The sequence below is a fragment of the Calypte anna genome, chromosome 6, assembly GCF_003957555.1.
Source record: "Calypte anna isolate BGI_N300 chromosome 6, bCalAnn1_v1.p, whole genome shotgun sequence".
Lineage (NCBI taxonomy): Eukaryota > Metazoa > Chordata > Aves > Apodiformes > Trochilidae > Calypte > Calypte anna.
Window position 1 is genome coordinate 5,926,288 of NC_044252.1, and position 144,179 is coordinate 6,070,466.

A 144,179-nucleotide genomic window follows, 5' to 3' on the forward strand; every position below is an offset into this window, starting at 1 on the left:
GGAATCAAGGAAAAAGGCTGTTGTGGTTTGTGATCTAGACCATCAGAAGAGGAGAAGTTATAGAATAGAACTGAGTAAGAATAGTTTAGTTTGGAAAAGACCTTTAAGATCATTGAGTCAAACTGTTAGCCTACCAAGCCCACCACTAAGCCATGTCCCTAAGCATCATATCTATGGCTTTTAAATTCCTCTGGGTTTGGTGACTCAACCAGTTCCCCAGGCAGCCTGTTCCAAAACAGCCCTTGACAGCCCTTTCAGTGAACAAATCTTTACTACTATCCAATCTGAACCTCCCCTGGTACAACTTGAGGCTGTTTCTTCTTGAGGGGAGAAGAGACCGACTCCCACCTCATTAGAGCCTCCTTTCAGGTAGTTGTAGAGAGTGATAAGATCTCCCCTCACACTCCTTTTCTCCTAGTTCCCTCAACCACTCCTCACAGGGCTTGTGCTCTCAGCCCGGTGTGCCTTGTGGCTGAGCCTGGCTGCTCACTCCAAAAGTAAGCTCCAAGTCCTTTCACTGACTGCAGGGACTTTGGCTCAGGCTAAAGGTTCAGAAAAGATCTGGGTATTTCTGTGACTCCAAGGAACATCTAGATTTTTCATAAAAACACATTTTAGAGGTGGCTGCACACCTTTTCTGAAGGGGGAAGAGTCAACCTCTTGAAGAATAAAACCCATATTCATAAACTTTAGTTTTTTTAAAGACCTATTGCCCAGTTACCTGCTGTTTGTATCTTACATTGCCATTTTCAGAGGTGGCAATAACAAATCCTGGGTCAGATCCAATATGACAGGTCCTGTATTTCTGTTGACTATTTGATTTGAGTAGAGATGCTCTGATGAATAAGAGCATCTATAATCAGGCTCATAATAAATATAAATGATGGCTTTTATTTGTTGTATAATTTATTGTTCATTTATGCATTCCTCTTTGCATGAGTTAGCCTCTCATGCTAATTTCTTTGATGGCTGGGTTCATCAGAGGGATAACCAGGAGATATTTTTCATTTTAACAAATGCAAATGGCAACCTGGTGCTTCCTTATCTGTTTTTTGAAGCATACAGAATAGCTTTAGGAATAATTACTAGGTGTTGTTCTATTGGGGTTTTTGGGGGGGTTTTAGTTTGGTTTGATTTTTTGCCCTCTTTTGGTTTGATGTGGAGTTTTTTGTAAAAAAAAAAAAAGAGAAAAAAAAAGAGAAAACAGCAATTTCATAAATATTAGGTCACAGAATTCAGAGCTAGATAAAGCCTATTAAGTGATTGAACATGTCTCCTGTGGGAAATGAATACAGAGTAAATTGTGGTCCTATTAGGCATTAAACTGATTATCCATTTGACAGGATTTTTATACTCTTTAGTTTCAATAGAGTATGTGCTAAAGTCTGCTCAGTGAAATCCCTGCTGCACAGATAAAATACATGTCGATATCAGAAGTATTGCAAACCATAATGTAATTGTGATTTTTCTGTATCATTAGCAAAGCATTTTTGTCTGTATGTATGTTTACCCCTGGATATTGCATAGTAAAAATGAGGCTAATTAAAGGAGTGACAAGGCTTTTGTGGAATCAAATGGAATTGCAGTCAACTAAGAACATCAATTTTAGCTAAGATAGGAGCAAAAACTGGTGTTGAAACTTCAGGGAAAATAGCATCCTATCTCTCTGGAAGAGAAGTAAGACATTTTCATGTCTGAGTCCTTGAGAGGAATGAGGGAAAATCAAATGACAGCGAATTTGATAGATGGGAAAAAATGTTACAAAAAAGAGAAAGTTTATTCTTGCTTTTCCTCAGAAGAGTATATCAGGATGGTTAAATAATCATGTTAGGATTTAATGTTCAGAAGGTTTTATTTGCCTGCAGATGTTTTATGGTTTTTTTTTATATTTTAGATGTTTATATGTTTGCATATGTTGTGATAGATTTGGCACTTTTTTTCTGTTCTAGTTTACTCGAGGGGCTGGCTCTGAGGCACCCTGAGGGCTGTGTTGGTTCAACTCTGTTGCACCTGAAGATGCAAAAACAGAGATGCCAAGTCACCAGGGTCTAAGTGTCACACCTAGCTGCTCACTTGCATCTCCAATTTAAATACTCTCCATAGTGTTTAAGCTACACAATAGCTTAAGCCAAACTTGTCCTGGGGTCACAGTCTCCAACCTACAAGTGACATTTGAGACATGCTGAAGGAAAAGTGTTTGAGTCCCACTGTGTCCTTGCTGGGAGCATGGCTGGACTCCTGCTCTGTGCCCAGCCTGCAGCCAGGTGTTCCATGCTACCTGCTCTGCACCACTACAGGACCAAGAGAAGGTAAAACAAATCAGCTCCAGAGTGTTCACCTGATGCCTGAAATAGCTCAGATGTTGTTAGATAACCCTTTTCTAGTACTGAGACTGGCAGCTTGGTGCCAGAACCCCAGCATCCAGCTGTGCAGATGTGACAGTTCAGGCTGTACTTAGCTCTGCTGCCCAGTGTGATTCCTGAATCACAATATCCATAACTTTGGGCCTCAGAGTCCAAGGGGGGAACTTCCAGCTATTTCCAGTGCCCTGTCTGCATCCAGAGTAAATGAATGCCCACTGAGAATAAATATATCATACATACAAATAAAAATGCTGTGTGAGAACTGTCCAGATAATTCTGAACAATAATCTCAAGAATGAAAAAAAAGCTGTTTTTAATATAAAGGATACATTTTTAATAGGTATCTTGTTCTTGTCCAGTAATACACAATAGCAATATACATTTCTTCAACTAGAAGTATTGGATACAAATTTAATTATATATATTGAGTAAAGTTCTTCTTGGAGTAGGGGAAATTATGTGAATTCTTAAAGCTGTATTCAAGTCTGTTTTCTAAGACTGTGTGGCACTGACATTTTGAACTGTCTCTAGAATTTATAAATTTTGTCCAAGAAGCTACAGTTGGATAAAGGAATAAATAGATAAAGGCAGGAGCAAAGGGGTTCATTTATACATAAATAAGTAAATAGGGTGCTATGTCTTAGTAGTATGAATACACTCATTTCTTTTGGGGTATATATAGGAGAAAAAGTCAAGAACAACTACTTGAAAACTAATGCAATAAACTAATGGGTTGGAACATTAAAGGAGATTGTGTTTCCTGCTCTGTGTGTTTTAATTTGTTTCCGACTTAACAATTAAAACCAAGGATTTCATAAATAAAGTTGGTATTTGTTAGTCAGGCTTAAATTCTGTATCTTAATTAATTCTGCAAGGAATTTAATGAATGAAGTTATTATAAAACTGACAAAGCAAGCAAAAAATGAATTTTCACTTTTAAAATCCTATTTTAGTGTTTCATAGTTGGAGCTTGTTAAAAGTGAATATATCATAAGACAATGAGTAGATTTTAAATGTTAAAAGTACTGCAACTTTGGCACCTGTTTCCTGTTTTGAAAGCGTCCCACCTACATACTTCATAAATTTCCATTCTGCTTAGAATCATGTGTCAAGTGCATGTTCAGTATGGAATCTATGCACCATGTGTAGGATAAGCAGGAGAAGGATGCCTCAGAGTGCTGTGGTGTAGCTAAAAGGATTGCCTTAGAGGCTGTGTGCATGGGCTGTCCTGGTACCCCTGTCAGTCAGCCCAAAAATACTGGAAGGCAGCTCTCTGGCAGAGGCAATGCTCCTTCTGCAGGGCTTCTGGAGATGGCTGTGTCAGTTTTCACCTCTGTCACATTGGGAAACTTGAATTTGTTTAGGTAGAAGGATAAGAGGATTCAACCCTTCAGAGCATAGCAAATATTCAGCAAAACCTGGCCATGAAGGAGAAGTTAATGTTAGCCTGGGAGTAGTAGAAAAACAACCAAAAAACTTTCTGGATGTTTTTGTAGATGGTGAATTATGGAGTCTCCCTTTATTTTATATAAAATGTTAAAACTGTGACTTGGAGCTTTGCCATGAATGCTTTGCAGCTGTGTGACTGAGGGTGTTAAAAGTCCCCAACCTGTCCCCTAACCCAGCCAAGGCCATGAGTAAAGGCCATTCACTGCCATCAGTGTCTTTAAAGAAATGTATGCTGTGGTCACTGCTTTTCAAAGACTGTAAGAGGAAGCTCTAAATGCAGGTAGCTGGTGTGTGTGTGTTACTGTAAAAATTATTCATCCATTTGGAAATTCAGGCCCATGGCATCCGTAAGAGATTGGCCTAAATCTTTTAGTGCTGAAAAAGCAGCTGTTGAAGATAGTTTTTCTTGGCAACCTCTTTGGATTTTAGAATGTCATATGATAGAGATGAGAGGAAGATGTTGATCTTGTTTCCCAAAGAGCTGTGTGCACACTCCTGGGCTGGAGGTGCTATATATTTCCCCTCCATTGTCGCAGTGCGAGACGGGGACCCAGTTTGATGCAAACAAATGTCCGACTTTATTGAATCAGAAGGCGATATTTATACACTAATCTAAGAGCTAATGCCACGTATACATATTGCTGATTGGTGATTTCTACATCTCTTTACACACGTTTTAACTTGATTGGCTACAAAACCTTTAGCAACAATTAACTAACAAAGCTTATCTTTCACACATTCGAGCTTCTTTGTAGATGTTGCAATCGTGCCGAGTCCCTTAATCTAATCGTCTTGCTTACTCCTTAACCTTCGAGTGTTCTAACGTACTGTTCCTTGTGGTTATAAAATATGCTTTAAGCAGCACTGTCCTTGCACATAGCCCAAAGCTTATGTTGAAATTATCAGCAATTGTTCGGTGCTGACAGTCTGAGGCTGTACTGCCTCACTCCATCAGGGGGCTTTGCTGGACAAATTGCAGGGAGTGTTGGAAGTGATAAAAGGAATGCATCACTACATATTTGCCTTACAAGCAAGATACATAAACGGAATGTTTTCTCACAACCACCATGCAGAAGCATTCCCAGTGCCATTATAAAAATTGATCTGCCCTTTGAAGCTGTGGGCAGTCAGAAATGACAAGATTTCAGTCACTGAAAGGGGGATTAAGGAACTGTCCTCCAGAGAATGCTGACAGCCCTCTAACACTGTACTGCTTGACTATCAGATCCAGTGCTAAGATTTTGATGCTCTCATTAAACAGAGATGTAATAGGAAGACTAAATAACAGAGTTGCTTTAAAATATACGTGTACATACATTTTAGAGATGCATAATTCATAACTTGGTTTAATTTTCAGTAGAGTGATAGCAAAAAGGTAAGCACATGATGACTGAGCACATAGTGCATAAGAGTCAGCTTGTACTTTTAATGAATACTACCCCAGAGACACTGAACCTGATACTGAAGTAAGAAAAAGTCTGTGAAAAACTGGAAGCCACTTATCTAAAACTAAACTGTAACTGCATACAGGTTACAAGTTTGCTCTTATCACTATCATTTAATCCTACTTTTTAAAAAAGAAGACTGGAATTGTAAAATGTGGCTGTATTCAGCATGATAGACACCAAACACTGAAAAGACAGAGTATTAATAAATGCTGGAATCTGCTTATTTCCTCCCAGGTGCTTGTAGCTTCCTCATCTCATTTAGAGACTTTTATCTACTCAAATGAACAAAGCAAATTATATTCAGAATAAAGTCTTTGGTGGTTTTCATAAAGCAAGGTCCAAATCTTGCTCCTGTAATCCTGGCAGATAGTGATAGAATTCTTGTTAAAGGAAAAAGTATTTCATACTTTGAAAAACTGTTGGATAAGGGTATCTACAGTAACAGAGGGATCAATGCAAACACTAAAGATAAAATCTAATTAGAATATATATTTAAGAGATATTTTTAAAGATTCTTCTGTATGTTTAACTTTGTTTTATAGTTTGGAAGCTATATTTCTTTTTTTTTTTCAAGTCCTTACTTGTGCAGCTGCTGAGTCAAGTAGATCTTGTGCTTACTGAAATTTAGTGACCATACAAAAATACATTTTACATCTGGTTTATGAGTCAGTATGCTCCAGCTAGGGTTAGTCTGAAACAATGCTTCTTGGCCCTGGAAAATACTGGTTTTAGCAAAAGATAACATGCAAAATTTGCCCAAGTATCCTTAACTATGGAGGTGGATCACAAAAAGGAATATTATTCAGGATTTTCCACTTTAAAAGCAAGCAGTGTAAAAAATGGAGAAAAAATAGCAACACAACAAATGTTATTTATAGTGGAAAGAACATGAGATACAATGTCAAGGAAACTTCCTGTGCTTTTGTGCCAATGTAAAACCTTTCAAAGGCAATGCTAAAATTGTGTGGAACATTCAAAGATGTTGCAAGCTCAAACCAAAGTTTTAATAAAATATGTGAAAAATTTTGGCTTTACTGCGTTTTGAGCAATCAAGTCCTGCTTTTCTTTGGCCACTTTCAGTTTCCACTGCCTGGATAGCATGGTGTAATAATATTGTGGCAGAAATAGAAATGAAAAACTTTAAATAGAATATTTCAATGTAATCCTATTTTAATTTAAATGAGCTCCCCTGGTAGAAGAGTAATATTCTTAAGAAAAGGGGCAGCAGGGTGAATGGAGCTTTAGGTGATAAGGGTATTTCATGTGTCAGGTTTTAACCTTATAATTTATAATGGAAGAACTCTTAAGAGATTATTTATGTGATTTCACATTTGAGTTTGGATTTTTTTAAAGCAAATATAAAGTACATCAATAAACTGTACATAGTAAAGGAGCCAAATGACATGTAATTCCTTTTAGAAATTATGAAGAACTAATAGATGGTACACATCTTTTATTTTGCTATCCCTTTGAATCTTTCCATGCCACTCTTCCTATTTTCACCCTGCTTTAAACTGTAGAGCTGAAAAACTTTTTGGTTTTGTTTTCTCAGTGTATTTAAAAAGTTATATTCACAACTGAGAAAAAAGAGACTGAGAACAACTGAAAAAGATCTGAGAGGTCATTTCCATTAACCTGTAAATAATTCTAGCCCTAGATGACAAAAAGCCTACCTGAATGATTTAAGAATACTCTTTATTGGAGGTAGAACTTGGGGCATCATATTTACCTTCATTGTTCTCAGAAACTGTGAGTTTGCCACCTATCATCTGCCTCTTTCTAGATTAAGAGCTTTGTTAAGCTTTGTGGATTGAAGTTTCTGTTGGATTGGGCCTGAACAGTTGTTAAATATATCTAATATATTCACCTACTGATTTACTCAATCCTTGTGGTGGTTTTTTTTGTAAGATTATTTGGGATGGTTTTTGATAGATCATGAATATTTAAGCATACTAACTCTGTTTTTAACTTATCTTGTAACTTGCATAACATGCATAATATTTTCAGATAGACTACGAAGGGGTATTCTATTGGTATTCATCATAGTTTCTGCTGAATTTTCAAAGTCTCTAGTTAAACAGATTCCTCATTTTCTTCCAAAGTTTAATATCTTCTTTCTTTTAAAGCTGATTTCTTACATCAGGATTATACTAACAACTGGAAAAAGATGATGAAGAGACTGTTGTAGTCAAGATGGAACTGGATGGTAATTCTGGTGTTCCCAGACTATAGATCTTGAACAAATAGTTTCTTCTCTCTTTTACTTCATTGTAAGACTCTCTGTAGGAACCTTTTTATCTGTATTATTTCGCTATAACACTCAGAATATTGCAAGTCTGCTCGTAGTTGTGAATGAATCTTCATTAAATTCTTGGAACTGTATGTTCCTGGGACTGCCAGGGAAATGGGCCAGGCAGTCCAGCAGAGTCTGCTTGAAGAAAGATGATTCTGTGTTCAAGGGTCCTCTATTTTTGCATTTTTTGAATAACAAGGTTATGGTAACTTTCTTTAGGAAGCTGTGTCACGGTCACTTCAGATCCCATTGTAAGCAAGTTTTCTGTGTTACTTAACCTATTTTCTCAGTTTTATTTCAATTCTTCTAGCTTCAGTTCTTTGTGACAGGTTATACAGGACTTGCAACAGACAATAAAGCATCAAGAGGTAATTTGATCTGAAGTAGTGTGACTTCACCACATTAGCAAAGCATGCCTGAGTCCTGAGAAGAAGAGTAACCACTCTCAGAGGACAAGTAGTCCTGGAGAAGAGTTGATTTTAACAAAAGGCAAAACTACTTTTATTCTGAAAAGCTCTGCATGCTTTTTCATAAATGAGATGGGCTGGATTATGAACCAGTGTTTTAACAACTGTTGTGTGATGCTTAACTATTGTACTGGTTTGTCCCTCTGAAAGGAAGGAATCCTGTCCCAAAGGAAAAGAGTGTAACATCTGAGACTAATCAGTTTATTCCTTTTCTCTTCTTTTTCTTTTGCTTTTACTTCCTCTTATTCTTGGAAGAAATAACTCCAGAGTAAGAGGAGCAGATGTACTCCCACTCTGTATCCTATTAGGAGCTCTGTCTCAGCCCTGTCAAGAGAGGACAGTAATATGAAGTCATCTTTAGTAAAGAATATACTGGAGAAAATATTTATCTGCAATAATTATAGGTATTATTGGTGTTCTCATTTTAAAAATTTAAAAAGATAATCTAAAAATGTTGTAGATTATGTCATATTCTCACTGTTCATTGATTCTGTAAGCAATTTGTTTATGCTGGTGAACAGTGATGCATATTAACATGAACTTAAATAGACTCTTTCCTGTAACCCTGCACTGCAAACTTTTGTCATGTTTATTATCTCTCATTCTGTTTATATCCATTCTGCCATTGGTGGTGTTCAAGGTCTGCTCTTTCATCACTTGATCCTTACATAACATTATTATCTTAATTTTTATTCTTAGGCTAATTCTAGAAGTATTTTTTAACTCTTTGTATTATATTAGGTCCATCATTCAATAATTACCCAGGCTCTTCTGTGTCATTTGATTACTGTCTTTTTTTGTGACTGTCATTGCCAATACAAATTATGACAACCTACTGCCAGCAAATTGCAACAAATTCCAGAATTAAACAGTTCTAGATGGCCAAGTACAACCTGAAAAATATCACTTCTGGTACCATACACAGTAATGTCCTTGCTGCTATGGTTCCTTTATATATGTATATATATTTACTCATAGTAGAAGTATTTTTATTTAGATTAATTCATCTATATGTGAATTAAATATGTTAATCTAATATGTTTCTGTGGGAATTCAATTCTGGTTAGGACACTCAGGATATTAGTGGATTTTCTCTCTTCTTCCCCTTGCCCTTAACAGTCCAATAAGAAGTGTAAAATACTTTGCATACATATAGACGTCAGTAAATAATTAAACATGAGGGGTTTTGTACACTCTCTTTTTCTGGATCTTCAGATATGAGTGAGAGTGTGTATGTATGGATGGATGTATGTATATAGGGAGAGAAATGCCCTTCCAGATTTGCAGTTCATGCTTCCTCATTCATTCCCAGCTTCTTGGCACCACAGATTTTATTTACCTCAAACAGTGTGTGTGAAGTCAGGATCTGCTTGTGGCTCATGGACAGCTTTGCAGCTCACATCACCAAACAAGACCAATAGCAGTCACATTGCAATGAACATGTCATTAAGACTATCAAGCCAAATTAGACTCTAATTGATGACCTACTGATGAAAGTATCCACTTCTCACTGAATGTTCCCTGAGCCAGCCAGCCTCCTTGGGTGCACTGAATTTTCATCAATGCTTATGTAAAAAAAGAGCAAAACAAAAAACAGATGTCCCATCATAGGCTGAAATAATTGCATAATAAATTCATACTTTTTGATTATTTTTGATTTGTGGAGATACATAAGACTTTGAAAGCAAAATGAGAGTAGTTGATCTGTATAGATGAAGTCTGAAAAATGTATACGTGTATCTTAATAAAGTAATTGTAAGGGGCAACATTACTTGGCCTTATGGAAAGCAGTGGGATATGTTTATCACTGGAAAGCAGTTCTCAAGCTCAATTATTTTTTAGCCTCTACTTAGCCATTATATTCATGGAAATCAGCAGGTATTGTACCTCAGCAAAGGTAAATATGGACTTCATGTCATTTACTCTTTACTGTGGTCTATATGGATTTTAAGATTTTCTTTGTAATTCTTTCATCACCAACAGAAGGAAGCCAGTGAAAAGGGCTCTGATATATATATATAGATAGATAGATAGATAAATAGATATATAGAAATAGAGAAAACACCTGCTCTGTGAAATGCTTTACTTTTGCCATTAATTCTTTTAGTGACTGTTTCATGAAACATTATCCTTTCACTTGCATAATTGCAGTAACCAGTTATTTCAATCAAAAGGCTATTGAATTAGATATAAGATAGATCACATGTATAGAACACACACAGAGATGCAGTATCCATGCAGATCTTCCAGAGAACCTAAATTTATTCCTCTCTGAAAGTGTGAGTAGCCTTCAAAGCTGCTAAGGAATTACATGATAAGGAAGTAGCTTTAATTGTTTCCCACAGGAGATGTGGGTGACTCATCAAACTCCAGGAGGTTATTTGGTATTATGCTTAATTTGATTAAGCATGAGAGAATTTCTAAACAAATCAGTGTTCAGCGTGACAAAACTGATGTTCTAGCTGAGACATGTGGTAAATTGTTCCAAATTATTGTGATAAGTCACTGAAGTAATACTGTACACATTTTTAAAAAGACAGAGAGGACACTAGCTGAAAGTACTGCAATGTTAGAGCAAAAGCTTTGACATCAGTACAAATGTAAACTTGCTGAAATGTGCTTGATTTACTGTGACCAAGTAATATTGTATTGTCTCCTCTATTAATGTCCCAGAATTTCAGTGATGGTGAGTGGCTGTTTGCATTTGAAAAGAGAAGACTCTAATGTGGAATAACAAAATGGTAAAAAAGATGAATTCATGCTAAAAGGCTGTAATGATAAAGGCCATCAGGACAGGTATCAAGTTGAACCAAGATAACGGACAAGCTAAAAAGATGCATGGAATTGAGCAACTTCTCCTTCATTGGAGTTTTGTTACATATACGTGCATATGTCTCTTTTTGGAGTACAGATAAGATTTCTGGGGAATTCTGAAGAGCTCTGAAGTGATTTTGAAAAACCAAATGGTGTGTTTAACTGTGAAGGGGAAAAAATATCTTTGCCAGAAACCATTTCAAATCCTAAATGATTTTGGTCTAAAGGAAATCTGAGATCTATGTAATGAACTCATATTTTCAGCCACCTGAAAAAAATAATTTTTCCTAAAATTGTACCTTACATGAAAATTTGAACAAACATCTAAAAAAGAGTCCAAAACTGACCTTGAATGTATTCACTCTTTATTCAATAATCTTAATTAACAAACTAATAAGCCTTACGTTGTTTCATTGTAATTTACCTACGAAACTAGCAAGTGGTTCCACCCCTTAGGAGACCTCCATCAATGTATTTCTCATATATTATTTGACAGATGACCCCAATTGATCCTAAGCCAATGCCAGGTGGAGCAGCAGGAGAGCTCCCAACAGCTCCAGGGTGACTAGCACAGTGAGAGCTGGCAAAGAATGGCAAGAGGATAGATTTGTACATTAAAGTGAGCTAGGAAGTGAATAAGTTATCTTCCTGCTATGACAGGGTAATCCCTTTCTTTTATTCTTCATTTCTGCTTGCTTTTGTAAAAGAAGAATACTGACTTCTTACAGAAGCTCAAGTTAAATTTGTGTTGTGTGAACTTCCTGCTCTTTCTATCCCTGTAGTCACCAGTGTGCCCTGATGCTGTTTCCAGAAAGACCTGGACTGAAAGATGAGCAAATATCTTGATTTTAGCAGTGGTGATTAGTTCAGTAGATAAGTGAATATGAGCTACCCTGTCCAGAGCTTCTCTTTTTCCTCAACTTCTGTTGTGTCTGACTTAAACATATTTTACATGGAGGATTCCAGAGTTTGTCCTGGGGGAAGGAAAGCCCAGGCTTTTCCAATGCCAGGTTTTTGCTGAGCTTGAGAAACCTGATTTGGTATCATGGCTTTTCCATTTGTTAACACTTCTGTCCTGAAAAATGCTTACAGACTTTTATGTGCTTTGATTGTTTCACTACTGCCATACTTAGACATTTGCTTTTCCTGTAAGGATTGGAGTGAATGTGTAAGACAGGATAGTGGGAGGTGAGAATTTCATACACATCCTACCCAATCCTCAGAGATGCTTAGTAACTCTGCCATCACACAACTACAAACACTCTGTGTCATACCTTTTGGGATATGCATTGCATGATTCAGAAATACATATTTATAGCTAGCTGCAGCTACTTCTAATTATTGTATCCAAATATTTACTATGTCCAATACCATTACGAAATGGAACTTCCTAAAACTGTACATATATTGAAGCAAAAGTGCCATGGCACAATGTCTAAGAAAAGGATCTGCTGGGCTGACCTTACAGGTCAGGCTTCATACTGCAATTGGGTTTGATTAGAAGATGCCCTGTCCTCTTCATGCATCAGAGAGACAGCCACAAACCTGGAATTCTATGCAACCTTTGAGAATATGAAAGAAAGAAAAACACAAAATTCTGTGGAACCGAGCAAGGAAAGGGCAAGCTCACTGAATTGCAGAACTGGGAAGAAAAAAATCTGTAAATTTATAATTACACCATAGTTTGAACTTGCAGGCAGTGGTCAGTAGAATAAAATTGTATTTTTCTCTGTTGAGATGAGGCAGCTTATTTCAAAAATTTTATTATATTTTTCAATTATTTTGCAATGGTTTTGAAGTTTTTATTTACATTTCTCCTCTGGGTTTGCAAAGACTGACAGATATAATTCTCAACTCTGGGACTGAGGACTTCTCCTAAGGGCAGTACTTGTGAGTGGTAATTTTCTTTCATGTGGGACTCAGCTCCTGTTTGCCAAGTATGCCAGTTAGCTCACTCATTGCCTAGGTACTAATAACTAAAGGCATTTACTTACTAAGCCACTGTTTTGAAAATTAATTTCTCCAGTGCTTTTTTAGCCACAGAATTGAAGTTTTTTAGCTGTTAAATCCTATCCTATCAATTCCCAAGCATGCAAACTTGTCTTACCCATTTCTTGGCTGCTAAGAGATTCCCTTTACAGAACACTGAATACACATCTAGTTCCAAGGCCATATCCATATGGTCTCTTGGAGGTTAGGGAATTCCTTCAGGTGATGTCTAACATCAGAAAAGTGCTGGGGTCCAATAAAGAATGTGGAGATGTAACTGTGTGGTTTGGAGAGGGTTTTGAAATTATTAGCTCAGGCACAGGCAACACAAACACAAAGGCAAGACTGTTTACCTCTCCCCAAAACTATTGAGTCTAACCTGTGAATCTCAGACATCATATAAAAGACATGATGCAGAAATACTTTCAAAGGAATATGCTTTCACACTGAGGTAAGGATCTGTATCTTTAGGCAGCATGGAAATGGATATTAATCAACAAAAGTGAAAGAAAAAGACCTGAAAACCCAATAACTTCATCTGGTACTAATCACATAGTGCAGTGTTGAGTTTCAGCCCTTCCAATACTTTTAGAGGAATGTGTTTTAGAGATGCCAAAATACATGGACATTATTGCTTTTTTATCCTAAGAAATACAAATCTAGGCTAAACTAACAGAAATTACTGCTAGTGATGGCTCTTCTGCAGTGTACAGAAGATAATCTGATCAAGGCCAGTTGTCCACACTGGGATGTCAATGTTTTGCTATAATGACACCAAGTGGCAGCACTGCTGACAGTCACATTATGCAAACCAGTAATTGGGTTGGCACAGCCAGTGAGTATCTTCTCACCACCACTGGTGGTGTCTCTGGAGCTGCACTGAGTCACATTGCTGTGGGAGGTGAGGGGAATCTTGCTTTCCTCTCTGGCAATGCTAAAACTACTCTATTATGTAAAATAACGTAGACATTTCATAGTAATGTATTTTTGCAAATGTAAAAAATACATTACAAATAAAGTATTTTGAAGTAATATTACAAATAATGTGTTTTCAACACATTTTTAGGAAATGTGGTTAATGACATTTAATACCAGTATTTACAAGGTGTTTTACATGGCATGTTGCAAAATGGATGCTTATACTTTCTGAATGCCATGAGTGAAGTGTTCAAGGGGGCAGTGTGAAGTAGGTGTCAACCTATCAAAAATAGTGGATAGTTACTCTGCATCCAGTAGGGTGGATCCAGTTACTGCCCCCTATAAAAAAAAGTCCAAAATTTTCACTAGCATAAAGAAATAGTCTAGGGAATTAGGGCAAGCCTACAATGTAATGTATTATTTTTAGAAAAAAATAAAGATGAAGAATAGACCTGGTCAGAAAAAAGATTAATGTCTTTTCCAGAGAATTTCAATATTTCATAAGATCCTGCTAAGTCTGGTAAGATGCAGAATGAATTTATCCTGTCTCCTGACAGGCTATCTGGCAAGCTTCTCCTTTTCTAAAACCATGAATCTCTTCACCTCTTTGACTTTAATAGTAAAGTTTATCTGTTCTCTCTAAACTTGGATTACTCAGTGTTTGCTACATCTGTGAAGCCCTTAGGAATTTTAAAAGAATCTGCAAAAAATTCTTGTAGTAAGGGATATAAATTACAAGGGAGGCAACAAATCCTTCCACGTAAGTCTTATGTATTTTTTATTATATGAATACTTCGGTTTATTTAAATTATATGGTTTATATGAAGTCATCTCTGTATTTTTCCTTGTCTCATTTTTAGATCTAGTAGTCAATCACAGGGAATTTTGAATGGCTCTTAAGAATTAACTTAACTGCTGTAACTAAGGAAGTGTTCAATAGCTAAGCTAAATTTCATTATTGAGAAAAATTTACAGTCAGAAGTACTTTATTGCAAATTAGTGTGGGTTGTATGGAATGAAGCATTGCTTCTGTACCTAATATTGTTTCTGAAATGTGTCCTAGCAGACATACCACATTCCTTCTTCCCATATTGTTCTAGAATTTTGGTAATGATCCTGATTTTTTTCTGCTGCATTATAGTTAAGCTGCATATAAGCTGCATTTAAGATGCCTTTCTCATGCATCTGAAAATTGTTGTAGCATGTTGTCTTACCACCTGTGGGGTCTGAATACACAGAGTGCAGGTGTATTGTCAGCTCTTCTGGAACAGAGGAAGAGACTATCTAAATGTTTTGTGATTGCTGGGGTGAATCCAGCTATCAAATGATCCCTCTCAACTGTGTGTACTCACAGCCCTTCTATGTTGTTCTTACCCAGGACCATTTGGAGTGACTGGACCTTGAACTAAAGGCATAAAAAGAGGTGCTGGTGCTTGCTAGCTGTGAACTTAAGGAAATCTTTTTGATACAAATATGTTCCAGAGTGACTGCAATGTCAGACTTCCCTCTGTCTTTTTCTTGAGCATTTTGTTGATCTTTTGAATATTTCTTACTATCTCAAGTATTCCTTGCACCTGCTTTTTAATGGAGGAATCTCGTAGTGTTGTTGAATGCTGTATTACTGCTATCAATTGGTATTAGGATCATGAGAGATTGCACAGACAAGAAACCTGAGAGCCTGTTATTTCAGTGGTTTCTAGCAGATCAACTAAAATCCTCTAGGAGCTACAGCTGATCAGCAATACTGAAAATCAGCCCTTTGTTTGTTCATAAAACTTTGTTTGTTCACAAATCTATACTTCTAACTCACATGTTGGGATTTACTTAATTTATAAATGCATAAATATGTATACAAATATTTACTAAAATTAAAGGGTACTTTACAGTTTATCCTTTATTTATTGGTCTTACTGCCTGATATAATAGGAGGTTTGCAGTCCTGTTTGTCCCATATTATAATTAACAGTTCTCTCTACTAGTTCCATCCTTCTCTACTTCATCTCACTACTTTATTGACTACTTTGTAGTGAAGGATTATTGTTCAGAGGTCTTAAGGATTACTGTGAGGGGTGATTAGTATAGTTGGTCTTAAAAACATTCATAAAACCCCCAGTCCCTGTTGATCTATTGGGCATTGCCTGCAGATGTCTACTGAACCAGGCTGTGATGGAAAGTCAAGTGTAGGAATGATTAACTTGTGGCTCCTTGTGGAGCAATGTGAGAGAGGCTTTCAAAGTTGAACAGTTGAGAAGATGCTTCAAAAAGGGGTTTGGAAATTTTAGGACTTTCAAAGTTGCATCTAGGTGAGGCTTTTCAGAAGCAAAATTGAGCAGGTAGGCAAAGTTTGGATGCCTAAGGCTCACTTGAAAAACCTGGTTTATTTACTGGATTTAGAGAATGAAATTCTTACCTTAAAAATTACAAGGATAGGCAGCCCTCCTAATTTAAAAAAAGAAAAAGAAAAAAGAAAAAAAAATATTTCTGAATTAGTTAAGTATTTAGTTAAATAATGGAAATACTTTAAATTATTCTGTTCCCTTAGCAGAAAACAAGTTATTTTTCTTATTCACCTGTAAAATTCAGCAAAAGCCATTCAGTAACACTATATCCCATTGGGATGTTAATGCAGGGAACCCAGATATTAGGGAAATATGGCTGTACTTAACTACTAGATCCCACAGGATATTAAAAAAAAAATGAATGAGCTGGGAAAGAAACACAGTTGTCTAGGAATTGTCTAAGGAATTAGTGGTTCCTTAAGAAGTAGAGGTGGCTTTTATGGGAATAAAATGTCCTTTTAATGTTGTTTTAGCTTCTGTTGCAAAGACCTGTCTTATTTTTTATGAAGAGCCTGATTGAAAAATGCCTTTCATTCTCAACAAGTTGTCTTGATCTCTGAAGACAAACCCTCTTACATTTAATTTCAGACCTTGAGAATCACTTTATTAACTCACTAAAAATCTAACACTAAGGTAAAGATCTGTTGCAAAGCAGGTATGGAAGTTGTAGTGCAATAAATCTGCTAGCACGTGTTGAGCCCACATTAATTTTAAGTTCAGAGAGCATGGTTATGTTTGAAATTGGGAAAAATTGTTTATCCCTTCCTGTCTGCATACCTTTAGTGGCATTTTTCAGTGTATCAAAAGTGGCTTATTTTCTTTTGTACAAGATGCAGAAATCCCATAGACGGTGATTTCTTTATTATTTTTTGTTTAATTCCAGGAATTTAGCAGTGGCCCAGGGTTGGACAGCAATGCAACAGACTGAAAATATTCATGAAAGGCTCCTTGCTTCCACAGTACTGCTTTGCCATCTTATTTTTCTACTTACAGAAATACCAAGTGCAAAGAAGCTCTGACAAAGGGCTGTTGTGAGATGGAAGAACATGCAGAGTAGAGGGAAGAATCTCTGTATTTCTGTGTGATCATATCTTTCTGCCAATGATGACAAAGATTCTTGGATAAGAGGCATTTGGCAGTGCTTTCATTATTTATGTTAATATGAGTGCTTTCTCATTCATTCTGTAAGGAAGAATGAGTCAGCAGCTATGATTTTCCTCTCTCTTTGTGCTTGTGCTCCTTTCTGAGTTGAACTCAAGACACAGGAAGATATTTCCCCCAGCCCTTTTCCCAATGGATAAAGCAGAATGTCTAATCAGCCATCTCCTTATAACCTTAATGAATTGTTACAACAAAACCCCAGTGATGATAATTCAACATCATCACTAGTAACTGTCCTTATGGTATCCCTAACAAAGCATTATGATTTTGAAATCGTGATTAAGTAGCAGGAGCAAATACATTTGTAATTATTTCCTCTCACAACAGTTTCCAAAAGAAGAGGAAGAGAAGGAAGAAGAAGGAGAGAGGAGGGAAATTAATTAGGGCAATATAAAAAAAGAGTGGGGTTGTCAAATACAAGTCTTAAAAATTATTGTGTGCTATTCAGCTATTTCAAAGCCTTAAAAGTCAGCAAAAGAGGACACATGAAGCAATAATTGCAGACAAACAGGATATACATGGATGTGTATATACACACAGACATAGCTTCTGTTTGTCTTTTGCACTTAGGAAAGGGCTTACTAATTCAAAAATAGTTCAGGCATGGGGATTGTAAAGAAAAATAGAAAATATTTATCAGTCAAGTAAATCTGAAGCTTGCTGAGGAGTTCCAAGACGTTTTGGTGAGTTGGATCAAACTTTAGCATGACTATTATGTGCAGAAGAAGATTTGCAATTTATAGAGGATATAAGATCAATATCTAGAAAAATGCAACTTTTCACTGTCAAAGAGTATAGTAACTGATAAACAACACCAATGAAAGCAGATAAGTAAGAAAAAACAGCATTTGGAATTAGGAGTTAGGTGAAGGACAAAGGAGAGATGCAAATGATCTCATGAGTAGACAAAGAAATTTGTTCTGTAGCACTGTAGATACTTGGTGACATGGGAGGAAAGGCACTGGTCTCAAATCATTCCTTGGTACTGCTGAATTCCTTATTATTCCCTGAGATAATTTTGTTCTTTCACAGATGGAAGTGTGGTCCCCACAACAGTATTAAAGAGAGGCAGAAAGCTTTTAGTGCCTGCTAGGTGATTTAACTTAGAGATGTTTTGTAGCCTATCATGAGGGAGAAGAGTGAAGTTCAAGGTTTGTCCTCACTGTCTGTATAGCCCACGTGCCTCGGTGGGTTGGAAACAATGGTGGATAAGCTATAGAACAATTTGTCGTAAATTTCAATGTGTCAAAAATCAAAGATTAATATATAATCTAAAAATCTTTGTTAGTGTATCCTCTGTACTCATGAGTTTTGAATACACAGGAAAAAAAGCTGAAACCTTTATATTTTAGACTCTGGTGTAGATTAACAAGCATCACTATTAGATTTACATACTGAAAATTGTACAAACACTCAAAGTCTGTCCATGATTCTTTTCTTATTTATGATATATATTCATATATATATACACACAATAATTATATTAAGTACTAAAATAATTTTAAAGTAACTTTCTGGGATTCCTATTTGGCTTGGCCCAGATTGATCATAGAGCTACCTCTATGATCAGCTGGGTGAAAATATCCGAAAAAACTATCTATCTGCTGCTTAGTCCTTACTGAAAGACTGGGCTTCCTGTTTTAAGACACTGAGATAGAGGAAAGGAGAAAAACATGGATATCAATACATAAACTCATTAGGCCTTTCTGAAAATTTCAGCAAAGGGTTATCATCTGTATTTGTGCAAGAGTTTGTGCATCTGCACAGGAGAAACTGAAGTTTAGAGCTGTGTGGTAGAAGGTATATATTTGTACTGCAAGTGGCACTTTATGCATATTTTTGTTTTATTCATACTATAGAAGCAAAATGTATAGGCAATTTCATTGGATTATTCAAAAGAAGTCTAACTTTAGAATCAGTGTTTCAAACTGGGAGGATTGTAAAAGAATGGATAATTCTGCTTGGGGAAACACATGGGAGGAAGCTACTGCTAAGATGAGATGGAAGGGAGTTGCTGGTAAGAGCTGGTCGACTCCTCTTTGTGCCAGACACTTTTTCAACACTGTTCAGCTGTTTTCAAGAACTGCCAATGAAACAAGGTTTTGCTGTAAAACCTTTTAGCTTAACCATCTATTTTGGATTTTCTGTCTTGTATTTTAAACCTAAAGCTTGTCTCATCCTACATATAGAACAGGTACTTCTCTCTGAAGAGAGAAGGTTTTTGAAAGACTGTTAGTCATTCATCTTCTTTCTTCAGACTCATCAAAACTCATTTGTTTAGTCATTCATCATTAACATTGCTTCCAAAGCTGGATGTGATTTTCCAGCTGAGACCTCACCAAAGCTGAGCAAATTATGCTCTCACTATATTGAAATTCAGAACATATGGGAGGTGTTTCTCTCCTCCAAACCATTTGCCCACACCCACTAAGAAGGCAACAGACTCCAATGTGAGTAGAAAATATGAAAGTCAATTTTTAGTACAAAAAGAATTTTAAAGCCTGTCCTCCCAAAATGAGGAGCTGTGTGATGCTTCTGTATCAGAGCATATTCTGGTGCCATGGAAATGCTCCTGTTCCAGGAAACCAGAAACATCAAACTCATGGTTTAACAGTCCTTAGTACACCAAACCTTTCCTCATGACCTCAGAGACTGTTGTGTACTTGCTGCTCTGGGCAGATAAACTCAGAGCAGATTATCCCAAAGGAAATCAGGACAAATACATTTTGCAGGAAGGCTATTGCAAAAGAAGGACCAAGAGCCTCCATTCAAATTTATTGCATGTAATTTATTTCCAACTTTATGCAATTGAACCTCTTGGAAATATTTTTTTTCCCCTTTTTTTTCAGAAACCTGCCCTGTATGCTCAACTTGCATATTACACACAGATTTAATATTGAGATTAAAAGCCAGAAAATATACTGCTGGAACAGAATCTGGAAACTTAAAGTGGTCTAAGAGTCTCATTAGATATGGGTGAAAAAATGTATTGATACAAATATTTCCATTGCTTTAAGTGGTGTAATTGGTGTGTCAAAGAAGGCAGATACATGGAAAATGTTAGTTCTATCTCATCCCAGATCTTGAAGGGTTCATATTGAAGGATACATATTATGCAGTGATTCTGGAAGATTAAGACTGATTAACTAAATAATTGAAGGGGAAGTGCAATTAAACTTCTGGTGCTCTTATCCAGAAGCCTTTGTTTGTGATAGTTGTCATCCAAATTATATAATTTAAGCATATTAATGCCTTCAATCTCTCTTAACTTTCCTTTTCTCTGTATATTGTTGTTTATACAGACACACTCTAGCAGAAATCTGGAAGAATTACTGGATTTGGAAGTTCTGCTTGCTTCTGCTTTCTTTTACACAGCATCCTTTATGTTAATGGTAGGATGTAGTCTCCTTGGTACCTATGCAGGAGGATACTAAGTAGTAATACAGCTTCCTAGCCTTTCAGAATGTTAAATCCTAATTAATATTTATGTTTTCAGGCCACAGGTCTATAGGTCCCTTTTACTAGCTTCAGTCACTGGTGTGTTTTGCTCAGAAAGTGATCTGCTCATAGTCAAAAACAAGATGTAAGGAAATTCTCTTTGAGCAAAGGCAGAAAAATTGTTTTCTATGAGTGGAAATACATGCTAGGAGCAGTTCATCAACCCTAGCAAATGATGCCACTTGAGCTCTTGTTTGCTCTCTCTTCTGAGTGTGTTTGAAGAAAAATCTAGGGGTTACTGGAAGGGTTATCATGCTTATGGTTAAACATGGCTAAAGCAGTCAGACCTGAGAACTGATTATAGTAGTTTCTTATAATTGTATTTTCTTCACTTTGTTGGCTTCTTTCTGATTTTACAAGACCAAGGTGATTCAGCAAAATATTGAATTTTATAGAACAATGTTTACTGTTCCTACTTAGAGGAAGATTCTCCATTTATTTGCCACCTACTTTTCCTATTTCAGCCTTTGCTAGCTACTTTTATTTATATGACTTTGGAAGGATGCAGTATTTCAGAACTGCTAAATTTGGATATTTTAGGTAAATTGTGAGAAAACATGAAATGTAAACATGCATACCTACATGTGGAAATAAATTTCAAGAAAGCATTTCTGTGTTACAACCCAATTATTTGCCCTCTTGATTAAAATGTCAAAAACCAACTTAAAATGTATGTGTTGGAAATACAGTCTTCTATGACTTTTTACCTCATGTACCTTGGAAAAAAGATGATGCAATCTTGTATTATTTTGTTCTCTTCTTTAGGGCAAGATAGAAAGAAAATAGTTGGTCAACTACTAAAGGGTAGTGACAGAAAGTATGTAGAATGCCTCACTTCAATATCTACATCTTCATTTATGCTAATAAAAGTACTCATTGAGAAGTCACATGCTTTTTAAGTACAATTTTTAGCTAAACCACAAAAGACAAATTTTTTTTCGAAGTTACTCACTGTTACAAAATATTTTGGTCTGGCACAAGAAAATCATAATGTTCATTTCATTTGGATCATATTTCAAGAAATAAAGTAAAGCAGGTTATCTCCCTGGCACAACCAAAATTAATCCTGGCTGTCCTTACATAATCCCAAAGTCAGTCCCATAAACCATTCTTCCTACAGCAGGTCTTTGTTACAAAACATAAGCACATTTCATTCTGCCCCTCAGCTTTCTTAGCTTTTCAGAAACATCAGCTCCCCTGAAGGCTCTCACAGGGCTGCCTGTCTTCTCCCAGCCCAACCTGACAGCTGTCTCACACTAACTTGAGTTTGAGAGATCAGCTCCAGAATTTGCTGTATTTTACTTTGTGAAAAACCTAAAGTATTCAAAATTGCCATGTTATCAGCTCTGTCAGCAGTGCCCCTGTCTATTATAAAAATTTCTGTCATACAAAGTGAGTTTTGCAATATACTTGCCCAGAACAAGTTGAAGAATAGATACTGGGAAAGGACCACGGACCCAGCACCTCCAGCTGCCTCTAGGTCTGTTCTTTGCTGTCACTGTACCACACAGTTCAAGGAGATTCTTGCTCTTTCTTCTCCCAGACCCACTAGAAATTGTTGCTTTCTTCAAAATTTTTGGAGCTATTTGTAAGTAGCAGAAATTTAGATGTTACTGTCCTGGTATCTGACACAATGTGGCCTAACCTCACCATGTAATTTTCTTCAGGAAACTGACCTCTTATTAAATGAGGTCCTGAACTGGAGAGTAAATGAAAAATTGTTTTATCAGCAGCACCTGTGGCACGCCTCAGTTTCTGCTCTTGTTGACTCTCTCTGGGTTCAAGCATGCAGGCTACTGTCTATGTAACAGGTATAAATTTAATTGTACTGTCCAGTTGTAGTAGCAATGTTAAGCATAATAATGCCAGTCAAAACCTACTGTTCTGAGAGGTGTTCTGCTTTCTTCTGGCCTCCCTGTTTTCCCATAAAATGGAATTAACGACACACTTTGCACATGACCTGTTGGCAAATACGCAAAACCTATCTGCTTAGTTCTGTATCTGTCAGCAAAATACTATGTGTAGTGTAACGAGGCAACCAGGTGCCACTAATTGCCAGGGAGTGAGCATGAGCTTGTGTTAAGTCCACCTGTGCCCAATTAGGGTGGGCCCCCACTGCGCATGAGCAGGACCAGGGGGCCAATAAAAGGTGAGGCCTGAAGCACAGGCTCAGCTCAGTCCTGAGCATGCTTGCAGAGAGGCCAGTTGCTCTTGGAGCAACAGCACCGATCTGGGCTAGTCAACTCTTAGAGCATTGCTTGTGAGTCTCTGCTGGAACACCTGGTTGGACCTTGAAGCGCCGTTCCCTAAGAGAGGTTCATCTTGCTACAACTATGTTTTAAAAATATTTTTTCCAGTCCTTACAGCAGTTGCCACATTTAATGAGAGCATTATTTGATGTTCATTCTTTCAGTTTTGTCCTTCTGTGGTTTCACTCAGACTTCAGCACTTCATTCTGCTGCATTGTTCTCTCCCAAGTCCTACCCTTGGTGCATGTACCTGCCATGAATGTCAATGATACTTTCCCAACAGCTGCTGGTGCATTCCTGGGCTCGTATTTCTGACTCAAACCAAGCAATGTAAGAACTACAGTCTTCTGCTTGCCAAAAGCTGTGCTCTTTAATTTTATACACTGTTATATTATGTGCATTCAGTAGAGTTGAGAAATTGTTACCAGCTGCTGTTGCAACTAGATCCAATACCTATAGCAAGATTGTAGTACTGAATCCCAAGCTGGTAAAGAAAAGAAAGTGTTTAGAGAAGGAAAAAAGCATGCAGTATTCTCTTCCCCTGCACCCCACTCCTTTTGTTGCTGCTCCTTTTCTGCATTATCTGCAGTATCTCTATTATTATCTCTTATTTTCTGCATTATCTCTACTCTTCTCTGTCTCACTGGCTCTAAACCATAAATTGTAATAATTTTAAGAACCAGAAATCAGATCATACTCTGTTTTAAATAATATGGGAAAACTATTGGTTTATGTTTCTGTAGGGTACTTACTTCTATGGGTTGGTTGCTCGTAGCACTCACTCACTGTGAAGTCTTTGACTTCAGAAGTTCTGGATGCCAGAGTTGATCAGGAAAGTTAGTTTCCTACACACTCTACATGTATGTATTCAAATATTTTCTTCTAATTTTAGTAAAATTTCATCCCCCCAACACCCCAGGTTATTTTGAGAACATTTAAGAGCCTTTAGGAGAAAAATATTCAGTACCTTCATCACTGTGTGATCTATTACTGGTGACCATTATGACAGATGTGACAATTTGCAGGAAATAGAAAAAAAATAAAATTGACATGGTGCCTTTTAATTTGTGACATACTTAATAGGCTTTTCAATGTTCCCCCCCCCTCCCCCCCAAAAAAAAAAAAACCAACCCAAAAAAACCCCAGTCATTAGTTTGATGATAGGTAGTGACACCTTAGGAAAGCTGAGATTGTTGAAGCTGAAAGCTGGCTTGGTACATATTTGTTGTAGTGTTCAGACTGCAAATTGTATACAGTGTGAAATAGCTCTGAAAGGATCATCAAGAGAGAACATTTTAAACAAAAAAAACCCTCTCAACTTCCTTAACTCTTGAAAAAGCTCGAATAGTTCAAGAACCAAGGGAAACTGCAGTAAAAGTGATTTGGAATTTTTCATCAGAAGAGTTTTTGAAACTCTTTATAAACAACAAAAGACTTCACCATGACAACAAGTTTAATCCTTTTGGCTAATATTTTAAACCTGAGGCTTTCTGATTACCTTGAGGACTGGAGAAATTTGATGCTTTAAAACAAAAAGCTTTGTTGGGAACCAGAGGAGTTTGGTAATTAACAAAACCCAAACTATTTATTATCTTCCTGGTGGAACATGAAGATATTATTATTTCTAAAACAGAAGTAGTGTCACGTACAGCTCAGATTTTTGCAGTAGTTTTCAGTGGTTAAACACAGAAGCACCCACTCAAACATTTAGGGCTCTAATCCATCCATGATTTATTTATGTACTCCTTTTGGTTTTGTATTGCTAACCCCATTACTCTTCATGATTTTGTGCAAAGAAAATATTGGTATTGTTTCCATAAAAACCATGCACACATGCAGGTTCAGCTGCCTGACTTTAGTTGTTCAAAGTAAAAACTGGCTACTCTGTCCTCTCTGGTTCAAGGAATGACATCTTCCTAGCTGGCTGTTAATTCCTTTTCTTTAACACTGTATCAAAGATATTTTCTAAATACAGATTTATCCTCTTTGCCAGGATCTTTTTCTTGTTCTCAGAGCTTGGTAGCAATCATAGTTTTGACTTCTGCATTATTGCCAAAGCAAAACACTTTACAGGCATTTTCACTGATTGGGAAATTCCCTGTGTCCACATTTAAAGGAAAGAGTTTGGGCCTATGATACAACATGGTATAAACTACCTTATATGCACTGATTAGGAAAGTTTTTGAATTTTCCAGTGAAAGTCTTTGAAAGTCACAAGAAATGGTAGAGATACGTGTGATAAAAACAATATAGTAAATAAAAGATATTTTCTGTTTCAAATATCAACCCTGATACTCTATTAGAGGAATTTCTGAACTCATCAGGATCATGGACAAATTAATCTTCAAAAGGCCCCTAGCTTGGTTGCTAGATGGAGAGATTTGCTGTGTACTTTTTTAAATTTTAACAAGGAAACCAACTATATGACTAAACAGCTGTGTCAGATAATGACACAAAGGAAATCCTTAAACTTATTCTCATGTCACTTGTAACAGTGTTAACTCGTGAGTAACTCCTTGAAGGCTGACTCACTTCAGGTTAATTCTGGTGCCTTCAAGAGGAGTCAGTGTACAGAAACATCTGTGCTGTCAGGAAATTTGCATTATGTCAGTTATTACTAGGGATAGGGAAGTAGTACCTGCTATAAGAATTTCAGAATGTTCCTTTTAACAAATACTCATATGAGCTTTATCTTGGGACTACCCCAAATTAGCTGGTTTCCCTTGCAATGGAGTAAAATTGCTGCTTATCACCTCCTACCTAAAGTCTTAATAGTCGCATATTTCTTTATAGAAATAAAGCTGCCAAAAAGCAAATTGAAGATATTACTTTTCTGGAACCCTTATTTATGAGATACTGCATATAGCCATGGGGACATATAGGCTTAAGTAAATATTTGTTTCTCCATTGCACATCATGGTTTCCCCTGAGCAGTGCAAACAAAGATAAACCCAAGAATCAGAGTCCTCCTGAGAGCTAAATTGGCCATGCTCCTTTCTGTGTCATTGATATATTCTGTAGTGCCTGTACATTATTTATGCTTGATATGTGGTACACAAAATAACAAGGAAAGTGTATTATTGGCCAGTGTATAGAACTGGAGGGCTAAAACATATAATCCAATTACAGGGAATTAAGCTGTTTGTGAATGTAGCTGCCTGTTTCTCGAGAATTCCTTTTTAATGTTTTGGTTTGATTACATGGGATTGTAAGATCCAATGGTGAGCACTGGGGTGCTCTGGAATTCTTTTGACAAAAGTCCCATTCTTCTCTTAATTTTCAAGTGAAATTGCAGCTTTTGAGAGCAATAGACTAAAAGGAATAGACTCAGCAATTGGCTCCAGTTATGTGTATTATTTCTCTTTTCCATTTAAAAGTTTATCAAACTAAGATATTCCAGGGGAAAAAAATCACTAAAAATCAACATATACAAGTCTTCATTGAAAGATTTCTGTCCAGCCCTATTTTAGAAGGCCATAACTTTGTTCTCATGGGCTGCCAAGCTGCTTCTCATCTTCAGGGGAAGTTTAGGTTAGATATTAGAAAGAATTTCTTTATGGAGAGGGTGATCAGACATTGGAATGGGCTGCCCAGGGAAGTAGTGGATTCTCCGTCCCTGAGGATATTTAAAAAGAGACTGGATGTGGCACTCAGTGCCATGGGCTGGGAACCGCAACGGTGGTTCAAGGGTTGGACTTGATGATCTCTGAGGTCCCTTCCAACCCAGTCGATTCTATGATTCATAACTCAGCATTTAATTACAATTGTAAAGCAGTAACTGGAAATGAGGAGACTGAATGTTTTGCATGAATCTTGAAGTTCATCTCCTGCCTATCTTCTGGTTTGCTGTAGCAATATCACTATTTCTACTGCCCTGTGGCACAAGACCCGTGATAACCTTCAGTGTGGCTGGAAAGGAAGGAGAAATGAGGTTACCTGCCAGCCTTGCTGTTGTTTATTTGCTCCTGTCTGTGCTCCCTGTCAAATCTTTTGTGTCGTGCAGATATTTGTCCAGGATATGATTTTCTAAAAGAGTAACTAAGTCTTTGCTCTCCTCAGTGGCTCATAATTTATCATTGTCAAAAATATGCAAGTGTTTCTTTTTGTTAGGTAGATGAGAACAGAATATAAATGCAAGTGTGTGAGTGACACTTTCAGCACTGATGTCTGTGGTGACAATCAATCACAAGTGGTTCAGCAAAGCAAGGTTACTGAAATGGTGTGCTGCAAAACAAGCAGTATTGCAGCAGGTTGGGATAAGAGAGGCTTTTATTATTTGGGATAACAGGGGCTTTTATCAGTGTTATTTCACTGTGAGGCTTAAACAGTATACTGCTTGCCTTACGTACCCTATGATTAGAATGATTATGGGAATGTGCCTTTGCTGGTTCAGGCACACATGCAGCACAGGAGTTAAAAGACAATTATCTATTGACATGGACAGGCTAAGTTGATGAAATTTAATAAAAAGGGTCTGGCAAATATTTCCCAAGTGGAAGCAGACTGCTTTCAAGGGTGACTCTAAGGGAACTATTTCCTAGATGTGACAAAATGAAAAACGGAGAAAAACATTTTTTTTTTTTTTCCCCTTAAGCTTTTCTATTTTTTCTTGTTCTGAATCTTTCATTGCAAAGGCAAAGGCATGTAACTTATCCTCTAAGTACCACTGGCTCACTAGGGCTTCATGAAAGAATGTAATTGCAAGAGACAAAAGAGGTATATTTTTAAGCTGATCACAGCCTGTCAGCATTTCAGGTGAAAATCCTCCCCCATCCTTCACAACCAGGAGCAATGTGACCTGCTTTCTGCTTGCAAGGTGGCCACACCAGCAGTGGGGATGACTACCACGTGCTTGCAGGAAGGTCACACACTGGGAACTAAACCAGTGAATTTCTGTGTAAACAAAAGTGGTTTATCTAATTATGGAGTGGAGGAGAATTGCTGAATAGGGGGCTGAAGGGAGCATGAACCATGAGCTTGAGTCACACTCCAAAGGGAACAAAGGACTTCCAGAGGCAGGAGGACTGTGATTTACACAGGAATGATACAGTCACCATGCTGACTTCAAGGTGACTACCTGACTAGTATTTAAAGGTAGTTTTACTCAATGTTAAAGTGAAAAAAACCAAGTCTAATCCTTCATATTACAAAGATAAAGATTGTTTTTCTGTTCTGAAAATAATACATGTTATGTATACATGTTACATGGTTATTAACCCCCCCCCCAATTAAAAAAAGTTTGTAATATTAAGTCAAATTACTTTGCTTCCCATATGAATGTATATCACAAAGGATGCTCCAAAACTGGAGCATTACTATAAAAAATAGGCCTTGCTGAAACATGAACAGTATTCTGCCTTAGATCAGGAAGCAAGAAAAAAGATCTGTATAAGACCTTATCATATAAGAATAGAATCTGTCCCAAATGACAGGAGATTCATGGGCTTTTCAAAATCTGGCATTGTGCAAAGCAGAATGAACGCAGTGCAGCCTGCAACCAAAATGTCCAGCCTGTCTGCTTTGCTTCAGAGTTTGTTTCTCATGATGTGTTATGGAGTCCTGTCTCATGTTTCTCACTGCATTTGAGTGCTCATGCAGCACTGGGTTATCCTGTGTGAGTCACTCACCCTGGGCTGCTTTTCAGCATCTGCTATTTTCCAGTAAGTCAGCAGCTCAATGAGCTTGTCCCTCACTGCTTTTCTTCGTGGTAAATTATACAGTACCATGGAACCAGAAGTCATGCAAGGGTGGTTACCATGACACGTAAGGATGTTAGCTCAGGCTTGATGCTTTTTCCACAGACTCACATGCTGTCTGGACTTACTTGTTTTTCTTTACGCCCTCCATGATTCAAGGATGAGTCAGTAGGTGAACCTCTTCATATTTCATCATTTCTGATTATCTGAAGGATAAAGTCAGAAGTTTTTAAAGCAGGACTATATCTGACCAGTTGAGCTTGTCTTTCAATCTGTGAATGGCTTCAGAATCCTTTGTGGTGATGTGGTTTTGTTGAATGCAAGATTGTTACTACCCCTCGTTAGGTGCTCAGCAAAGATATTTCTCCATTTAGAATTTTTAAAAAAATATACCATTTGAATTACCAATATTGAGAACAATTGATTAGATTTCTGTCACTCAGTCCTCTCCTATAACTTTGCTTTATGCTGCATACTTTACTTTGAGAGAATGCTGATTGTTTCATCTGGAAAAGGGATATGAATGAAACAGCTGTTGTAGACCAGCTATGTAAAAATTAGCAAGGGAAGTCCACAAAATAGTTCACAAAATAACTATAGCACAGGAGCCAAGTTCTTAAATGAAATAATGGCTCTGTAAACCTTCATTCTGTTTATGAAGTTTATATATGTTTGTTTTGTTTTAGTCCTTTATGAAGCTATTGAGAGTCAGTAGGCTTATAGCATGAGATTATTAAGCCAGGGCAAGACTGGCTGAGAACAGTAATAAGGCAGATAAATATATGCATCTTCTTGGTATTTGCTATTCACAAAATCTACAGTACTGTTTCATTTATGTGTGAGTTATGACTATCTGGCATAAATGCATTTAAAATATTTCACTTTAGGATGACCCTCACTGTGATGAGCTGTTAGCTTTTAAAGTGCTGGTGTAGTGGCTTCAGAGCTGATCTCTCCTTTTGCAGAGAGGGCAAAACTATTGCTCATTGCTGTGAAGGACACACCAGGTCATTGATAGGAAAGAAGGCTCAGACAAGGTCCTGCCTGCCATCCATGCAAAAAATATAATAGGCATAATTGTATTTCTCTGGAAAGTTATCTGCAGATGTTACTGGAGGAACAGGAGAATTACATTTCACTTTAACAAATATAAAGATGGTCACAGTACATTTATCATAGCAAATGCAAGTGTATGTGACTTTTCATGGTTTTTAATATATATAAATAAAGATGGAGTACATATAAGTATCAAGTGTATAGGTTTAATTCTGTTCTCAGCTGAATGGTACAAAAGAGAGAATATAGTGAGTAAGGAAATACCTGATTTGTATTTAGTTTTTCTGTTTACAAATTATTTGTAAACATATTTACAAAAATTTATTCACTTTTTTCAAGATAAAATGCTGTCACACTACATTTTTCCTCTAGGTCACTTACATATGATTCATAGTTTGCAATTGCTATTGATGCAGTTCCATAGAAAGATTATGTTATGTTTGTTCTCTACATTGATGATAAGAAAAAAAAAAGGAGGCTAATATTATCAGGGAACAACCACACAATAAAATTAGGAAAGTTTCCTGGGAGGGTCCCCAAACACGTGAGCCAGCTCTGTCACACGGCAGCACTGGAAGTAAAATGACAAGCAGTACATTCTCTGGGAGAATCCACATTAGGATGTATATTTAATTTACTGTAGGGTGAAACTAATAGAGGGACGTAGAATAAAGTACAAAGACTATTCATGTATCCTGAGACAGTGCTTCTGCATTTTGGGACTGTCCTCCCCAAATGTTGCCAGATGTAATGGAGTAAAATTAATTGACTGGGAGTACTTTGGCCTGGGAAGCACAAATGATTCCTGAAACAGAAGCTTGTTAACAGATTGCATCCCTGCCACAGGCATTGTGGAGTCTTCTTTCTTCATTAGGTTACAGATACAGACACACATCTGTGCTGCTTAAATTGTCTGTCCTGCCCAAGGGCTAACTATGGACTCTTTGCTTCACTCACTGGTGAGCAAGCATGGATAAAGAGAAGAATGAAAACATCAGAGATACTACTTTGGAAGTCACTATTAAGTGAACAGTGTGGTGGTACTGGGGGTATATATGTCATGAATGTGTAGGTGGATGTCTGGATATCACATTAGAAAAAGAATAAATGAGAGCAAATCCAGTGATAGCTGCAGCAATTTTTGATACGACTTGGAGTAGCTGGGATAGCTACACCAACTTACAGATGAACAGTCTAAGGCTTTATTCTTGGATACAATTCAGAAATTCACCACCATGGGTTTCCCTGAACAACAGTGAAAACATTTTCTAGTCAACCTGGGCATGAGACAAGCTCCTCATTACTAATAAAGATGATGATATATAGATAAGGGGTAAGGCTATTGTGATCAGCAAAATTTAGGGTATGCTGTACATTCCAGATATTTTCAGATAGTGTATAGTTTAGAAGAGAGCATATATTTGGTTGTAAATAAATAAATCAGTGATGTAAATATGTGAAACAGGTAATCACACAAAAAATTCTCATTTTATCACCTTGGCCAATAAACCAAATATGGAACCTATAATTTTATTAGGCTCTGTTTTTACTTGCACTGTATGGATGGTTTTGCAAGTTTACCAGGGTAAATATTTTTACTTGTTCCTAAGTTGCATTATCCCAAGGGTTAGGAAAAACATCTTACTGATTTTAATATAAGAACTGATACATCTGCTTTCAGTACATCTGGATATCAGTACTGCAAAGTGATGTTAGCTGATGCCTTGACTATAGTGACTAGACATCATGCTATTTCAAAGCTTTAAAAAAATGCTAAGTTTAAGTTCAAGTGGCATCTATCCCAAATCCAGAAATGTAAATATTGTCTCACTTCTGTTTGATTTTTCTTGGTGATTTCTTTACACAGCTGTAGTCCAGCTAAGAACTACAACAGCAAATATGAAGAAATTCTTTCCTTTCCCCAAGTCTCTGAAATCAATCATTCTTTAAGCAAATATATATATAGTGGCTTTTTTACGAACTTACAAAGAACAACATCATGGAGACCCTTCAATAAGAATGCAGTTTTGCATCTGTTAAAAGCAGGTGTTTAGGACTAATCCCCATGTACATGGAACTGCCCTTTCCTTTAAAGCAGCTGGGGACATGGCTGAGTGTCACTGATGGAACCGCTAACCTGGTGTCAAACTTAATTGAGTCAAATGGACACAATGTCCTTAAAGATTTCAGCCTTTAAATATTGATACTATTAGAGATAAAGAATTGTGCCAAAAAGGAAGGGGGGTGGGGAAGGAAATAATCTTCCAAATGCTGTCTCAAGATCTGGTTCCTAATTTTGAGTTTGATCTAGAAAAGGGATCTTGCACCCCCTGGGCAATCAGAGTCTGTATGATCAGACTGCAGCACTGAAATGGAAATTCAGGAGTTGGATTAATTGACTCTCCCAGGCTCAAAGTAGTTTGAAGAAGACCATGACCTGAGAGGTTGTGGAAGAAACCATCCAGATTTGTTGAAGTTTGCTTTCTAGGTAAAAATTCAAATCAAAAGAAGTGACACAGGAAATGTTTTTGTGAAGATAGACACTGACTTTACAAACCCTGCATTTTTGTCATGCTGTAGAGTATTTTCCTTCTTTCCCAATGCCACACTACTGCATGGCTCATCTGCCTTTCTGTTGGTTTTGCTTTTGTTTTTTCTAATCAGCTAATCTAATCAATGCAGACATTTTGCTGTTAAAAAACTGAATAGGCTGATTTTGTCCTTTCTTCTGGAGTAACTTTGAGAATTATGCTATTGATGATGTGAGACAGATTTTCTTCCTTTTCAGCTTGGAAATTTTCTTCTTTCCAGCCATACTGTGAACACAGAGCTCAGCTCAATCACTCTCAGCAGAGAGCATGTTGTTTAGTCTGAGGACATGCTAGGTAGATAGATAAATCTGATAGATAAATTTAATGCCAAGAATTAATGTACCCCTGGCTTGGTAGTACACATCTGCAAGTAACTACCAATTCAGCTTTTGGGTATGGTGAAGAGAGAGAAACTGTAATTCACAGATTTCCATTTGCTTTGTTCTTAGGAAGTTACTGGAGTTCCCTAAGGGAGAACCAAGTTCTATCATTTACTAAAAGCATTAGTAAACCATGAGTCTCCTTAAAAGAAGTAGAAAGTTTGAGAGAGTAAGTCCAAGTTTAAGACTGGCAAGCCCAGCTGGTTACATAAATACCACAATGAGGTTCTGTGACCCTCAAGGCTAAATTCATGGTTGGCTTAAAAATTCTGAGATGGAAATTTAATAACACCTTTAGGTTTTTTCATATTTTCCTGTGTTTATTAAATCCTTATTGCTGCACACTGCTTACATTTTCAGGCTTTTCTTCACACTCGTAGGGCTAGAAACTTACATTTTCCTCTCAATTTACTCCAGAAGCTAATTACAAGGTTGTGTAACGCACTCATGAGAGATCACAGAAAAGCAGGATAAGTCTTGAATTTCTATGATTGAGTTAAAAATAAAAAACTTAGTTATAAAGGCCAATGAATAACTTGTATACATCAAGAACTAGTGAAAGGATTGATCCTAGTACATAGATACACAGAGAATGTGGATTTTAAGTAAATGTTCACCATTTAAGACTCACAGCCCAGTGAAATACAGAACAATTACCACATTTTCACTAAGAACCTTCTAATATAAAATGTATGGAAAAGTTTGACCACCCCTGACTATCAGAATGCTTGCTATGCTATGTTGTACAGCAGTGAAAGAGCAGCAAGCTGTTCAGCTTATTCTGACTTGTTCTCACTCTGCTGTACTTCTGCAGAAAGAAAAGTTGCAGGTAATTTTCTGAAGGCCTCTTACCTCAAAATAAGTCGGGGAGAAACTGTCACCTGCAGTCCCTGTGCCCTTTGACACATTCATGAGAAGCTGGCTTGCAGGGAGTAGACATAAAATATTATTTAAATCACTGGTGAACACACCAGCTTCTGGCAACAATTAAATTCAGATCAACAAAGTTATATATATATTTTTCATAGAATCATAGAATTGGCTGGGTTGGAAGGGACCTCAGAGATCATCGAGTCCAACCCTTTTACCACCGTTGCGGTTGCTAGACCATGGCACTGAGTGCCACATCCAGTCTCTTTTTAAATATCTCCAGGGATGGAGAATCCACTACTTCCCTGGGCAGCCCATTCCAATGTCTGATCACTCTCTCTGTAAAGAAATTCTTTCTAATATCGAACCTAAACTTCCCCTGGCACAACTTAAGACCGTGCCCTCTTGTCTTGTTGAAAGTCGTCTGGCAAAAGAGACCAACCTCCCCCTGGCTCCAACCTCCTTTCAGGGAGTTGTAGACAGCAATGAGGTCTCCCCTGAGCCTCCTCTTCTCCAGGCGGAACAGCCCCAGCTCTCTCAGCCTCCCCTCATAGGGTCTGTGCTCGAGTCCCTTCACCAGCCTGGTTGCCCTCCTTTGGACCTGCTCCAAGACCTCAATATCCTTCCTGAACTGGGGGGCCCAGAACTGGACACAGTACTTGAGGTGTGGCCTCACCAGGGCTGAGTATAGGGGCAGAATCCCTTCCCTGGACCTGCTGGCGACGCTGTTCCTGATCCAGGCCAGGATGCCATTGGCTTTCTTGGCCACCTGGGCACACTGCTGGCTCATGTTCAGCTTCCTGTCAATAAACTTCAGCTTATAAACTTCAGGTAAGTTTTGCTGAGCCGTCTATGTTCCATACCACAATTTTAAGGAGAAAATAAAGCTAAAGAAAAAACAAGGAAACAAACCCAACCAGCCAGAAGTTCTTTTGTAGAAGTGTATTTCAGAAGTGTAAAGTGCCTTTTGTTTACAATTGCTACTAAACTTGAGTCACAAAACTGCTTAACTTAGACACTGCTTTGCCAATATAGTCTGAATTGGGCAATTTTGACTATTAGTACAGAATTTCACTGTGAAAAACTACAAATCCTAAATTAAGTTAAACTCATATTTAGGTATAAGTCAGTGTGTATGACTTACTCATGATATACTCGGGTTAATTCTGTCTACTTTTACCTTGGTTGTTTGCATGATGTTCTCTACCTCATGGTGCATTTTGTAGCTCTTGACAGTTTTGATTCTTTGTGGTATACAGAGAAGGCAGGAAAGTAGCAACTGAACAGAGAGGATGGATGTTTTGTTTAATCCTTGTTTAAAGATAAAAAAGAAAACCAAACATATATGACTGCTTAGATATAGGAAGATTTATCAGGAAGTGGAACAGAAAGGACACAGATGATAAAGTTTTTCCTGAAGATGGACAAGTTAATCAAATCTTGAGTAACATACATACACAAACAAAGAATCATCTCTTGACATGTAAGCCACCAAATATGTCCCCAGGGGAAAAAGCCCTTTTGCTAGAGGGACTATGGAGAGTTCATGCTGAAACATGACCATACCAGCTACAGGTACTGTTCCAAAAAATAGGATAATACATCACTCCTTCCAGTTTCACTTCAGAAGGAGCCAGTGTTACTTAACTATTGTGAGTAGGAGCTAATTTGGCAGGAACTCAGATTTATTCTGCTTCATGTGAATCCTTACCCTGGAGCCAGTCAGGGTTACATGGGGGGTGACATGTTACTCTCCTGCATACCCAATATTCTCTGTCAAAAGATGCTTGTGAATTCTGACATCATATAAACTAAACCAACTAGAGTTCCACATGGTTGCTGTCCATCAACAGTGACTTTCTCTAGTAAAATATATAATATATTAAATGAATTTTATGTATCTTGGTGCTTTTACTTGTACCTGTGCGGATACCTGCATGTGTGTGCTTATGTTTATCTACAGTCAATTTGTACACATAGATACATGTGTGCTTACCTCTAAAAAGTTATTAAGGTGAATATTTTCCCTCTAATAATATGAAACACGTAGGTTCCTAATAAATTTATCAGTAAAAATATCTTAGCTGATGTAAAAGCAGTGTGAAACATCAGTGTGAAATCATATGCAGTTAATACAGGACTAAAAGTTGAATCAAAGTGGTAATTATTATTATTACAATAAAAGTTATTTAATTGTTATTACTGCTTTTGGAGAACTACAGAACTTTACATTATAAGAACTGTTCTCTGGTTGTCCCAGCAACAAAGATTTTGTCATATGTAAGTGAAGAAAATACCTGTTTACTGTGGGCCTTGTCTCAGGTGAAATATAGGAAGTTGTTTGTAGTTGAGTGGAAATATAAATAACAAATATTATACTGACTCCTGGCATCCTTCCAAGCATGTAATTATCAGCAGAGTCAAGGATGGAGAGGTGTGTGTAGGTTATGCCTCACTGGGCTAATATGCTGTGACAATTTCTTGCACTGCACTGTGCAAGGAAAATAATGTGAAGAAGTATGGTACTTCCAAGTCTACAGGGCACTGAATGAAGATGATAGCACATGTGTTATGTTTTGATAGCTAGAAAATGTGTATCATTCTTTAACAGGCAACTTCACTGAAAGAATTTAAAATGTACTTCTTCATATTGGATTAACTGAGCACACTGGAGCATGTAAGAAATCCCTTCTTGACTTTTTCACTTTGCAGCTGATTATCATTGCCTCAATAGCAACTGTCCAGCTGTGGTGTTACATCCCTGCATCTGTGAAGTCTGCATACAGGAGATGACAGTTTATTTAAAGAACTAAATCCTCATCTCTTACAAATCAGTGTAACTGGTACGGATAGGATGCTTTCATTATCTCTCTTTCTGACCTGTGAAAGTGCATTTGTACTACACAGACTTTTTATATGAGAGATTATTTTCATGTTTTTATCAGTGCCATAGGAAAAGCTGGATAGTGAGGAACATAGTTTGGCAGAGGTTTTGGTGAGGTGGACACATGCTGGGAACCATTTTATTAAGCTCCATCACCCCAGTCACAATCTCCATCAGTCCTACATAGTCACAGCCATTTCTACATTTTTCAGGTGATGTCTATTATTACAATGGACTTTAGGATACACTGTGAAAAAGTGAATTTGTAAAGCCTGTTTGGTTTAGCCATTTTTCAACAGTGACATAAAGTAATATTAATAAAAGCTGTTACTTCAGGTACAGCAGAGCCCAGCAGACTGCTACCATCTTCCCTTCAGGTGAAAACACCAATGCAGGTGCTAACTTATATACATTGAATAGGTTATTCTGGTGTACAGTCAGAGTGGGAATCTCACAGTTTGAACTGCTAAATGTACATCCATGTTATGTGACATTGGGAATCAGCTATGGGGAGCAGCAGCTATATGGAGTAGTTTGCATTTTACACTTCTGTGGAGTTCATGCCAATACTCCAGTTTCTTGCTTTCAAGAGTTCCATTTTCTGTCAGGAATTTTCTTTAGAAAGCATTTAAACGCAGGAAAGAGACATTTCTGCAGCTCCATTTAATAAACCTAGGGTGTGGAATATTGCACAAAAGAAAGTAGAACCATTTGGCAAATATGAGTTTAAAAATGGAGTCAGGGTTGCACAGAGTATTAGCACTGCCTTATGGTCCCTTTAGTGCCTGAGAATTCTGGTTTGCTGCTACCTGCACTTCTCTATCTTCTTTTCCTCTGTACTAAAAGTGACATGGTAAAAATCTGTAATGTAATCAGCTACTTATGTTTACATAGCAGTGTTCCTGCAAACATCTTGGAGCACTTTACACTCATTAAAATCCAATTAAAATACTATCTCGATAAATGGAAGAATATGCATAGTAATTCTCATTTGAATATTAACCCAGTCTAACTACTGACTTCTTTCTGGAAAATTCTAATAAAGAAAACCACTTCAGGACAATATATATTTTTTATATATTTTTATTTTGAACTGTGCTAAAAAGAGAAGAATCCTTAGGCTGGATTCTGCACCAGCACCCATAAGTAACTGCATATTATCATTACAGTCAATGGAGATACTCAGGTACCTAAAGTTATGTTTATACTTTACTAACATCTTGGGTGTTTTTTACTGCTGTTAAGGTGCCCTTGAAATAATGATGAGAGAAAAGTCTAAATTGTTTATCCACTCTGTGCAGAACACAACTTTCTTAGCATTGGCTTCCCACTCCCTGACAGTGTTCAAGGCCAGGCTGGATGGGCTTGGAGCAACCTTCCTGCTCTCATGGGAGATGTCCCTGCCTGTGCAGAGGGGTTGGAACTAGATGATTTTTAAGGTACCTTCCAACCCAAACCGTTCTGCAGTTCTGTGCTTAATGTATACAGTATACCCTAAGGAACTGTCTCCTCTTAAGTTTTGTTTCTTCTCTCAGTCCTAAGGCATTGGGTGTATTTGTTGCCTGGCAATGGCAAATCACATCAGAGCTATGGATCCCCTTCTTTTCTTTGAACCATTTCTCCCCTGACACACAGAATGTGCAGTCATACTCACCTTGGGCAATCCAATTAGTCAAAGGGGTGATGGTCCATGTCATCAACTTGCTGTTAGTGTAATGTCTCATTCATTTGTATTTTTAAATAATGTTTCTGCCAGTCTGCTTCTCATTTCTTGGTGGCAGAAACTAGAAAGCAACAGCTAGTGGTTTCCAATATTCATCAGTAAAATCATCCATCATTTTGGAAAACACTCTTTTCCATAGTTGCTTCGCTGTTATGCAAGCAAGCAGATGACATTTGACAGCACTTGGCTGCAAGTAGGATGCTTTTATGTTCTCTGAGCTGTGTTCCTTTATTTACTATTTGAATAAAGTATTAAATTTTTGGCATGCATTCCTCCATGACCTCTGCCAGACTGACTGAGGGGTTTTCCCCTTCTGTTTCTTTGAACAGATCTATCTTAAAACAGATTTTGAGAAGGGAAAAAATATACTTGTTATTCCATCTCCCTTCATACCTGTGAGTGAATTTGATATCTGTGGTTGTTCTACATCAAAGTTGACCTTGAGTGTAAAGAAATTGTTAGTGATAATAGATAAGAACTTTTGATGATATAAAGAAAGAGAAAAGAATTGTCCTGTGTCATTCCAGCTGTCTAAATTTCAGGTCCAGTTAACACCCACCATTCTCCGTAAATGAAGAATGTTGAGGTTTTTTGTTACTTACATTAACAAAATGTGACTCTACCACTATTGAATGCTGCTAGGAGATTACAATTTACTGGCAGAATTCTAGTAGGCAGCACTTTGTCAGTTTTCTAGTACACAAACCAGCACTTTTAATATTTCTTGCTGTTGTAAGACTGTGAAAAACTTGTGGTAATATTCTTCAAATCCAGAAACAGTTTTTTATTTCTTGCTTTAAATGATGCAATGCTGTGTTCAAAACCTGCACAGATGACCATGTGCAACCACATGGTCAAAAATAAAAAACAAACCAACAAAAATATAGTAGAAATAGAATACAAAACAACAAAAATATTAAAAGCATTTTGAAACCATTGTGTAGGTAGTTGAGGAGACTAGATGACTAATAATCTTTAAAACTAATTATAAAGTGCCTATATTGCTATTATATAGAAAAAGAAATTTCCATTTAAAAGATTGCTTTTGGGGGACTGTTCTGAGGGCCCTTATCTAGTCTGAACATGTGCTTAGTTTTAGGAGTGCCAATTAATTAATGTGAAGGGAGCTGATTAAATGCCTAAAAATAAACAGATGCTTTCATATACTGCTGAATCCAGACTTGCACTTTATTTTCATATGTTATGACAGAAAGCACAAGAATTAAAATATTCAAAAGATCACAAGAAATTTCTAGTTTACAGGCTTAGAACTTTAGTGTCTCTTGCTCTCACTGGGACCATGGCTCCTATGTCACTTCCAGGTGCATTTCTAAACCCTTGAAGCAGATGAGCAATTCTCATATTCTATGTACACCAAATTCTCTGTATGTCAGGATCAGGGTACTACTTAAAATTTCAGCTGACATACAGTTCACTTACAAACATTAAAATCCATTTTTAAGCATGTGTGTTAAATCTCATTTATGTCCTTTAAAAGTAGTGCTTGTTAATTTCAAACCTTGATTTTTATTTGGGGGTCTGTAAGTCCTTGTTATGTAATTTCTGTGATCTGTATAACACACTCTGCAAGCTTGCAACAAGGTTATATTGAAAATAAAACAGAAGTCATTATTCTACAGAGATATGTAACAAATCTTCAATTGCCAAAATATTCTGACTAAAATATCTGTTCTGAATTCTTACAGAGTCAGAAGGCAAGAGATATAAGTCAGGGTTTGCAAGTTTTCACCTATATGTAAGTAACTTTTTTCTCTTTAGTCTATGCAAATTTGTTGTACCAGACATCATAAATTTGGGGAAAATTTTTCTCAATATTTGGACACTAAGAACACAGTCTTGAAAGATGTTAAAGATTGCAGTCTGCATGCAACAAAATGAACTACAAAGTAATTAAATTTTAAATATACATAGTTCACAAAGCAGACAGTCTGACACATTCAGAAGTTTTAAAGTTGAGGGAATTTGCTAGTTTGCTAAGTGTCAAAACCATGATTATGAAATTTACTTCAGAACCAAGTTCTACAATTTGGTGTAACTCAAGCAATTTGACATTTTTGTGTAAATTTAGTGTAAAAATATGCATATGGAAAATACCTGGCAATATTTTGCATTGCAATGTGAGTTTTGCAGATAAATACTCAATCAACTTTAAAACTTAATTCCTTTCCCAAATGTGACAATAATGTGGACTATTTATAGATCTGTGGTTAATTAGATGACTTAAAGATGGAATACCTTGTCTTTTCTTATCCTCTGAAGAAAAGTAATCCATCTAATTTCTGACCTGAACCTTATTTCCACTATCACTTAGATTATTAAATGGAAAATGAAAGTTTCCACAGTAATTTATTTCAATATACTCAACAGGAAAAGATTTTTCATAGGCAGATGCAATACAGTGTTGTTTTGCAGGCATCATCCAAACTGTTAATTAATTGCCATCTATGTCTGAGATGAATACAGGAGCTAAAAACGTGTGTCTTTCAGCCTCACTCATGTTCTGTAGCAAGACTTTATGTATTATATATACTATACATAAATTAATAGTTAATATACTTAATACTTAGTTAAGAGTTGAGATTTTCTGAGCTTGTATTTTAAGTGTTTGCTTTAATTTACACAATTTCGATTTCTTATTTACACTATTACATAAATGTGTTACTTTTAATGAAAATGGAAAGTGGAACAGTCTTCTAGAGCATTTTATATGCCTTCTGTAGCATTTTATGTCTACACACAATGGGTTTTGTACTGAGTTCAGGATGGTTCCACCCTGAAAATTTTGTCCAAAAGATTTCTGTCTGTAGAGATCTATGGCAAATATAGCTGAGCTAGACACTAAGAACTGGATGCAGCCTTTGCCTGTACAGATAGACAATACAAAACACAATAGAAATATACATTGAAAAGTGGTTCCACATATTTTTTTCTAACTTCATAATGTTTATATTTTTTCCCTTTCCCATCCTTTTTCTCCTGTCAGCATTTTAGTTTTTATTCTCTTGATCTTCAAATAATTGCGAGCCTCTTTCTATCTGAATCAGCATCTTCTTACTGCTTGTCTCGACAGCTGAACTCAGAGTGTCTAGAACTATTTAATTTTCTCTACACTGCTTGTCTTGAGACCAACCCACTCCTCTGGCTGCTTTTTCAATCAATCGAATCCTTCTTTCCTCCTTTAACATCACTGCTTTAAAAATTCTGTTTCAAAGGACACAGCAGCAGTAGAATTAATATTATTCTTTCCTCTTAAAATAAGCCTTTGAGAAAATCAAAGGAGGACATTGATAATCCAGTTAAAAGATCAGAAGGAGAAAAAATATTCTAACTATCTAATTCACTACTTTCTGCAGAGAGGGAGAAATAGAAAACTCACTGATGTTTCTGGGCAAAATCTATTTCTTTGGTTGATTCTTGCAAGCTTCAGCTCATGCTGTCGATGACCATGCAGCAGAAGTAGGGGTAAAAAGAAACCAACAGGAATATTGCTACAATCTCTTAGATCTTTTCTTTCAGTTTGGTCTACGAGGTCATAGGGCAAGAAATGTAGAATGGTGTCCAATTAATAGTGAAATGAATGAAACCTGAAACAAACCCCATTAGGAACAGGGCTGAAGTACATCATTCTGCCCCTATGGACAGTGGAGGTAATGAGCAATGCTGACATGACAGAGGCTCTAAGAGTTGAAAGGCAAGTTTAGAATGGAATATAAATGATTGAAAGTGATCTAGGATGATTCACTGCTTATCACACATCTGTCAGTCTTAATGTTTTGCTATCTATAGGCAGTGAAAAGGGCAGATAGTATGTATTGTTCAATGAATGCTATGGTTTTGTTCTTTCTCTTAAAAAAATAAACTTTTAAAGTAGCTATATTACTACACACATGTTTAGAAAAAGAAGTAAATAGCAGTTGATCAAAAATTACAGCTTTGTCTCTCTTCAGAACGGAGGCATTGTGAAGGAAGTGAGGCATGAAGCAGGATATGTCAGCTTTAGAATTTCATGTGAAGGGATGGGATGAATATATTCATATTTGCATCTAGAGTTGAAACATGAATATAGAACTTCAGGCACTACATGACGGGCTGTGTCTGTTGCCAATGGCCATGGAAAAAAGCTAAGGAATCTTGTTTCCCTGATTCTATTCTTCTTGATCTTGAAGATCTGGTACAGTATTCCATCTATCCTGGATTCGATTTCCACTTTGGAGATGAACTTTCACAATCTTCTCATTTTAAGTTACAAATAAGGTTGACATAGTTAATGGAAAGAACCACAGACTAAAAGATCAACCCAGTAATACATTTTAGCAAATGAGAATTTGAGAAAAAAAATGGATGCTGTAACAGAATTTAGATATCATTGATACTTTCTAGCTTGGTGTAAACTACATAGAGGCAATTTGAGCAGCACAGCGTGTAGGATGGAAGGGGTTAAGAGGGTTTGTCTGTCTGAGGAAAAGGTAGCAAGACCTGGACAAAAGGAAATTGTTCTGCTTAAGATCTAGGACTCAACAGAAAGTAAAAAATGGTGAAAAATGAAGCAGTTATCTGGCATGAATAAAGCGAAGAAGAGCCTGACACAGTGTCCTAAGGAAAAACACTGGGAAACAAAACTACACAAGAACATGGTCTCCCCAGTAGCAAAACCTGACCTGTTCAAATCTCATGTGCCTGGAGCTGTGCTTATTTGTGTTGCCTGCAGAGTTAATTTAGCATGTGTGGTAGTTATTTCATAAGAGTCACCAGCTGCCTGGTGATACAATATCTGGTGATACAATATCTCACTCTGTTTCTATTCCCAACAGCTGTGATAAGTCAGAGTTGCTATTTTACCATGCTGAAGGGATTTTCTTGCTCTTCTATGTTAAGATTCAGCTAGGGAGCAAACCAGAAGTTTTCTTTAACCAGCTGGCTGACTTGTGACATGCAGGTACTCTCAGCTGGGGTAGGACATGAAAAAAGCAAACAATGGTTCATAAAAACATTCCCAAATATGCAAAAAATAACATTCACGACTCAGACACAGAAATATAAATGAATATACTAAAGGTTATTTGGAGACTTTCTGAAGATGCAGTTATGAAAACTATACCATACCATGCAGACTGCAATGCAGCATATGATGTATGTTGCAAAAGAAGACAGAAAAAAAGAAATGAAATTGAAAATAATTAGAACTAATATAAAACCCTCATGATTCATAAAATTATGCTGTGGCTTTAATTTAGTCATATTGACAAAGAAGTTGAGAACGTTATTGCTTACTTTGATATTTTACAGTATCTACTCTAGTAGTCAGGACTTTTCCAGACAGTGATGGGAGGTGTTGCTCCTTGTGGACTCTTAATCCCAGCTATTTTAAACTTCTTCCATAATATGGGAGGAAACACATTCTGGAAGTACTTAATTTCTTTCCACAGAAGAAAAGGCATTGAGTAATTTTACCAGATGCTTAAATTTTAAAAGCTGGAGTGAGGAGAGATGAACCCCATTTGTAAGTAACACGTTTTGTTACAGGGAGTCTCACATCTCACTTTTTTGACCAACCTTCCAAAAAGACTTTTTCAATAGGTAAATAGAGCTGAAGTTCTAATGAAATCCTTAATTCACTTGGTTGCAAAATGTTGTCTTGTGAGAAATTAGTTTATGGCCCAGAAGATACCCCTAGTCAGCTAATTTTCCTCCATTAGCAGCAAAATAAGCATTTCAAGAATAAAAAAGTGGAAAGAAAAATCATCCAGGCTACATTAATGTAAAATAGTTGTGATAATAAAGTCCAACTAAGTAATACATTCTGGCCATTAGAAGAGCTGTTCTTTAAAGGTAATAAGGACAAAAATCTCTAAGTAAAGCTAATGAAAGCTTATGTACCATGGCACACATTATTACTGCAGGAATGCCTTTTCTGTGCAGCATTAAAGGGAAGACCTGGCAGGCTGTGAGGAGGATATTGAGCAAGGAGATAGCCAAGAAAACATAAGGAGAATTTTCTCTTTCAATCCATCCTTTCTCCCAGACTTCCAGGACTCATTTGATGATAACCCTATGCTAGTGCCAGCTGATTTATTTCCCTGCACTCAGAATGATTAGGTGGTTGCTGTAAAGATGCAAACAGTAAGCCCAGAATGTTGACTACAGTTTTTTTTTTTTCCTATCTGATGGGAAAAGGCATGAATTCTTATCTTTTATGTATACATGAGAAATATATTTATATAATTATATATAAATAAAAGAAATAAACCATTCTTTTCTTGGCAGTTACAAGATAATATTTCTTATGGTCATTTACTGCCTCAGGACCCACATTTAGCCTGCTGAATAGCCCCAGTATGCACTGCTAAATGTGAGTACTGTTTGCAGTTTTTGCCTGCTGCTGAACCCTTTTCTACAACTACTTCATGTATTTCCTCCCCAAGTGAATGTTAGCTAAATGGAATTTTAGAAGAAATACCTGCTGGTCTAATGAACTTATATAAATATTGGTACCTCTGAGCACTTGCGGTTGCTTTTTCTTTGACAGGGATTAGGCAATTACTGTGTTTATATTTTCTGTGTTAAGAAAGAACCTTATTTTCAGAATATTAAGATGCTCTGGCTTTGCAGAAAAGGCTGTTTTCTTAGCTCATCTTCTGATGCTGTAGAAGAGATATGACTGAAATATCAGCTTCTTCTTTTAAGAAGCTGTCTGTCTATAGTGATTAGTGTCAGCTTGAATTTGCCATGTTCCATTTTCAGGTCAGAAATATCTAACTGGATAGGGATTTTGGTTTTGTTTTACTTCAAAATGTAAGGAGTTTTAAGTTATTCTGATCTCATGTTGAATTACTAAAGAATATGAATTATAATAAACGTTGTTTGGAGGCAAAATACATCAAAGAGTATTTTGAATGTATGTGTGTGTAAATATGTATGTATATATATGTCTTCTCCTTCTCCTTTCTGTCCCCTCAAGTATTTTTGATATAATCAGATATTTATTAAATAGGTAAACTCTGTTTCAGCTAGACTTAAAATCCAAGTACATACATAAAGGACTGTTATATAAATCTGGTGCCTATTATAACAACTGAGGCTGAGGCATAAGCACATAGTACTACTATACTTTCTTCTTGTCCACCCCATTAGCCATCTCTCTGTTTAGAAACCATGCTTTAACTAACCCTAGAGAAGAAATATTAAATACTTTATAATAATGTACAGATGGATTTTAAGGCAACACTATCAATTAGCAAGCAATTCTATGATGGATACAGAAATCAATGCCTAACCTTTGGAATACAAATTAGAGCTCTTAGTAATACTGAATTACTGATAGGGCTGTGAAGACTCCCTACTTAATTGAATCATATATAATTATAGCCAGGCAAAATGGAAAAGTGTCATTTTGTTTTACACACAAGATGACATTAACCTCTCATCTTCCTGCAGAAAGGACTTGTCTCTCTTTGTAGCCTCACCAGACTACACTGAATGTAGCTTACCCATGATTAAAGCCTGACACTGATACAGCAACAGTCTCTGGAAATGCTACAGCTTATGCAGTAGCTTTAGACTAAAAACAGTACTTTGGCTACAAGGTCTTCTAAAAAGTGTGAAGAAGTTCCAAGCAGACTTTGGAGATGAGGAAATGATGGTGCTGTTGCATTTTGCTTCAAAAGCTCTGAGGATCCTTTACCAGAAGCTCATATATCATAGAATCATGTCACAGGATTGTTTGGGTTGGAAGGGACCTTAAAGACCATCCAGTTCCAACCTCCCTGCATGGCCAGGGACACCTCCCACTGGACCAGGTTGCTCAAGGCCCCTTCCTTGGGCAACCTCTGCCAGATTTTATCAGTTCAAATCTTTGTTAACAGCCAGTAATTATCTGCACACGTTAGTCCATTATGAGTCTGTTTGAAGCAGTTTTTAACAATTTATGAGCAGATGTAAAATACAAGATTCACTGACTAGAGAGGCTTCACACTGAAATTCAGAAACTGAGTCACCATGTGGGGGAAGTTCAATGACACTGAGTCAGGTTTAGTGGACTAGTCAGCTGCTGGAGGTGGCACCTGATCTGCTAACATGGCATTTGTATCTCCAAAGAGGTGAAGCAGTCTGTAATTTAGTGTGAGAAATGTCAAAACTCCTGAATAATTCAGTTAGCTAAACTTCAGAAGGAATCTGAACAGATCCATGAATCACTCCAAGAAGTTAGATAGTATAAATACATCAGGAAAGGCTTGTTTGAAATTTAGAAAGCAAGAGAGGATTCCCTCCCCTCCCCTCAAATAGTAATATATCAATTAATCTAGTAAAGCCAGGTAGCTAATGAAGCAACAAGTACCTACAAATCCTCTGCAAGTCTGAAAAATCTGAAGAACTTGGTACCTTGCCAGATCAGATTCTGTGTTTTTTGAGTAACTCAGCACTATATTTATAACAGCTGGAATTATTTATAACAGCTGGACCTGGGTAGCAACCACAGTTTCTGCACACTGGTATCACTGTGGAGTAGGCAAATTGCTGATATTCTGCAGAGTGTTGACAATATCACCTCTGGTGACAAGTGTTATAAATTCTTGTCCTCAGAATAAATCTCTTTCAGACCTGACACAGTTTCACACAGTCACCATGTTCTGGTGAGAGGTCTGCATGCCATTCACTACAAGCTCAGGAGGCCTGTGCTGATGTTCCTAGAGTTGAGGGTGAGTAGCTGGCTACCCATGAGCTTGAGAGTATTTTTTCAATTGCATTGAACACAAGTTGGCTGGGAATAACTTACAGCTGGTACAGCTCTATTTTTAAATAGATTTATTAAAAGAAGTTGAAATTAGTCTTTCTGCTTCCCCTTAAAATTCCATCTGCTACAATTAATATTAACACAATTTCTGACTTGTCCTTTTAGCTAATTATATTTTTAGAAATACTCCATAAAAGGTTAGTCTGAAAATCATACATTTTGCATTCTAGTCAATCTGCTTGTAGAAAATGTGATCCTCCAGAGTAGCATATAGGTCAAAAGGAATTATAATTCTTTCATACTAATACCCAGCACACGAAGCAACCTCAAGCTTGTAGGTGTTATTGAGATATTATTCAAGCCTTTGTCACCATCACACAGTGGATTCAACACCAGCACTCGGGGAGATTGGCAGAGTTCAAAGGTAGCTGAAGTTTTTTGAGCTCATTATTAAGTAGAAAACATTTTCCTACCCTTCCTCAGTAGTACATGTCTTCATCACTCATGTCTGCTATATATATAAAATAATAACTGGAAATGTGGGACAGCTTTTCAAGGATATTTTTGCACTCTTTTCTTAATGCTCTGGGGGTACTAAAGGTCTTCCCTAAATTAGGTCATGGTGTTAGTTGAATTGTCTTATCTGGAAAATGCTTACCTTAACTCCATATGGAATTTCCCCTTATAGGGAATTGTAGATTTGTTGGTGAATTGCTCTGGCAAAATTGTCAACCAAGAGCTTATCCAGAGAAGCAGTTAACCATATCATGGGCTCTATTTGGCCTATTTTTATGAGATCTTTATACTGAATATAGTGAAACAATACCTTTTATATATAGAAATACCTTGCAAAAAAAACCCCAAAGCTTTTATACACTGTACTAATTGTGAGGGCATGTAGATGAGTGTAGGACTTCAATTACAGTTTGCTTTTGGATAATGAACAGATCAGTGTTTCCTGCACTTGAAACCAGCATTCTTCCATTGTGAAAATTGAGTCTGATCAGAATCTTATCCCATTTGAGTCTCATCAACATGAATTTTACTGTTTATTTTTATGGAAGGACTTGTAGAACAGGTGCTATGTTTTTTATTCATACTATGACCTAACTCAGTATTAATGCAGCTTGAAAAAAAAACAACACAGCAGGTTTTGAATGTTTTGTACAGCTGAATCTGTCAGTGCACACATAAAGCAACATCTTTTTAGCACTCAGTTGTGCAATCTTACACTTACTTTTAGGCCAATTATTTAGAGAGCTGATGCTCAACATGTTATCACAAAATCATTCTATAAATTATATACAATATCTAGAAAACAGTACTCAAAGGTATTTTTTTACTTTTTTTCTAGAGTTCAAAAAATCTCCAAAAACCTTTTCTTATTTATTCCACAGTCTTTTCCTTGCATTCAGTAATGGTCCTGTTGGTTAATGTCTAACCTCAAGAATGAGAGTAGAAGATGGAGACAATAATACTTAGAATGTGTGAGTGTCTGGGTGTTGGCACTGATTCTTGGCAGTAAAGAAAATATGTCAGGGTGAGAGTGCTCAGCACTGAGGGCAGTGGTTCTGATCCCCTTGGTGTTTGCACCTGTAAAACAAAATACACAGAAAAACAGCTGTTCCTGTTTAAAAGTTTGGGTGTAGTTAGAAAATTAAATCAGTGTGTTCTCCACTGTCTTCTTTGCTGCTGCTCTACAGTCTACTGTGTATTGAAGCAATTGTAATAAGTACCCCAGCTATTGCTGAGTAATTAAATAACTAAATACTCATTTACTGCAATAATAAGCTGGGAAAATATTTTTATAGCAGAGAAATTCATTAGTATTCATTTAATTACTCTTAACTTTTGCTGAGAGAGTAATAGCAGAGAGAGAAAGTGAAAAAGGCATCATTCTTACCTGGCTGGATGTTTCTGAAGAAAGACTCTAAGTTATCCTGCACAGTATAGTTTTGTTGACATTTACTTGGTGGTACATTTCAATAAAACTTTTTTAATTTCAGTCTTTAAAATTAGCCTCTTCATTGAGTAGAGTTTTATAGTTTATAAACTAAACAGGGTACAAAATAGACATATTGGCCCTGATTCAGAAACTTATTACTGACTTGGTTAATTAATTGAAAAATTGATTAAATACTGATTATGTATTTATAGAAGTGACAAGTAATAGTAGTATTAATCTGAATAACAGTCATATTAAGTTATCCAAATAGAAGGATTTGAGGCATAAAAGTAAAGACAATTTGGAGGGTATCCTGAACAATATTTGTAAAGAAAAAAATGCTGTCCCTATAATGAGCTGAAGTCCAACTGTGTTTTTCAGACAATGAACTGAGTTAACACAGACTGGTATCATCTCCATTTTATATAAACAATATCTGCCAGTTTCAGCTGGAGAAACAAATATAACCTGTCTATAGGCAGGTGTGCAAGTCTAATAGAGTTTAAAGTAAAAACTTATGTCAAGGGCATAATCTTGTGGCATTGTCAGCTAATAGAAGCAGGCCTCAGGAAAACAGTAACTGGGCTCAGAATATGAAGGGAATGAGTTAAATTTAGGTGCTGGAAGAGCTTTTCTACAGATGCTCATTTCATGCAAGATTCCTGGGTGCTACTAAGGATAGAGCTACACTGCTTTAACTTCCTGCATCTGCCTAAACTTCACAGCTCTCTGGAATGCCCTGGAAATGAAGAAATTAGAGGTCCCAGAAACTTCAGGGGTAGGCTGATGCCTTTTTGGTAAACATATTTTCCCCGTTAAGAATTCCTGGGCCAATGGACTCCTGAAGATCCTCTGTAAATTTCATAACTGAATATCAGAGCCCCTTTCCATCATGTCTTATTTTTAATGATGCCATTTGTGTTAGTCTCTAAAATACCATTGCTCTGCACAAGTCTGGTGTCATCTGTATTTTTGTCCTTAAGAACAGAAGGAATTTAAAGTGTCACCAGTGGGTACCCCTTGCCCTGAGAAGGAGGCAAAGACAAAGCCACCAGCCCCACAGGCCTAAGTCCTGAGTCCTGTGTCCACAGATCTGTGCAGGAGGAGTGCAGTGGCTTGCACTGATGTGGAAAGGGAAAGAGTTGAGGTTCAGAACATTCCCACTTCTCAGGTATTGTCAGCCTTGTGCTTTGTTATACAAACGACTCCTGCTTGAAAATTAGACAGCACTATTCTGTTTCAGGCTTCTCAGTGTTAGTACAATTTTTTCCTTCATGTTTGACAAACATGAGTATCAAGCTCACATTCATTTTCAAACCATACAAAGGTTATTTAAAAACAAAACAAACCCCTTAAGTGTATTGTCAATGCAGAAGTCAAACACTTTAAGCACTGATTCACTCCCTTTGAATAAACTAGTACATGCAAAGCAAGCCCTGAGAGGCAGAACTCTCTGTGGTACATCCAGAAGTGTTCTAGGAGGCAATCAGAGAGGTACAGGCATTTATGGATGAAAAAGTGTTATTTCTTTAAAAACCAGCAAGCTTCTCTTTCTTGTGTGACAATAAGAAGTCCTTTAGAGCTTGAACTAAAATTTCTCAGTTGTGCTGTTCTGTTTAATTCCAGCTTTTTGTTAAGGTTGAAGCTTTTAGAGTTCAGTTCTATCCAGTCTTTCTCATTCTACTCCTCTTACTGAGAAACTTACCCATACTGTAGTCAATATGCATTACATTTTAGCCTCTTGTTCCAATATTTCCAATATTATTTTTTAGTCAGGTTAGAGCTTGTTAAAATCTATTTAACAGATTTAAAATCTAAGATCTATAAATCTAAAATCTAAGATCTATTTAAAATCTATTTAATAGATTTCTCATGGGTAACTATGCAGGGGTCTCATAGGAAAATTATGTAAGATTTTGTGATAGTCAGAAACTTATCTCACCCTAGTAACTTATAAAGTAGTTCTGGAGCTGATGGAAGTGTGAAGTAACTTAGGGAACACACTGTAGTATGCCTCCTCTCTATGTAGTTTTTTTGATAGCAAAGCAGAATCTGGAACAGTGTCTTAAGTAAGTATAATCCATACTTACCAATATGCTTGCTCCCATTCTCACTCTTTAGGACACATACAAATAGCTTCATAAGAAACAGTAACATTCAAAATACTTGGGCTTTTCTAATATTTCACTATCCATCAAAGTTCAAACTATCCAAGACAGCATCTGGCCTTTGGTTGACTAAACCGTTTATTTATGTCTTCTTCTGAGTCCAATGAACCAGTAGGTTTTTGTCTGCATATAACCTATAATGAATAAACAAAATAGATTAAGTTAAAGTCGTAGTACAAAGAGGCTGGAGAATTGACTTGGAATTGTCTGGACATTATGTGCAGGGCAAATTGCTACATTGTACACCAATTTGAGGGAGAAATCTAATTGTCCCCAAATTGAAAAAATTCCGGTGACTCCACTGGAAACTGATTTATGTCCCAAATTTTAAATTTCAAGTTGTTTAAAGTAGCCCATGCAAGTGTGATGCCAATTCATGGGAGTGTTTCTGCTTAGAGAACCTGTGCCATTACCTCCAGATATCAGCATTTAATCTCAGTTTTTGATAACACTGACCATGTCTGCCCAGTCCCAAATCTCAGCATTGATGAGGCCTCTGTGGACAATTTCAGTAGAGTTCAGGAAGTGTCTTTATCTCCTTCAAAGTTCTGAATTGGTCAAGGGTAGTTTTTTAGGATAGTTATTGTACTATTGGCAAAATCTGTGCTGGTGTTAATTGCTCTTGTGTGCAATATAATCTTGAAAAAGTGCCTGCATGCCATCAATTTTCATTGTTCACTGAATAAATAAAAGATGAGATCACTGAAACCTGTTAGTAATGTTCAACAAATTATAATAATGTTTACTGAGACAATACAAAATAAATAATATAAATGAGCACTCCCATACTGTTATATTAGGACAAATATGATCATTAAATTAACCTTTAAATACTTTTTATTATGTTGCTGTTAAACATCCAATAATATCTAATGAATTAATAAACATCCAATGAAATCTTATTTACTGAACAATGAAATAGCTGAGCTAATAAACTTTCTTAACCATGCAAAAATGTTAATTTAAAAAACCTTAAATGGTCCAGGGTCCCAGAACCTGAGACTCAGTATGTCTCTAAGTGTCTCTGCAACAGTCAGGATGCTGGAAAGCTGCAGTGACTTTGTGCTCCCAGCATATCTTGAAAGAGCTTTAGAGGTTTTATAAAACTATGTTCTCAGACATTGTTATAGGTTTGTTTTTAAAGGAAAAAGTCTCAAAGGTTGGTGATAAGAGCAGCGATTTATAAAACCACACTATTTCTTCAGAAAATGGTTTTCAAAACTCTGTGAGAGTATGACTATATCCCATAGGATGTATTCCACTTGATTATCCAAACCTCTCGTGTAAATTATTAGAAGACACAATGTAGGCACAATTTCTACACTGTATTCACTAAAAACAGATATTATTCCTCATTTAATTAAGGTAATTGGATTAGGCAGCTGTCTATGTGAGTGCAATACTAACCATCTGCTAATGTATTTTTACTTAGGCTGTTGCCAACTTTTTACAGGTCACACAGGTGGCTGTTCAATAATAAGCAGCCTGAAAAAGTTTCTGTCAATTTGAAAATGTTACCCTGTGTGGGTCTAGAAGAAATGAAAATCAAGCCAATCAGTATAATAAACTTGAAGTAGCATTACTAATTATTCCTAGTATCAGAAACGTTGAGGCCTTTCATAATGTGATGATAATTAAACTATTTGTGTCCCACATCTTACTCATGATCACAGGCACAGAGGTACCTGGCATCTGAGTGGCAGGAGGAAGGTACCACTATGTCTATGAGCAGTTTACAGGGAGTACAGAAAATATTAGAACATAGAGGAGTTTGTGTGTAGCTGCCCTGTAATTTATAAAGGTTTTGTTGCTTTCATTTGGCTTGCTGAATTTCTGTTCTCTGCAGAATGTGAAAGGAATTGCTTTGTTTTTTGTCATTCCTGAATCTCCATGGAAGAAAAGGAGATGTTCAGGCATCAGAGTTAAGGACTGTCACACCAACTTTGAACATTATGAATCTCACTGAAGTGGATTTTAAACATGGATCTGAAAAAGAACAAAATTAAATTTTGCCTGTTTTATAGGTTCTGTTCTGATGACTGATACGACTTATGCTATAAGAGAAAAAACCAGCCCTCTTCCATCTAATTTAAAGGGTTTTTTGTTTTGGGGGGCTTTAGAGTTCTCTGCACGTTTCATGTGTATGACATTTAATTTTTAAACAGTGGCCTGTAATCCTCTCATTCAGTTAACATAATAACCTGGTTACTAATGTTGATCATCAGCATGCTTAAAAATGAGGATAATGGAAGTGTGCATATAAGTAAATTCACATTATGTGGGACTTGTATAACATTTATAATTAGGATTCATTTTAAAAGTGCATGAGAATGCCGGGAGGGACTCTAAAGTGACATGTACTACTATTATGCAAATCCAGCACTTACTAAAACTCTTTATTCTCATACTAAAATCTGCTATCTAAATAATTGCTTCACAACTGGAAATTATCACCAGCAGCCAAATTCTCCTCTCCCTTCCAACCCTTCACTTGATCGTGTTTATTCAGTAATACAACAGCATTCAGCAGTGTTGATAAACATGCTTACTGTTCATTTGGTTAAGCTTCAGTAAACTGAGCCTCTGGAATTAGCAATCCCATAACAGGACAGACTGCAGTGTATTCAGCTTCTCTACCAGCATCTTAGCTAAAAAAAGCACGGGATATTTCAAAGCTCAGCTGACATTTGTTACCATTTTCTTGGCCATGTCACTAGTTTTATGTCTGTTCAGAAAGGATTTTGAGCCTTATTTGTTTTGTATTAATAACCAGGGCAGTGCCTGGCAGAGGGAACACAAACAGATACCCAGACTTTATTATTAGGAAAGGTATTGGTGACTTCAGTTCCTCAGCAAGTGAAAAAAAACCATCAGCACCTGGTAATGAAAAAATATTCTTTTAGAAGATAACTCTAGATGAAGATAAAAGGAGAATAAACTTCCCAAATAAGTTTTAAAAATATAAAATCTGCACAAAATAAGCAGATTTCATCCATTTATTATATTATTTTTATTATATATTATATTATTTATTTCATCTAGTTATTATTTCATCTATTTCAAACTATTTCATCTGCCATATTGATTTGTGAGGTGGCATCATGAGAAGCTCCTCCTCACTTTCACTTCCTGTTTTCATAAGAAAAATGCCAGATAGGGTTCCTTCTTTAATGCTTTCAGTTTAATGCTCTCTGCCTTCCTATGGCTTGAATCAGATTTTTTTGGTTTTTTACTTATAGAAGACTGAACTGTTGTATTATGCACAAGTCCACGGAATTTACCTGGAGCAATTCCTGCAGAATAGAACTTTCTATATCAGTGTAGGAAAACAGAAGTTGTATTGTGCTTTGTTTCACGTGGCACTTTTGTGGGGCCAGTAGCTGTAAGAATGGTAATCCTGTTACAATTTGACTATGTTAGGTGGAAAAATCTCCATCACTGCTACAAATATTTTGTTTCATATGAAAAGCAAGGGGAAAATAAGAGATGGTCTAATTAAAACAAACTCTTTAATCCTAAAATTAATATTTAAGCCTTTAAAATATATAACCGTGGCTTACTTCCTAACCACATGGGTCTGATACAGGTTTCTATAGAATTTACCATTTAATTTTTTCTTCAAAAGGAATCAGGAGCTGAATTAATTTGATATGGAACTTGGTTTCAATTTGCTTGACTCTCTAGCTGGCATTTACAGAGTTTCCATCTGAGTGCATGCAAGATTGAACAATAATGACATATTTTTACAAGCTACCAGTGGGCATTTCATTGGCACATGTGTTCCTGGCAAAGTAACTAAAGAGGAAGTTTTGCCACATGTGATCTCCAAACAGCCATAGGTAAATATTCCCAGTAATGAACTGCCTGAATTTTTTTTAGTTAGATGAAGTGCCAAAAGCAAGACTAATTTCAAGGCATATTTACAAAACATGATACCATATTTCCAGCTGACTTGCCTGGTACTGACCCCACTGATACCAATGTAGTCTTGCATCACTGCAGTTCTGACTCATATACCTCTACCTTTTATGAGTTAATTTTGCACATTTTTGTAGCTGTATCACTAAGAACAAGAATTTCACTACTTAACCATGATTAAATATCTGCAAAGGTGCATTAAATATAGAAAATAAGCCAACAAGTGCAGGAGACTGGAAGTTAATCTCATCTGCTGTTTTGGAAACTTTTCCTCCTCTGCTTAATAAAGACAAATTTTGCCACCATTTAAACATTAAAAAAAGAAAATATGAAATAATTTGTCAGAGCAATGAACGTTAATTTGACCACTGAGACAAACCTTTTGTACTTGGTTATAACTACACTCTTGGTCTCTTGATAAAGCTCTAATGGTATCCATGCTGTAGCTGCTATAATTGTGGATGCTTAGTGCATCTGCTGTACAAATCTGGAATGAAAAAATGTAGCCTTGTAATTCCCAGAAAATACAAGCACTTACCCCTACCACCTCCATGTGGAAAAATGCTACAGGCATGGATTAAACTTCCTTAATGCTCAGTAAATGTAAAAAGGCAATGAATCCAGCCTACATCAGACATCTTGTCTGTCTTTGTCTATAGTTCCAGAGACAGAGAAAACTCACCCTATTACATCTTGGTGCTCAAGATTTTTGGCTGTATTAACTGCTCTAGGTAGTTTTTTCCTTCTAGTTGCAGTGGGACCCAGGCTCTTAGGCCACTTCCAGTGCTGATGGGTCCAGCTGGCTAGGCTAAATGCTGCCCTTGCTGTCTGCATGGAATTTTCATTTGGGAATCATTGGATTCATTTGGGATTTTTGAGAGTAACAGATCAGTCACACTTTGTAAAATATGGCCCAACTTGTGTTTCTAAGCAGTAGATATGTTAGAGGGAAGGTACTTTTCTTGTAACAGTTATGTGAAGCCTATTTTTAGAGGACTAGAACACAGTGTGCATTTGTTACTGATGCTTCCTCCAGGAGGTAGAAGGCAATTTCCTAATTGCTTAATAACATTTAAAGATGGTTTTACTGTCTATGTAGTTTCTTGATGATGGTTAGAACTCTACCAAGGGGAGAGTCCTAAAAGAAAAGCCACAGTCTTTTCCTGTGTCACCCTTCCTGCTAATGGTATATGCAAAGGGGAAAGCATGAGAAAAAGGAAGGTCAAAGTTGTCTGTTTGGAAACTCTTAAGAAAAGTACATGCCAACCAAAAGAAACAAATGGACCAGCTACAGCTCAGTGTTTCTTTACAGTTGCAACTTGCCCTCATTTCCAAACAGAATATAAGTAGAAATTATTCACTGACAGTAGGTAATTTCAAAAGGTAACAACTTTAGAAGTGTTGATTCCTTAATGGTACCAAAAGGACTTTCAGCACAAGCTGGTCTGCCTATTCAGAAGTGTCTCAAGATGCAAACATCTCATTTTTTTACAACAAATAAAGGATGAATCACTGACTCCTCTTGTCAGATTTTAAAATACAGAGAGAGTGTATAACTTCAATTGAGACTCAAGTGGTTTTCTACATTTTGGCATTTAATTTCACTCTGCATGTTTTATAATCAAATATAAGTGCTGAGATAATTTAACTTTCAACCTGACTTCCTAATGCCTCTGTGTGTCTGGATCTGCCTGTCATTCTTTTTTTCAATAATTTTTAAGGCTGCTAACCAATTGTAGGTAAATTGGATAGAAAAATACAAGTCTAAGTTAAACTTAGCTCATCCAAGATTTGGAAGAACAACCAGCTGGAAAAAAGTAGAGGGAGAGGAGAGAGACAGATCTTTGTGGAAGTTCCCTCCTGAGGACACAAAGGATATGAGGCATCTTACAGAACTGTGTTTCATACAAAACTGGCCAGAGTGTCAGTAAGATTTACCCAGGAATGCTAGGAAGAAATGTTAATACTTCATTATGAACAAGATACTTTGAAGGGAGCAACAAAGGTAGGAACAGATTATTCTGTATTCATAGGATATCTTCAAATTGTACAAGTATAAACACAGTTCTGATTTATATTGATGGGAGATTCTTCAAATTTCCATGGTTTAGTCCATAGCTGAGTACAGGATGTATAGCATTCTTATTTTAATAAGGAAATGCCCAACAAGAACAAGCTAACTGAAGAATCACAATTGGGATATGCTATTTCTATTAGAAAATAATGTTGAGTATATTAGTAAAGTGTTAAGTAGAGAAGTTGTCTAGTGAGTTGGAGAGAGGAAGAGTCAGACAAAGTGATTTGACCTCTTGGAGCTGGAGACTAATTTTAAAAAAAGAACAAACTTTGAGTCATCTCCCAGAAGCATTCCAGCAGTTGGGCATTTGCACTTTTGAGGCATCCTACAGCCACATGATACTTTTTAATGTGCATGTATCCCAAGGAGCCATATTCTTACAGAGATGAATACAAAAGGCAGAAGCCTTGTGTTTCAAAAGTCATGAAGATTAAAGTTAGACTGTTAGCAAGAAAAAGGAACAAATAACTCATGAGGAACTATTCTTTAGCAGATAAATCAGAGTGCTTAGAAATATAGCAATAAGTTTTGGAAGAGGGTGACTGTTCTGTAGCTGACAATAATGCACAGTGTAGCAGATCATTATTTCACAATTTAATTCAGTTGTGTGTTACGTGTCAGATGAATGTAAATTTATTTTTATTTGATTTTGTAGCCAATAAAATTTTCATTAGCTACATTAGGTTAGCTAGGGCTTTATGCTTCTCACCCATTATGGTAAACTACTTGTCTTTTTAATGTATGTACACATTATCCATATGAAAATAATTCATGTGAAAATAATTTTTAAAAATGGACTAAGTTACTTAACTTTTATTTTCTTTCTTCATTGAAGTCAACCATTAAAGACTAAATGGAATATCAGTTCTATGAACAGATCTGTGAGTTCAAGACATATAATTAGTTACATGTACCTTGGAAGATAACATTGCTTAATAGTCAATAGACTTACATAAAAGCAGAGCATTTTAGCATACACGTTGTGCACTCACAAAACTCTTTAACTTTCCTTTTTTCTATCAACAAAATAATGATGGCATAGAAAATGGTGAGGAAAGAAACAGTGCTTTGAGTAAGTGAGATTTAGGTATTTCTCTTATTTCCTGTAGAGCTGGTATGTTTCCCTGCATTAGGATCTGTTTGGGTTATTTGTCTGTCAGGAGCTTCAGGAGAGCATCTGGAAAAGACATCCCATTCTGAATGGGACTGCTGATCCAAAGCAGGCATCCTAACTGAAGCATCCAGAGACAGCTCTGAGAAGCTCTGAAGCTTCTGATGATATGATGATAAGCATAAAATATTGGAATTACAGGTTGGAAAAGTGCCATGAAATTTAAATGGTGCTCATTGCTGATCTTCCTGCCTGGTCTTGAGAAAGTCTGGGCAGAGAATAAACCAATGTGGCTTACCATATGTCTTCAACATTTCTAGAACCCTATAAGAGTTGTCTGTCCCAGAGCTGTTCCAGCTGCTGCCTAGATGGAGTCCAAAGCACTAGAAAAACCCCAGTGATTTCACATCCTCACTGAATATTATTTCTTCTCATAGTTTTTATCTCAGTATCAAAAAGAAATATGAAGTAGCTGTCAGAAACTTCTAAAAAGTACCAGTGGTGAAAATTGCTAAAAAAGGTGTAATTATTATGAAAGCTCTAATGATTATGAGTATACATAAAAATGGCTATATGATTCTTTCTTCATCTATTTTTCTTTGAACACACAATCTGATTTTCCTGAAGACTGATCAGTTATGATATTGCTTAATAACTCTGCTGGGTGTTTTTCAGTCACACAAGCAACAAGCTTAGCAGTTTCAAATATGAGTTAAATTAACATTTTTTTTTTCAGCTGATGCTTCTATATCAGTTAAAAGTTTTCATTAATAAAATTTAAAACTAAGAAAACCACTGAGAAAATCTTAGATTCTGGGAAATAGTTTCCTCCTGTGTAATTACAAAATCTCACCTCTTTGGTCAGCAACAAAGAGCCAGGTTTTATATAAAGATTTTCTTAGGAGTACAGTTAGAATTTTATCAACTTGGTCTGGAGAGGAATTGTCAACAATATATCAAGGAAAAATACCTAATGGAATGATATTAGTGAATCTGTACATATATTGTGACAACTATAGCCTCAAGGATGCATTTCTGCCACGTTTGCTCATTTCAGATTTCATTGACTACGTGGAGAGCCTGCAACTTGTTCTCTGAAAGGAATATCCTAAAGCTATGAGCTTTCAGTCTGGATAGCTCACTTTACTCTTCATTACTTAAACAAGGATAAGCAATGAAAATAAAGTATCTGAAATGTCGAAACGAACTTTGTAAAAGTAACCTACTTTCTCACTGTATCTCTCTGGCTCTCCTTCCCTTATTTCTGTTACAATCTTGCCTGAGAAAATTACTGAAATTACATTTAATAATAATAATTCTATTTAAAGAGTTGGATGTCAAGCACTTGGCTGAAATTTCACTGACAATGAAGTACTACACAAGGGCTTTATTGCTGGAGAAATATCCTGACCACAGCTGCTGTTGACAAAGTGGTACCGTGGAATTACAGGGAACTTGTCTTGTGTACACAGCAGTCACATATGATGTTATTTACAGACCAGAACTTATTGAGCACTGGATCTGGAATGCCCTGTTTGCTTCACGGACTTGTAATATCTTTTCTTTATAAGCTTTTGCACTAAGCTGCTTCATTTGCAGTTCTTCAGGTCTTGCTTCTGTGGCTTAAATGAATCGGTGACATTTGGCAGCATATGCAGGTTCAGTATCTGAAAAATTAAAACCACATCAGAGTAAAAGAATAAGGAGCCACTAGAGTATCTTCTGGGTTTCTATAGCACTTCAGGGGAATGAAAGATACCAGTGTGGCAGTTCTTTTGCTTTATGCTTATGTATCCTAAAATAGGAGGTTTTTAAACAATGTATTTTATAAAATCAGTCTTCTGTGACTGACCAACAAAGCCTCTAAAAGGGAAGAAGTCTCAGAGGAGTTGGGGAGGGTGATGTTCCCTGAAGCTCAGGGACTAACACGGAGTCTGCCTGAGCACTGGTGATGCAGATGCTGCTTTTACCTCTGCACAAAGGGGACTGGGGTGGACTTGTTTCAGCTGAGCAGCTCAAGAGCTGTGAGCATCACCTGGGGCTGTAAGTGTTCCTCCTTGAGCTCCTGAAAAGAGTGTGAATGTCTCTCTGAGTGAACCTCTGCAGTGAACAGGTGGCTCAGCCCAGCAAGGGTATAAAACTTGAGCAGCTACCAGAAGAATCTCAGAGAGAGCAAAGGGCTTGGGCTGACTCCAACTCCTTCCCAGCGTGGTGAGGGTCAGAGCATTCCAGGGGCTGGCAATGGGCACCAGGTTCTCATTGTGATTTTTTATTTATTCCCATTGTGAGGTGTATGTTTTCCTGAGTGTACCTTACATTTGTACTGTGTTATGCAGTGTATGTTGTATTGCTCTGCTCAGTCAGAAATCCTGTGTAATATGTACCATCTTTAAATGAGTAAATCTGATATTAAACATAACACTCTTCATACATGGAAGAGCTGAAAGAACCTGGTCAGAGAATATTGGACTCTGACACCTTCTAATAGCAAATACAGTTTGGTAATAGCTGACAGGGCTGGGGAATCACATGAACTGATCTCTACTCCATGGCAGTGAGAACAGAGGATTCATGTAGCATATTTGTACATGTTCTTTCTTTTACAATGTTCTTTCCAAGTAGCAGACAATTTTTCTCAGTTTCTAGGTAATAGTCTTCTGACTCGCTGACCAAAAAATCCCTTACCTAAAATGAACTAATAAAACAAGCCTGGCATCAGAGGTTGCAATTATTGCTTTGGTGAATGAAGGGGAAAGTGAAGCAGACTTAACATTTTAAAATGTACTTTATAGCTATGCACTAAACTTTCCAAGTGTTAAATGGAGGATTAAATTCAGTAGTAGAGCTCAAAAATATGAAATTTTATCAAGTTCTACCTTCCCTCTAAAGAGTCAAGTAAATCCAGTTTTATTTGATTTCTGAACTATTTCAGGCCTGATACAGTTTTGATACATTAGGATATTAGTTTGTTAGAAGGATGGTGCTGTCATTCTGTTTCTGTATCTTATGTAAATTATGACATTTTTATGGTGACCACTGTTGCTATAACATTGCTGTTCTGAACTTATACTGGAATTCATATATAAGAACTCTGCTTAAGTATGTGCAAAGATTATCAACTCTGGGCAAAGAAAGAGAAAGCTTTGGAGAAAAATAGGTTAAGCTGGCATACTCTATGCCATTCATTAGATAGAATTAGCAACAAAACCCAGGCTGTACTCTCATGTATAACAATGGCAGACTTAATGTAAAACACAGTTTACAATATAGTGTGGCAGTATTTACTTGAGAGATTTAAATTGTATGTCTTACCATTTATTATTGCTCCTTAAAAAAAATAAATTAGACTAATTGCAATATAATGCTGTGATGATGCCACTGATGTTCTTTTCCAAGCCAGAAAATTTCATGCTCTCATTACCAGAATAAAGAAACATAGAGTTGTTACACTGCATTATGCAGAACTGGAGTCATACTAAAAGTCAGTGTTTATAAGATTCTAAATAAGGTGAAGTCTGCATCTATGAACATAACACATATCTTGGAGAGACTCTGCCAGATTCAGAACTCTATAGTTTACTTCCAGACTCAGTCATCTAAGTTTGTGATACAAAACTGGGAATTATAAACCAATGCTTACACAATAGCTTTCATTAAGGCTTTGCTTATAAATGCAAATACATAGAATGTGAAGCTTCTAGTTCTCCTGTTCCCAAGAAAAGTTTTTAGCTCTTACTGCCTATGAGAAGTTGTTCCCTGGTGCTAAAATGTGTTTACTGACATTGCTGCTGTCCTTGAATATCCCTTCTCATGTGCTGCTCTATGGGATAGTTCAGGTGTACAAGCTGAGCTGCTTACATTGCTCATCTGATCTATATATTTAATTTAAATTTACATATATAAATGTAATTTAGATATAATTTACAATAATTTCATAATTTAACCTGTGTGTATGTGTATACATAGATGCCAAACTTTCAAAAGTGGTGATCTATCTTATAACTTAAGTCTCTATCAAAACCAGACACTTTGTAGTGGATTTCTCTTCCATTTTCCAAATATCAGGCAGCTGATTTCAAACTGTTGGCATCTCAAGAATAGGAGGATTGGAAATACCAAATCTGGGTTTGGCATCTAAAAGCTATAGAAAAAAAGCTATAGAAAGCTATAGAAAAAAGTGTGATGGTCACACTTAAAAAAACCCCCAACATTTAAAGGTGCTCAATTCTCTCACCCACATGGGCTGGTTGGAAAGGATAAATTTTTCTCCATTATGTGATCATCCCTACAGAAACCAAAGCTCTGGAAACGATGCTCAGGAATCTTTGTTCAATGGAACTTCAAATCATTTACTCTGCAGGCTGCTTAAGCAAAAAAAAAAAAAAAAATGTCACGGTTTAACACTGGCCCGGCAATTAAACCGAATAACAGACGCTCTCTTTAATCTCTCTCTCCCTCTCGATGAAGAAAGGAGAGAGAATAAGGGAGAGAGACTTATGAGTTGGAAACTAAACTACACAACTTTAATGAAACAGTAATGGTAAATAGGGAAAAATTACTAAATATATACAAATATACAGGAAAATGGAAACCACATTCCTCCCCCTTTTCCCCCAATAACTCTCACGTCACCACCGAGGCTGTAGGGCAGCCCTGGGAAAGTCCAGGCTGGACTCCTGGAGTCGGCAGCAGTCGGGAACTGGAGGCAGGAACACACAGATATGGGCTGGCACGGATCAGGACCACAGGCAGATGAACAGACAGGATCCTTCCAGGATGCTGGGTGAAGGAAGGGAAGCAGGAAATCAGGAAAAGATCTGGCTCGGCCCTCGTGATGCCTCAGATTTATACTGAGTGTGACGTATATGGGATGGAATACTCTGTTTGGTCAATTCTGGCATCTATCTTGTCTGATCCTCCCTAAAGGAGGGCTCTGGTGGGACCTCTGTATCCTCCTGGACGGTAAAATGTTTTCATGCAGAGCTGAGCAGTGTCCTTGGCCTGCATAGCAGTCTCTAGCAGTAACTATAAACATCAAGTGTTATCAATCCTAAAAGCACACACACTGCATGAGAAACTTGCTGTTAATTTCAGAGAGACTACTTACAAGGGACTTAGCTAAAAGCAAAAGTACAGAAACAGAAAACCACCTTTATCCTGGCCCAAACCAGGACAAAAAAAAAATTGATAGGTGTGTGAGAGGCAAAAAACTGGAAGAAGAGAGCAAGAAACATTCTTTAGCATTCCCTTGATTATTTACATGATATTCCCATATCATGCCAGGAACCACAAGCATAGGAAACCTCCTTTTCTTTGTCTCACTTGAGGAGTAAGGAACAGAGAGGCAACAGAAACAGTTAAGCCCAGCCCTTGCTGGAAGTCTCTTAGTTGAGATGAAGTCCAGTTGTTTTCCTTTGTGATGGAGAATCAGGGAGAGGAATCTCCAGCAGTGCCTCAGGGCAGGTCCTTCTTTTCAGCTGTGTCCAGGGGACAGATGGCCCCTTGTTCCTTTCCACCTGGGCTGTGTAGAACAAGGCCTTGCAGCCAAAAGCAGAAGTCATTATAGTGAACACTTCTGTCCTTTTGTCTTTGAAAAAGTAGAATTTAAGGTAAAAGGTTCTCTCAGAGAAATGTGCACTCTAAATAGAAAAAAAAAACAAAACAAAACCAAAAAAACAGGAATAGAAAATAATTTACAACTTAAAGAGAAAAACAGTCATGATTGGTGTTTAAACTTAAGGATTTCTAATAGACTAGAAGCTCAGTGCTTAAATTTAGTGTTTTAACATCTCTGCAGCTTATAAATCATTTTTTAAATGCAATATATTTTCTGCAGACCACTACAGTTAGTCTTGCTTGATATTACCTTGTAAATTATTGAGGCAGTTTCATACAAAGCATCACCTTTATTCATTATTAAGAAGGCAAGCCACAGAACTCCCATATTTTCACTTGGGTGCTATTAATAACAAGAGAGCTAACCAAGGCAGGACAAGAATAAGGATTGCACAGAGAGAAAACATTTCAAATTAAATTTTCTTCTTCACTGGAGAAAAAAAGATGAATATTTAAGTCTACCTAAGAAAAAATACTACATTGACTTAACCAAAGCTGACTGTAGCTTTAATTGAACTATTGATGATTCTGTTCTTTTTAGCTAGCATTAAAAAAATACATAATTGCTAGTTTACTGGCAATATGATTGATAATGCATCTGTTGTCTTCATTTCATGTTACAATACAGAATTTTATTTTCTTTTAAACAGAAAAGATGGGACAGATTCCTGCAGAAACATTAAAAATGGAAAACCTCTTTACAAGGGTTTTCTTTAGAAAACGTTTTCTGCTTTTCAGCTTGTGTCTGTTCTTAATCTTTTTTGCTTGCTTTGTCAGGAGCCTTCATGCAATATTTTTTAATGCAAATGTAATTTTTCATGTATGCATAAGAACATTTCCTATGTAAATACCAGGATTCATTATTCATTTCAGGAATGCTGCCTACTTTTCAGTAACTATCACTACCCAACCAAGCAGCAGAAGCAATGCACTGAGATGTACACACCTGAACACAAGGAACTGGAGCAATAAGTTTCAGAAAACTTAAAATTTCTTGGAAAGAAACTAAGACTGAAGTGTAGCTCAATATTTAATTTGCCAAAATGAAGAAATCTGCAGAAGTCCAAATCTGAATGGGAAATTATTTCAGAGAAAAAAAAGGGAAATATTAATTAGATATTTTCTATGTTTGCTGAGAAAAAACTGTCACTGGTAGAATTCTTTTCAAAGTTATTATCTATTCCCTACCTCAGGTGTGATGATAACTCTGGTATTCATATTTTCTTTACAGCTCAAATCATGCATTTAGGGTACAAACATTTTTAGGGGTGTTTGTACAGAACTCACTAACTCTGATTGAAACCAGAACCTGACTTTGGCTGAGAGATAAGTGGAGATTGCTGCAGGATGGGAAGTCAGCATGAGCTGCCTCATCTCAGATAAGCTTTTTCATGAATGCTTATGGAACACCTTGACCTTGGGATAATTTTCTGCCAGCCACAGGGAGATTTTTTACCTGAGAGTTTTTAAACTGGAAGTTTTGCAAAAAATTATTGAGGTTCATCTGAATGCCTGTTTGTTTTCTTTTTATACTGCTGACATAAGAACAGCATTTTAAATATTTCATAGCTTTGGTAAATGCACCCCTTCTTTCAAACATATGGTATTATAGGTCTTACAATACTTTATTAGATATGTGTGTGTGTATACAACATATATAGGATCATAGAATTGGCTGGGTTGGAAGGGACCTCAGAGATCATCAAGTCCAACCCTTGATCCACTACTGCTGTGGTTCCCAGACCATGGCACTGAGTGCCACATCCAGGCTCTTTAAATATCTCCAGGGATGGAGAATCCACTATTTCCCTGGGCAGCCCATTCCAATGTCTGATCACCCTCTCTGTAAAGAAATTCTTTCTAATATCCAACCTAAACCTCCCCTGGCACAACTTGAGACCCTGCCCTCTTGTCTTGCTGAGAGTTGCCTGGAAAAAGAACCCAACCCCCACCTGGCTCCAACCTCCTTTCAGGGAGTTGTAGAGAGTGATGAGGTCTCCCCTGAGCCTCCTCTTCTCCAGGCTGAACACCCCCAGCTCCCTCAGCCTCTCCTCATGGGATCTGTGCTCAAGTCCCTTCACCAGCCTGGTTGCCCTCCTTTGGACCTGCTCCAGGACCTCAATCTCCTTCCTGAACTGAGGGGCCCAGAACTGGACACAGGACTCGAGGTGTGGCCTCACCAGAGCTGAGTACAGGGGCAATATATTACATAGCATATATATATTAGTTCCTTAGCTAAACTGAAACTACCAACTCTCTATAACTGAAGTGTTTTGAAGTAATCAAATATGTGCAACAGAGGCTGATCCTACCAGTATGACACATTTTGCTTAAGTAGCAAAAGATTCAAAAGATAAAAGAAAAATGATGGGATGCTGTGTGTCCCTGATGAGGTTTGGGATTTGCTAAGCACCACTTGATACAACTTGCCTTACTTTTCATCTCCACTTATACATATAAAAAAAAAATAATCCATTAATCTTTAGTAGAAAGCAAACAAGAATCTGAGTTTAAGAATGTGACAAAGGGCATCAAGAAGTTTCTGTTTCATTAACTAATGTAACTGTTCTATAAAATAACTCAAATATTTTCTGAGGAAAATTTTTGGAATCTTAATGGTTTTTATGGTTGAGATTTGATTCTTTTTTTTTTTTTTCCCTATTCCTCTTTACTTATGTTTGCTTTAAAAAGCTGTTCCACAAAAAAATTATAGACTTTTTTGCCTTTTTTCAAAGAAAAGAGGAAACAAAGGAAAATGTTCGGTTTTTTTTTCCTTTCCTTAACTTCTAGATAGGTTTTTAAGATCAACACATCAATCATTTTTATATTTTTTCTTGAAATACCATTGGAATTTTATGCTTTTTATTACCGATTGTTACATTTAATTGGGTCTGAATTTATATCACTATAGTTAGGTCTTAGTGCTTCTATTCTGGAGATTCTTAAAATTAGAAGGATTTAAACACTTGGGAAAACGTGTGGATGCAGAGCCCAGACAAGTGTATTTGCAGACCATTAGATGAAATTACTATGAACTCCCTTTTTAGCTTTATTGACAAGTGAAGATTAGTTTTTAAATTGTAAAACCCTGTGTCACATCTGTTGGAGGGACTGTGCAAGTATTCATAGGATAGTGGAAGGATATCCATTCATCCTTGTCAGGATACTCAGAATCTCATGATTCTGGGAATAAATCAAGACAAACTAGTATGAATAAAATTCAGTGTATTAGCAAATAATCCTTTGACATTTCTGCTGGATCTGCTGCAGGGTATCATTGATGATAAGCTCAGCAGAACTCTAATATCTTATTTTCAAGTTTCAGCTTGGAAAATACAGTGTTCTGTACTAATGCTGCCAATAAAGCCTATGACAGCACAGTAATGGAAAAATATGAATTATCAAATAAGAACACAGAGATGGTGATAAAAGACCAATGTACTCTTTGAAATATGTTTTTTATTTATTCAGAATTGGAGGAAGTTCTGCTGGATTTCTTAAATTCTTGGCTGCTTCTTCTCTGTTAAAATATATACAAACTAAGCATGTAATCAGCATTTTATAATGTCATAGAAGTAAAGAACAAACAGATGCTAAATGAAATAAGAAAAAAAAATAATGAGAGTTCCCCAAACTGAAAAAGTATCTGATATGCACAAATGAATGGGACTTATTTTGAGCAAGATCAATAGTAACTGTCAGGAACTGCTCAATGATTCCTCCTGGATCGTCTCATCCTATTCACCATGTCCAAAAGCTGACTTCTCTCAGTTGGTCTTATAGGACAAATTTGCATTTGTTTTTTTTTTCCTGAACTTCAGAACATTGTCTGAATGCAATGGATTGCCTGAAGGAAAAAAAAAAAAAAAAAAGTGAGTTGGATTAGTTATTTTAGGGGATACAGTGACAAATAATTTTGGAAAAAAACCAAAAACCAAAAATACCCCATGAAGGATTTAAGAAATAAGTTTTCTAGGCTGTTTCCGTGGTACTTTAGATATCTCTTAGGGACCTTGATATGCCCTTGATGTGCCACATGTTGCCAGCTTTGACATTCTGTACTTGAAACCCTACTCCATATCAGGCTGGAGGTGACTATTCAAAGCAGGGAGACAAGAAGTTAGAAAGCTTCACTGATGAAACTGCAGCAATATTTATTGACTAATTAATTTTGCAGGTATTTCACTTCTTTTTTTCCCAATTTCCACCATTAGCTGCCAGCAGGAGGGGCAGGATGGATTCTCTTAGAAGGTGATCTAAAGATGGCAAGGTTGCAGAAACTCATTTGCTATATTGGCAGAATCTTACTAAAGATGGGTACAGCAGCTATGATTCAGAGATGAGGTCTAGATAGCCATATATATACTAGTAAAACATTCACTGGTATTGATTGTCCAAAACACAAGCTTTTACTCTGCTTTATACAGAATAAACTCTTATCTCTGGGCTGATGTATTGGTGTTGCATAACCTCTCTCATGGGGATGTGACAACTTAAGGACAGAGCTGATACAGCATCTGTGGGTTATGCTCAGATACAGTCTGCTGAGAAACCAGATTTTAGCTTTGCTGGCCACCCTTCTCATTTTCCTTGATTAGAGGGTCATTAAAGAGCATCTTGGAAAGCAAATTTTTAGACTTTGGTTCTCAGCCATTGGTCTCAAACTGCAAGTTTAAACTGGAGGCCATCTGTGTAACACTGGCAATGCTTTTTAGTTGGTCTGTATTGTGCATAATGGCTTGCACAGATGTCAGTAACAAGACTGAACCTTCTGCTGCCTCTCTGTGAATTGTTTCCCTCACTCTCTGAGCAGCAATGCCAGGGAGCACAGAAGGACTGAGAACAGGGATGTTCAGAAGCTTAGGACTGAATCTGTTAATTTTATTTTTTTTTTACAAGGGCTCCAAAGGGGCACCAACAAGGCAGCAAAGGCTGCATCTCTCCACAAATTGCCTCCGACAGCAAAATAGAGTTTTATCTTAGTAGCACCATGAGGCAAACATAATATACAAGTGAAACTCTGGCTTTGTTTTCTTCTTTCTGGCATGGGTACCATCAAGTTTTGTTACAAAGAATAAATGCTACTTTTTTTTTAAAAAAAAAAAGGCAAGAAAAACTTGTGGGGGTGTGGAGGGTTCATGTTCAAGTCAGCAGATCTAAAACAGAACACAAGTTGTTGATCTGTTGAGGCAGAAAATGTCATTTCTATAGCCATTTTTCAGAGTAAGAACCAGACTGTCAGAAGTAGTAGAATTTTAAATTTCAAATCCATGATTCATCCAGTCATTCTATTTTTCCAATCTGTTCAATGCTCTGCAACCCCCATCTCTCATGGAAATTCCTTAATTTACACATCCATTTGGAACAGTTTTTCTTTCTTATTATCCCCTCTGGGATCTCACTGAAGCTTTCCTGTCTGCTATTAATCTATCCATTCCTTTCACCATCCCCAAGGCACAACAATGCCTACCTGCATCTGCACTGCTCCCAAATTCCAGCTTTCTTTTCTTATGTTTATTCTTTTTCACATATTATCTGGAGCTTTCTGAATGTACTCAGCCTTCTGTTCCCTTCTTTCTCCCCACTCCCCTCTTAAATTACTTTAAAATACTTTGCTTACACTTTATTATGCAGTAATTCTTGGTCTGTGTTGGCACCCTTTCCTTTCTCAGTCTTCAGAGGTAGCCACTTACCTGCTACAAAATTATCATATGAAAATGTAAGGAAAAAAATCCACCAACATGCTTTCATTTTACTGTTTACATCAGCCAGTACAGGCTGCTGCACAATGGAGGAGCAGTCTATAGTTTTGTCTGGTGTGGAAATTTGTAGTAAAATGAGGCAACCAGGTGCCACTAATTCCCAGGGAGTGGCATGAGCTTGTGTTAAGCCCACTTGTGCCTGATTAGGGCAGGCCCCCACTGAGCATGTTTATTGGCCCCCTAATCCTGCTCATGCTCAGTGGGGGCCTGCCCTAATCAGGCACAGGTGGGCTTAACACAAGCTCATGCCCATTACCTGGTAATTAGTGGCACCTGGTTCCCTCATTTCACTACCGAAATTTCTTAGCATTTTAGTTTGATCAGCAAGTTAAATCCAAGATTATTATTTTCCAGCCATGAGACAGTGTGCAGTTTGGTGCTCTCTGGAGTCTGAAAATGAAGCGGTAAGATGCACTCTTGTAGTGTTTTGCTCAGTCAAAAAATGTGATTGCCTGCTTATTAAACTAGCACATATTTGAGCCATTAGAGCAAGTCTTAGTATTTCCATTAGCTCAAGTAGTGTTTGTAGTAATTTTTTTTTTTTTAATTGAATTCTTTGTATTAGAACATCCCAGTGTATCCAAGCCAGGGAGCTCAGTATTGAGCGTATTGACTATCAGTATTGAATAATAAATGCTGTTAGCAGGGACCTGCAGGCAGTGAAAATACCAACTGAGATCCCTGCTAGAAATCCAGGCCTAAATCTAAGGAATACTTTCTATACAGGCAGTCCATTCAAATACACTGGACTGGTAGAATGCCAACCCTGAGAAGATTAGTGCCTGAGATTTTTTTTTTAATTTAAGCTGAGATTTCTAGAGAAGCCCAAGGGACTCTGGCATAGAGTTCCCAGGGACAGGGAGCACCTGACTTCCTGAAGGGTTGCAGAAAATCTTAGCATGAGGCAAAATCAAGTCTGGCCTCTGCCTGTCCTTTGTGCACACACCCCTACTCACTCCCTAGCCCTGCCTCACTGCCTCTGGGCTGTGCTGTGTACAAGAGGTGGAAATCAGCAAACTCTGATCATAGCTACCTCATGAAAGCCCATCTAGTTTTATATAACTTTTTATATACTATAGCTGTAGCTTTATTTAAAGTTATTTAGCTGAAATGGCACACAAATATCTGATTTGCAAGTCTTCATTTTTAGAAGGGGATTTAGAGAATAGTGCACATGTATTTACTCGATTTCAGTGGATTATTTGTCAAGAAAATGGTCACACTGACAACTTGAGGATAAGTTTTCTGTGTGTCCATCCTAGGCTGCAGGGATGCCTTTTAAAGAACAGTGGCTGTCTGAAAGGATGTGAGTTATTGCCTGATGATGGAGTGGGGTTTGTTGACATCTCTTTAGGAAAAACTCCTATCATCTGATCTGCCATCAGGCCATAAGGAGCCATCAGATTTCTTTTGGTACCTGCTATGCTGAAGAGCACTTCACTTGAGTACTGCAGTGTTGGGCTGATCCTTCCTTGGTTTATAGGTGCCTGATTCAAGTCAAGAGGGACAGGACAAGCCCTAGGATGCTAACAGATAGTAAGTGCCCCTATAATAGAATTGCCTTTTAGTGTCCTTTGGATGAAGTTATTGTTTCTAGATTTTGTGATAGCACACACCACTGCTATTCTGAAAGAGCAGAATAAACCAGAAGTCCTTTAAGCCATTATATCTTTATTACCATTTAATCCTGAGGACAGATGCATTATTCGTATAGGTCTCTAAGAGTAGCAATTAATGTTTAGATATATATTACTTTAGGAGGGGTTATATGCAAAATATAGAGGCAACTAGCTTCAAAATCCTGGATCACTTGTGGAAAGATTAGAACTTGTTGATACAATGACTACAAAAAAAAAAAAAAAAAAAAAAAAAAAAAAAGAGGCTGCTTATTTTAATGAGGTAGTGAATGATGTGTGCATGACTTTATGGCATGTGGTAGCAATGTATCTTTCTTCATAGAATGGAAAAAAATGCCACTAATCTCTCTACTCCCTTAAAACCTTTACCTTTAGATATGTTGGGTTATGCAAAAGCACAGAAGTTATGGAAAAGGAAGCATTAAAGTTCTCAAAAAGCTGCATGAAGCTCATCACTGATCAGCTTTTAGTAGCTCCAGAGGTGCAAGGTTGCTGTAGCTGATTAGAGTTAATACGTGCACTACATGCATTTACATCTTTCCACTCTTTAACTTTAGGAGAGTGCATGCACTTTGGAAAAGTTTAGGGAAGCAAGTGCAGCTCATTTCATAGTTCCAATAGGATTCATGAGGTGGAAAATTACCTCATCAGAAATTTCATCTTATTTGGATTTTTACAGTAATACGACATCTCTGTAAATCTTGTCTGATTTTGCCCCCATTCTCTTATTTTTTGACACTGGGAATGCAATGAGGTTGTTGATATGTTTAAAGCTGTCTGTGTCAAACCCATTCCAGAGAGCTCTGAATCTTACAGAATTTAACCCTGCTGCACCACATCTATCCTCCCTTGATCTACAGAGCAGTGCACTGAGTTAATGCTATATTTTTCATCCATAGGTGTGTTGTGTTCATGTGTGTGTCTTGGGCTTGTCAGAATCTCTGACTTGATTTCTCTTTATGAATACTTTCATATTGATACTGGGGAGAAAAATATAACAGAAATCTTCTAGTTGGAAATATTTTTTGTCAAATGCTCTGCTGAATGTCATCACAGATTTATTAACTGAATGCTCCTATACATATTGACACCAAGCAAAGAACTGACATTATGTGCTAGATTTGCCATTGAAGAAACAGCAACCTAAGTTATTTTAAAAAGTTTCTTACCTGCAATCTATATATATTCCAGCGTGGAGTATTTTCTGTCACGGTTAAATTTCCACTGAAACATTATTTTACATGGAAGTGCCAGATAAAACGTTGTAAAATTACTATTATAATTACACTAATTAGTAGTAGCATCCCAGATATTGATGTTATAAAGAATTTCTCACTTTTTGGAAATGCATGGTGGGAGAACTCAAATTCAAGAGGTTGGTTTGATAAAACTGAAGTGCATTGTAGGTGTGTTGGTGTTTAGAAACTGCTGAGTTATAAAAGTATTGGTGACATGTGCTGTTCTGAAATAGAAACTAAAGACATGTTGGTTTTAATGAGGGTAAATGTGCAGCCTGTTACTATTTTGGGTGAGCAATGGAAAATAAGGTCATTACAGTACTTACCATAGTAAATATTACCTAGCAAAGCAATAAGGTTTTAATGGGCTCTGTTGTAAGTGAAATGAAAGTAGTTAAAGTAGCTAGTAAAAATTTAACTCTGAAGTATTAAATGATACAATTACACTATACACTGGAAAATGCATATATAAAAAGAAAGAATTTGGGCACTATTTGATCTGTTAAGTAATGAAGACAACACTCAGGAGCCCCAGTGAGTACCTGAGCCTTGTTTACAGGTACAGTCTGCATGACAAGTCACACTCCCTGATCCACAACCAGGGTCATCTTATTGATGCCAAATGATAACTGCATAAGTTTGTTTCTGTGCCAAGATAAGTAGACAAAAATCAGTATTTCACTCAGTGGTGTGATTTCTCTTAGGTTCTATATAGATGTCAGAGGAGATGCTCAGTAGGTCTGCAGGAACCTGTCTGCAACATCCTATGTCTTCCCTCCAGCCCACAAGTCCAGATTAAACGAGGAACTTATTTCAAGAAGGAGCTGGCTCTGTGGTTCCTGCAGTTCAGACACATTTTAAATTACTTAATTTGTTCCACTTTAGAAATCTTTGCATTAGCATAATCCTTCTTCCAGCTTTGTTCTTTCCTCTCAGCTCACAAAAGAGGAGTTAAAAGAAATCTTGTGGGGCACAAGAGCATTGAAGTAAGTCTAAAGCTAACCTGAAGCTAACACAGCAGGAATGGCCTTACATCATACGTCTATTTATTACAATTTCTTGCTGAAAGCTTCCAACCAAGATCAATTACATCCCAAATTATTTTAGCACATCCTCTTGCCTTCAGCACAGGGAATACTAAATTTTGTTTTGTTAGATTGTTCACCACATTTCAAGCACTCAATTTTCTCAGGATTAAATGTCAAAACAAAATGTGTTAACAATATAAAGGCTTCTTTTTATCCTATTTCCACTCATGTATTTTCAAGGCTTATATGGCATAGGCAGTCAGGAGATCTTAATAATGTCTCCATTCTTCAGATAGCTAAATGCTAAATGAAGAACAAGCTTTACAATTAGCTTCACCTTCTGTATGGGCTGGCTTGTTCATATTGCTGTCCCACAGTCTATTTCAGTGTGAGTTCATGCATGCATGGCTCCTGCTTGAGAAATTTTATTTCTTGTACTGGGAATTATAGCAGCCTTAATAAGAAAACTTCATAGGGTACCTATCTGTTTCAGCAGTGACTTTTTGTTGCTTTAGTAATTGCTTCAAGTCCAAAACATTCCAAATCATGTAGTTAGGTAGGCTGAACAGCATGGCAAATGGAAAGATAGTGATCTAGCAAATGTTATGTGCTGGTAATCCATAAATCATGGGAAGGAGGAGGTCAGTTCTACCTACTTACACATTACATATTTGCAGAGGCTGCCTTCTGCATAAATAAATCCATATCACTTGATTAGTATTGAGACATGAAGGAGGTATAGACATGTATCTCTTCTGAGATCCAATTTTGTTAAAACAAAAGGAGCCAGAGGAAGTTGGCAGTAACAGAAATTTATTAACAAATTTCAAGTTTGGCAGCTACTAAGTAGACAAAAAATTCTATTCACTAGAGGAAAAGCACCAGCCAAGGACTGGGAACATACTTCATAGTGACAGGCATTTAAAAGTTGGCAAGCAAGGCAGGCTTTGGACTGAGCAGAGGGTCTAGAATATAAAGAGAAACAGTTTCAATTTATTTACACTGCATAAAAAGCTTGGATTTAGCACTTCTCTTTTAAAAGAGGGTATTAAAAGCATAAAATCATGTCTATGACCACTGTCCTCACAATAGCATTCTTTACCACCAGAACTACTCAAGGTGGATCTCTTATTAGTAGAAAACAGAGTGATACTTGTCTTCTTTATTGAAACCATCCAACTCTTGCTTTGGATATGAAAATATTACTACATAAAAAGGGGCCAGTAACAGAAAAAAGAAAAAAAAAAAACCACATCAACCAACAACAATAACAAAAACATGTTAAGCCCACTTATTTTTATGGCTTCTTTATACTTTCATGCATGTTAAAAATCATTATGTGAATCATTACGAGCTTGAAAACCTCTTTTGCTAGCTGAGGTACAAGGTCTGGCAGAGGTGCTGCTGAGAACATCTACCAAAAGAGAATCAAAATATTTTGCTGTTTCACCAAACTGAAGGGAGTTTTTAAATGGGAAATTTACAGCTCAGAATGGCTGCATCTCTTTGGGCATTTCATCTGGCCTTGCCACTGAATTTCCATACACTGATCATCACTGTGATTTGCTACAGATAAGCAGAAAACAGTATGATGTTTAGGTTGTTTTTAATTAGTTTTCTAGTGTTGCTCATCTCAATATGTAGAACATCATTACTAATTCCTCCTGTATTGGTTGTTTTCTCATTATCCTTACTACTAGACAGGGAAATGAGATATTGTTGTAATTCACTTTTCTTTGCTCATGTAGCAGGCACACACTAGACAGTGGCACATTAACACTAAGCTAAAATCTTTAATATTGCACTAAAATCTCTTTAAATTCCCAGCCTGCAATGAAAACTTTACTGGGGGGGAGGGGGATGAATAGCAAAAGTTGAATATGCACCTTGGACAACTATTGGTAGTTACATTTCAAGTAATTTTTACACGGATAACTTCAGAAGGGAGACAGCAGAGGCTGCATAATGACACCCTCGTGCTCAGCAAGCAAAGAGACTGCAAACTGTATTTTACTGTTACAGGGTAAATAATTAGAGATTAACCAACATGCTGATCTAGATTTCATTTCACTGAGTAGTATTTCATCAAACCACAGTAACATTTTAATTAGAACTCATTGAGGGTATTGCTGTATTAGGAATACAAAAATGAAGATGACTTGGATGTTTAAACCAGTCATCAAACAGTTTAGTTCAGCCTTTTCCACTTCACTGATGATGGTTTCTGTATTAGTGTAAGCTATGTCGTTGCTATTCTTCTGATGAAATGTAGGTGATGATTTATTTTGACAGGCATAATATCAAGGAACTGTCATCACAAGGAACTGTATTTAAATAATTTAAAAAACCCGCCACAAACCCAATCTCTAACCTGAAACTAAGGTCCCCCCAGCTGAGCTATTCAGACTACTGGTTTTATTCCTACTTAAGAATGATAATGACTCTATGAAGCTAATTAGTTCATTAAAATTTCTCCGAATCCAGATAAAGCAAATAATTTTTCTGAAGTTTTTGTGGTTTCATATTATAAGGATCAGTTCTAGGCAAGAAAATAAATGTTGCCATGACAACAGAAATCTGTGATTTTCAAAAAATCCTAATATCAGAGTTTCTTCTATTACTGAAAGCAAATTAATGCATATCAAATATTTCTATTTGGCAGTTTTCATTTAAAATAAAAGTATAAATAATTCCACCTTAGTGGTGTGAAAACTAACCTATTGTTTAGTAGTAACTATTCCTATTGAAAATAAAATATACAAGCAACACCTCATCTCTGGGTATGTCTGCTCAAGATGCTACAATAAATCCATATCAGGAACCTAAATGCATACTGCTGCTGTAATTACAAACACAAATAAAGTAATTATGAACTGGAAAACGTGGATTTTGAGGTATGAAACATAGTGCACACCTTCCCCTCTGTCTGATGTCTGTCTTGGTCCCTTGCAGGGCAGGACATTCCTGTATCTGAACAGGTCTATACAAATGCAAAGATATCTCCTGTGCAATGACATCCAATTTCTAAGCAGCTGCAGTTCAAAATTTTTGGAGTTTCTTTGCTTTGTGCAAAGTCCTCAGAATGAGAGCATGATGCCAAGGAAAGACTCAAAGGAAGCAGGAATAAAGTCACCCTCACTGTCCCCTGGAGTGGCTCCACATGGAGCTGAGGCCCTCAGGAAGTTTTTGTAGCCCTGGCCCATCAGCTCTGTTGATCCACTCCATGTGCAAGCCTGCAGACCTGGTGGTTTGGTGCCTCCCATCTGCCCCAGAGGGTGTTCATCAGGTGCCTCAGTTAACCACTCATTTTCCACAATTTTCTGTTTTTTTTTTCCAAACTTACATTTTCATTACTATCTTTAAATTCATGTTCAGCTCTGGTGCTCTTCTTCTCATGTGCTCGAGTGCAAATTGCACTTTCCTGTTGCTCTTGCCTGGCCAGTGCCTTATGATGCACCTTATGATGTCCTTATTGGATCTTTTTTGGGTGACCCCTGGATTTTGTCATTGCAACTTGATTTTGCACACAAAATAAGCAAGAGTTTACAGTTTACCAACTCTTTGGGGATGTATGCTCTTTCCTGTTGGTTTGGTTTTTGTTTTTTTTTTTTGTAACAGAACTTGGAAATTGTTTAGAATACATTTTTAGCTTACAACACTGTCTTATTAAAAACAATAATGGTTAAAAAATTCTCCAATTAGTGGCATCTCAAGAAGATCTCTTGTAAGAAAACTTCAATGGAGATGATGTAGACTGATCAGAATATTTCAGTGTTATGACAGCATTAGAGCCCACAGGTCTCATATTGAAGAGGGCATAGCTACATGGGTGTAAAGCAAAGTTTAGCAGCATGAGGGACAGTCTTTCTTTGGGTTTGAGTAGGTAGAATTATGATAAACATTTCCTTTGAAAGTTGTGTATTACACAGACCTTTTTCATATTTGCTTCTCTTGTTTTGAGAATAGAAAACTTCCTCTCTTGTTAATGTATTAAACACAATATGTGTATAACAATTTACCTTTTGTAGGTAAATTTGTATAGGTTTGTGTATGCCATTTTTTTACCTTTTTAAAAAGGAAAAAGAATACTACCATTTATGCAGTAATTCAAGATATACATCCTTGAAAACTCCATTAACTGTTGTCAGGCTCTATATTTCTTAGTGTGGAAGATTATTTTCTGTTTTGCAGTGCCAGTTTGAAAAAAAGATGGAGAGATCACTGGGTTAGAAAAAAATGGTCCTGGAATTTGTTAATTATTTATTGATTAATTGTTTCTGTATAGTGAGTAATTTGAAGTGCTTTTTGATGATACCTGGACTTTCATTCAACACAATGCAAAGTAAGGAAGGTAAATCAATGATGCCAACCATCCATCACATGTGCAGGTTGATTGAAGTGTGAGGAATCTGGACACACATCAGCACGGAGTCATAAGTAATGGGGCAACACTGACCCAGATAAAGTAACAGAACCTGATCTGAACTTGGTGCAATCAGCTGAAAAAAAGCCCCAATAAACTTTAATGACCTTCAGATCAAAGAGACAGTAAATTAAATGTTCTATGCTGAATAAAACATACTGCTCCCTCTAAATCCCTTTTGTGTCATCACTGAAAAGCTCTCTAAGCAACCAAATATGATCACACTAAATTTCAGGATGCCAAGATTAAGATATAAATCCATGTATGGAGCAGTTCTGGAGTCTATTACTAATAAGGATTGACATTTGAGTATTGCAGCCCCCTCTAAAGCAGGGCATATGATGTAAAAGCTGTTTAATAACCAAACTACAAAATATTAGTGAAAGCAGTTAATGTTTACCAAAATATTTCTATTTCTTCAGTACTTGTGAAAAAAATCCTGGTTTAAACTGTAGATTTAGGTTCTCAAACATTGGGAATACGTAGTGATTTAGAGCTGTTGTACACTTAGAGATGAGAAAATAACTAATTACAGTCAAAAAAGAATGCTGGAGAAATTCAACTAATCCAGGAGAAACACACAGACTAACAGATCAATCTAGCTAGTATTTCTCTTTCCAATTTTCTTGTCAGTGACTTAGCACTTGGTGCAGCAATGTTCTTCTCATGTCAATCACAGGCAGTGGTGTGAATCCAGGCTAAGTCTCCAGGCCTTGATGGCATCACTCTGTATTTACCACGATCTGAGATCAAAATCCTACACTATTTTCACTGCCTTCCTCCCAGAGAAGCCTCTCTTCCCTACCACTGAAGCTCCCAGACTGCAGTTTCTCTAGACTGATGCTCATGGTGTGTAAATAAGTTGGCAGGTGCATTGTATTAATGTAAAGGATCTGTCACAACACTGATTCCCTTCCAGCCCAAGTGATGTGTGCAGGAACAAAGTGGTGAGTGTGCCTGTTTAACTCTTCTTCTGAGTGCTGCTTTTAAGTAGAGCTGTATTATTCACAGCTTGTGAAGAATATTGTGGGCATTCTGATCTTTTCTTCATGCTTTTTGGATGCATTTTATTTCTTTTATAAATTAAATTAAATGACCTTTTCTTCACGTTAGTACGAAGGCCCCCAGAATTTCATTCTTATCATGTCTTTCCCTTAATAAACTGCCTACTCACAACAGGTTAAAATGAAGGATGAAATGAAAGAGAAAATACAAGATTGTAACAATGAGATATGAAACTTATTTACCTTAATCTTTTGAAGCAGATTTACTAACTGCTTTAAATAAAACTGAACTTGCATAATTATTACTGAATTATATGAGCCAATAAAAGACAGTATTACCCTGCTGCCCAGGGAAGTAGTGGATTCTCCATCCCTGGAGATATTTAAAAAGAGACTGGATGTGGCACTCAGTGCCATGGGTTGGGAACTGCAGCAGTAGTGGATCAAGGGTTGGACTCGATGATCTCTGAGGTCCCTTCCAACCCAGCCAGTTCTATGATTCTATGATTCTGTTTACCACATCTGCCCTGTGGATATAGTGGTTGGCCCTACCATGTAATACAGGCCTTGAGGCCACATCCTTTTTACACTCCCCCCTTGAGGGATAGTTTAGGGGATGGTTTCAAAACCTTTGGATCACTGGTCAGCACTATCCTGTTTATCTAGGTGTAAAGAACAGCAACGTGGTACAAGCTCCTATGATGTTCAATTATCTCCCTAAAAGGCTCTGTACAGGTTTGTTAAGTAACCCTGCTGCTATAACTTGACTTCTACGTGACGTAACCTTTTCACCTTCACAGTTCTGTCAGTTCCTTTTTCATAGGGCAGGGTTGATACACACAAAAAAATCTGTCTAAATTGCTCAAGGTCACACAGAAACCTGTGGCAGAAAACTGACCTGAAATACCCTGACAATTATGGCTGCAAAGATACAAATAATTTGATTCTGGTGTATGTAAGAGTAAATATTGAAATAGGGTAAATTATTCACAGCAAGCTTGTTATTCTGAACGTTTAACTCTTCTTCTATTTAGCTAATTTTCAGATTGTTATAAATATGTTTATTTTTCCAAAATGTACAAGCAACATAGTATCATACATAGTATTTACTGAGATTATTTTCTGTATTTGCCATTCAGCAGTTATCTGCAGTCTGAATTTTTCTGACTGTATCACTGATTTATGTTTTTGAGTACTCTCAGTATTTTCAAGACTATAATGGAATAATTTTTATGTAAGCACAAACAGATGGCAATTGAGGACTTTTTATTGTTTTATTGACATCACTGAAAAAGGAGAACACTTGAATATACTATCATGGAAATAAAGAAGATGCCCATTGTCATCATGGCCAAATCATAAATTTTACTCAAATAGTCACTGTTTCTTCTCTAAAATTTGCTGCCTGGTATGCAGAAGACACATATATATGTTCCAGTATTTTGCTACTGCCTGTGACAAAAATACAGTTAATTAGGCATGCTGAAAGGAGAACTGTAGCTGCTTTAATATGCATTGCTTCTGTCACAGAATCTTCAAATAGTGGTTGTGAATCAATTTGAAAACTCCAAGTAGGCTGGTTAATATAAATTAAATTAAAAGCCCAAGGCTGCTTGATATGCAGTTTTTCAGATGTTGGCTGAAGTCCTGCTTAAAAAGTCCCTGCCAGATTCAGCCACATTTGAAAAACTTAATCATATTTCAACAAACTCCCATTTAACTGTCAGGAACTTTTCTGTATTTGGCATCACATTATTATTGATTACAGAGATAGCTGTGTACAAACAGAAGCTCTCCCTTCTCTTAGGGTGTCCGTGATACATTCATTGACAAAGCATTCCTGTGTAATAATATCATATTCATTTTTGTAAAAATGGTAGAAAGACAGTAAAAAAAAATTCCCCACTGCTGCATCTCTCCTGCTCTACAGACAACAGGAACTATGGCCCTAGGCTTTAGCTTCCTGCTGAAGAAGAAATAGAATAACAGGTTCTCTGCTAGCTTTGAATCCTGCTGCTGTAGTAGTCCGGCTGCTGTAGTAGTGCTCTCAAACAGGGGGGAGCATGATCACACTTTTAGGCTTTTTCTTAAAATAGAGATATTGGAAATTCTTATACATTTTTTTTCTTTTTTCACTTAAAAAAACTTACAATTTTTGACTGATTCTGCTGCATTTTCACATGTAAGTTTAATTTCTGAAAGTCGTCATTCAGCTGCATCTCATTTCAGTTGCCATCTCATCATACTTGGGTTATTTTCAGAGCATCACTAAACCTATTATGGAAAAATAAATTGAGAGGACCTTAAGAGGTCCCTTTTACTCATAATAGGATTAGAAGAACATCCTTAACAGAAACGTATTAAACTGTTTTGTGTGTATGGAGACTTCAACCTTATGAGAGCTGATCTATTCTGAACAGATCTCTGTTCTTACTAGAGGAGATTTTGGATATCTAACCTGAACTTCTCTTCTGGTAATTGTCTCATCCACATGGATGCAGAAAAGACTGTATTCCCTTTCAAACAGCCTTTTGCATACTTCATGCTTCTCACCATTTTCCCTTTAGTATTCTCAATCCCAATTCCTTTTGCCTTTCTCTAGCTGTTTCCTAGACCTCTCACCATCACTCTTGGCTCACACCTCCAGTGGTTTCTTCCTGAAGTTCCCTGTGTGCAGAGGGCACTGTACAACACTATCAACCTGGATCCCGCTATCTGCACCCCAGGATGAGGGCTGCTTTGTACAATGGCATTGGCATCGTGGGCTCATTCATCTTGTGATGCAGTATAACCACAGACTTCTTACTGCAGAGCTGCTGCCAGACCATCCTTCCTCCTCCAGGCTCTCTGAAATTTATTAGTTCTGACTGAGTGTGGTGCATTTCCACTCGGAAAACACATCCCATCTTTTCAATCCACTTCTCCAGCTTGTCAAGATGAGTTTTCCATCCACTGGAAGTCCTTGTTTGTTCCTTTCATGTATTGAAAGTCCTCCCTCGTTCATCCTTAGCAAACATAGACTTCTTTCATTGCACAGGACTTGACCCAGGGCAGAGCTCTGACAAGTCCAGTTGAATACATCCTTCCCTTAGAACTGGAAAACATGGATGTTTTTATGCATCCTGCTAATACAGTCTGGTCACCTATCCATGAGAATGTCCTCTGGGACACATGGGACAAAACTTACAACATCTGATTCTTCTACTTCTCCCTCATTCACAAAGCCTCTAGGCCACTAAAGAATATTAAAGGAAATTAGGCTGCTCTGACAAAACTTACTCCTGACAGCTCTGGTTTTTGCTACTACTCATCTCCTTGTTATCCCCAGATGTGAATGTGAATGATAAATAATGCAGTGCTGTCAGTTCCATATCTGTGTGTGCCATTACTTTAAAAAAAAAAAAAGTTACAATTTGAACTGGTTGAGAATTTTTGTGGTTTTAAGATTATAAATATTTATGGAATAGTTTTTATTGTAAAAATGCTTTATTTTATAATGGAAACTTGTAGAAAACCACAATTTTTACTTCAATTATTTATGTTTCTTGTCTCTTATCCTCCATTTCTACACTTCCATTCTCTATCAGATGAAAAGATATGAGAAAAGGAAGTTAAATGACAAATACTATAAAAAATGAAAACTAAATCAAGTTCATAGTGTATTTTTTGGGAACTGCTAGCATGGGGGGCAGTGTTCCTTTTTGCTGTATATAAAAATAGATTATGAATTACCTTCTGTCTAGTCCCTAATCATGCAACTTCTTTTATTCATTAATAAAAATATCTGCTCAAGTTTCTTTCACATGTGTATTTCAGAAAACAACTAGACTATAGAAACAGCTCTTCCTTGGGAATTGTAAACCATGCATAATAATTCCTAGTGATGTGTGTGTATCTAGATCACCTCCAAAACAAAAGTAGGACAAATCACTCTCTGCAATCCTCCTTCTTTCCCCTTTCCAGTTTAAAAATAGTATTACATTTGGATGAGGAAACACTGAAACATTACACTGTCAATGTGATCTTAGTTTGGCCCCCATGAATACATTTTAAATAATGTTTTTAAAAATGCAATTGTTTTTTTCTCTCTCATGAAAATCCCTTCTCATTGTGCACTGAATGAAGAGTATTTTTATATTTTCACAACCTGCTATGACTTGGATTGTTCCAAGTTGTATTAATCCTCTTTTAGAAAACTCATCCATGACTCTTGTAAGCAGTTGTTTTACCCAGGAACCAAACAAAGCATTTTTTGTCAATGCAAAGTGTCACTGCAGCACATAAAGGAAATATCCCTACTTAGCTTCAAAATGTCTTACTACAATAAAAATACTAATGAAAAACACATTTTGCCACTCTGTTTTCCCCACAGAGAGTGAATGAGTTTCAGTAAGGCCAGCAGTGGGTGGTTCTGCTCAGCACACTGGACCTCCTGCATTCCAGTGCAGGTGGGTTTGAAGCTGAGTCCCAGGGCACAGAAATTGCCCCCAGCTCAGCTCAGCCACTGGAAGTGTCCAGACAGCAGTGTCTGCAGGAACAGCCTGGGGCTTAGGGCTTCACTCAGCCAACTCCAAAATAAAAGGAATGTTCACAAGGTTTTCCCTGTCAAGGCTTAATATTAAAGTAGGAGACATCAAGCAGGTGGCACACATATACACCTGGGCCTTGTTACTAGCCCAGGAACAGCTGTGTTCTGTAATGGAGAGAACAAAATGCTCTTGGTTAGCAGGGAGCTCTTGTCCAGGTTGGCTTGGCTGTGGGGTAAGAAGCTTTATTTTTGCATGTCTTTACTTTCTGAGTTGGATGGGTTAACATTTGTGATGAGTATGTTTGTTTTTCTGAAAAATGAGCTGAAAAGGGATGAATATAGGGGAGAATTTCAATGTATACTTTTTTTTTTTGGGTAAGTATCTACTGAGAATGTATAGTAATCAAACTTGTGAGGTACAGCCAGAAAGGCCTCTGAAAGCAGTTGATAGGTATTTTGTGCTTGTTACTACAGGGAAAACCAACATATCATTAATAAAATAAGACACTAGGATATTACTTCAGCAGTTCCTCTGTCTGATTTCATGAAGCAAGAACCTAAATCTACTTTGAAGGAAATCTGTAGCCAGGGTTCTGGTGATGAGGAAAAAAACTCCACACACCTTCCTGCACTTCATTTGGTGGTATTAGCTTCTGAATTTTGGAGTTCTATGGACTTCTTGTATTTTGTTTGTTGTTTTTCAAGTAGAGACTGCAAGCACTTACAGAGGGTATTGCTGCACTCTCTGTGCACAGCAACTTGAGTTAAGGTAATGCAGACACTGAGCACATACAGTGCAGTGTCCCTGTGGCCTTTCTCACTTTGCATGGGCTACCAAACCCTGTTTTAATAGGTGAGACAGGAGAACAAGTTTTTGCTCCTTTCTGTTGGAGGGGAAGACAGGACTGACCTCTGAAAACACTATAAGGCTTAGAGGTAAGGCCTGAGCATCCTTGACTGTGCTTTGCCTGGCTGGGGGCTGCAGGATCTTTGTGTGGTGTTGGCAGTGAGGTTCTTTCAGCTGATGATGGCCTCTCTCATCTGTTTTTAATCTTTTGTCTTTTGTTTGAAGACTCAAGGTTCTGTTAGTTACTTAATGCTTTCTTGTTTTGTGTATATGTATGCCAGGGTGTCATCTCTGATTCAGAAAAAACTGTATGTTTGCAAGCAGTAAATAGTAAAAAATAAGCTTTACTTTATCCAGGTCTATCCACACAGTTTAAAGAATATTATTGTCTCCTATTTTTACCATGCATATAACAGAAGTCTTTCTATAGTATTGCAATTACTCTATTTTCCAACTGTAGCTTGTCAGGACTGATGCAAGTGGGCTAACTTACTTTTGTGATAGGAATCAATGGTATTTTATAACTTTCTGAAATGTGTATTCCCAAATCTAGAACTGTTTGTAGAGATGTAAAAAACCAACCAAAGAAAACCCACACCAAATGCTTTTTCAGAAGTTATTCTTTATAATCTGCCCTCTTTCCTATTTGTTGAGTGAGAAGTTCTTTAATATGGACTCAAAACTCCACCTCTTTTGTGAAGCTGAATCTAAGTGCTTACTCTTACTGCTTGAGTTCCTCTACATTATAGTGGTCCTTGGTATGCCAGAGCTGCATGTATAGGACCTAACTAGAGCTGCTGCTTTTAACCACTCTTGCCACTTCCAAATAACTTGTGGAATCTTTTTTTAAAAGCTTGTTTCCCCATGTTTTAGGTGATAAATATTTTTTAAGAGTGTTATTTAGGGTTTTTTAGTCAGGAAACCTGAAAAAAACAAACATTGCCTTTTGTCACAAGGTGGAAAAAAAAAAAAAAGACATTTTTAATTGACTCAACAGAGTAAATTTTAATTAGCTGTGAAAATTAGTAAAATGGTGATGGATCTGTGACATCTGCTGAAAGAGTTCACAAGGTTGCGCTGCAGACCTTTATGAAATGGTGTTTTTTGGGTTTTTTGTTGTTTGGGGTTTTGGTTTTTTTGTTTGGTTGGGTTTTTTTGTTTGGTTGGGGTTTTTTGTGGAGTTGTAACAATTTGTGTTTGGACTAAAAAGAGATTAAGACTGGTTTTCTGATGAAAACCCTGAGCATCAGGCCTCACTGTCACTGCTTCCTGAAGATGGATCAGCTGTATTAATTTTTCTTGTACCTAACTCAGTCAGAATGCCTCAAATGAACAGGAGTAGAGGACAGGGAGTCTGTCCTTTAGCTTTCCCTCCCCTCACTTCTAATTTATGAAGTTAGGATAATACTTTTATACCTTACAGGGATTTGAGGTAGATGTATACACATAGATTTATGTTCCCATCTGCTTGGGCAGGTGCAGACATTCCTGGCTGCATATGCCTACTTGCCTATGTGTCCTCTGAAGTACACTCTCAAGAGCTGAAAATTAACAAACCCTTACCCAAGATAAGATCTGGGTTTCTACGCTTAGGTTTTTATCAGTGACAAGTCTTCAGAAATAGAGATAAAGCTAAGCAAAGTGATGCCATTCAGGAAGCTTCCACTGCATAAAGTAAGTGACACTGGTATCAGGCTCTTTGGGCATCAAGGGCCTGGTTTACAAAAGAGTGATATCAATGTCATGCAGACACTTGTTGTTACTATAGATATGGTGGTTTTGAGTCAGATTGTGTCTTATGTAAACCTAATTAGTTTCTAGTATGAGGCAGGTAGTTATTCTACATAGTTCATTGTCATGTTATGGTGCAGGCCCAGTAAGGGCTCTGTGGAACTGTTGTAGGGATGGCATTGCTGTAAAGGAGTGGAACTTGTCTGGAATTCTGCTTCATGAGTGAGGCAGAAATAAACTGTACAATTTTATTGACAATGAAATAGTGGGTCAGAAGGTCCGAATGTGCAAATCAATAAAACTGGGTTGGGAGACAGCAAAACATCTTGTTTCAGTTGTCTGAAAATCCTTTCAACATGGTAGGCACAAAATGGAGACAAGCTTCATCTGTGATCTTGTGAAAACTGCCAGTTCATCTGCTTTGCCTCTTAACATTTTTAGGATCTGTGATTCGAACTGTGTTTGTTTGCAAATTATAACATTAAGTGGCCATTCATGCTTTGATATTCTATGCCTTCCATGGGCAGTTGAATTATTCATGGGCATGAATTATTTCATGTGCATTCTGGTGATTTTTGGTTGAGGTTTGGGGTTTTTTGGGTGGGGACAGGAAAAAGCAAAAAGAGTAACTTTTCACCCAGTTTGCATTTTCTTTGTACCTCTTAATACTTTGGTTATTCACTAAGATGTATTCTCAGTGTTTTCTTTGGTCATCTTACTGTATAGTCTTTTTTTGCTGCATTTACAGTGCTGGTTCTTATATGCCCAGAATAATTTCTGAAACTATGGATCTGAAATTGTCTTAAAAGTTAGTGTATTAAACTATGCAGAGATGGAGCACCACACAAATCTAGAGCTGTAATTTTGTGTAAGATCTGGGGTGATGGTGAATGAAAAGAAAAAAATTGAAAATGTTTGTTGTTTGCAATGACCTAGCAGTAAAGTTTATCTAACAAAAGACCAAAACCACACCAGACCAGCTTCTGTTTTTTTCAAGAAAAAATTTCATTTAAATGGAAATGATCACTGATTTGTTTCAATTTCAATGACTTTCAGTTTCTGTTGGAAGTAGCCTTTCAGTCAGTGACAAATGGAATCATGTTGCTAATTGCTTATGAAGTTTCTTAGCCATTGAAAAGGAAAAAATCTTTTGGTTTCTTGTTCTAAAAACACTAGACCAATTTTTTCTTCTGGTTATTTCATTGTCTTACTAGAATAGCTTCTTGGTAGAATTTGCCTTATTTTACTTATTTCTGCTTTCTGGCATATGACAAAGATGCTGTTACAAGTTACCACTTTAGGGAGCAGTACTTATTTCCATTTGCATGATTAAAAACCCAGGGAATTGCAATAGCCCTGAAATGTTGGGGGTTTTTTTCTTAATCATCAATTAATAATCATATTTTATAGAAGTTCTCCTAGAAATCCAAACTGATACAAAGATTTCTGAGCTTTTAAAATCTTCCAGTGCGCTTCAGGGCTAAACTTTGATCTTCTGGAAAATCTATTGCTCAATACTGTGACCTTTTAAAAATTCAGTTAATGTGCCTATTTTTTTTAGTTTTAAATCTGATTAATTTCAACATAAGAATGCAAAGTTGAACACTAGAAATGCAAACAGTTATAAAAGCTTCCTTGGAAGAATTACACAGAATTTCACAGAAGCAGTTTAATGACAGAGTCAGAGAACACTAAAATTTAGAAAAAACAAGTATTAGCAATTTCAGAACACTACTTAGGAGGTGATCCTTCTCAGCTCTTGAAAAATGCTTTTCCACTGCTGAAATGACTTAGTTTCCATAGTAGCCTATGAACCCCTGCAAGTGCAGTGTTGTTAGGGATGCTCAACTTACTCTAAGACAATATTTCATCTCAAAAACAATGCAGTAGGCTATACAGGCAACTCTGAAATCTCAGATGCACAAAAGCAAAAAAATAACCCATATGGCACAGTGAAAAAGCAATAGGCTGGGATCAGAGGGATCTGTTTAACTTTTCTCACTCTCATGCCAGTTCTGTCACAATACTGAAGTCAATGTCTATTCCTTCAGAGTGTTAACCATTCATAGTTAAAGGAGTTTTAAAAAGAAACAATTGTAATGACTTAAATGTTCTTTTCCAAAAATATTAACTCATTCCAAGCCTTATTTAGAAGCCTCCAAAAGCTCTGTCCTTGAGAAATGTCATCCAAACATACACATTCAACATCTTGTTCTGGAGGGAGCTCTTCAACTCTTCTTTAATCTGAAGTCAACTTAGTGTTATTAGGCTTTACAGAAGTCTTATTGTGACAAACTACAGTGCTGCCAGGGTGCTCATCTAATATGGAACTTATTTTTTATGTTGCCCATTGTGTGAAGAGGAAATAAAAAAAATGTTTCTTCAGTTATACACCTGATTTGTGTGGAGAAGAAAATGTCTGCTAAGCTTTACCAGAGGAATTGACTTGCAGAGATATATTCTTGCATGTACGCAGGGGGATCTCTGGGTATTGAGTTTTTCACAGCTTCCATCAGAGCACTGGAGCCTGGCAGTTCCAGGGCTGAAGTCAGGTTTTGTTATGCAGAGGTACATACATATCTTTCAGGGAAATGCTCTCATCAGTCTTGAGTTTATGTATAAAAATAACATTATTATGGTCTCCTTTCCTCCTGTTAGTTATGATAATCTTGATACAGTATCTGATACTCTGAGAGAGTTCAGTGAGCTCAGAACATGAGTGTCTTCCATCAGTCTCACTATAGCTCCAGAATCCATCCCCTGAAGTGCAGACCTGGAATTCACCCTGTTTCTTGCCTTGAATTAATATTACGTTTCCTAGAGTGTTATGTTTTTTCATGAGCCCTTTCATTTGATGCAATTTATTGAGATGCTCCCTTGAAGCTTCCACTTTGGAAGCCTTTGCAGGGGCCCTTGTGCTAACCAGCAGACAGACTGCAGAGAAAGAAAAACAGGAGACTGACCTTAAAATATTCATATCATTCTTACCACCACATTGTGTGAAAATTTGGAAAAAATAAATATCCTCTTTGAAGTGTCATTCTTTGCAAGACAGACATAGTTAAAGGAGGTTCATCCCCTCTTAATGTATTTATTGTGAATTTTTTTTAAAGATTGCATTGAAAGTCTAAAGCTTACAATGTTCTGATAGCAAGACGAAGTCATAGAAGAGTTTATGAAAATAATAGGTGTTGCTACTTAAAATCATGAGTTTAGTAAGACATCATCTTCTTCCCATCCTATTAGGGACTGAAACTGGGCTGGTTGGTACAACAGCCTAGAGACGAAATCAAATTACAAAATTTCTGACTTTTTTACCTGGCTAAGGAAAAATCCTAAGTACTGAAATGGATTGAATCTTTACAAGCAAGACTTGAAAGAAAGCTTAGAGGATTACATGAGTTATTTTCCTCTCCTAATCCAATACATACATTTTCTGTAATTTTTTAGGTTCAAAATACTCAGTAGTTGAATCAGTACAAGAGAAGGGATGGAATTTTTCTTACGTGCAACTAACTAGTAAAACCAGTAACATTCAATATTGGAAGAAGCCAAATTATTAAATGAGTTAAAAATTATTAAATTTGTGACATACAAGTCTATCAAGGACTAAAGTTGGAGATAACAGATCAGATTTCTGGAGCACTCGTGTTGCTATGGCTTTTCCTCATAGCAAGCCCACTATATCTCAAGTATAGGTCTTGTCCTTGGTCTTTTTGTTGTAGTGCCTGTCATTTAACTGTTAACAGCTATGAGTTGTAATGTGTTGCAAAATTGTAGACTATTCCATATTATCATGCTGTCATGTAGCAACTTGCCATAGAAAAGCTTGCAATTACTTCTATTTTAAGTGAGATTTTAAGCTTTTATGAAAGGAATGAAGCAGTACCTGAGTGGGCTCTAATCATAAGAAAATAATATACCTGGTTTCAGTGACACATCAACTGTAACTTTATTTCAATACCAACTTCTGAGGATTTAGCCTCTATGGATATGTGGATTACGTAAAACCCCCTGGGGTTGTTTTAGTACTTAAAGTACAGTGGGTACATTGATGTAATTTAAAGGAAGTCTGAATTTGTGCTGTAGTCTTCCTGCTCCTATAAAACATGAATCATCTTGGTTCTTGCTTTTTTTCTTTAGGAGGATGCTGTTTCAGTTTTTTGGAGATTTTGTTAGGTTTTTGTTTTTTGGTGTTTTTTTATTTTTTAGGAGCAGGGCCTTGGTGATGGTGAGAGGGAATAGCTCAGTGATGGGAGACAATATTTGCTATTAAATTTTAAACTTGAGCATCGAGAGGCCAAACATGATGCCTTAGGGAGGAATTTCAGCACTCAACCTCTTGTGTAAATCTGGTAAAGTCACAAAAGCTCAGAAATGAATAAAGGTTGAGACTACATTGAACAGCTTCTCCTTTTCCCTCTGCTGTCTTGGTCTCTCTTGTGGTAACCAATGCAATTACCCTAGAGGTGATGAATTGCTTTGAAGACTTTTGGAATGACTTTGTCTAAGCAAAGTACTTATCTGTATAAACATCCTGCAATAGTTCATGATGATGATCAGCAGTGTCAATTCATAAGGGGAAATTCTGAGTACAAAGTCATACTTTCATCTCTCATCTAGAATTAGATTTCTGTGTTTTATTCCAAGTTTTCAAATCAAAGGGAATAAATTTCCTGTGCAAAGTTCCTTGCAGATTTTGGGCTGTAAAGGATTCAAATGGAGTGTCTGTATGATAACAAGAAAGTGTCCTTATTTATTGTTCAAGCAATGCTATTGTTCCAATAGGATCTTTCTAATGGAAATAAAAATAAGCCCTTGTGACATGATAGCAAGCATAGGAGAAGCTCTACCTCTTCAAGATAACCTGAAATGTCGGTCTCAGTTTTGATAGTACTCTGTCCTTCTGATAACCTTTATGCATTCTTCTGTAATTACCTCTTTCCTGCCTTCCCACACTTAAAAAATCAACCAAACAAAACTTTTCTTTGGCACTGGGATTTTTCCATAGGAAAAGTGCAGGGAAAGGGAAGATTAATGTGTGGCTTTTGCTTTATTTGTCTTCTCTGGCCACTGAAGAGTTCTCTTAATTTATGAGAAATGAGACCCAGTGTTACCAACTTCTGTTTCATGTCCTGTACAATTTAACTATGACTGCACTTCTGAGTTTGTGCCATTTCATGGATCCTTCTTGGTGCCAACATCCTACAGGAATAGATCTCTGTGTGAGGCTGTGTGGCTAGAGCCCTACAAGAGTGCTCTCCAAAAGCATATGATCAATCTGTCTCCCCAGGAAAATTTGGTCAGAATATATTTTCAAATTTATTCCAAATAATAACAAAAATAGTGCTTATAATCCTACAAAAGAATAAAAAAGATTATACAAAAAAGTCACTAGGTGTGGTATTTTCACATGGGAAAAAACTGTTCTTTAGCATAAGTTTGCAGGGCACAGAAGCAAAATCTGGATGCATCTCTTCTTTCTCATTTTATAATAGTGACCTCTGTTTCTAAATCTAGCACACTATCACAGCCATTAAATAAAATCTGTTTTCTGAGGATCTTCATGTTATATATTAATGTCTATCAACTCTTTTTATTCTGTTTGCAATCACATTTTGTGGCATTTATATAAATACTTGGATGTTTGTGACTGAAAACTTAAGTGCTGGGTAAAACCAATCTATCCCCAACTTGGAAAGGCTGCAATGGGGAAAACTTCATGTCCTGCAGTCTGGGAAAAAGAGACAGTGCCTTGCAGTGCTCTGTGTACCACTTGGTTCTTCAATTGTTGGGGTTAAGATCAGAATCAAATGCTAGGATTAATTGTTGAAAATATCTTTGTATAGTGATAAATTCTGTTCATTAATTAACCTGTCACCACAGGAGACTCTAAGAAAAGTCAGAACAGGGGGGTCAGTTTTCTTGGGCAGTAAGAAGTGTGTATTCAAAGTTAACAGTTCATTGAGATATGGAGTTGTTCTACAAGCCTGTAAGACACAAAAGGAAAAAGATGAAAAAACAGGAAGAATCTCCACTAATTTCATGGTATGTACTCCACGTGTGTGCTTTGTATGTTAATTAGAACCAAGTGGATGTGAACACTACACTGAATGCCTTCTAAGTAAGAAGCAAGGAGACCAGAGAACTGTTTGGATCAAAGGTGTTAATTTTGCACACTCTAAATGGGGTAACACCATAGCTAACCTTGGCTAGGATGAGGTTGGAAAATTTAAGATTGCACTGCACTGACAGAAGTGCTGCAGGATTTAAGTTATATACATTAAACATAAAAGCATCACTTGCATTCATTTTTTTTGATTGTTATCAAGCAAACTTACTGCCATTATCTTTACAAAAGCAAAAAACCTCATCTACATAATCAATATAGCTTCTCAAACTAGACATCTACTTAACAGTTGCCCTGAGAGAGGGGGAAAAAATACCAAAATTATAAAAACACTAGAAATATATCTAGGTATTCCTCAGCAGTGCAAATAAGTGCATTTGCTATGGTGAATATTATGAACTTCTAACGAAGTTTCTTTAGCTTGCTCATAAATTGTTCTAAAACCCGAAGCTTTAAAACATGAAAAATAATTGGTTTAAAACTAAATGGCTTAAAAAAATTAATTTTCTTAGAAGCTCAAGATGCTGTTGTATTCCTTCCTACAAGCACAGTTCCAGTCTCCCAGCTGCAGCACTAAATTAGCCAGGGTGTTTCTGGAGAGCTGGCAGTGTATCATGCCAGTTGCAGTTCATGCTTTTGGTGTATTTAACTTATTCCATATACTGGACCCAATATAATCCTCACATATCATGTGGCTATGGGCTATGTTGGGCTGTTGATCTTGGCCTTTTTGTCCTACGACTTTCACTGCTCTTTCAGGAGGAAATGTTCCATGTACCATCAGTGTAACTAAAGTGGACAGACATGGCCTAGAACCACTGCAATAAAAGATTGGTTTTGTCAGAATGTTTCTTACATTCTGGATTCCTCAGCCAGGCTAAAAATATTCTGTGATAATTTGGAGGAAGTGTTTACTACAGAAATGATCATCAGGGCCTGACGCTGGGGAATAAATCAAGTAGAAGCCATTGGATTTAAGTTTTGACTTAAAAATAATTTCTGCATTTCTTTTCCCCAAGGCCTTGACTACTCTAGAGTTAAAAGGTGTATGATACCAAAACAGTGAGGTTCCATTCCTAATAGAAAAAATCAAAAAAAACCTGCACTGAGCTGGTGAATACTGGTGCAGCAATGCTTTCCTCCATCTTTGAATGGCATTTTCATCTTGCATTTTTCAGTCTTGTTTTGGTACCACAGCAATATTTCTCACAGAGATTCACAAGCTTTCCCAGAAATAGACTCCTGAAGCAACACACTTGACAGACCCTTGGTTCCAACAGACCCAATCTCTTTAAATCTGAATTAAAGTTAACGAGTGCTTTCTTCTGCCAATGTTGATAAAGCACTCTGTTCCCAGAGCTTTTTTAGGAACATCTGTATCATTGCTCTATTCTTGTGCAGTCAGAGAAAAAAAATAATAAATAGAGCCTGTTTGTGACTTTTCTGCTCTTGTGAACAAGAGGTCCTCCTTGCCAAACACATCTCTGTGCCCTGTGTTGCTCTGACTCTTATTAATGTGTCAGGCACAGGTAATTCAAGCACTCTTAATGGAAATAATATTTAAATGCGATTAGACGAGTATTAAGGAACACAAAAAACCTTCCTTCAATTGTGAAAGGTCATTGAAGTTTGTAATAAACTTGGGAAAGGTTTTGTTTGTCCAAAATCATACGTGCTTTTTGCAAACTTACTTGTTCTAATAAATATCATCTGCAAATCTATTGTATTCTGTACCTCAGTCACCTGTAGCTACAACCCTACAATCACTCAACTTATTGCAGAGAAGATGTCTAGTTTTGAATCAACCTCAAGGCCTGGGGTGCTGTGGTTCTTGTAATGTTTTCTTAGTCTGTGATAAATTTCAAACCACAATGAAAGAGGCAGAGGCCAAAATTTTGACTCCCTCCTTGTCTCTGAATAAAATTTGCAACAGAAATTACCAATTTTTAAAATAGATATATTTTTTCTTTTTTTTTTTTTTCTTGGAAGAAGTGGTGAATTTTGCTATTGTTTAATGTGAATGTTTTGACTGTTAGTGGTTGAGTGATTGTTTTGAGAACTGCAAGTTTAACTCTCTTTAAGGAAAACAGGATAAACCAACAGCATACTGTTGACAGTAACATTCACTAGCCTGGTTGAGGGAACAGAGTAAATATTTGCTTTTGCATGTTAATTTCAGTATGTACTTGGATATTATTTTCATGACACGTGGAACTAAATCAAATATCTGTCTGACAAGATAAGAGAAGAACCCTGTATTTATTTATTCAGGTACCCTCTTGTGGATAACTGCATGACAGCTGAATGTTAGATTTCATGTTTGGAGATGGTGCTACAAAGAATGCTGGGGAAAGAACCTTGTGGGTGAAATGCAGATGCATAGCAAGTCTAGAAATGCAGCTTGGCAGCCAGCAGGTAGAAAATGAGCATTGATGCTGACAGCTTAGGAAAGGAAATATCAATAAATGAAAGGAGGTGGCACATTACAAATCTGGCATCATACTGCAGGTAACTGAAAAAAATTGAGCACTTCTGTAGAATTTTTTTTGTTTTGGCCCAATATGGAGGTATGGAGAAAGTACCAGAAACAGTGGGTAGACTGCCATGTAAATGGAAAAGTAATGATGATGGGCTTTGGAATTCCATATTATGATTCTCTCATCAATTAAGCTAGAAAAGGGAAAAGGTTTTCAGGCATCGTGCAACTGCTGAACTTAAGGCAGTTTTCATCGGTGCTTCTATTTCTTGGGAAGAATTTGACCTCAGATGTTTTATGTTTCAGTAGCCCTGATGACCATGTCCATCCCATCCCTCACACTCTTTAGTCCTTTGTCATAGAAGATATTTGTATATGGGCAACCAAACCTATGGGATATACTGCAGCGTGAGAAGTTACATTGAAAAATCATGAGGAGATGCTGGAAAACATCAGTTTTGAACTATGTACTGCAAAAAGGAGTTGAGTCAACCTTAGTAAAGGTTGACAATTGACAAAAGATTGGACAATTTCTATTGGATTAGTCCTCCAAAATAAAAACTGGATTTATCAGAAATAATAGATCAGCAAGCTCTGTGCAGAAGAGTAGCAGGTGATTATCTTGCAGTGGTCAGAGTTTCCACAGTTCTTCAGCAGTGTTTTTCTGCCATTTCTGTGGCAAATGGCAACTCTCCTGCATGCAGCAACTCTTCCTGGGTGCCCTGGTGCCAGGCAGGAGAGGCTCAGCCTTGCCTGTAGCCACTTACTCTTCCTTTTCTCTCACACCCTCCTTGTCACACACAGAAAGGCAGGAAAAGAAAGTACATTCTTATTGTTTACTTTTCTTATTCTTCTCTCACTTCTTATGTTTGTACATACCCTCTCTAGATTCTTTATGGCCCCTGAAACTTGATGTTCAGCTGAGAATTTAGAGTAAACACTTGTGAAACTGAAGTCCTTTTGCAGGAGTGGAATAATGGACTGCAAGATATATTGTGAACTACATAATGCCTGCTGAGTTGGACATACACCATCCAGTCAGGAAGCAGCAGCAAATGAAATGTTTGCCCTAATTAACTCTAATTGGTAAAATATAACATGCAGCTCAACATTTATACCAGATTAGTTACATGAGTGTTTTAATGGATATGAAATAGAATTTACTTACATTGCCTTCACCAGGGTACCCAAGCACCTTTCAAGCTTAGTTCTATAATATTTAATGGTTGTCATAACATTTCAGTCTTACAATCCAGGAGGTAGCAGCAAATCAAGTGGAGTATTTTTGTTCCAAATGATGTGTTCTCATGACTGGTTTTGTTTATAAGATCCTGATATATGTGCTAGAGAACTTGAAATCACATTGAACCCGAGGCAAATGGTTCTTAATTTCCAGAGCAGTTGGTTTCCTACTCTTGGACTGGCCTCGTGTGGAGCCTTGTCCTGTATTTGCAGAGCATTTTATTCTCCGTGGCTGAGGGACAACTTTTGGGCGTTACTGTAAAACTCTTAAGGGCTCCTAGAATTTCCAATTCTTCCTTATCTAGGCACACATTGTAATAACATTTAATTCAGCTTTTAAATTTGTCCCTTAAAGACTTCATCTTCCTCCTTGGCAAGTTTCATGGAAAATCCATTCTTTTTTCTGGCTGGGAGTTTTCTGGCTTCTTTGAGTCTCTGAATCCAATGAATTTTCTGTGTGAAACACTTAATTTTGAAGTTACTGTAGTTTTTAAGGCAAAGCCACAGATGCTCTGGCATCTCTGATCTGGCAATGGCCACTCCCAGGAAAGTTTTGGGCTCAAACCCTGATCTCATTGCCCATAATTCTGTTTCCTCTGGTACCGAATGTGCACTCAGTTCTTGAGAGGGTCGGGAACACTGTCCTGACAGGAGCAAGAGCAGAGGAAACAAAGCCTGGAAAATTGGAAATAATAAGGGAGTGAAATACAAGATAGAGATAGAAGACAACAAAAATTATGAAAAGGAGGGATTAAACTAAAGGATCAAGTGTTTTAATTGGTGGTTTTTTGTTTGTTTTTTATGGTTTTTTTCTGTAACTGGACAGAGGGATCTGTAATCACCTGCTGGAATTAGTTTATAGAATGTACTTACTCAAAAAGATTTAAATCAGAATAAATATAAAGTTGCAATCTCCTATAAACTATTTCCTGCTTTTGCTACCTTTCCACAGTTTATTCCTTGGGATCTTTTTTTGAGTTTCGTTGATTACTGTTTGTTTTTATGACATAGTGACCCAACATCATGATCTGTATCTACACTTATTTACTATTTTGTGAGAGATTCTTATTTAATAACCAGAGGTTTTGATTATTTGCCTGCAATTTTAAAATTTATTTTAATTTATGCATTATATAATATTATAAGCTAACACTGTGTCTATCCAGGGATCCGGTCAGGATTTACTGTATCTCATTTACATATTTATTTCATTTACTGTATAAAAAGTTTGCTTGGAATACTGCAATAGCTGCCAGCTAGGCTATTAACTAACAGTTTTCAACCTATTATCTGTTAATTTTTCTTCATTATCAGCACCAATCTCAAGCTGCAGTCTTTCATTTGCACCAGGAAAACTGCTTGGAAGCAAGGAAGCTGCTGTTCCTTGTGAATGCAGGCTCATCAAACCAGTTCTCTGTACAGAATGTCTCCTGATAGAAATGTTCCTTCTAATTTTCCCTGTTAAAAATATCACCTTTTAATCTGTTTCAGTTAAAAACAACAACAACAAAACCACAACCAAAAAACCAACCAACTGAAAACCAAACAAAAACCCAAACCAAGAAAAAAAAACACACTAAAAAAATGAGATAAGAGAAGAAAAAAACCCAAGGAATCCTCCCCAATGAGTTTTCCTGTGATGCTACTCCCTGTTTGTTCATTCTGAGAGCTAAGTTGGTTAGAATTGCACTTAGAAGTCAAGCGACTCAGAGATGAATAAATGGTGTGCTCATCAAATCACCTGGATCCTGCATTGATGGAGTGGGCATAAGGTGAAAAATGTAGTTATCAAAAACAGATTCCTGATGAAGGAGCATCACATTTTATACAGTTGAGGAAAACAATTTTTCCAAGTGAACCATGCAGCAATCTTTTAATACACACGGTGTGAACCAGGTGAAGATGACTTGACAGGAGAGTGATTCTGAGATAAAAGCAACAAGGTGGGGTCGTAGTTTTTTGTGGGCTTTCTGTGTGGTTTTTATTTTTTTGGTTGCTTTTTGGTTTTTTTATACCTGAAGAATTACGTTTTCTTCAAAACGATTGGGGCTGCCTTAGTAATTTTTACATTCAGTACTGTTGTCACAAGGTCACTTGAGCTAGGGGGAAAGTGTGTGTGTAGGGAGATAGAACCTGCAAGCAACATGATAGGAAATAAAATTAAAATTTTAGGTAGGGTTGTGATTAAATGTTCTAACCTCAGTGTCCAGACTTGATACAATATGGCCTAAAGTGACTTTTTGTTATAAACATTAACTCTACTTACTCTGAGTTTAAAAAGTAGTCCTGAAGTGGTATAAATTGCTATGATCCCACTGACAGGAATTTATATCAGTTAAAATTTCAGCTCCTTAAGTTCAAAAATAGATGGGTAAATAGTGGTAAAATAATCATATCAGGTAGATTTCCTATGTCAATTTTTTTTTTCTTTTTTTTTAGACAACTAGGTACCTTAAACAGAAATCAGGATCACAATAAGACATAATTTAGGAACACTCATTAAGAGCTTCATGTCTTTCAAGTACTTACATTATTTTAAAAATGTGTAAAAATCATTACCATTATATTGAAAAAAATATCTAAAGCTTTGCCATCTTTAGACTTATGAAAGGATAAGATTAACAAGTTTTCAGGCCTGTGTTTCTTTATTAAAACCCTTATAATTCACTCATCCCTTGGATATTTTGTCCCAGCACTAGTGTCTGTCTCTGCCCACATATGTGTATGTATAAATATATACACACACATAAAAACTTAAATATTATTGTACTTTATATTAAGAATAAATAAAGCCTTTTACTCACTTTAAACAGTTGTGAGACTGACCCTGTTAAATGCAAACCCATATTTGCCAGGGGTTTCTAGAGGGTTTATTTGTGCAATTTAACAGAAACTGTTAAGAACACAAAATAACATCTAGTTCCTAAGTTTCTTTTGAAATATCACTATCCAGTTTCAAAGTGTCATATAAAAATGTACTTTAAAACAAATATAGCTGGACAAGAAAAGCAAGATTGAGAAGTGGCTATTTCATTAGTGCTTGAACAGTTGACTGCAGTGTTACTCCTACATCTCAGATCTGTACATACATCAAAAAAGTCAATATAAAGAAGTAGTGGTAATGTATAAAAAGCTTTTTTTCCTAATTTTACACATGGGAAGTGGATGGATAGAAGAATGAATAAAGAGTGAGTGGTAAAATGTCTCACCAATTATCTTATTCTTAAATAAGCAGATTTCTTCGATTTGAGGCTGGGAGCCAGATCAATATGCTCCTTAATCATATTCAGAACCAGCATTTTTGTTTAAAAGGATGCTTTGAATGCATAAGTTACTGTTTGAAAACATGTCTAGTCCTAGAGCTGAGAGATGAGGAAGGATTGTAATATCTTAAACATTAATGAAAATCATATTATAGTTGTATAGGAAGATCATTAGAGTAGATGAAGCACTCTAGATTTTCAGCTTTTGTGTTTGTTTTCTGTACTCAAAACAAGGATGACTCCTTTTGTACATTTTTCTCACATTTATAGATGCCAAATGAGGTAGGTGGTGCTGTACCAGGAATGTCAAACGTGTGAAATACTCAAAATATCAGGGGACAGTTGGTCTCTTCAGATTTAATTTTTTTTTTTCTGTAAAGCATGTAAACAAATGGCATCCTTATTCACTGATCTTTCCTTCAGTGAAATTTATTTCTTATAGTAGTAGAAAGTTTATGTAGCATTTAGGTTGATTTTAAATCTCATTTTCAGGGTGGAAGATATGTCTTTTGTGTATCTTTTGAGGAAAGGCAAAGTTCACATCTGAGCATTACCAACATCCCACCCCTTGACAGGAAGAACAGTAGCAAAATATCTCATAAACTAGGAAAAGTTGTATCGTGACTCTAGACCAGCTGATGAATGATCAACATGTTTTTAATATTTCCTGTGTTTGGGTTTTTAAAAAATAATTTCACTCTGCATCTGTTGCATTCAGCCTGAAATTTCCACCCATTTCATTCTCACAGATGGGTTTAAAATTCCAATCACTACTAAGCTGAGCACATTTTATGTGTCAGGAGTAATACAGAAGAGAACAGAGCAGAAGATTCACCTTAAATAGAACATGCTATGACATTTTCCAAAGAAATAGGAATTTTTAATCTCTCTTTCCAGTGTGCTATGTGAATTATAAATTATTGTTCATTTTTTAAGGCAAAACATCATTTTTCTATTCTTCTAAACCTGTGAAAATGGCATGGCATTTAAACAAACTGGATCCTTTTAGCCTCCTTCACGTTAGGTGTTTATTCCTCCCAAAGTGTGAATTGATTCTCCATGTGCATGGACTTTGAAACAACAAAATTTGTTAGAGAAAATCAGAACACAATAGTGAGCCTGGTTAAAAAATTTCAAAGCAAGTCTGTTATTGAAAAGCTGTAAGATCTGACAATTTTTCTATAGCACTTCAGCATATTTAGAACACTGGTATGACTTGAAAATAGAGATGCAAATCATGTTTTTCCTTTTTTTTTTTTCTTTTTTCTTTTTTTTCCCCCTAAGTTGTTGCACAAAAAGTATGGCTCAAGTGTTAGCAACAACAAAAGCTCATTTCTGGAATATAAAAACATTGCTGGGGTATTCAGCTCATTTTGCTATTGCTCAGTGAAGTGCTGCTTGCTTTCCTACTGAGCACATCATGTTCAGTCCATAATGCAAATAGATTCAGTTCTAGTTCATTTCATCTCCATGTTTTACTTGTTTGTATCCCACAGGGCCATTCTTTTTATGCCAGATATCTGTTCACTTCTTGTTTTGTTTTGTTTATTCATTGCCCTGGCACAACTGAGCAACGTGTTCTGTCAGCAAGGTGTATTTGAGTGCATGGCTATTTATTTAAAATAGTAATGGTCAGCTGCACTAAAACTGACAAGGTGACTGTCTTGCATGGCTTTCATTATTTTACTGTGAGAATCTCATTAATTTTGACCTTTTAACATGGCTTTGCAAATGAAATTATGTTAAAATTTAAAAATGCCTCTTTAAAAATCTCTCTGGGTTGTCTACATTTTATACTACACAGGCATACACAGTATCTTCCACTATTTATCATACAAAGCAAGCTTCTTTTTTTGAGATTTCTTCCAAAGCTATGCATAGAGATGCACAGTATGATTTCTTTCAAAATTAGCTGAGATGAGGATCACTGAAGAGAGCTTCATTTCTTATTTATGGATTCTCTCACTGGTTAAAAAAAAAGGAGGATCTGTCAAAACCATAAACACAAATGTTCACTATTCAGTTCTGAATCTGGATCCTCCTAACACTGTTGCATGTCAGCCTCTAAGTATTTTCCTTTTTAGCAAGGTGTTTTCTTCTCAGAGGAGTGCTAAAGATGGGTGGTTTCTGTAGTCCCTTTCTTTATGTTCCTCCAGCTACTGATGTAACAGGCCATTTGTTACAGCTTCTGGATATTTACACCTTTGCTGAATAATAGTAGAGCTACAGAGTTATTGAACTCTCCACAGATTATTCCTCTTTGCTTTGAATTCAATTTACTATCTAATATTTTTCAGGCATGTGCTTTTAGGACATTTAAGTGACTTTCTTTTTATTTTTTTACTTTTATGGTTTTCAAACATGCAAATGCAGAACTTGGATTGGATATTCTGTATTTTATTTGAGCATGTATCTGGCTACATAAACATACACACTGAGGCTGAGGATTTTTGCAAAATAGTTTCATGTCAGCCTAATGGGTATTTTCTTTCACATTTGTTGTTCTCTCAGACTGAGGCTCTCCATTGTCTCTCCAGGAACCTCTTCAGTGTGCAAAGTGAAGCCTGTAGTTACATCTTTGTAGAATATAACTTCTTATTCAAAATAATAAAGAGTATTTATAAGGGACTTTTAGAATTCTACTCTGAAGAGTAGGTGGGCTTTTTTTTTACCATCATCTTAGTACTCTGGAATCTTCCAAATCCTTTTAATGCTTAATTTCCAGAGACAAATGTTATTTACATGAATGCTATTTAATTGTAAATTCACAAACTGGGGCTTTTAGATCAGTGAATGTAGAATATACCTGGAAGGTGACAGCCTTTCTGGTGCTTCTCAACAGGCCCCTGCTGCCTAGGCAGTAACAGCAGACAGCTTGCATGAGAGGAAACTCCTTACAACAGAACCCTACACACACAAATAATTACCCAGTCTGATCCCAGTAAGAGAATATTAAATGTAAACACACATTTTATAATCATGAGGTCTTGGAAAGTGCTGTGGCTGGAAAAAAAAATAAAAAGGAGAAAGTTTTAATGTATTCTCAACCTTCCCCTTTAATCTGTCTCTTGCCTCTTTTTGCTCTGACTACTTGAAATATTGAAAGCCTCAGTTGTTTCTGTACATTTTTCTTCTGACATCCAGTCAGTACCTCATGCTAAAGGAAGATCAGAAGCAGAATATCAACATCACAGTGTAATGTTGATACTTTCACACATTTAAATGTTTAAATTTTTTAAAATATTCAATTTAGAGAAACAAATCTACCTAAAGAAAATATAAGCTGGTTTTAGGCATAGCCACTGAGAAATGTGCTTTCCTTTGACATGCTTTTGGATTTAAATACATCGTGTATTTACTTTCATTACATAGGGTTGTAAAAAAAAAACAAAAAAAAAATAGAAAAAAGAGAGAAAAAAAAAAAAAAAAAAAGAAAAAATAAGAGAGTTAACAAAGCTGGAGAATTTGATCAATACCTTGCAAAACCCAACTTTGTCACCAGGGCTAAAGCCACTTCCCCATCAAAGCAATCATGCTCTAAAATTATTCACTGAAATAATCTAAAAAGCTAATTATTTTTTTAAAATTTTATATTAAGACACAGATAATATATTAAGGATATATCCTCTTACATGAGAATTACTAGACACAGAATTAAATGCCAAGAAGTTTTCTTTAGTTGTTTTAGTCTTTTTATTTCTACAGATGTGGGATCATGTCCATAGAAAAGGTTTCAGGTGAACTGAGGTAACTTACTACTTCTTTAAAATACTGAAATATAGGGTATGCTGACCACTGGGAAGGCTCAGTTAAATTAGAACAGCATTAGGATGACAGAAATATTCTGAGCTTTCTAAATGATTTTATGAAAATTAAGTTTTCAATTTACGCATTGAAAATCCCTGAAATATACAAACTGATATAAAATTATATAACATATTTTATACACCTATATAAAATTATATTAAATTATATAAACATATATTAATTTATATACGCTTATAAAATCATATAAAGTCCCTGAAATATATAAACTTAATGATTGCTGCATTTCTCTGGCAAAATTAAAACCCCTATAAAAGTTCAGCACTTAGGCACTCAGTACTTCAGTCTGAAGGTTTAAGAAAGAGATCAGCAAGGACATGTTTAGCTAAGAAAGATAAATTATTGTTGAAGAAGGATGCAGATGGGCACTTGATTAGCTATAACACAATTTGTTATTTCCACTGTCTTCAAACTGCAGCAAATCAGACTTCGACTAAATGAGTTGTTAGGTGTCCAAAAGTCAGTAAAGACAGTGCTTATTTTAGAGGATGACATGGTGACATGTCAAAGGGGAAATATTGGATTGACTCAGTAAAACAATAAAAGCTGTAATTAAGGTAAATACTTGATTTATTTCCTTGGAAAAGACAAATTAAGGCAGACAGATGGGAGGAGAGAGGCACACGAATTAGAGAACTGTGTTCATATCCATGACTAATATTGAATTTAGATGACACTTGTGTTAGCCACTGTCCATCTGTAATGTAGTAAATGTTCTCTTCAAAAACACAACAGGAACTTAAGTGTGTCAGGGAAGGAATTAAATATTATGGGCCAAGTTGATGGAAGATTCTAGGGGACAAAGATTTAATGAACTGGTTGGTTTTCTTAACAGGACAAGTGAGACTGAAGGGATAATTTTGAAATAATTTGCAACGATCAATCATAGTCACTAAATTAAAGCCAAGAAAGGAATGATTTAATCTGGGTATTACAAAGCAACAATCAAAAGATAACTGCAAAGATTTGTATAGTCAGGGCAGGATGGTATCAGTGGTCTCAGCCGTGCTTGAGTGCCTGTACATTGCAAATATGGGATCAGTAAGGATATGATTAGCAATACAATCAACATTTCCTTGGGTGTTAGAGAGTTTCTAATAACATGGTATTAGAAATTGCATTTAAATTGCTGTCTGATTGGGAAATATATCCCCTTCATGAAGCTCAAATATGATGAAGCAAATAGAGATTGACTATAGCTCTATTCTTCTGAATCCTTCTAGCATAACATACCCTTCAGCCACTATAGAGAGAGGAGAGCTTTGCTTTCCAAAACTGCTTATTTATGCATAGACTCCTATATGACTCTGTAACTAAATAGCAAAAGAAGCCTAAATATGCAAAATGCCAGTAAGATCTGAATGATATCTTCACCCTCTGGATTATATTTCCAGCCATTGTCACCGGGAAGTGATCTTTTATTGAGATATTTCTATAGAGTCTAATAAAACCTGCATAAAATTTTAAGCTGTTACAATTTCAATTTTCCTTCTGGCAGGTTGATGAAGATAATTTTTCATCCTTTCATAGGTATCTTCCTTAAGTTCTCCTTCAATATATTTGTAAAGATATTATTTTTAAAAATACCAACTAGCACTCTGCATACAAAATTAGTAGAAATTATAGGTGAAAATTATTTCTCATTCACAGCCTCAAGCATCTCATTCCATAGAACTGAAGTAATGAAAAAACTATGAAGAGGGGAGTTGCTGTCTGTAGGATTTCATATGCCATGGATCTACTATTTGATCTATTCAATATCTTTGATTATATTTTTTTTCCAGTATATCAGTCTGTTAGGGATATACCAATCTATGAAATTTGTCCTCTGTTCTTCCAACAATGATCTTAACAAAAATTGCAATCCACATGATTTAACACATTTCATGAGAAATAAAAGAAAATGATATTGTATACTCCCAGGAAATAATTTGGGGTGTTTTTTAGCTTTTTCTGCAGAGCTCATAATAGAACTGCATGCTTAGGCTCAGTTCATGAGAAGAAAACATAACACTATAAGCCTGGAAGGAAAGACTGGCTGTTGGTCCAGCTGGGATTTTTATCCTCTGAATTCAGTGAGGGCAAGGTCCCATCTCAAGTTTCTCCATATTTTTAATTTTTTTTGTCAGTGCTTTCGTGGTCTTCCTGAAATTGAGTTAGATCCATCTTGGCTACCAGCCAGTATGATGCTGATCACTTTCAAACAGGCTGAAATAAAAAGATATTTGGGGACTGGAGCTTCATCCATATATCCAGCACAAGCCTGACATTTCCATCCCAAGAACCATGAATGATTATGACACCATAGGGCTAAGTTCTTCAACAAGTTCATCAAAGCACATGTAAAATAAGACAAAGCTTCTAGAGATTACTCAGTTCTCTCTGGCTCAGTCATCACAACTCGACAGCCTTGTAGCTTAAAGACAGCATTATAACACTGCAAACATAAATTGCATTCTGTTCAAATATGATATCTGGCTCTTGATGATATCACTTAATTTATCTGGTTTCAGGCAGGAGAATGGGTGTTACTTCTGTATATAACTTCTTTCATAAAATTACTTAAGTACAGGTGTAATAAATATGCATTTTTTTATTATTTATTGTCTTGCAACTGTGCATGTTTATGGAAGAGAATGAAGTTAAGGTATGATAAGGATGGTTGTCAGGATATTCTAGTACTTACTCCTGTACCAGACAGGGTCATAAAACTGTTTCTAAAACATCCTGGGCTCACCTGAGGGGACAGCATTCCCCACCACAACCCCTATAGCCTATCTGAGATTTCTTTCAGCTTACTTAAGTTGATTGAAGTTGGTTCAGCTTCCATAAAGTTAAATCATTTAGATCTCTTTCCTAAATAACTAAATTTAAAGTACATTTGCTTCAGACCTCCACACATCCTGTACATTTTTTTAGAAGAAAAAAATATCATCCTTTAACAAAATGTTTTTTCTTGGCAGCAAGATGAATATTGGTTTAGGTGTAACATAACTTTAGTGAAAGTGACATTAACAAATCCAATTAGAATTTTAATTACTTCCCCAGTAGTGGTCACACTATTAATCCTTAGGAGGTAATGTACAGAAGTGTGTCTTGCCTCTGCTCCTTGCCTCATCTCCTACTTGTTCATCCTAAAAGCTTCTTTTGATTGAGTTAGAAAAAAACCCAAAACTTGGTTACAAGCTTTCAACAAAAAAAGACAGCAGGTGGACTTGGGTTTTGTTTCAGCAATCATTAACATTCAACTCTTAACTTACTTGAAGACCTTTATGCTTTAGGATCATAGTACTTACTATGATTTAATATGTTTTATTAGTACAGGACAAATTGTCAGCTAAGTAGTATACTTTGCAAAATTGTGTTTTTCTCTTTCCTTCCCCACACCCTCCAAAGAATATTGATAATTTATAATACAGATTTCCAGGTAAAAAATATTTCCTGATCAAATTTTTAAAATAAATTAAAAGAAAGGTTTATAAAGCAGTACCCAAACCCCTGTAGGATGCTCACCTTCCCAGGTTTGTTTCATCATCCAGAACAGTGCAGCCAGGCCTGTGCCAGCTCTGGGCAGTTCTAGTGTGGAGCTCCCTACCCCAGCTGTCTAAGGGCAGGTTCAGAATAAAAATACAAATAATGGGACCTTCTTCACACAAAGAGACATTGCTGACCATTGCAGTCCAAATTCTGCTTTGAAGGAGCAAAAAACAAGGCACTAGCTACTAATGTTAGTCAGCTACAAGCTACTGGAAGAGTGAACAGTATCTGGCCAGGAATTTGCAGTGAAATCTTACCCAAATTGAAATATCAAGAGTCAAGATGTAGTATCTTGAAGTCTGAAGTCCTCTAATTTACCTTGCTCTTCCCTGTTCTTCACTTTTTTCTGTGTCCCAAGCAAATACCTCCCAATCCACATGCAGGTAGAAATTATTTTCTTATCTGACTGTGTGTTCATGAATAAATAGCTTGAATAGTGTGCTTTTGTCTGGGTATAATATGTCAGTATAATAGCAATACTAAAAATACCCTGGGTGGTCTTTGCTTTCCCTATTGTCTGTCTTCAGTGAGAGTTATTGTGGGGGTGTGAAGGAGTGCATGAACATGTCAGATACTTTTCCCACAATTTTCGGGAAGCAATCCCAGAAACAAGCCCTGCCTTTGTAGTATTACTACTATAACTATTTAATTACTGTTATTGCTTTTTTTCTTTCATTTTTCTGTGCATAATTACATTGCTTTATTGCAAAAGCTTAGGAAAAACCACACCTCTCAGACTGGAAATGACCAGGCTCCACTCAAGTGCTTTTATGCCAGTCATCATATCACCATCTTTATTATCATACTTCTTCCAGGAACATAGTGAACATTTTTACTTTCTAGTACCATTTAATTTGTCACCACAGCATTATTAAAACAGTGCTTAAAAGATCAATAGTAGGAAATTAATCTTACTGGTATGGTACAGTAAAGTTCAAGAATTTCATGCCTTCAGGGGGTTTCTTAAAATTATTCTTTTGATAGAATCACTATTTAGAGAACCAGCTTGAGGAAACTTGATAAGAGAAATGGCAAAATTGCTCTACTACTGATTTGTAATAAATCTTTGTAAAAAGCAAAGCTGGTTAGGTCAATAAGCACACTGACGACCTGAGACACACTAAAGCATTTTCTTCACAGTGATGGATGAAATCCTGTGATTCATGCAATTACCCTGAGTGTGAGTGAGGATCATAGAACCATAGAAGGGCAAGGGTTGGAAGATCCTCTAGTTCCAACTCCCCTGCATGGGCAGGGACACCTCCCACCAGACCAGATTGCTCAAGGCCCCATCCAGCCTGGCCTTGAACACTTCCAGGGGAGGAGCAGCCACAACTTCCTTGGGCAACCTGTTCCAGCATCTTTCCACCCTCACAGGAAGAATTTTTCCTGATGTCGAACCTGAACCTCCCCTAATCAAGTTTGAAACCATTGCCTCTCGTCCTCTCTCTCACTCCACACACCTGCAAAAAGCCCTACCCAGCTTCCTTGTAAGCATCCTTCAGATATTGGAAAGCTGCTATAAAATCACCTGGGAGCCTCTTCCAACCCCAACTTCCTCAGCCTGTCTTTGTAAGGGAGGTGCTCCAGCCCTCTGGAAGCTGCATGTTGGCAGTAATCCCAGTGTCTGGAATGATCAGACACCAAGGCATGCCCTGGACAGAGCAGACACCAATACAAAGCACTTGCTCCATACAAGTTTACAGTGAATCAGCTTCAATAAGTGAATACAGCAAGAAGATGGATGGGTGGTGAGCACCAACAGGTTCTTGCAGCAAGCAAAATCTTTTGTAATCAAGTGCCCAGCATTCTGTTGGCTCATGCTGCACACTCAGTATTAAAGTCAGTTATGAAGAAAACAACTTAATCTTTGAAACCTTCTCTGATGCCCCAAGGCTAGTGCTTCACCATCCTGTCACTTTTCAGATTGGTCTGAATTTTCAAAACTGAGCTGAACCTAAATGCCTTTGCTTCGTTTTGCTTCCAGTCCTTGTTATTTTTAAACTGTTCATTTTGCTCTTTGAGTTTCTTTTTTTTATCCTCTTTTTCCCCTCCATATATTGTCAGAGTTCTAATTACTGCATATATCTCCCCATATATGGTGCTAGCAAGATCAAAAATTTTGTTAATTCTTTCAATCTCAAGAAACTAATTTCAAGATCCAAGTTGTTTCATATTTCTTTCTGTACTTACATGAAGTGAATTTATATTTTAAGTTACTAAGAGTCTAAGCAAGAGCAATTCTGTGGAAAGATGTGGTAACATCTTCATTCCTACTAATGAATTTTTGTTTTTTAAAAAAATAAATACCTCTATATCCATGATTACCATTTTTTTTTTTTTTTTTCTGTCAAACCTCTTCTGGTGATCTGTAGAAGACTTGGCAAAACAGAATTGATCCCTGATCCTCGTCTGAACTTCACTGCTTTGCTTTTGGTCAGTGCCAGCTCAAAGTAATCAGTGTTCCAAAGAAATTGTTTACAACTCCATCATGCAATCCTAACACTCTAGACAACTTCAGGAGAATAATGTTTCTTTCCTTAAGGAAATGGGAAATGAATGATTTGGACAGCAGGTATTTTTTTGTATTGTGCTGCTTTTTAACACTCAGCCTTTGGACAATTAATATTGGATAGTGCAGAAGGTGATATACTGGTATACTGTCTGCAGATTGAGGTTTCTAAATGAAATTGCATCTGCAAGGGAGAAGAGGCATTCGAAAAGTTCTCAACACAAAGTTCTTTTCATCAGAATGAAAGCTGTGAATGGCTCATGGCTTTGAACTGACTGCACTGATTTTTGAGGTCATGGTGTCACTATAATGCTGTGTATTTTAGCCACTCTTTTTTTTTATGATAGAATAATGCACAAGAAAAAGATTGCATGCTTTTGACTCTTAGGTAAAACAAAGTCTTGTGTTACATAAAAGTTTTATCATAATTAATTTTTTGCAATTATTCAAAAGTATAATCAGGATAAATTGAAATTAAGAGGGAGAAGTAAAAAAGCCTAATTCTGTCCCTTCCTTCTCTCCCTGGATAGAGAGAGGGGGAGAAGATGCAGAGCTTTAAGGGCATCAGAGATGTCTGGTTCTGCTGAAACATTTCTGTTCCTGATGGTTTTAGTGGCGGAGTTTCGTGGTGCAAGAGAGCAACCAGAAGCCATTAGTAATCTAAAGGCAGGGTTAAAACAGGTAACGTGGAAGAAGCTTTTAGTGGTTTTGCCACTGCTTAGGTCAAGTGCTTTGATTTATGCTGAGAGTGGTTATGTTTGTGGTACTGTGATGGGACTGACTCCTGGCTTGCAGATTGTGATGAAGTTGAAACAGAAAAAGTGACATTTGGCATTGTGGGTATTTTGTGCTTGGATTAATGTTAATTTTGCACTGTTTCCTATTTCTGCTAGGGGTGCACTTTTTTTTTTTTTTTTTGCCACATCTTTTTCTTCCTGAATAAAGATTTTGGACTTTTGAGAAACTGGGAGGTAGGTTTTTCAGGGTAGAAAGATAAGGTTATTTGCTGTATTGCTGGTCCACTGTTAGTGTATTAGTGAAATTTCACAGTTTTATGTGCAATTAAGTCCAAGTTTCAGAAAAATCTTCTCTTTGAACTTAAAATTTTAAGCTTTCAGTTGTGTTGATTGAAATCATCTCACTCCAAAGTATTTGGCTTTTGCAGTTCTAATAGATAACCCCAAATAGCATGTTGCTCATGCCACTCACTGTATCAAATGGTCTTATCTATTTTTGGTGTCACCAGGGTCTTTCATGCTTAGAAAAAAACCTTAACACTGGATATGCAAAAATATGTGTTTAGATTACTTAATAAGGAATTGAATCACCTCTCTTGGAGATTTACAGAGAAGTTAACACCCTGTGAATCAGTCCAAATGAGGCCAAAACTGAAACTGCCTTAAAAAACACAAAACAAAACAAAATAATCACAACAGGAAAAGAATTTTTTTTTAGAATGATTCCATAAGATATTTTGACTGTGATTAAGTTATGTATAAGTTTTATGGATTTATCTGAAGTGTTTATTAACCAGTTTGTGGACATGCAGAATGTTCAGTCTCCTTTAAACCGTTTGGGCCCAATCTGAATGCATTTCCTGGTTCGGTCTGTGGAAATTAACACCTTCAGCATTACATCAGTAATAATAAAATTACTAAAGTAATAATATATATAATATATAATATAGTGTATAATAATATATATATATAAAGTAATAATAAAATTACTTTTATACAGATTCTGGCCTAAGGAAGTCACAAAATTTAACATTTTGGCTATGGACAACTTGCAAAATCTGTTACCCTCTCTTGTGATCTTTATACACAGCTGTGCTCATGATTCTCTGTGACAGAAAAACTTTCTCACAACATCAGTATGAATACAGGAAGCTAAGAATTTGCTTAAAATACACTTGAAAGTACTTGAAAAACCTACCTGGCAAGGGAAATATTTTTGCTTTTAGAAGCATACAAACATAAACCCCACACTCTGAGCTCTGGTTGCTGTAAAAAACCCCTGAAGGCAGCAGAAAAAGCTGACAGAAAAAGAAATGACACCTTAAGTGTGACTTAAAAGAAAAATATTTTTTGTTCCCTGACTGGTCTTAGTCTTGGATGAGAAAATTGAATTTCTAATGGTAAATACATAGATACTGGCAATGCTGAGATATTCTTTCCAGCCAAACCAAACTGATGAGTGAAGCTTGGCCAGAAGGACTTCGCCCATCCAAGGTAGACTCTCCAGAGAGCAGCTTGCTGCTATTGGGTTTTAAACAGGTCATTAACATGCTAAAACTGTGCTAAAACATGAGAATTACAACTTTGTGCTGTCTGGGAGAAGATCATTTGGGTTCAGCAGAGCATTCCTCTATGGGTGACAGTAGCATTTTTAAGCCATGTGCAAGCTGCTGAGCCCAGTTCTGACACCAGCCCAGTGCTGGGCAGAGACAGAGCCAGAGACCTGGCAGAGCCTCAGCCTGGACACAGCCTCACACCAGTGCTTCAGCAAGGTTTTGAGCAAGACCAAAACCTTACCTGGGGGGCAAGGAGTGAAGAACTGACTGAGTTAGGGGAGGCTGGGCTGAGATCAGCACTGAGATATTTCAATTTCAGGTGAGTTCTTGCAATTTAAGAGTTTTGAGAATTCCTAAGCCTGAGTCATCTCTAGGTTTTTCTTCTATATGTGTGTCTTTAATCGATGCATTGACACAAATCTTCAAAAACTTGACAGCACTGCAGAAGTCAACAGGGGGCAAGCTTTACATGTTCTCTTTTTATGTTTCTGAGAAGTCCTGGATTCAGCTAAAGAATCATTTAATCCCATATTACTTGTGAGAGAAGTGCTCTGAGGCACTGCAAGATATCTCGTTAGGTCAGAAATCATTTGTAGTCTCTGGGAAATACTTTTTCTAAGTAAAAAGATAAGAGGATTCAGTGGCTGAGTGAATTTTTAGACAAAAATCTTTTGGGGACATGACCCTTTCTGGTTAGCTTAAGAACAAAACCCAAGGGTACAAAACCAGTCACAGTTAATATGAACATTTAAGATAATGTTGTTCAAATTCATCTTTGATTTAGAATTAAATTCTCATTCATCAAGAATTAGTATCAAAAAGCAGAACTCAAATTTAGGTTTTACATATTTGTTTTTCATGGGATAATTTGGGGATATCTGCATATTTGCTGCAGTCTGCCTCAACATTTCCCTATGCTTCTGCTTGGCCAGAGCTGCTTTAAGCAGCCAGGGCAGATTATCCAGCTCAACAGAAATTGTGAACTACAGCAGCTCCCACTTGAAGATGCAGTAGTGATAAAAGCAGTCTTGTTTTCCTTAATATATTGGCTGTAAATTGTAATGCCTCATAACCACCAAAGACATCCTTTCAGCAGGGACTCAATAATTGTGTCCAGGTATTCCCCTTCCTTTAATTACTCAGACCTTCCAGTTTCTCAAAAGACCAAAAGAAAAACAGACAAAAAAATTGGACTTTAAATGCTCAAGATTATTACTTTTTTTTTCTTTAGTTTTTGCCTAGTCTCTCACAGGGCTTCATTTGAAATTTGTAATATACAGGAGGAATAACATGCTAAGCCATTATAAAATCAGATCCTAGTCACCTTGAGATCTGGGCTGGAAGCTGATGACATTTCTTGTATTTCTTTGTCATTATTATCAGGTTATTTAAGAAGAACAGGAGAGAAATATTTTACTTTCTAGCTGCTGAAAATGAAATTCTTACTGTACTAGGCAGAAAGACATTCAGCACACATCTGTGCAACACTTATTCCTTTTTTCTGTAAAATCATCTGCTGCTAAGTCTTTCTGACTAGGGTGTTTCTTTAAAATGTGTCTTATTTGAGGAAGTTTCTCTATTTAGATTCCTTTTTCATCCACGACTGGAAGGAGTTGAAGGCTACCAAAGTGTAACAAACTTAATTTAATTCAGAAATGATATTTAGAAATTTACTTAAGTATTTTAGCATAGTTTTCTTTTCTCACCTGAAGTATGGGTACGTTTTATGATGTTTTAAGCATTTTAGCTGGCAGATAAGGGTACAGCAGGGCTAAAGCCATTGTTCAAAATACTATGAAAGACTGTAGACCACACTAAGACTTGATTTATATCAACTGCTGCTTCTGTGTAGTAGTTTTCTTGGCTTTGACTTCAAATTCTTTAGCAGTAAAAAAAAATCTCTCTTTGTTCCAAGTGCACATTCATCATGTGTGTTTTGAAAGTTAATTGCAGAATTTTGTGTCTGTGCTTGGGGTTAATTCATGGAAGCAACACTGGAGAAGAAGCAGCTTCTCAGAAGTTCTTGTAAGCTTGTTTTCCTTTCTAATTAAAATAATTAGCAAATGAGCTTCCTATTCTTAATAGATGGAAGGAGCCTCACTGCCAAAGTACTGCAGCAGTTGCCATAGACAAGGTGCAGCTGGGCTAGAAAGGTGCCAGATATTGATACAACATCCCTAAGTAATCTGTCACTGGAAAAATTACATGGAAAGTGGTTAAATTGATACCATTTTAGTACATCAGAGAGAGTTTAAAGTAAGTGTTTAATCATATTGTGGGGCTTTTTTAAATGTTAGATTTCGGAATGCTTCAAAGTCGCCGGGTTTTTTTGTTTTGTTTTGTTTTGTTTTTAGCTTTCCCTGATCTGATCAAAAGAAATTGACATGAACTGGGAAAATATTTTCATAAATGTGAATGTTTACTTTTTATCTTGCCCTAATGGCAATGCCAGTTGGAAGCTGCATGCCTTTCTGTTTGATCTGTGAAAATGTCTGCTAGGGAGGCCAAGAGATCCATGAACAGACACAGCTGTCAGTTCAGCTCTCTCACCATGGGAAATGACAGACAGAGACATATCAGAAAAATATGTGAAGTTTGTTTTAAGGAAACAATTCTGTATTGACCCCTTCTAAATCATTACATAAGGCATATTTAGTGGGAGTTTGTAAACTGTCCAGAAAATACAAGACTTGTAAGAATGAAAACTAAAGCTGAATCCTTAAATTGAAGAGGATAATATCTGCATGGCTTCACTTTTCTTTATGCCCTTTTGTGACTTACAAATGTTTCATATAAGCCCAAAATAGAGATTTGTTTTGTCAAGTCAAAGTTGCCTATTGTTTTTTTTTTTCTCCAGATTGCATGAATGACCTGCTGTAATACATTTTGGAGACCATGTAATTAAACTTGTTGTCAGGGTTTTTTTATAATTAATTCTTATAACAAGTTTAGAAAGCCTGGCTATGCCATGGGACACATTGGACAAGATAATTAAGAAGGGCCTTTTTGTGTTCAGCTGGACATACTTGTTTCTGTTGAGACACAAAAGATCATAAGCTAACAACTTTTCCTGTTAGCTAAAGAAACTGTTTTCTAGGTAGAACAATACAATAATACATAAAATATATGCTGTGGCAGACTTGATATACAGAGAGTTGGCTAAAAAAACTACATCAGCATCAACCCAAAATCCTAGAGACTGCTCTTTTTAACTTGTGAAAAGGGAGAGCCAACACTTTGATGCAAGCTGGTTTGGGGAGCTATTTGTTATTAATCATAACCTGTGTTCCTAACTGCAACTTCTGCCTCACTTTAAGTGTGGAAAACTTTCATATAAACACATACAGTTCTAAAAAAGGATATTTTCAACCCTCTTGTGCACTATGCAAGTTCCACAATAAGGGATGGAGAGCTCAGCAAGCTGTCAGCCATCCTCATTGTGAATTCTGTGAAAGGCAGCAAGCAGGCTGAGGTCCAAGGTTAAGTGTGTGGTGGGCTAAGTGACGAAAGGAAAGGATGTTACATTCTTTCTCTGGGATTTCTTAATTGCATATGCTCCTTTGCAATATTAATTTCAGCTGTATGCTCATGAATATGTTCTGAATTCCTTGTTTTTTTTCTAATCACGAGTGGTGCCTCCTTCCTACTGCAGATTCATTCACAGAGACTTGCAATGTTTACTGAGTAGATCATGAAATTCAGAAAATATTCTGCTCTAAGCAGAGACCAATGCTGTGCCATGCTCTATTTCAGTCATGTCACGGAACGTCATTCCCAAAGCAGATGGTGTCAAAATGCTCCAGAAGTAGTTAATTATATCTAACAAATGGGACTTGGTTCAGAGTATCTTCCTCAAGATGGGAAGGAAGGTATGAACTAGATGTGTGCCAAAATGACAAAATTCACAGTAAGTGCATCCTGAGATGCTTTATGCCATTTGTATCTTCAGTATTCAAAATGTTCTTGTCTATATAGATTTTTGTGACATCTTTGTCTGCACAATGTCCAGAAAGGGGTATGGCTGTACACTTCTTCCACCTCCTCCTCTGCAGAAAAGCATGGGGACTCTCAGAAATTAATAAGATGTTAGATACACCATTTCTCTGAGTTTTTTGTGTTTTTTTTAAACCTGCATTGTTGTGTTCAGGTGAGACACAGTACCACTGGGAAGGGCACACTGCTTGAGAGGATATTTTTTTTTTTTTTTTTTTTTTTTTTTTTTTTTTTTTTTTTTTTTTTGAGGTGGGAAAGTGAAAAGAGAAGCAGCTTACTGAGGTCCTGGAGGAATTTACTCCATAGTCCCAAGGCTGATTTCTAAAGAAGAAAAGGCCTTCCCCCTGGGGTGTTGCTGAATTTTCTGTATGTCCTGAGACAGAACAGAGAGAATCCCAGAATGAGAGGAATGAGCACTTGAATCAAAGGCTGGGAAAAGACTTAAATCTTGTACTTTGCTGAGGAAATAAAAAGATTTATTTATTAATATAGTTTTCAGAAGTGATAGATTCAGAAGTTTGTATTTTGGAATTAGGTCTCTTGGCCAGCTGAAGGAGAAAAAGCATCAGTCTCGGAGACAGAAGGATGGTTGGTGTCAGGAGTGGGTAAAGGGAAGAAACGAACACAGGATTTGTCAAAAAATATTATCAAATATAGTATTGAAATCTACAGAACTAAAGGCAAACTACAGCAGTGAATATGTGATGAAATGAAGACACTGGAAGTGCATAAGATTGTTATTTTCATGTTACTTGTCTGTCTTTCAGTGCCCAAATATGATAGTAGTAGAATGGTAATAGAATAGTAGTAGTAGAATAGTCTCTGCATATTCAAGAATATTTCCTCTACTACTAATTATTCTATGACAGTTGCTTCATGCTGTTTAAATTAATGACTCAATTTGTTTCCTTTTACAGAAGTCATATACATGTCTACATATGTATTTTTTCAAGTTATTTTATAGGTGGCTTAACTGATCCAATTCATACCAAACTCCAGCCCTGCAAATGTGCCCGTGCTTACTCTCAATAACTCTTTTACTTTGGTCATCATCTGACATTAATGCTCCAAGCCACAAGCTGATCAGTTAAGCACCTGCTTGGTCTTGTGCATCATCAATATTTTGTGTGTTCTATGAAATGCCATAGAGATTATGCAGCCTGAGAGTAAGGGATCATGCAGTCTTTATGAATTAATTATAAACCTATATAAAAATGGTCAGTGCTTGCCATTCCTCAGTAACAGCAGAGCAGGAAAGAAATTTCTTATTTAAAGGCGATTGTCTACAGGTTGCATGTTTCACTAGTACAAGTTCTACAGTCTGCCAGATTGAGTTTTATCTGTGCTGACAGGAAGCAGAAAAGAGTGAGTCTTGCTCATTTTTTGCACATTTCTGCCCTATTTAATTAAATGGCTTAAAACTCACCGTGATGACAAGTCCTAACCTCTTGCGGTTTAGCACTGGATTGTGCCACCCAGAGAAAACTAAAAACAGTTGTGTCCAAAAGGAAAGACAATAGGAAGTGACAGCTTGTGCTGGCCTGCAGGAGCTTGATCATGTTAAGTCCCTAATAGAGAAGCTAATGTATGTCACCATCACAGTGTGTGTAATGAGTTCAGACTGGAAGGAACAGTCTTTCTCTAGATGAATAAGTTTTGATCAATTTGCAAAATATAACAGTGGCTTTAGTTTGTATCTGTGACTGGTAAAGACCCCTAATTTATACATTACTGCTGGGTTTTTTCATTTCACAGCTCTAAAGGAAAACAGTTGAAGTGAAAGACCAAATGGTAAATCACTGATATTTACACAAAATTGAAATAAATAGCAAAATAATAGGGTACTAGGACACATGTGATAGGATATTAAAAATAAATAGCAGGGAGAGACTATTTTCATGTCCAAGTGCTTCTCTCATGGTGATTTCATTTGCAAGATCATAAACTAATGCATACTTTATATATAATAAATTTGAGGTGTTTCATAGTTTTCTCATCAGTTGCAAACCTTGCATCTATAATTATATACAAAAAAAAATCTCTATCCTTTGCAGAGAAGGGATAGTCTTGTGGAGAAGACACTGAAAACAGAAAAATTTATTTGCTGCCTCAATTTGGATGTCACCGAGCAGTCTTATCTTAATATCTTAATTATTGTAATTGTAAAATAGGAGCTTCATCCTTTCCTTTACCTTGCCTGCTTAGATTTTATTACCCTTAGACCTAGTAAGAGCTGTTCCTTACTTCATTAGTGCCATCTAAAAGTAATCCTGAGCTAAATTGCTCAGTGTTCCTGCTCTGTAATATTTGTAGCACGAGATTATTTGAAACATATTCATTGTCTTAATTATCTATGTATTTTTTTGTCTAGCTGAGAATTTATGAGGTGAAAGTGCTGAACTGTTCCATTCCTTCTCCTTTCTGCTCAGAAGGATGTTTTCTCACCATATTGAGCATTCAGCAGCACTCTCAATTCTAATATTTGCATGACCTGTAAGAGATGCTACTGCTGAGGTTTCCAAGGCACTGTAGTGATACTAACTAGTGTATAAATGATTCCAAATGAGTTTAAAAACAGGGCAGGGAAAAATTATGCAATAAACAGTTTGAATTGAATGAGAACTCTTTCTAAGAGCAGAAAAGTGTGTGACATGTATCTGTAAGGACAGCCCTGGTGCCATTGGAACCCAGGTCACACATGGGCAACCCTCACCCAAAGATGTTGTGCCTGTGCTGCACCATCCTAGGGGCAGCCTCATCCTCCCCTAGGATAGGAAAAAAAGAAGTTTTTTCATAAGCATCCTGCAGGCCTTTCTGGAGACAGTTTGGTTGCCATGCCCCTGGAAAGAAAATCAAATCTAGAAGCTTAAAGAGTAAAAAAGCTACCCTGAAAAAAAAAACCAAAAACAAAACACCAAACAAAACCACAACTTTTTTTTTAACATTTTCTTAATTTCTTACCACTAAGGGCACTTTTAGGCACTAATTCAAATGTAAGAATTTAAGCCAATTGTGTCTTGTTTCCTACAGATTTCTGTGTTTAAACTGTATTTGTAGTTTATCAAACACTAAGAAGCCATGTTATCCATAAGATTTGCATCTTTTATGCATCTTTTTTTATGCATGTTTATGCATTTATGTATCTTGGTCATTGAAATATGCAGCTTTAATACCTTTTTCTGTACAGATTCCCTTATCAAAATGTGGACTAGAGGTACTGTGACAATTTTTAGAAGACTTTATATGGAAATTTGTGTCTGATGTAAAGCCTCAAAAGGAAGTACAGAATTCTTTAACTGTGTTTGATCACAAAGAACTGAGCTGCATCTACAAAAAGCATTCTTTCAACATTTCTGATCAAGTAGCTTAGGAAAAAATATACAGCCCTTCTGTTTGTACCACACTTCAGACATAAAGGGCACTGCAGATCAGCTCCATGCTCAGTCACAGGAGTGCTCCACTGAATTACTCACAGGAATACCCCAGCCTCATCAGTAAGGAAACCTTCCCTGGGTAGCTAAGGTTGACCCATGGTTAATTCAAATCCAGAGCCTCAGCAGAGAGGTGAGCTGCTCAGAAAGTGTCAGTATGTGCCACATGGAAGGTTCTTGAGGTTGGATGATGAAATACCAATTTTGTGTGCACACAACATAGTTACTGTCAGTTGAGCATTTGTATGACTTCATACATAAACTGACTTAATCTAGAGCTTTTGAAGATCTGATTTTTTTTTTCACAGAGCTGCAGCATATACCTTTGTCAACTATTTCTTCTTCATAAGAGGCAGAGTAATTCTATTCAGTTCACATTGTTTATAAAATTGGAATTGAAGTAGCCTACTGATTTTTTTAACTGATATATCATTGCTTGCCAGTTAGTGAATTATACCATTAAGATCAGTATTTGCAATACAGCATATTAAAAATATTGTCTGGAAAAAGTGAGCTTTCTTTTGAAATGTTCCAGCAGTAATAAGTGAGAAAATGAGTTGTACTGGTGGGGAGAAATTAGAATCAGAATGATGTTTAATATGCATGAAAGCTCAGCATCTCTGCACTGTCACTGGTTATCGAGTGCTCAGAAACTACTCTTATTTCTTGATGCAACCACATAATTTGGAATATTGCATTCAAAAAGCTATCCATATGCTTCTTGTATATAAGAAGTGAGTTTACAAAAATTATTTAGACATATTCTTGGACGGAAAGGGAGCGTGACAGAAATGGCAATTTGGTGTGCTTGTTCCGTAAGGTACTGTTGCTAAAATATTTGATGTTATGAAGGACTGACAGCTCTAGCCCAATCTGTATTTACATAAGACTATTGCCAAGAAAATATTTTGAGTGAAGCATAAAAACCTGCTAAAATACAGAAGTGATTTTATAAGAAAACAGTTGAAATTCTGAAGACTACCATCACCTGACAAACAAAATCACCTTCTATAGGGGAAGCAATGGGAGCAACTACAGGGAAACAAGCAGCTTGGAGCAGTACAAAGCAATGGCTCAGCTGGGTGTCTCCTGTTGCAGGCCATCCTGTTCCAAAGAGCTGTCTGGGTATTATAAAGGCTAATGGAAACACAGAGTATGGAACAGCTGGTACAGAAGAAAGTTCTTAGAATAACTTTATATTTCTTGTTAGTGGTCAGTGTGTAGCTATAGAGCTTTGCAGATGCATAAAGACAGAATGTTAGTTCTGCTTCCTGCACAACTTCTCAGACAGTTGAAGGAAAGTACTAGAAGTAAAGCAGAATTTTTCATCTGAGTATTTATATTGATCCAAAGATGATGAGCATTAGCTGCAGTTGTCCAGCATCTTTGTGCATCCAAATACAAAAAGCATTTTGTGCTCCATGCCCTCCCAAACCCCACAGTTTGCATCCACCCCTGTCATTACATAGGTCTGAGGACCTTGGCAGAAAATTCTTTTCTTGTGGAGGACCTGGATAAAGACATCCCTCACAAAATTGGAAACAGTTCATTTTAAAGCCTTTTAATATTAGAGGACCATGTATCCTATTACATAAAGCTTACAGGTTATAGTGAGCAGGAATGGTTTCCCATCTTTGGTATTTCTTACCCCTTTCCAGGTCACCTTAAGAACAGAGTATTCACAGAATTTATTGAAGCTTTAAAACTTTTGTTCAGCCATTTAAATCTCTTATCAAATTGCTATTACTGTTTTCTTTTGTGGGCAGGGATCACCCTCAGAAAAAAATAATACAAGTCAGGGAAGAATGGTTTTGTCCATAGAGACCTTCATCTGACTCCTTTCCCATGATATATAGACTATTAATTAGTTGGCTCTTACAGCACCTTGTATGGCAAGTTGTACTATTTACCTACAATAAGGAGGTGTATTCAAAATCATCAATTCAATACAACTGAAATTTCCACTGCTTAATGTATGTAGGTAGTGCTAAGCTGCACCTGGATCCAGAGAAGAAGGAAAGAAAATTTTTAGTTTCTGTTTCTTTGGTCCTCTGACCTAAAATAAGTAAAAATGCTTTTAGTACATAACTCTTTTTATACTTAGTTCATATACTTTGTAGTCTTTCAAGAGAAATAAATCTAACTCTTTAACTCTTTAAAGCCTTTTCACAAACCTCTTTGATGTGTGTTGTCTGTATCAGTTTGGGGCTGTGGCTGGTACCATCTTTAGACTTTATGTGATTGGAAGCCAGTTTTTAAGCAGCCATCCAGGAAAATCTCCCAGGATCATGTGATTTTTAGTTGCCAGGGATAACTACTTCTCTTAGATTTTTTGGCAGATTTCTTTCTGTTCTCAGCTAACTTGAAATAAATGAATGTATGAAAGCATTAAGTAGAGGCACCTGAAATTTTTTAAATTGTACTCATCCCACTTCAAAATAATCTGCATAGCCAATGGGAAGCAATGCAATGAGGGAAACTTCCCCAGGCTTGGAGATACGTGAAAGGTGAAAGGAGAAGTAGGGGACAGCAGAAAGTGAATTATACATTAAACACTTCTACATGGATCAAAGAGAGAAGTGGGGAAATGATAAAAAACCAGGGAAAACAGTGTCACCCTTTGCTTCTTTTCTCTGTGCAGGTGTTCAAGGTTTCCATAGAAACTTGAACATATTCTGAATTTTGGGGCAAAAGAACGTTTCTTCCATTTCCGTTTAGCTGCCATAAATGCTATATAAAATCTAAGGTGTGGTTTTCTTTTTGCATAACTAGGCTAGCTGCTCCCACAGAAAACCTTGACTGAAGCCAGTGGATCTGAGCTCTGTGGTGAAATTATGGATATAGGTTATTTGTACATGTCACTGGAACAGTTTTGGTCATAAAACAAAGTGATATCAGGACTGAAAATTGATCTTGTCTTTCAACTTGTATTATATTGATTAAACAGATTTCCTGAATTACAATTTCCTCTCTGTTTATGTAAAATGGTGATACTTCTCTTTGAAAGAGCGCTTCTCTAATGTCTATTGTTTGGTCTTCCTGCAGTGCCTAATACTACCTTCTGCTATAAACTTCTGTTGTCTGAATTATGGTATGTTACTATCTAATGAATAATATCTAGAAATTGATAAAAATTAAAAATAGGTTATGTAAATGAAATATATACCAAATGTCTTGATTGGAGTTCATGCCTAGTTTGTTTTTGCTGAGGCCAGCTATGTATGTCCGGAGTTGATTCAGGTGCTGTCAGCCTGAAGAAGCTGACAGTTGCTTTGGCGTTATGACCTCTTGGTACTGTCAAGGTGTGAGACGTTTTCAAATTTAACTTTCAAATTAAATTCATAGGTATTTTAATTTTTAAAGTATGTTTTACATCCCTGAGAAAGTTAGAAATGAAAGGTGTTCATTCGGATGGACATTTTGCTTGACTGTAGTCTGCAAAACTGCTCCTGCAGGGAGCACCCAGGTAAACTGTAGATTCTCAGTCTAATTTTAGGGAGTTGGTTTGAGTGTATCCACACAGGCTCAGGAGAAAAATATGGAATTAAGTGTATCACAGGGGAAAGGCAGTTACTCCATGTTAGAAAGTAGGGAGTTTCCATTCTACACAGCCATGTGGACACTGCACTGATAAAGGTGCAATCCCAATCTTTGTTCAGAGGACTTCCTACCCCTTTTTACATTTTTTTTTTCTTTTACTTTTTTTTAATTTTTCTTTTTTTCTTTACTTCCTCTCTTCATATTTATTTGTAAAACCAAATACACAGTTCAGCATGCATTCATACTGGCAATACTCATATTGCAGCTGATACATATATTCTGACACATTCTTTTCTATACCTGTTGAATTACTGCACTGATGGCTTTAAGCTGTGCTTTTGTAAAGTTATCTCCAAAGTCTGTAAAAAGCAGCTCTGGCTTCCGTGCTATTTGAATCAAGTTATATTGGTTAGTACTTCATGGTTTCACTGAAAAAAGTAATGTACAATATTTTATGCTATATTGTTTCCTGAGTAATATTGCCACAAAATGTCTGGCACCAGTACAGGCTGCAGGCTTGAATGGGAAATTGAGGATGTTTTTCTCGTTGAAATTACTGTAATTATACCTTTCCTGAGCATTAGAATAAATAAATATGAATTAAAATTAAAAAGTAGTGATTAATAGCACTAAACAAGGAGAGAGATGTCAGGTGGTCTCCATAAGGCTTACTGAACTACTAGAAAACATTTAATACTGTGGGGATGAGTGCAGACAAAGATAAAATATAACACCACAGAACATCCACAGAGGTATCTTAGTAAAAACTGGTCTGTCTGATTGAGCACTTCTGACACTCCCCAGGGTGATAAGAGCATTAACAGAAGTTGGTTGTAGAGGGAACATTTGAAATCTAAAATCAAATAGCGGAAAATCATAAATTACAATTCATAGAATTTTTACAAGTGTCAACACGGGGAAAACATCTCAACTATAAAATATCTGATATTGAAACTCCCTGTTAAAAATCTGTACCTCTGATTGACACTGCAACTTTATACTGGCAGTGTTTTGAAATAATCTTTTGAAGGTCTGAAATGCACAGTTAAAATATTCTTTTCATATGAATCAATTATAAGTAGAGAGAAAAGTGTACACGCACACAGAAGGAGTTTCATGTTTTATTAAAGCATGCTTTGGTATGCTTCCCATTACCTGAGAACCTGACTTCCTTGCAGTCTGTATATTTCCAAAAGAAATAGATTAATTTTATCTTAAACTTTGCAGCTTTAACTCAATTTATCACAACTAAATAGGCTTTTATTTTTTTTTCATCTTATGTCACCACGTACAAAATAGAAGAGCCATAATCTGAGATTCTATTGCAGGTTAAAATGCACAGACAGACAGATGGTATTTGCCCCTTTCTCAGTAGTGACTGTAGTTAACAAACACATACCCTGGATACATTTTGGGATTAGTAGGGCAATCTATTTTTAAGCCATTAGAAGCCTGCTATCATTGAGTTCCTTGAAACTGCACCAGAAATTGCTTCTTATTGTGAAATAGCCTAAGCCTTGAGAAATGAAAAAAAGAAAAAAAGGAAGAAATACTTTTTTATCAGACTATAGCTAATTGGGACCCTTGAAGTTCTCATAAATATTTTTTCCCTAATAAAGAACTGTTTGATGGGTTCTAAAGTCCTTCAGAGCATTAGGACCTTGTTTTATAGACCTCTGCTAGTGAATTTATTCCCTGGTTTCAATCTAGAAAGTCCAACTGTTTCCAGTGTTGAATTCTTAATGACTGAAATATTGGATTTATTTAGTCATGATAAATAGGACAGCATTTGTAGCATTAGAGTAGAATTAATTTACCAATCTATAGTAATAGGCCTCGATCCCACAATTCAAATTTATGGAGACCATTTATGTGAAAGTCAATGCCAGCATTTTACATCATTAAAATGAACAATATGATCCATGGGATGCCAATATTACAGCTCTCTGGGACCTGAAAAACTTACTAAGAGACTTTCAATTTACTCCATTCTTGAATATCCTTGGAAACTGCTTCCAGAAAACTTCTAGAAATTTCTGGTTTACAGAGGGGCAAAGGGGTGGGGTACAGGTGTTTGGATTCACAGTCTGATGTTTTTCATTATGGCACTTAGTAAATAATCTAGATATTGCACTAATAATATTAACTAGGCTAAGATGATTTCTTAATTTGTAACAGTTGTCCCTTGATGATACCCTTCTTACTATCTAAAATGTGATGGGAAATGAATAAATTTAAATTTTCCATTGTAATGAAATATTGGTTTGATCAGAAACCTGATTGTTTTGCATTAAACTGAAAAAATGTGATGGATATAAATTTAATATGAATTTATTATGGTTACAGGATGCATTGGAGGATGCTATTACAGAAACTGTTTTTCCAAGCAGACAGGTTTTAAGTCCTTGAAGGCAATGCACAACTTCATTGGTTTTATAAGCACTAGTTTCACAGAGCATTCTTCTTATTTTATTTTTTTCCCCCCAAATCTCTAGATATTTTGGGAGAACTTTTCTTCCTTGGAACTCTAAGTGAAATGCATTGGCATGTTTCATTGTGATCACAGGAACAAAGTTGAAAACTTAAGGCAAGAATTACATGTATGCACATTTCATATAAAACCAGATGCATAACGTTATCAAAACAATGTTTCTTCTAAATGAAGGTCTGAGTCTCTCAAAGGAGTAGTAATTTTACTATTATGCATGGGAATGCATCTTCTAATTGTTGCTTTTCTTTGATGTGGAATAAAGATAATGTCTGTAGGCACATTTTCTGTGGAGTACATCACATGTGAGCAGCACTGAGACATTATCATGCAGATCTCTTAGAAGCTCTTTAACCTAATGGTGTATTATTTACAGTTGCACAGAACGTAAAGGTCATAGCATAAAAACCAAATATTATTTATTAACGTGCTATAATTGATAGTATTTTTGTTGTGAAAAGTTCTGCTATTGATAATAAACCCACTTTTTATACTGGATTTCTTTTTTACCTTTCCAACACCTCTTTTTTCTTTCAAAAATACCCCAATAACCCTGCAATAATAAAATGAATTGCATCTATTATATGTATTTCTGAAGAATTAAAAAAAAAATCTGGCAAATGTTATCATAGAACAAATACATCTTGATGCAATTTATGTAATTTTGTGATTCATTAATTCATCTTTTCCCTTGGAGAAGCAAAAAGAGGTCTTAATTATACATCAAAGGACTGTATCTATCAAAAAATATTTCATTAGTCTAGTATGTGTTTTATATTGGTTGATAATGAGTAAGTCAGAGACAGGCTTATAGGTGTTCTGTTACCTCTATCAGAATGAAATTGATCATATTGTTACTTTAAAATTTTCACACAGCATCTGGAACCAAGAAATTTCCAAAATAAAGTATTTATTTAACTTATGGTCACTGATTGTATTATAAATCACTAGTATTTGCTGTCAGTATTATACAAAAATACATCAGTGTTTGCTTTAGTGAGGACATTCTGGAGACACTAAGTGAAGTAACAAAGGAAGCTTGAAAATTGTAGCAGATCTGTCTGCAATTCTTAAAGTGTCAGAAACAGAAATACTAGATGTGACAATTATGTAAAGATAAAGTAGTATTAAACTGATGTTACAGTTTTGTGACTATCTGTACTGTCAATCACAAATCTTGTCCTGTAACTATTGGATGTCTAACAAATGCAGAGTTTCTTTTTGAGCCCAGTTTCTGATTAGGTGACTTTTTAAATTCTTGATTTAAGAAAAATTTAAAAAAAAATAATTTTAGAAGTCAATTCAGATCATTGCAAAATGCCCTTTATGGGAAGAAATTCATCTTCTCTGGAAAAAAAAAACCAGCATCCCAAAAACAACCAACCCACAAATAACCAATACAAACTCCTCCTAAATCCATTAACATTAAACTTAGTAAGCATTATAGTTACCTTTAAGTTCTGATGCAAAGTGCAGCTTTGTTTCTGACCTTTTGCTCTTTTTGACCTGTTCTGACCCCTCTGACAAAGCATTACAGAAGTTGCAGGCAAAGCCAGGAATCAATCAGAATTTTAATTAGTGCTGATAACTGTATTCATCTGAGCAGCTTCTATAGCTTATTCTCAAATAGATAGTGTCTGGATTGTTTTTTAAGATACATTTATGGTCATACTATACCTATTTATACTGCTTTTTTTGATGTTGCTTTGTCTAGCCTGACAAACCACTTTGCTTATGATTTGTGAGGACAACAGGCATTTCACCATTAGAAAAACAGAGAATTAGACTCAAGTGATCCAAACTGAACATTTTCCAGGCTGAATGGAAAATTAGAAGTTGCAAATGGAAATGATAGATCTCAGTCATTACTTAGGAAGATTTGTCAGTCACAGAGCTTGTTGACATTTTGGACAGGCTCACAGGTTTTAGTGACAACACCACAGCTAATGAGTAACCTGGAATGGAATTCAGTGCAGAGACAATTTGGCTGATGGTAAAAAATGTTCCATTATGTCTTTCCTTTCTCAGTATTTACTGTATGAGGTTGAGAAAGTCATTTGACATTTCTGCATCACTGTTTCATGATTAGGCAAGTAATGCTGATTTATGCTGGGAAAACTCAATGGAGTCTATTGATAAAAAAGCCCAAGTTTTGTAGTAAATAATGTATACAGCTTAGACCTGCTGCGTTGCTGGGAAAGTATTGAAAAGGGAGCTGGAAAACTCAGCTGGCATGTAAGTGTGTGTGGGTGTAAAGGTGTGTAAGGTGGCTTTCACTTTGAAGAATAAAACAAGGCCATGAAATATTTTCTTCCAGTCTAAGAAAACTGAGAATGATGGCAAAATAGCAGGTTCTTTGTAAAATGAAATAAACCATGGCAGAAAACCCAAATCAGTAGGACTGCAGGTGACTTTTTTTTATAATGGAGGATATTTCTAATACTCTTATCACGGATTTGCACACAATGTGCAATAGAGGATACTAGAGGAATGTAATTATACATTTACTGTACAAAATCTAATTATTCTTCTGTACTATCTCAAACGGTAAGTCTTTTTATACTAAACCAGCTTCTGTCAAACATCTTCATTATTAGAAAATTATTGGCTTGAGGTTGAAGTTATTAGGTAAAGAGCAATTAAATTATCACACTTAAAATGTACTTTTGACTGAAGAATGCCTTAGGTTGAATTTGTGTTTCTATAGATAATGATGTATGTTTAGTTAAAATATAGGTGTTTCTTTAAATTTAGGGACCTTTCTGCCTGAAAGAGATCTTCTTTGGTATTATTTTTACTGATTTTATGGCCTTTGCTAGCAGGAAATCCAAATTAATGACAGCTGTGAATGTGTGAAGGCAGATTTGAATTAGTGAGGAAATTGTTTAAATGTTCAGTATGTTGCACCTTTCTTTAAATGATAGTGTGTTTACGTTTTTAAGCAAGTCTTATAAAACAGATTTATTATTTTATTCATCTCTTGACTTAGCTTTTTGTAGCTGTCATTACTGGGTAGATACTCCCAATCCTCCTACCTCTGAACTGATGTACAAGTAGCTCGTATAAACTTTTACAGTGACTGTGTTCTAAATCCTTCCCCTCTAAACTGGATTGCTGGACAGACCGTGGGGGATCTTGAAAGTATTTTGAAGAGTATTCATGAGCCTGCAGCTTTTAAATTCTTAAAATCCTATTTAAACTTTTCTCATTTTTATCTTTAACAAAGAGCTTGATGGAAAAGGAATAGCAATAAAGAATACATTGCAGTGCATGACATTCCATTTGTTCGTAGCTGGGGAGATTGATGAACTTGCCTGTAGTTGGCCACTGCTATCTCCAGTAATACAGAAATAAAATGCCCATAACTATAATGCAATCTCTTTTGCTTAGGTCAAATTTAGCCTTCCTTTCAGGTAGGTAATTTCAGACTGGTTTAATTTTTAGTATGCTAGCATTTTAAGACTCTTCAAGACTAATTCACTCTATTGATGTAGTAGGAATTTACTAAATTTCAGTAATGTAAAGATTAAGCCCTGAATATTAAAAATTGGGCAACAAATGTTGCATACATAAAACTTAGATACCTGACTCTGTGATGAAAGTACCTTGTGAAAAGTAGTAACATCTAAAATGAAACATATCTGAAAATTGCATATTATAGTAATGGTATAAAATTATGTGGAATACAGAAAGGAACACATTGCAGCAAGTGAAGGAATCAGGTTAAAGGAACACTTTCTAAAATTAAGTTCCAATTCAACATAGTTTTTCAGTTGCCACAATCCTCTTTCCTACCTTGATATTTTAACTGCTTTGTCGCATTTTTGCCAAGTTTTATTATCAAAACTTTATTTCATTCAGGGATTTAGTTTCTTTTAACATTATGTATTTTATGATCAAGATTCCCAAACAGAAAATAGGTCATGTTCTGAATCTCATCTTATTCTTGAATGGTGTTCTGTTCATGGTAAACTTTTTCATAGAATTATAGAGTCTGCTGTTGAACTCAAGGAGCCTCTGTCTGGTATGTAATTGGAAAAATACTATTCAAATGTAGAGACCTAAGTTTAAAACCCCCACCTCCTCAGACCACTTCCTTGTTTTAATTTGGTTTGAAAAAAACCCCTTGTATTTTCCCGGGTGTGGTGACAAGTGTGCTGTGGGTGTTTCAGCAGAAGGAAGAAAAGAGCTTATATTTTAATGATCTGTGGCTTCTTTCCAGAATGCTGATTTATTTTTCACTGAACTTTTAGTTTGAGTAATGCTGAAAACACACACAACAGCTGGAAGCATGATTTCCTTACTTAATGCATTTTAAAAAGAAACCACAGAACTTTTAGTTCTGTTTTCTTCAGTATTTTTTTTTCACTTTCACTATGACAAAGAACATACTAAGATCTGGATATGCAAATGTTAATGCTTCTGTAATTAAAAATAAGAAAGAAAAAATAAAGAAAAAGCAAAGGTTATCTTTGATGGCTTGTGCCAGGATGTCATTGAGTTTTGTGTGAACTATTTGTAGTATGATTTTAGAAATTTTGAGATTAGATTCTTCAATAGCAAGCATAGTTAATATTCTATTGCCTTGAAGAGCTAAATATTTTTTTAGAAAAAACCTTACAGCTCAAAATAGTGGACGGCAATTTATCTCCTACTTGATAACTACAGTCTTATCCTAATCTATCTTAAAGATAAGGAAAGGGATGCATAAAGTAATCAAATGCACAGAAACATACATAGGAGTTCAAACTTTCTAAAATAAAATGTGACATTTTCTCAGAAGAGACAAAAAGAGGAAAGTACAGATAATATTACAAGTAACATAAATTTTCCCTTTATTTTCCTACTTTATACTGCTGGATGTCCTTGCATGAAGGTGGTCAGCGAGGAGAACAAGCAGACTGTCCAGAAACTCTTAAGAGCTACAATAAGTAGAAAGGCTACAACTCATGCAAATTTCCAATGCCAAATTAATTACATTTGTAAAATACTCCTTAAACTACTACTACCTAATTCTTTTGTTGACTATTCAGATGGAAAATAGACCACAATGAATTTTTTCCTACCATAAAAATGCATTTTGCCCTGAAGTGTTCTTATCACAAAGCTTCAGATTTATCATTTTTACATGCTACTTCACATTCTAGGAACCAGGTATACCTAGCAAAGATTCAGCTTTCATCCTTCAATGAGCTAATTAAGTTAAAGCAAAAGAGAAGTATTATAGGGGTATGGAAATGAATCTGTTGTCTCTTTTCCACAAAATCAGGCACATAATTACAGAGCTGGGTGCCAAGATGTTAATTTTCTTGCTCCACAAGGGTTTACAAGCACTGCTCAACTGTCTGTTCTTATTAAATTTGGTTGCAAACGAACAAAAGATTTTAGATTAAATTTCACCATTTAAAGCAATTTCATTAATTACTAGAGATGGATTAGATAATTGAATAAAACTCACACTCTAAAGCATAAAAAAATAGCTTGTAAAATTACTGCAGAACATGTGAAAACAATTATTCACATTTCCTACCACTCAATTTCTTTTGCTTACTCTAATACTTTGAGGTGTAAAATGTAAGTATATAGCTAATGTCTCTCAGATTTCTTTCTAAGAGCTGTAATTATTTCTGCCTATGAAAAAAAATCACAACACTATTGCTATTTATTTCTTATTGCAGTAGTCAGTCAGAGGGTGTGTCAAAAACCTTGGCCAACATGTAAATTACCACAGTGAGAAATCCACAGTAGTTCCCAGCCCCAAATGTCATGGACTGGTAAAGAGAGAGACCTCTGCTTGTTAAAGTCAGACAGAGCTGCTCTTGGTACCACCTTAAGTGCCATTCACATGAAGCTGAGTGCTCATAGAATCATAGAATTGGCTGGGTTGGAAGGGACCTCAGAGATCATCAAGTCCAACCCTTGAACCACTACTGCTGCAGTTACCAGCCCATGGCACTGAGTGCCACATCCAGTCTCTTTTTAAATATCTCCAGGGATGGAGAATCTACTACTTCCCTGGGCAGCCCGTTCCAGTGTCTGATCACCCTCTCCGTAAACAAATTCTTTCTAATATCCAACCTAAACCTCCCCTGGCACAACTTGAGACCGTGCCCTCTTGTCTTGCTGAGAGTTGCCTGGGAAAAGAGACCAAGCCCCCTGGCTCCAACCTCCTTTCAGGGAGTTGTAGAGAGTGATGAGGTCTCCCCTGAGCCTCCTTTTCTCAAACCTGAACAGCCCCAGCTCCCTCAGCCTCACCTCATAGAACTTGTGCTGGATCCCTTCACCAGCCTGGTTGCCCTCCTTTGGATCCGCTCCAGCACCTCAATATCCTTTCTCCAACCTCCTGAGGGGCCCAGAACTGGACACAGGACTCGGGGTGTGGCCTCACCAGGGCTGAGTACAGGGGCAGAATCACTTTCTTGGACCCGACCTCTCACTCGCGTCAGTTTATAGTTAGCTAACCCATGACTCGCATGGCACAGCGCCTGCAGGAGACACTTTGGCAAAACAAAAAACCTAAGTTTTTCTCTCTCTGCTTGCAGGTGGGTTCTCCCCCAGGGGCGGCACGCCATGGTGGGCTGCTGCTGCCCCGGTGTCGCAGTGGTGTCTGAACCCTGGGTTGTGTTCAGGCCTCCTGTGGGAGTCTCTTAACAAAGGCTTCTAAAAGACAAACCCAGGGGCAGGAGCCTTTTTGTCTTTTTTTTGCTTCACCGCCACACTTTTACCTGTGCATTCTCCAGAGAATTTTTTCAGGTCTCAGTGTCTCTGCTCAACCAGCAGCCTCCTCTTTGGCACGCTTGCTCTGGCAATAAATATATAAAAAATATATATTTCAAATGCTATCCATGCATTTTGTGTATTAAATTGCAGGGAATGAGATAATATCTATGAGCAAAGTGTGTGAGAGGCAGAAGGCAGGGCCCTGCTGGGTTTTGCACACAGCGAGCTGCGTGCCTGGGCACCTGCTGAGTGAGGCGGCACGGCCACCATGCCACCACATGTAACCTTCCCAAGAAAGATGAGACCTTGAAGCCCCATGTTGGCCTTTGAGCCTCTGCCCACCTCCCCCTGTTCCCTCCTGGACACTTTGTAGGGATGGGACTCGGGACCTGCAGAGGTGAGGGGGAAGTGGCAGCCATTTTGTGGAGGCGAGGGAAGGTGGCGGTGGCGGCCATCTTGTGAAGGTGACAGGAGGTGAATCTCTCACAGATTGCTGGGCACTGTCTGGGAGCTGCTTTTGAAAGTTGTCAGACAGGCAGCGGGATCAGCAGGAACAGTGTGCTGTCAGAGGGAGCTTTGTGTTCAAACATTTTGTTTGTTGTTCGTGTTTTAGAGTTTCTAAAACAAAATTTGCTTTTGAGAGCAGAGGCTCTTCTTAGTATGGCTGCTCAAAGTCAAATGCTCTGACTGACTGACTGACTGATGGACAGCATGGTGCTCTGTTCATGTGGTGTCCTCCTCATGTGAAGTCAGATCATGGTCCCTTTGTCCCTACGTCTGTCTGTCCTGACCCCCTCTGTAGTGAGGGGTTTGGGAGAACAGCTTTGGTGCCAGTCCTGAGAAGTGTCTGCTGTCAACCAGGCCTCACTGTGGGAATTCCAAATTGTGCCTGAAATTAGGTTTTGCATTGATCTCCTAGGGTCAGGAGTTGAGAGGCTGGAATATTAACTGTTTGATATAGAAAGGCACAGCTTGGTAATTTGATTATGAAACTTAATCAAAACAACTTTGTAGAGCTAAGGTAGTATGGGATTTGGGTTATGGGATGGCTATATTAAACCAATAGCTCCCACTTCTTCAAAGTTTAAATCTTCACTGAAATCAGGACACTAAATTGCATCAGGGTAGTGCATGGATCTCTTGACATTTCAGTAGGCAATATCTGTAAAAAACGAATCATATTGAGTACACTAAATCCTGTTTGTCTTTTTCTTCCCTCTAGAGTAATCTCTGAAGGAGAAGGGAACACATAACCCAGAAGTGCATTTCAGACTGGGATCCAATTGTCTAGAGAGCAGCCTCGTGGGAAGGGACCTGGGGGTCTTGGTGGCTCAATGTGAGCACACAGTGTGCTGCAGCGTCAAAGAAAGTCAACAGGATACTGGGCTGCATCAACAAAGGCATCAAGCAGCTGAGATACAGAAGTCACCGTCCCACTCTACTTGGTGCTTGTCAGACCTCACCAGGAGTATTGCATTCGGTTTTGGTCCCCACTGTACAAAAATGATGTGGAGAGATTGGAGAGGGTCCAGAGAAGATCCACGAGTCTGATCAGAGTACTGGGGCACCTACCATACAAGGAGAGGCTGAGAAAACTGTTTGTTCAGCCCAGAGAAGAGAAGGTTTAGATGAGACCTGATTATGATGATCCAGTACTTCAAGGGCAGCAACAACAAAGATGAGGACTCCCTATTCACAAGGAATCACATGGACAAGAGGCAGTGGGCACAAGTTGCTCCTGGGGAGATTGCAATTGAACACAAGAGGAAAATTTTTCACTATGAAGACAGACATTGGAATGACCTCTCAGGGGAAGTGATGGATGGCCCCCATCTTAGAGGGACCTCAAGGATCATCTGGTCCAACTCTTCTAATATTATTGTTTATATGATATGTCTCAGCACCCTGTTGAGATGAGACTTAAAACTTTCTATGATTCTATGATCTCAGGCAATTGCAAACCCTTGAGCAGCTAAGTTGAAGTGCTGGGTCTTGGAGAATCTTGCAGCACCTAAAAGGTCAAGTCTCCGTATCTTTGAGGAAGAATCTCATCTCTGCATTGGAGGCCAAAGGTAAGTCTTTAGTGCTCTTTTCTTTCCTTTTATTGTTGCTAATATGGCAATTTATATTTTTACATAATTTTGGATGATCCATCTCTTCCAGAACTGTGGGTCTACAAACAATGGGTAGGTGAATCTCCTCCTAGTAGTTAGGCCAACTGCATTTTAAGCACTAAACAAAGTATATAGTGGAAAAGAAAAAAAACACTTTTTCTATATGATTGCTTGTGAATAGCTGGATAAAAAAAATAATCTGAGTTTCATGTGTGGCAGCTGAAACCTCTGTATAGTCTTTGCCTCAAGGAATGTGCAGTAAAGAGGAGTATCACAAGACAAATTCCTAGATTTAAAGCAGCAGCTTAGTTTGGTTAGGAGAGAGGTTTTTCATTACTGCTGATGTGACTGAAGTTATGGTAAACAGCTGAGTAAAAAACCTTAGTAATTGCTTGCTGTAGGTATTACTTTTCTCTGTATCGTCAGTGATGTGTTTCATACTGCTTCTAATTGCTCCATTGTGTCTTTTGTATCTCAATGAAAAAGACTTTTCTTAAAAACCCACTTTTCTTAACTATTTGATGGAATCCTTTGGTAAACACCTATATTATAAGACTAATAGACCAATTTATTTTCTAAGACATGGAAATAACTGACTTAAAATATTTACCCAGATTATCATATCTTCTGATAAAAGGACTAGAGAAGCATTTGAATGTTTTTGTTGGTTTGTTTTTTGTAGCAGTGCCTCTTGTTGAGAGAGAGAATGTAGGAATGTGAATCTCCTGGAATATAAAAAGCAGAAAAGATTAAGCACAAAGATTTATTCTTACTGTGGAAATGCTTTGTACAATTTGTTCCCTTTGCTGCAAGATGCTAACAAGGGAGAGTGCACATTTTTATTTCAAGTTTTTGTAAAGCTACCTCAGTGCAAGGTGTTTTGGCAACTTTTCCTTCTAGGTCTACACTGAGTGAACATGATCTGTCTAAAAGCTATACAATCAGAATTTCATAAGGCTTTTTCATTGTCTTGCTCACTGGGTTTTTTGAAAACTCTTAATTCTCTGTTTTGGTTAGGGACAGAGGCCACCACTGCCTGTTATTTGTAGCCAGTGGAATTAAAGCAGTATTTCTCTGTTTGTTACTTGGAAGCAACAGTGGCTCTAGTGTGAAATCTTTTTCCCTTGATTTTAAATGAGATAGGGTGACTTTATCCTAGTTTTGGAAAGAAAGTGAAGTCATAGCTGCTCTTGATTATAAGAATATCCAATATTTTACCTTATTTTTAATTTCTGAGAATTAAAAAATTTAGAAATTACTGATATGTTAGTAAATATTTTTGCCAGGAAGTACATTAAGCATAACCTGTCTCTGACATTTACCGAGTTATAAATAAGTAGTTAGAATGTAATGGTAAGAAAGAAATTACCTGACCTTTACCAAATGGATACTAATGTTTATTCAGGATTACCTAGCTAGTTTTCTACCTAATGAGTTACATTAACAAATCAGTGCCTTACAGTCCATTATCAGGTTCAGGCCACTGACAAGCAGTCAGTTAGTGATGAGCTGCTTCTATGCTGTTTTGAGTCTCACCAATTAGTAATTGGAACTTCTGTTTCCAGTCTATGGATACAAATATATCTATGACATAAAACAATTCTATAGCAGTTGATCAAATACATAGAATTAGAAATGAGGAAATGCAGTAAAGGCATTGCAGAATAATTTAGGGTTTTACTGAATTTATCCTATATGGGAGCATAAGATTACTGCTTGTACAGAGGTCCACAAATAATTCATTGAACTAGGGTTATGCTATTTTAATTGGGAAATGCTTTACAAAAAGTGCATTGCTAACAGTTGCACTGGGATATAACTGTGTACAAGAAAGGTTAGGTAATTTAAATTGGGGAAACAGTTTGTTTTTGGTTTTGTTTTTTGCTTTTTTGTGATTGTATATCTGGGAAAATTTGGTATATCGAGCATACAAATATGATTCTGTGTAGGGTCTTCATTTGGTATGAATAGATACAGATCCCTATGAAATCCTGTTCTGTCATTAACAGTCTCTCTATTTATGTAAATCTTCATTTTGCATCTGGAACTTGAGACCAGAGCAGCCCAAATGGCAATCAGAGAATTCCTGACAGACTGCCTCTCTTTGTGATGTTTTATGATAAGAACAGAGGTGACAGAGAATGGCTGTTAACCCATTTTTTTTCCTGATATTTTTGTTTGTTCCTGTCATTTCTGTAACTTTCGGAGATGCTTTTAGTGCAGGAGAGGCACCACTCCACCAAAGCCTTTCCCTTTTATTTGTCCTCAGAATAACCACCTGCCTCCTGTGTAACTACTGGTACTGCTACTGGTAGTGCTTGGTTCAACTGGTGACTGTGTCTGGAGGAAAGTGACTTTCATGACAAACAAATGCAAAAAGTTTTTAGGTTTCTACTGAGTAGGCACAGTCTGTGAGGTTATCAAACAGCATCATAAGCATGTTAGGACTCTGGGTATACTTCACAGCCATATAGGATGATTGTGGTTTCTGGACCTCCAAGATCCAGCTTGTAACCTAAAGAGAATCATAACAACTCTCCTCAGGTATGATGTCTCTTCTTTTTGTTAAATCTTTGAGATTCTTGCTCTTTTTTTTTCTGTTATTTTCTTCAGAAAGAATTATTTCTTGTGTGTGTCTTGCACTTCTACTGGAAATGCCAGAGCTTAATGTAAGAGCACACTGCTTCTTTTCCTAATGCTTTCCTGCCTCTGTCACTAAGAATGCGCCTTGAGTGCACTTTGCAGCAACCTGTCCAGTGTTACAGAAGGCTGACAGAACATAAATTTACTGGCATATTTGGTATTCTGTATGGAAAGAAAAAAGAATCTAAATTTTTTATATGCACTTGCATACGGTGTAGCTTTGTGTGTATAGATTATATTTTGCATCATGACTTCCTAGAATATAGAATATCTATGCCATCACTTTGTGATTAGTGTGCTTTGATACTTCTGAGAATTCTTGCAAATTTTCAAGATGCCATGTGTGAGGTCTAAGCTGAAAAAGACGACCTAGAAATTTGAGGAAATAGTTCTGAACCCTACCCTAATTACTCTGTTGAGATGGTCTTCTGTGAAGTCTGACATACAGACTTTCCCCAAGATTCTCACCAGAAGGACTGCTGTAAGGAAACACTGATACCTGCCAGCAACTGAGCTGTGCCTCTGCTCACTCCCTGTCAGACAGGGGCTTGCAAAACCCCATCCACCTTCATAGGATTGATCCTATGGGAGTGGAAGTACATTTTGGGCTCGTCCCTCACCAGAATAAAATATTCCTTAAGGTATGTTGCATCATGTCAAGGCAACCACTGTGACCAGTAAGTGATAGGATTTACAGGTATATATTGTCTTTTTTAGAGTGGGAAGGTAGAGAAGGGAGGGAATTGACAGTGAGAGTAGTTTTACATGCCAGGCAATTATATGATGGCTAGAAATATTTTTAGAACAAAAATTTATATTTTGTGCAAGTGGAAAATGAGGGGTTAGCTTTCTACCACTCCCCTGTTTACAAGTTATGTTTTCTATCCTATAATGTACCAGTTGTGAGACAGAAAAGTGTTGTAAGAAGTTATGTTATTGCTGAGATAACTGCTAGAATTAATGACAACAGTTTCTTATTAGAAGAAAACAGTTTTAAATGGCATACAAGCAATAAAGTAACCATGTTGCAGTTAAAGCAGGTCTGGTTTTTTTGTCAGTAATGAGATTTTTAACAGAGGCTTTTTAAACTTTTAACAGAGGCTTCTGTCTGCAGAAGGCCAAGGAACCCTGCTTACTCAGTCTCATTTAGTTGTCACCAGTGTCATGGAGAGCTCATGAAGATGAGGAGTCATCCTACGTACTTGAATGCTCTCTTTAAATTTAGACTCAGTTTTTAAAACTCAATAAACTGTTTTCAGCCAAGGAAAGTAATGAATATTATACTAATATACACTAATATTATACTAAAATCTTCTACTTATGAATACTATAGTTAAAATTAGGTCTTTTATTTCTGTCTATTTACAAGTTCATCTCTCAGGATACACTGCCTAAATTATGTCAGTGTTTAGCACAAGAGCCAACTATTAACTTACATTTCCATTTGTTGAACTCCAATCTTATTGGGGGAATGGGGGCAACAGTGTAATTTAACTCTTGCCAATGCTTTTGCTATTCTGTATCTGCTGATGTAAAAAGCCTGCTGGTGTCACTGTGCCACAAGGGTAGCTACATCTTGGGCTGTTACCTTGGTGATGCTTCTTACTGGTTTGAAAGATTGACACCAGAAAAAAAACCTTAGGGGAAGAGTGTCAATGAAGTTGAGGAACGGAAGTAGAGAGTGTGCTGCTCCCTGAATGCTGAGGATTTAGGTAATCCATTGCATGCTCTGTACTACACTTCCCAGTGCAAGTCTAAGGAAAATCTTCTTACAGCTAAGATATGCAACTGAATACAAGTTCTTTCATGGAGCTGCCTAGTTTCAGAGGAGAAGGACTTTCTGTTATATAACTCCTACAATTAAAATACCCAAGGTTTTCTCTTGCCTATATTCTATCTATTAGATATTTCTTTGTATTTTTTAGCAATATGGTAAGTCCAAGTACTGTTTGAAAATGATGCAACCAGATCTTCAATAAGATTTAGGAAAAAAAAGCACATATTTATTGGAAAATAAGAAAGAAGTGCCTTTTTTCTATTATTGCTGCTTAGTTTTTTGGTTTTTTCCTCAATATTTCTTAGATTTATTACTTAAGATATTCTGATTAATTCAAAAGCTGAGCCAAATATATGAACTTAATTGTTACAGTAAAACTTACAATCAGATCATTACAGGTGCTCATAATGACAGGTAAAGCTTATGGATGAAATACACAAGAGACATAAACGAAGGGACTGGAAAGAGAGATGGAGGTAGTATATTGTAGCAGAACCAGAGACAGGTTTTGACTTTTGCATTCTTCTGACAATATACTGCATCACTTTCATATTCATGTAGTTCTGGGGTTTTGGTTGGATTTTTGCATTGCTCAATTTAGTACATAATATATTGAAGTGGAAGATTATTTTTCTGTAGAAAATTGCCCAAATAGATTAAGCCCCAGCCAGGTGATGTCCAGAGAATCTATTTAAATTATTATTTATGAAATTATTAAATTAAAATCTCATTATTTATACATGATTGCTAAAAATACATGAAAAAAACCCTACTGAATATAAATTTTCCCCTGCAATGTAATGGGTGCAAAGCAGAAGTTCTCAGCTCAGAGCATCAGTAAGGTGAACTTTCACATCTGTGAGGAAATGCATATTTAATTAACTATGGGAACAGTGTACCACTGAAAAGCAAGATGCAGGTCCTTAGCTGCTCTAAAGACACCACTGTGCATTCAGCTGGTTTGCATAGGTGAATTGTATCAAAATGAAATAAATGAAGATAAGAGGTGTGCTGCTTGAAATAATCTCAACAAGCACTCTCAAGCTGTCATTTATGCAGACAGTATTAGTCAAATATGTTGACAACTGAATTCTGAAAGCCAGCTGAGACTTGAGATGTCTGCACATTTCTAACATGTAAAAGAGAATGTTTGCTTTTTAGCAGACTCTCTGATAAACACACAAACTACTCCTCAGATCCCATACAATGATTTGTTGCCTTACACACATTGTCACAGAGGTGATGCAGTTCCAGTACCTGAATACTTGACTCCAATACCAGTCACTAGGTTGTGCAGGTTCTACAAATACAGAACTCAAGAGCTATGAACTGGTTTGTTCAACTCTTTTGTTAGTCTTGTGGTAAATATCCAATTTGTTTTAAGGTAGCCTCATTAGAGAATGTGTTATTAAGAACATGATACAAGGAAGTTTGTTTTATTTGCTTTATCAGCTGGGGGACCTTCTGACCTTATGCTCCTTTTGAAAGCATTCTACAGACTGCAGAATTCAGTGTTGCAACTCAGTTTGTGCCTAAGCAAAAATATGGAAGCCCAGCATACTAAACAACATTCTGATGAAATCAGTGATGCTAACTTGGCTCATGCACATTATCCTCTAAAGGCAAAACTCTTTCCAGCTTTTTGAAGGCCAATTTTTTAAGTTGCTAAAACTGTGCAAGTGTTGAAAGGTAGATCATCTTGCTTATTTGGCAAAATCATCCTTTTAACAAAACAACAGTTTTATCAAGGGTATCCTACAGCAACCAAAAGTAGAGCTTAAAATTGGTTACAATCAAATGAGTTATCAAGACTGGAGTAATGTAAAGCAGGCTCCTCATTATTATGGGAAATAAACTACTCAGCAGAGAGATTTAGTGTTGTTCCCAAACAGACTGATGAAGGAAAAGATTACTAGAAAGAATTTTTGAAATAACTTTCCATTTCTTACCTTTATTACCAGCTCCTTATGATATGGCAAAAATTGACTTAACAGTATTCTAATCCCGAGAACATCAAGCTTCGTGTCAGCAACAAGTTCTGTGTTCTTTGACCTTTTTTTTTTGCTAAATTCTGAATGGCATTGGATGTCATGGATAAAAGTCATCTTTGCATGAATAGGAAGGATGGAGAACAAAGTAAGGTCTCTGAAAAAATTTAAATATCAAGATACCGGGTAAAAATATAATTTTAACAGTAAGGCAATGTTGTTTTTTAAAATGTTATTTAGACAACCATTTTATTTTAAAATATCTTTAAAAAATGTTATAAGCAACACAAATAATTCACAGCACTGGACTTATTCAGCCATTTGGTTTGACTGAAAGTATATTCTTTACTCATCCTGAGGCAATATTTCAGTTAAATTGTTACTTGCAAACTTCAGATACTCAGGGTTCAGCAATGTGGTATCCAAATAATCAAACCCGAGCATGTTCTGAAGGCATCACAGCTTCAGACAGTGATGTCAGTAACCCGGTGCATGTGTAATAAATTCAAGATTAAACTCATTTCAGAGTTCTGCCTTCTCTTTATAAAGATACAGATATGATTTGGTTAGCAGTCTCTATAGTGGCTAGGGTAGCAGTTGTCTTTTATTCTCTTATATTTTGGCTTGTTGCTGAGTTTTATGAGACCTGAAATTTTAGCTGTTGTACTTTACTAGAGTTTTACCATAAAGTAATTTTTGCCATTAGCAAAAGAATGATGCTGGAGGTTGCTGATTCAGTTATGAGGTTAGTTGATGACAGTAAATTGCATTGCAATCCCTTTGGAATATTCACTTTATGATTTAGAAAATTAAAACATGTATGATTTCAAGAATGAATAGACATTCAGTCTGAATATAGTAATGTTCCCATCACTTTAGCAGACTGACTCAGACTGGAATCTTCTCCTTTTAAAGTGATGTTAAATGCTGTCAGGTTCCTTAGCATTATGACAAATGCTACTCAAAAGTCAGAAAAATGTGTTATTCATCTAGCCTTTGGAATGTGAGCATTGCCTTTACATTTTCACCCTTCAGTTAAGCACATGCAGATTTAAGATATGCAGTGCTCGGTTTTTAATTCCTTCTCCTCCAAACACCCTAATTGTTGGCTATTAGTGATCTTGGTCTTTCTGTCTCTTTCTTCCTTTTAATACCTACTACTGCCAAACCTTTAGGACCCAACTTCTTTAATTTCTATTTCTCTTGTTCTTAAAAAAAAAAAAGGTTATTGTTTACTGTATAATAACAGTTGTAATTCAAATGACAGCTTTGAATTATGCATAATTTTAATTTCGAGTTGCCAGGCAGTCCACTTGGATTTTCTTTTGTTTTTGAAACACTGAGTGATCTTTATTTCTTGTTCTTACAGAGGAATTTGTGAACTCTAAGGACTAAACAAACAAAAATCCCCTCAGCAATTCTTTAAGTCGGTGTTTAGTAAATCACAGTTGCCAAATTTTACCATGGTAGGAATTAACCTTACTACAGAGAATAACATAAGTTTAATGCTTTTTCAGTGCTTTTACCTATGTAGCTGTTTATTACATTTTTAGAAAACTGTTAGTAATTTTTGGTGTTTCTTGGTAGTAAGGTATATTTGAGTTATGCTTTTAGTAAATAAAAAATGTAGTAACTACAAAATCCAGGAGACTACAGCAGGGCCCAAAAATAAATCTTGGAATTTTTTTCTCTTTTGATGTTATTATCTTGGGACTGATGCAGTGATTTTTGAAGCTTGCTGACAGAGAACTGTGAAAAATTGTTGCATTATGTGGTAGGTTGGCCCTGGATAATGCAACATGCCCACCAAAGCACCTCTGTCACTCCTCTCCACAGCTCCACAGCTGGACATGGGAAAGAAAAATGTAACTAAAGGCTCATGGATCCATATAAGAACGGGGAGAGATCACTCACTGTTTACTGTCATGAGCAAAATGGGGGGTTTGTATTTTACATTTGCCAATTACATTAGAGTAGGATAATGAGAAAATAAAAATGACCACTGTTAAAAACCTACCTAATAAGCCTACCACTACTACTACTACAAAATCTACCAGCTTATTGTCTAAAAAGTGTTGTTTGACTGGCTATCCCTGTCCTTGTGCTAGAATTTATTTTTGGAGTGTCTTCAAAGCAAGAATTTCTTTTCAGTACTATCCTTCTATAATAATTTAAAGTTAGGTTTGTTCTGAGGCACTTTTGCAGAAAAACACTGATTAAAGGCAGCCAAGGATTGGGCTCAGAGTGTTTATTTGTGACTATAAATAAATCTAACTACAACTCCAGGTTTGGAGGCTGGAGGCTTGTTCAGATCCTTGCATTAAAGTAGCATTTTTTGTGATAAGTATTCCAGATCACAGAAAATAGGTGTTATTTTCCTTTCCTAATCCAGCAGGGAGTAAGTTGCAATTTTTCTCAGAGTAAGTACATCCATACAGAGCTTCATTTCCCAGAAGAGGACAGAAAAAAATAATTATCAGCCTGCAGGACCAGATAACAACTTCACAGAGAGTCCTTCTAGGGGTGCCTCTTCACACACCTGGGGTGCTTCTGTTTCTGGGGCATGACAGCAGCTCCTGTTCCCAGAGGGAGAAAATTCCTCAGGCATCTTCTATGTCTGTGTGGTCATTGGAACAAAACCTTTGACTCTTGATGCCTCCAGCCTGTTGTCAGGAAACATGCAGTGAGTCAGGCCCATTACTAGGACCAGCTGCATCATTTTTATCCAATTTTCAGGCTCATTCTTCACTACAGGGATGGGCAGTAATTATTACTTAACCTTAGCATATAAAATAGAGCATCAGAGTTAGACCTCAGAGGGCTTGCTTGTAATGCTTGAATGAACCAGTTGGTTTGCTGGTGTGCAGCTGGTATGCACTCATCTGGTTCTGCTTCTTTACTTTGAGTCTGAACCAAGTTGTTGTATGTTCTGTGGCTTGCTTACAAATAAAGCAGAGAAGACCTCCAAATTTTGCAGCAAACTTACTAAAATAGTTTCTCCCTTCCCCCCTCCCCAGGTAAATTCTAAGCTGGCAATTTTTCTCAAAAGCTTTTCTTGCAAGGTTGTTTACTTTTTCTTTTTTAGAAGGTTAGCTGGTAGACACTGCAGTCATTACTAAATATTGGTGCTGAATGCTGGAGTAAGATATTTTTTTATAAACTTTTGAGAAACTTATATAAGCAGAAGATAGACATGTAAGCACTATTTATACCAAATCAGACTTTTTAAATGTTTTGTGTAATAGATGAATGTTGTATTTTTAGGCAGAAGGTCTTAACTTGCTGAAATCATCCTTAAAAAACCAAAAATGGGCAAAATGTGAAAAATTCCCAGTAGTATTTTTTTTTCTCTTCTATATTCTAGCCATTCAGCTTGCATTGGAGCTGATAGAAAGCATTGGTGTGTCACACATTTGATTTAGTAGACATTTTCTCCATGGTTTTACTATAAACAGGCCAAATGTTTTGCTGAACACTTACTTGTGCAAACAGAAATGCAAGTTGGGGTGTGGAATTTGCATTTAAGTTGATATTTAGATGTATGTTGGGATATGGGTTTTGTATTTTATTTGATATTTGCCACAAACAAATATCTCTTTGCTGTCAGTGGGCCTTCGATTGATCCATTGAGACTCAGCTATTGTTTCTTCAGCAGCTTACCTGGGCAAAGGGTTAATTCAGTCTTGGTTCCTTACTTTGTCATTGCCTCTTCTTCCCTTTGTGATTTAAACAGAATACTCCTGTCTCCCAGGCTGTCAATCTGTCACTTTTCATGAGTGCTAAATACACCAGGGGAAAAAAGCAATTTATTACATTTTCACAACTGAGGAAGACTGGATGGCTTGGGAGATTGGTAATGAGCCTGGGTACTGAAGTTACAGACAGAATAGAGCTACACACACTACTCACAAATTCAAAGACATATCTATAGAGACACCCTATAGATTGCACCAAAGCAACTGAAGATAGAGTGCTGTTGATGGGGCATGATTTTCTTGTACGTGATTGTAGTGAACTTGGACTGCAACACCTTGAAGTCTTGAGTTAAGCAAATGGAACTCTTGTCATCTGTGCATTCCCCAGCTGTTTTTCTTTCAGGAATCTACTACAGCTGGGCCAAATACAGAGGGAATTTTCTCCTTTTGGCTTCAGCTGTCCTGAATAGTCAGCTCTCATGCAATATATATGTGATTTAAAGTTGATTATTTATGCCATTATGGTGTATCATATTAAG